Raw genomic sequence first — 144,179 nt, forward strand, 5'->3', positions numbered from 1 at the left:
TTTCAACCTTGTTTACATCTTTCCTGTAGGTAGGTGACCAAAACTGCACACAATACTCCAAATTAGGCCTTACCAATATCTTATACAACTTCAACATAACATCCCATCTCCTGTACTCAATACATTGATTTATGAAGGCCAATGTGCCAAAAGATTTCTTTACAACCCTACCTGTGACACAATTTTCAATGAATTATAAATCTGTATTCTCAGATCCCTTTGTTTTACGACACTCCTCAGTGCCCTACCTTTCACTGTGTAAGATCTACTCTGGTTGGTCCTACCAAAGTTTAGAACCTGCTACTTGTCTACATTAAATTCCATTTGCCAGTTTTCAGCCCATTGATCCTCCTCTTCAGTAGTTCCATATTGCCCAATTCTAAGATCACCTCAGCTAATCCAACAATTTTCTCATGTAAATTTTTGGGGTGTTTTACTGCCTTAGAGGTATTACAAGTCATTGTTTTGCAAAGTATCTGTTCTCATCTTTAATATTAATGTATACATAATTGCATTTGATTGGTTTCATCATAACTCATAACTGAAAACATAGGTAAATATAAATAAGTGAAGGTAGAACTTTCCCAATTGTCCTGACTGTGTATAATTAATAAATCAATAATAGAATAATTCGTAAAAAGATTAACCTGTCTGGACTAATCCAAATCCTTGTAAAAAAAAGTCTGTTAAGTTTTCCCTTTAGAAGCCTAAGATCAATGGACCAGGAGTTGGCCATGTGTCAGAAATTAACCTTTGAGTTCCTAAATCTCTGGACAGCATAATTATACTTAATTTTTTTCTTTAATTTCAAATTCAATCATTTTTGCCAAGTTTTCTAGATGTTCCTCAAAACCAACCTGAGGATTTCTTGGAACTGACCTTTCTAACACATTCTCTGTCACCGCCCTGAAGCTCTCATTTATTTTGCTATTATCAACAGCTTTGCACAATTTGCTCTCTTAGATGCATACCAGTCAACAAAAAGAGTGCAAGAATTCAACATATCAGACCACCTTGAGCCAGAGATGGTCTGGGTGAGTAACAGAAAGGGAAGATGTGCCAGGTTGATCATGAACATGTAATTTTCAAAGCATCTTCTCACAACAGCTTCCCCACTTCCTTTTCCCAATGTGCTTTTTTTAAATGTATCCTGCACTGTTATCCCATATTCCTAGTGCATGGTTCACTTTCACAGTCTAAAAGTTCCCTCCCCCCTCATTGTGCCCTAACAGAACTGGCTGTTTGCCTAGCTGCCTTCCTGATTGATGCTAGGTGAGGTTAAAACAAAATACTCTACTGGTCATGGGAACAAGAAATACAATCACAAGCACCCAACTCACTTCTGCTGTTGAAAGGAGAATGTGGATTAAGGTGGCCAATTAGTAAGGTACATGCCATTTTAGAAGCATTTGTTATAGTAAACAGCTGTAAATTTTCTTCACTCTTGAATTTATGATTAAAGATTCACTTACAACAAGAATATTCTCACATAATTCTGAGGAACGTCACAGGAGATGTGACTATTCTTCTGAAGCCTTCTAATCTGTAGCAATCACAGATTACAGGTTAATGGATTTTATGAACTTAATTTTCAAAGATAACTGACAATTTGTAATTAAATATATTGATTAGTTTGAAGGTCATTTGTAATTGTACTGCAAACACTAAACCATTTTGTGGTTTTACTAAATATACATAGCAATTCCTAGGAGAATCTTTCCCACCTTTTTAATTGTCCAGCCAGTTCATCCTGCAGAGCCAAGATGTCTGCAGTAGCTCCGTGCAGACATGAACCTTCTGAAAGAAGCAAGAAACTGCTAATTGTAGTGGAAAGAGGAGCATTTTGCTTAAATTACTAAAAAAAGACACGTTTTCTTATGAGGATTTAAGCTCTTCTAGCTCTTAACATGTAAAAAACGTGTTAATTTTTTTCTAAGTAGTACTACCTCCAACTATTTTTTCCATCTCAGCTTTTCTTTTTTTAGATAAAATTCAAAACATGGTGGTAGACTTGCACTGATTGGTAGACCAAATAAAAGCCCACTAAAAACAAAGTCTTTAGCTGACTAAACAACACTACTGGTGTATTTACATAATGTGAATGGCTTTATAATATGAACCATTATCAGTGATTTCTGAAGGGCTAATGATTATCAGAAATTGGTATGCCTGAGAAAAGGTATTTTAAATTTATAAAATGACTAATTTCTGTGGTTATGAAAATGCATTTTGGATCTATTAACTACACTATTAACTGCTTATTGAGGTAGCCAAGCCGAGTTATCGTCATGTGCACGACAGTGGGGTACAACACAATGATAAATGTGCTTGCAGCAGCATCACATGCATGTGGGTACAGACGAGAGAAAGAACATACACCCGGTGGACACTTTATTAGGTACAGGAGGTTTCTAATAAAATGGCCACTGAGTGTATTTCTGTATGTTAGTGGTCTTTTGCTGCCATAGCCCAATCACTTCAAGATTCGACAAATTGTCATTCAGAGATGCTCTTCTGTACACTGCTGTTATAAAGTGTGGTTATTTCAATTACTGTCACCTTCCTGTCAGTTTGAACCAGTCTGGCCATTCTCCTCTGACCTCTTTCATTAACAAAGCATTTTTGCCCACAGAACTGCCACTCACTGGACGTTTTTTTTGTTTTTTGCAACATTCTCTATAAACTCGAGAGCAGGTGGTTCCGACCTTTTTTATGCCATGCACCCCTACCATTAACAGAGGGATCCGTGGACACCAGGTTGTGAATTCCTACTCTAGCGATTGTCATGTGAAAAAATCCCAGGAGATCAGCAGTTTCTGAGATAGTCAAACCACTTCGCCATGGCACTAACAATCATTCCATGGTCAAAGTCACTTAAATCACATTTCTTCCCCATTCTGATGTTTGGTTTCAACAACTGAACCCCTTGGCCATATCTGCATGCTTTTATGCGTTGAATTGCTGCCACATGATTGGCTGATTATATATTTGCATTAATGAGCAGGCATACATAATTAAGTGACCGCCGATTGTAGATTACACAGAAAGTTTTCCCATACAGCGAAAAGTGTGCAAAAGCACGACCTTATTAAAAGAAAACGAAGACACAGGTAGGGACAAGTCTGTGGAAGTGTAAGAGGTGGTCTGGTGTTCTATAGTTATGGAAGGGTTAGGGTTGTGCAGGCAATTTCGAGAACCTGATAATTGCTGTAAGTTAGCTGCTCCTGGGCCTGTTTGTTTGGACTTTCTCTGTCTCCTGCCCGACAATAGCAAGAAAAGAGCACAACCTTGATGGTGGAGATCCATAATGATAGATGCCACCTTTTGGAGGCAGCAGATGCTGTCAATGATACTCTGCACTGTTTCCACAACTGTGGCCTCTTGCAATCTCGTGCTGTATCAGACCATGGTGCAACCAATCCATGTAAACCCAGCTGAAACGTTCACAGAACGTAACATAGGCCAATCCCTGCACAGACTTGTTCTGGGATATTAGCAGTCTGCTGACAGGAACAGCACCAGATTGGCAGATCCAAAACTCACAATGGACCTTCCAAAAGGAGTAGGCCACTGCCTTCTGGTTCTTTGAGCTTCTATGTGGCCTCTTCGGAGTCACTGATCAAAGAAAGAGCCAGGCAGAACTCCAAGTCATTACTTCCTAAGCTGGGACAGGTCTTCAGAAACTGAAGCAAAAGATCCAGGCTGGTTCCTTTCATCTCATAACTGATGTAGGATTCTTTTTGGCCAAATTCCTCGCAATAAGACTGGGAAAGAGGTCTAACATAAAGAGAATCTACTCTGTTTTCCTCTCTACAGAGCAAAATATCAGTGCCCAGAATCACTTAATTTTCTTGAAGCTGGATGGTGCTGCTGTGGTCCAGAATGGAATTAGCCAGGTTCAGCTGAAGCGTTTATGTTTGCTGAGGGGTCACAAGCTGTGACGCCACCTCTATGTGTTGCCTAGCCTTTTCAATGAGCTTATTATTGTTATTCTAAATGACATTTAGAACATCCAGACGTTTCTGCTAATGGAGAGGGAATCTGTCCCTATGCTTACTTTAAAACAAGAGACCTGAAGGTATTTTCATGTTTATTAGCGTTGAATACCATGGGAATAATGATGAGCAGATCAGTTGTATTTATAAGTGCCGCCAGTGGTGAGAAGAGACAGGTTTTGGTATTGATTTTATTCTTTTAATGTAAAAGTACCTTAAAAGCTAGCCAAAGGACATGGAAATCTGCTTGCTTTTTAGTTCCTGAACTCGGAACATCAGGCAGTGGGGATAAGCTGGATTCTCACAGAAAGCAGCTTTACAATAATAGCTTACCTCTGGTTGACCTCATGATCCCCTAATGGAGAGTTTCAGAGCAATATTACATAACCCTGTCGACTGCCCATGGTGAAAGAATAGTACATAGTATGGGTGGATATTTTCTAAAGTATAGAAAGTAACTAAAAACTGAAGGAGTATTCTAAAGAGGCTTTTAAAAGGCATATTTTGTTAATATATATTTTTTAAATGGATTCCATTTTAAGAAACATAAAATGCTAAAGAAACTCAGCAGGTCAGGCAGCATCTATGGAAGGGAATAAGCAGTCGATATTGCGAGCCAAGATCCTTAATCAGGATTGGAAAGGCAAGGGGGAACCGGCCAGAATAAAAAGGTGGGGTGAGCGGAAGGAGATCATGCTGGCAGGTGATAGCTGAAACCAGATGACGGAGTTTTCGAAGTTTCAGGCCGAGTGCGTTGCTCTAGAATTCCAGCATCTGTAGAATACATCGTGTGTTTCGTTTTTAGTTGCCTGATATAGAGGTAAAATTGCTTCCCCAGTATATAGAGTTTAATCTTTTAGTGCAGTACTTTAGCAGAGTGACCAATTTTACTTCTACCTAATCTCTCCAGGCAGTACAAGAAACTAAAACACTGATGTGCCTTAACCACTTCATCATTGGCTGTCATCGCCTTAGTCATTTCATATTAGTCCTGAATATAATGACCAAACTGCTGTATTCTTTATCATATTTAAAACTTCGTATTAATGAAAGTGATCATTTAACCTGTCACAGTGTGAAATATTAGGCCAAATTTGCCGCAGAAGAAATATGATATTTAAAGTTTTAGGAATTCTAAGTTTTGTTTGATTTACTTGACTTTTTATTAAATAACCAGCAAATCTTCCATGGTGAGGCTCATTATCAGTCAAAGGTTTTGCTGTTGCAGATGAGAATTCTTAAAAATGTAGTTTTTATTTTTGTCCTGAGTGCAGTGTGGGTAACTTAGAATACCTTTTTAATGTTACAAGGTCTCGTGGCCTAATTAGAGGACAAATACTCACTGTACTGAAGTCAATTGTTTCTTTACAGTTTAGCATTGGTTCATTTTGAGGAGGCATTTGAGCATAAGAAAGCCAAATACTAGGAGCTGGTAGAGCAGTGCCAGAGACGGGCTGGAGGGCATGAAGTGAGCCTAGAGAGGTGGGGAGTAGAGGTTTTGATGGCTGCTCGCTGTGCAGAACCTGCTCTCTCCTTGGCATTATGGGTCCGCAAGAAAAGAGCCATCAGGACCATCACGATCATCCAATAGCACTCACATCGACAGTGATGAAATGCTTTGAGAGGTTGGTCATGACTAGGCTGAACTCCTACCTCAGCAAGGACCGGGACCCATTCCAATTTGCCTATCGCCACAGTAGGTCAATGGCAGATGCAATCTCAAGTGGCTCTCCACACGGCTTTAGACCACCTGGACAACACAAACACCTACGTCAGGATGCTGTTCATCCACTATAGCTCATCATTTAATACCATCATTCCCACAATCCCTCGCTCTGCAATTGGATCCTCGACTTCCTAACCAGAAGACCACAGTCTGTGCGGATTGGTGATAACATATCCTCCTCGCTGACGATCAACACTGTGCACCTCAGGGGTGTGTGCTTAGCCCACTGCTCTACTCTCTCTGTACACATGACTGTGTGACTAGGCAGGCATAGCTCAAATATGATCTACAAATTTGCTGACAATACAACCATTGTTGGTAGAATCTCAGGTGGTGACGAGAGGGCGTACAGGAGTGAGATATACCAACTAGTGGAGTGGTACCGCAGCAACAACCAGGCACTCCATGTCAGTAAGATGAAAGAGCTGATTGTGGATTTCAGGAAGGGTAAGACGAAGCAGCACATACCAATCCTCATAGGGGGATCAGAAGTGGAGGGAGTGAGCAGTTTCAAGTTCCTGGGTGTCAAGATCTCTGAGAATCTGCGAGTCTAAATTTAAACTGATATCAATCAATCACAATTTCTATGCTGATATTCAATTGGTTCCATTCTACAGTGAATGGTTACTTTGGTATTATAATGGTGTGGTTTGGCCAATGTAGTGTAAACGATTATTCTTCTAAGGGCCTGTTTGGATACTGCAGGTGACGATGTTAACAGGAAATCAGCTGGGCAGAATCCAGTTTGCCTTGCTTAGCTGGTGTGTGTGTGGGTTAGGAAAGAGCTCTGTAAATAACTGTACATTTTGTTTGTCGTTTTTTAGAATATGTGCATTGCTAAGTCAAGTATTTATTATGTAGCTCTACTTGTCTTGAGAACATAGGGCTTCTGCTTAAACCATATAAACACAAGCATGCATACAAATGCATTAAAGTGTTTTTCAACAATTCTAAATTGATATGATTGTGATTGGAGAGGGAGACTCTGTTCCCCTGCTTGAATGACAGCATGTTTAATGGAAAACTCGTAGTTTTTTTTTAACTGCGGTGTAGTTGAACTGTTTGGCAAACTGCTATCACCTTCAAGGACATTAGCCAATATTAAAACATTTCACTTTTCTTCCATTTACTAAATTGAGATTTTAATGTCAAGATCTGTCTTCAAATGTTCATTGATATGATGTCAGAGTTGCAAGGTTATGGGATTGAATCTCACAGAGAAAATTAAACAAAGATAACCAAATTTAAATTTTGTTACATTAACTTGCATTTCTGCTCAAGAATGTGGCATCAGAGTTCTGTGTGGTTAATGTACTTCATTTAATTATTTCTCCTGTGCATTGGTGCATTTTATAAATTTTAAGAACTACATGTAATTTAGAATTTTAAGCGTTGTGAAATTCCAAGTAACCTGATGAGACAGGAATAAACATCACTGATTAAACAATATTAAAACCCAGGCGTCAAAACACATGTTACTTAGAATCACTTGAACCGATACAATAGGATGAAAATAGGCAATAGATTTTGTCAACTAGGATAACTTAAGTAAATGTGAAGAATCCGTGATCTTTTATGTGATAAAGTGTTTTCTCTATGCTTGTGTTAGATGCTTATGCACTTAAACAAAGCAGAACAGACTCGATGGGCTGAATGACCTAATTCTGTCCCTATGTCTTATAGCCCTATAAGCCCTAAAGGGAGCCATTAACCACACTCAAGCATGCTTAAATGTCAATAACCTCCTCTCCCCAATTCACTTCCCTTCTACCAACGTAATAAAATGTCTGCATTGAAATTTCCAACACAATAAACCATTTCACATACTGCAGTATTTTATCAAAGTAGTGCACTTGATTCTTGAAGTATGCTTTCTAACTATTTTTAAACTGCCTTCAAGAACAGCTTGGATGTTTTAATAATAAATACAAACTTATGCATTGTTCTGGTCAACAATTTAGATATTTATGTACAATTTATAGTATTATATGTTTAAACTTGTAACTGTTTTTTTCACGGAAGAAAAATCACTGCAAACAAAATACAGTGGATTCCAGATAAGTGGTCCGTTGGTTAATCGTGGTGTCCGCTTATTTGGCACAACTGTTCAAGAACAAAAACTGATCAAGAAAATAGCCAGGATTTTTCGTTTATTTGGGACTCTATACCACTTAATTAGGACGGGAGACTGTTCCTGAATGGTTCCTATTGTCAGGCAGGTGAATTGCGTGGCTGTTAGATACTGCACAACGTTTAGAGAGAATGGCTTTTAAATCTTTGTCCGGTCTTGTTGACATGCTATGTTCCATCTGCATGGATTAAGGCAGGCATTCTTAATGGAAAAACTTGTACAGAACATCTTCTGGGCACAAAGCCATCAGGCAACAGTTTAGGCATAACATTTTCAAATTTGTTCAGAAGATTCCTACTGGAGGAATCCCAAACTATCAAATCTATGTGGCAGAATTTATTATTTTAATTTTTTATATATGACCAGATCTTTTGATTAAAGCATTTAATAGTCTGGCTTGTTGATGGTCCTGACAGGTGTTTTATATGTCTGTGCTGCCTTAAGTCAGTTATTTTATTTGTCATTTAGCACCCTTTGCTGCAGTTTTGTATAGCAGTCATTTAGGTCATGTGACCTGTGTCTCTAGTTGATGACATCATCTGTAGGCATCGAGACAGTTCTCCATGTAGAGTTAAGGGAGAGCATGTGCCTTTTCATTTGACATCATCCTGACGTTCAGGTCTTTGAAAGCATCGTCGGTATGTAAAAGTAATCCTTGGGTTTATTATTTATTGATGTATATGCATATTTCCACAAATCAGAGATATTTGAATGGCTTGTGTGCAGATAAAATACAGATGGAATATTCATGCGGGCCACGTGTTCTGGCTAACCTGTAGTGAGAAAATGTGCATAAGATACATTGTTTGTAGCAACATCTTGCTTACCAGTAGCCTACCTTTATGATATATTTGGAACTTATTTGTATACAGTATCTTGTGTATTATTTTGTATCATTTGTGGTATACTTAATGCTTGCCTTGTACTTAACCATAATGGGAATTTGGACACCTTTTGATTGTATGTTTTTCTTTCTGTCAGTTTTACCCTACCACCAGTTGCTACATTAAAGAAAGTCAACTTGGAACATCTTTGTCAATGTGGTAACTCGGGATGGAGTTTATCTGCCAGTCAATTCATGCAAGGCGTGTGAAGAGGGCAGGACAATATCCCATTGCCCCAGTGCCATGCATGTTGTCTTCAGAGTTGGACCACTGAAAAAGAAGTCATCACTCATTATCTTTCTCAGCTGCACTTATGAAGAAAGTTTAGAAATACATGGAGTTATTTTCCCCCCACCTTTCATCTCATGCAGCCACAGTACTGTGCAAAAGTCTTAGGTGCATATATAGTGTACAGCTTTTCGAACGTTTGCTTTACCACACCTCGCTGTTATGAAAGACCTACATTAGTTACCTGTTTTCGCTAACAGAAGGTGTTTTCACTGTTACGAAAAAAGGCAGCGCACACCCTAAGCAGCCAGGCTCCTCCCCCGGAACTGCATTCTAGCCGGCATTGCTTAAACACGTGTCTGTGAGCATCTGTGCTTTATGTCAATTTATTTTGAGCATCCGTTTGCAAGATGATTTCTAAGGTATCGGAAAAGCCTAAAAGAGCTCGTAAGGGTGTTAAACTTAGCATAAAACTAGACATAATTAAGCATTTCGATCGTGGCGAACAAAGTAAGGACAAAGTGAGTTTGGCTTGTGGAAGCTGACGAAGATGATGTTGAAAAGGTTTGGCATCCCATGACCAAGAACTGATAAATGAAGAGCTGATGCAATTGGAAGAGGAAAGGATAACAATCGAAACCGAATGCAGTAGCAAATGGACCGAAAGTGAAGTCGTCCTGGAACTGAACGTGAAGCAACTGCGTGAGATTTTCGCTGCAATGATTGCAGAAAAGTACGACTTTAGTTTTTAAAGGGTACGTAGCTTTAGAGCATACTTGCAGGATGGTTTGAGTGCTTACAAAGAACTGTATGATAGAAAAATGCGCGAGGCTAAGCAGTCAAGCATGGTGTCGTTTTTCAAGCCTTCCACATCAGCCACAGCAGACGACGAACCTCGAACTTCGACATCGAGGCAGGCAGACATAGAAGAAGATGACCTGCCTGCCCTGATGGAAACAGACGACGATGAGATGACACCTCAGTGTCCCACCAACCCAGTGGTCACAACCTCCGGGCCATGGACTGATATATTGCCATGAAGCATGCAGCGGTAGCCAGGACGCATCCAGCATATCTTTAAGAAAAATGCCAAAATAAACATGCTAATTAATTAGGTGCCACCCGGCACATAAATGTCGGCCCAGGTCAGAGGCGATTGCGTGCCGGGCGGCACCTAATTAATTAGCTTGTTTATTTCGGCTTTTTTCTTAAAGCTCTGCTGGGTGCATCCCGGCCACCGCTGCACCCCTGCATGCTTTACAGATCAGTATTGGTCGGCGGCCTGGAGTTTGGGGACCACTGCACCACCCCAACCTCCGGCGACTCAACCTAACACACCATCATCAGTGTGCTTGGCGCTGTCTTCCCGATTCCGGTAAGTGATACTACACTGTACATACATTATTTCTACTTTATATAGGCTGTGTATTTTTATCTGTTATTTGGTATGATTTAGCAGCTTCATAGCTTAAAGGTTACTGGAGAGAGTGTTTCTGCCGAGAGCGCTTGCGTGAGATCTTCGCTACGGTGGACAGTGCGGCAATGATTGTAGAAAAGTATTTCTACTTTATATAGGCTGTGTATTTATCATATCATTCCTGCTTTTACTATATGTTACTGCTATTTTAGGTTTTATGTGTTATTTGGCATGATTTGGTAGGTTATTTTTTGGGTCTGTGAACGCTCACAAATTTTTTCCATATAAATAAATGGTAATTGCTTCTTCACTTTATGACATTCCGGCTTACGAACCGTTTCATAGGAACGCTCTACCTTCGGATGGCGGGGGAAACCTGTATAGCTAGGGTGCCTAAGACTTGTGTTGAAGCAATTTTATGCATTGCACTGTACTGCTGCCACAAAAAAAAACAAATTTCATGACATATGTGAGTGATGATAAATCTGACTCTGATATGGATCTCCATTGTGGACTGAGAGTGAGAAGGCGGTAGAGAGAGGGGAATCATGGTCGGGAAAAGAGGGGAGAGGGGAGAGTGTGGGAAGTGCCAGAGAGACATTCTGTAATAGTCAAATGATGCCTGGTTGCTCAAGGCTGGGTGAGTCTGCACCAGCGCCACCCACCCAGCCCTGGCACTCCTTCACTGCCATCCGTTCCACACCCCTCTCGCAGCAATCCACCCTCTCCATTCCTAATAACCTTAACTCGCACCAGATTCACAAACTCACTCTCCACTTCATGTTGACAAAAGCAGTACTGTGCAAAAGTCTTAGGCACCCTATATCACACGGACAAAGAATTTTGCAAGGTACTGTAAAAGATACAAGACTCATTCTTCATGGAGTATTCTGAGAAAGACAAAAGTCAACAAATATTATCTGTGCATGGAAAGCCATAAATTAATGAAGGCTTGCCTTTCATGTGGTTGAGACCCCCTGGTCTTCCAGCAGAAGGAGCTGCCGTGACTGAATATATTACAAAGTAGCACACCAGCAGGATTGCTGTAGGCTTGGCAGAACCCCAGAAAAGGCTTACCACTCAGAGCAATCCGACGACTGAACACTGGGTAAGTATCATCTTAATGTTTATGGTAAAGTAACTCTAGTCAGCATTCCAAAGAGAGTGGCAATGTGTTGCATTTAGCTTAATTATGCTGTGTTGATATGTGTATTCTGACATTTGACTTTCACGTCAAAGTAAAATATACTTCTGAAACACCCTGGTTTCCTCGGCTGCATAAGCCTAGGGAAGACAATCTCCGGCCCTACTAAACTTGTGAGATTGAGATAGCGCGATCCCACCCCAAACCCGGTTTGTGTGGATGCTGTGTAATTCGCTACCCTGTTACAGCTTAGTGCCAAGAAATAACAGACAGTACACCACATATGATTAAAAGATTTATCTTTATAATTCCTAATTTGACTAAAGTGTTAGTAAAGAAAACAAAAGAAGAAGAGCCCATTTTAGTGAAACAGCCCAAAGTGCAAGTTGGAGCTCACAGTTTCTCCAGTCACTGATCCTCAATCGATCTCACTTCGTCGAATCACGGTCCCGCTCCAGGTCGAATCCTACGACCTCTTCTCCCCAGCGTCTTCCCTCTTCATCTCCTCTCAAACAAAAAAAAACCCCAAGCCCAACCTTCGTGTCCCTCACCAGAGAAACCTTCACTTCAATTCAACCATCCCAATTGAATGGCACACATTACTCCTCATGTCTTATCTTCAACAAACATAAGCTGAAAAGAAACAGCTCTCACAGGACTGCCAAAATGAAATACAGAACAACACAAAATAGAATACATAAAGCATTACAGTAAATATATGAACCAGGGCATTACACTTCTGAAATTAAAATAGACAAAATATCTCGCAGTTGCTTAACAAAATTTAATACATGGTATTTCTACTTATTCTTGCTTTTTAACCACATTCGACTGGAAAATAATGAATTTTCAAAAATGATAAAAATGCATACAGGTCAATAAACTTCCATGTCACTATTTTCATGCTGGTTAATGAAGGGGTAAAAAGAACCCAGATAAGAGATGTTACAGTTCTACCACCTATGTCTGATTCTCTGAAAAGCTCGGCAGAGGATTGAGCCACCTAGAGCAGGACATTTTCAATTTTCTTCCTGTTCAGTGTTGAGTGCGTCAACCCCAATTGCGGGACATATTAGAGGAGCATATTTGGTCTAGTGTTACTGCACTAAGGAGGAGACAAAGAGAACAAAGAGACAAAGGCATGATGAGGATTAGCTTGGATTATTAGTGAAGCGAGCTCTATTAGGGGTGATACAACTGTGGGTTAGTTTGGTGCAGTGAAAGCAAGTGAGTACACAGATTCACAAAGATGACTCCAGAAATGAAAGGGTTATCATACGAGGAACATTTGATGGCTCTGGGTTTGTACTCACTGGAATTCTGAAGGGTGGTGGGGGGGATCTCATTGAAACCTTTCGAATGTTGAAAGGCCTAGACAGAGTAGATGTGGAAATGATGTTTCCCTTGGTGGGAGAGTCTAGGACAAGAGGGCACAGCTTCAGTATAGAGGGGCGCCCTTTCAAAACAGAGATGAGGAGAAATTTCTTTAGCCAAAGGGTGGTGAATTTGTGGAATTTGTTGCCACATGCAGCTGTGGAGGCCAGGTTGTTGGGTGTACCTAAGGCAGAGATTGATAGGTTCTTGATTGGACATAGCATCAAAGGTTGCAGGGAGAGAGGTTGCGGGGAGAAGGCCAGGAACTGGGGTTAAGGAGGAGAGAAAAAAAAGATCAGCCATGACTGAATGGCGGAGCAAACTCGATGGACCAGATGGCCTAATTCTGCTCTGTCGTATGGTCTTACGTCCATATTCGCAGCATCCTCCCTCCAGTTATATAATGTATATAAGCAATGTTAGCAAGATGGAGTCCTTGAAAAATAAACTGTGTAACCACGATAAGAAATGACAATAATAGTTCTTCCAGTCACCAAAAAACTATAGTTTACTGTCAAATAGGTTCCACTACTGCCTGTAAGGCATTTGTACGTTCTCCCCGTGACCGCATAGGATTCTTCCAGGTGCTCCAGTTTCCTCCCACAATCCAAAGGTGTACCAGTTGGTAGGTTAATTGGTCATTGTAAATTGTCCTGTGATTAGACTAGGATTAAATCTAGGGATTACTGGGTGGCGCAGTTTGAAAGGCCAGAAGGGCCCATTCCTTGCTGTATCTCTATAAATAAATAAATAACATTTTAAAAACATGCAAATTTTCATTAGGAAATTCCATGTTTCCTTATCATGCTAATTAATGATAATAGGAGTAGATTGTTTTGGTTTCTGAGTCACTTTCACTTTTTCTCTAGTGTGATCGTGCGACTTGACCTTTGAGAAACCCATTATGCTGCTTACAGTATTGGCAAACCACTACACAGGTAAATGCAAGTTGAATTGTCAAACTGCTGATGAAAAGGGAGAGTGGGCTGGTGCTGTTGTTTTTTTTTCTGGCCTCCGCTTTAACCCTCCTTTTGATAAAACAACCTTTCACAGAGTGAATATTATAAGAGGGATGGTAAAATTCTGAACATGGATGATCTATTTTGAAAGGAACATTGTGCTTTAATAGCACACACCAAAAAGATTGCTTTATAAATTGAGAGCAACAGGAATCAGCTGGCAAGAAGACGGCATTAAAAAAAACAATAATATATTCTGTTTCACAGAGGAATAATATATTAATAACAGAAAGGGATATCATGCTATAAATTATTCAACTATCTTTCCTACTTAATTAAAAGATTAGCCATAATATATTGTTTTATAAAGGTATAATACTAAAATAATATAAAAATTGTTTTAAATTAAATCTCACTGCAATATTTTTCATTGGCACAAAATACATGTAACTATATATATTGAAAATATCATCTATAACATTAAGCATAGTGTTAATGTAATGTGCTAATATTGTCCACAATGATTTTGCCTACAACGATTGTCTATAATTTCTGCTTTGGAATATCTGAACCACAACAGGTAGGAATCTTTTCTTCTTTACATAATATCCCATCAGACATCACTACCAGTGAAAATCCAGCCTTCGTCCAAAATGGTGCTAATGCTCTATTGAAATAAACTTCAATTTATAATTTACAGAGCGCCTAAATGACAGGAAATAACATAATTTGCCATATTCCACACAACAAACCCTGCTTTCCTATGAAGGGTAATTATTCTTAAAAAGAACGACATCTTATATTATGCTAAAGTCCATCAAGAAGGGAAAAAGTGCCTCATTACATGTAATTACCAGAGAATTAGAAACATCATTTAACTTAATGAGCGAATAATGCTCAGGATATTGAAGAAACTTGCCTGCACTTCTCCAGAACACTCTAAGTCCCATTACAAAAATTGCACCTCTTTAATGGAATAATTTCAGGCTTGTCTGCTTCACTAGAAAATAAAGGCTTTCTGAGATGGGAAAAAGGACACAAAATATTGTAAACAACTGTTGAAAAGAGCTAGAAAGATAGAGCAGTCTCTGCTGAATACAAAAAGCAGGGATGGCTCATAATGTATCATAATGATGACAATTCAGATGGTGGATTGTTAAAAAAAACTACAGCAGCTTTTTCAGACTACACAATGTGTGCTTACTGAATCTACTGAATTGTGATTATTATTGAGTGCAAGGATTAGCAGTTAGGCGTGCAGTAGGGTCTCATGGAACAAAGCAAAGTTTCTTCTTCTGAAATTGAGATTTCATGCTCTATATTTGGAGAAATGTTTCAAATGTAACTGGACATTTTTCTATCATCTTCATTGCTCCTTTAATGGTTTCTGGTCTGCGAATCAAAAAATTGAGCCTTTTATCCATGCAAAGCATGTTCAACTAAACATATTAACCTTCATTTTCAAGAGAAGAACCAGCATGATACTGTGTTTTCTTTAAATTAACTAGGATATTTCAGACAAATTAAAACACTTCCTAATTCTTCCTATTATGGTTGCAAGTTCCTACCACAATTTTCATTCTAGAAAATAGTTTATGAGTGCAAAGAGCTCCTTTTTTTTGTGTTTTCCACCTGGCACGTCCTTTCCAAATTGAGCTGCATTGTTTTATAATTAAAAAGGAACAGAAAAAAATTATTATAAGCATCTTTCTCTAAACAAGCCTTGCTGCAGTCCACTAACAAGGTAATGATAACAGTTCTTTCTGTCCACTCAAACCTGCACAACATCCCAGATTCAATGCCAACTGTGCTAAAAGATATTTAACTCTTCCTTTGACTGTAATAACATTTACCAATAAATATTGACCATTGAAATGCCTAGAAAATACAATAATTTAAGAACAAATATACCATAATAAACTTAAATATATTGCATATTTTGGTCTAAAATTGACATGGATTTTGATATGGCATTATTTTTTAAGGATTGAAGGAAAGCTACCATTTGATTAACGAAGAAAGAACCACATCTGTGAACATATTCAAACAGATTTCAGCTTGCTTCATGTATATTAGATTAACTGCAAAGGCACATCTGGCAACTTACATCCAGAAAAATCCCGCAGACACTGATATGTCTGATTAATTTGGTTATTTGATATTGATTGAGTGAAGAATGTCATTCAAGGCAGTGAAACTGTTTTATCTTCTAAAAATAACACAGATGCAACTTCCACAAGAGATCTTCCAATTTCCCATTGTAACTTCATTGGAAGATCACTGGAAACCTTAGATATAAGGCATAATAGGTTGTACATTTAATACAAGTTTCATTTGATATTCCATGAAACTCACCCAAAGTCTTTGTTACTTGATGTTCCTTTGCATTGTCAGGCAGAATTTCGGCATTATTAATGATATCCTTGCACCATAAAAAATAACTGACAAAGCCTCAATCCAGCCAGTCAGTACCCACTACAGTGAGTCAGCTGGTGTGTGCAAAGTGAAATGTGTGGCCACGACCAAGGTATTTTCAGAATATTCTCCAATCGTTGCCCCAAACCAACATCCACAATCATGCTGCTATAAAATAGTTGGTTGGAGAGGCAAATACAGCATTTCCAAAGATGTATCTGTCAGCAGAGATCTTTGTTGGTTAAGTAGCATGGTGGTTTTGTGGGGAAAATACTCTGGATCTTAATCCATTTCCGACACCTCCCTCCCCTTTCTAGATCTTTCTGGCTCTATCTCTGGAGACAGCTTATCTACTGATGTCTACTATAAGCCTACTGACTCTCACAGCTATCTGGACGATTCCTCTTCTCACCCTGTCTCTTGCAAAAATGCCATCCCCTTCTCGCAATTCCTCCGTCTTCGCTGCATCTGCTGTCAGGATGAAGCTTTTCATTCCAGGACGAGGGAGATGTCCTCCTTTTTTAAAGAAAGGGGCATCCCTTCCTCCACCATCAACTCTGCTCTCAAATGCATCTCCCCCATTTCACGCACATAGAAACCATAGAAACTACAGCACAGAAACAGGCCTATTGGCCCTTCTTGGCTGTGCTGAACCATTTTCTGCCTAGTCCCACCGACCTGCACACGGACCATATCCCTCCATACACCTCCCATCCATGTATCTGTCCAATTTATTCTTAAACGTTAAAAAAGAACCCGCATTTACCATCTCATCTGGCAGCTCATTCCATACTCCCACCACTTTCTGTGTGAAGAAGCCCCCCCTAATGTTCCCTTTAAACTTTTCCCCCCTCACCCTTAAACCATGTCCTCTGGTTTTTTTCTCCCCTTGCCTCAGTGGAAAAAACCTGTTTGCATTCACTCTATCTATACCCATCATAATTTTATATACCTCTATCAAATCTCCCCTCATTCTTCTACGCTCCAGGGAATAAAGTCCTAACCTATTCAACCTTTCTCTGTAACTGAGTTTCTCAAGTCCTGGCAACATCCTTGTAAACCTTCTCTGCACTCTTTCAACCTTATTTATATCCTTCCTGTAATTTGGTGACCAAAACTGAACACAATACTCCAGATTCGGCCTCGCCAATGCCTTATACAACCTCATCATAACATTCCAGCTCTTATACTCAATACTTTGATTAATAAAGGCCAATGTACCAAAAGCTCTCTTTACGACCCTATCTACCTGTGACGCCACTTTTAGGGAATTTTGTACCTGTATTCCCAGATCCCTCTGTTTTACTGCACTCCTCAGTGCCTTACCATTAACCCTGTATGTTCTACCTTGGTTTGTCCTTCCAACGTGCAATACCTCACACTTGTCTGTTTTAAACTCCATCTGCCATTTTTCAGCCCATTTTTCCAGCTGGTCCAAGTCCCTCTGCAGGCTCTGAAAACCTTCCTCACTGTCTACTACACCTCACATCTGCTCTCACTCCATCCTCCCGCCACCCCACTAGGAATAGGGGTTCCCCTTGTCCTCACCTAAAACCCCACCAGCCTCCGGGTCCAACATATAATTCTCCATAACTTCCGCCACGTCCATCTGGATCCCACCACTAAGTCCATCTTTCCCTCCCCCCCCACCCCGCCGCTTTCCGCAGGGATCGCTGTCTACACGACTCCCTTGTCCATTCGTCACCCCCATCCCCCCCCACTGATCTCCCTCCTGGCACTTATCCTTGTAAGCGGAACAAGTGCTACACATGCCCTTACACTTCCTCCCTCACTACCATTCAGGGCCCCAGACAGTCCTTCCAGGTGAGGCGACACTTCACCTGTGAGTCGGCTGGGGTGATATACTGTGTCCAGTGCTCCCAATGTGGCCTTCTATATATTAGCGAGACCTGACGCAGACTGGGAGATCATTTTGCTGAACACCTACGCTCTGTCCGCCAGAGAAAGCAGGATCTTCCAGTGGCCACACATTTTAATTCCACGTCCCATTCCCATTCTGATATGTCTATCCACGGCCTCCTCTACTGTGAGTCGGCTGGGGTGATATACTGTGTCCAGTGCTCCCAATGTGGCCTTCTATATATTAGCGAGACCTGACGCAGACTGGGAGATCATTTTGCTGAACACCTACGCTCTGTCCGCCAGAGAAAGCAGGATCTTCCAGTGGCCACACATTTTAATTCCACGTCCCATTCCCATTCTGATATGTCTATCCACGGCCTCCTCTACTGTAAAGATGAAGCCACACTCAGGTTGGAGGAACAACACCTTATATTCCGTCTGGCTAGCCTCCAACCTGATGGCATGAACATTGACTTCTCAAACTTCCGCTAATTCCCCACCTCACCCCTCGTACCCCATCCGTTATTTATATACATATATATACACACACATTCTTTTTCTCTCTCTCTTTTTTCTCCCTCTGTCCCCCTCACTATACCCCTTGCCCATTCTCTGGTTTTCCCCCCCTCCCCCTTTTCTTTCTCCCTGGGCCTCCTATCCCATGATCCTCTCATATCCCTTTTGCCAGTCACCTGTCCAGCTCTTGGCTCCATCCCTCCCCCTCCTGTCTTCTCCTATCATTTCGGATCTCCCCCTCCCCTTCCCACTTTCAAATCTCTTAATAGCTCTTCTTTCAGTTAGCCCTGACGAAGGGTCTCGGCCCGAAATGTACCTCTTCCTAGAGATGCTGCCTGGCCTGCTGCCTTCACCAGCAACTTTTATGTGTGTTGCTTGAAATTCCAGCATCTGCAGATTTCCTCGTGTCTGGATCTTTACTAGTACTTTTAGTATATGAAAATAGATCATTATTATGAAGAGGAGGATCAAGAATAATTAAAGGATCTCAATTGTCCAGCATTATATAAGGTATTTATTCCTGACATAAATCTCCAGAGGTCAATATGATAGAAGAATGCTATCCAACTCTGAGGGGCAATTGTAGATTTAGAGTAGCCTTGAGTTTACACTAAAGTGAACATAGTCCTCGACTTTCCTACCACTTGATCGTTCCACATAGTCTCAGTCCATTAAATCAAAATGAGCCTGAAGACAATTTTTCTCCCAATCTTGCCAAATAAGACCATAAGATATAGAAGCAGAAATAAGCCATTTGACCCACCGAGTCTGCTCCTCTATTTCATCATGGCTGATCCATTTTTCCTCTCAGCCCCAGTCTCCTGCCTTCTCCCCCACTCCCCACCCTGTATCCCTTCATGCCCTGACCAATCAAGAATTTATCAACTTCTACCTTAAATATACATAAAGACCTGGCCTCCACAACTGCCTGCAGCAAAGAATTCCACAGATTCACCACTCTCTGGCTAAAGAAATTCCTCCTCATTTCTGTTCTAAAAGGACACACCTCTTTTCCAAGGCTGTGTCCTCTGACCTTAAGACTCTCATCATAGGAAACATCCTCTCCATGTCCACTCGATCAATGCCTTTCACCATTTATAGGTTTCAATGAGGTCACCCTTCATGCTTCTGAATTCTGAACAATGAGAATAAGAAATGAATTCTCAAAGAAAAAATGAATCTCCCAGCCGAACATCCCTTTAATGGAACCTATGATGTTACATATTCTATAAAAGGACAACTGAACATTGTCAAAGAATAAGTCACATAACCTTGAATTTTAATACTATTAATATAAAGCCCACTTTGAAAATAAACCACTGCTGTTGTGAGATGGCTAACTCATATCCAGAGACTGTAGTGCCGGTCAGAAACATATTCCTTATCTTCATGATCTGCAAATTCAAAACATAAATAGTAAGACTCTGAAACTCATCTCATCTTGAAGCCTCATTTCAACTACATTCACAGATATAGAAAAAAAACAACCATTTTCCAATAAACGTTAACTCTGGCCTTCACCAAAGACATGGAAGACCAGTACTTTAAGCCCTCAAAGATAAATTGATTCTAGGTAGTTGTAGTTCTGTTTCTGGGCATTATGGTAGTAGGTTGAGATAATCAAGCTTTGCTGGGTGTAAATTATGTTACTAAGCTATCTTTGATGATCATTATTAAAGCAATAATCAGAATCAGAATCCACTTTAATATCACCGGCATGTGTCATGAAATTTTTTGTCTTTGCGGCAGCAGTACAATGCAATACGTAATAATAGAAAAAAATGAATTACAGTAAGTATATATTTATTAAGTTGTTAAATTATACAAGAAGGGCAAAAACAAAAATCAAAAAAAAGTAGTGAAGTGGAGTTCACGGGTTCAATGTCTGTTCAGGAATCAATGGCAGAGAGGAAGAAGCTGTTCCTGAATTGTTGAGTGCATGCCGTCAGGCTTCCCTACGCCAAGAGAACAAGGCATGACCTGGGTGATGGGGGTTCTTAACGATGGATGCTGCCTTTTTGAGGCATTGCTCCTTGAAGATGTCCTGGGTAATATTGGAGGCTAGTGCCCATGATGGAGCTGATTCAGTTTACAAGTCTTTGCAGCTTATTGTGATGCCATGCAGTAGCCCTCCATACCAGACATGTTGCAACTAAGATCCTCCTGAAAATAAGTCTAACACTATGATTAATCAGGCATTCGCGTGCTATACCTATGGTATTGTTTCTCCTGCTAATTTTGTCCCGGTAAAGGCAAGTTGTGTGTATTGGGAAACATTCAAACCAAGGAATGTAAGCTCTGATGTACCGGTTTCCAACATGTCTGGCATCTGTCCACCTTGCTCCAAAGACCAGAAATAGATCGTTTGAAGCAACTCAGTGATAGCAGCGTTGTGCCAGTGGGGAAAGTGGAGAACAACTCAGACAAAGAAACTTAAGAATGTAAACTCTGCCAAAGGAAAGGAAAACACCAAAGTTAAAAGAAACAATCAGAACAAAATACTTTCCAGTGTATTGCCATGGCCTTTAAACAAACTTCTGTAAGTTTGGCATTCCTAAGTATCCCCGAAGATTAAGGATCCAGCATCTTAGAAAAAAGCATTTTGGTGGCCCCCAAACTATATCACTTAAATATCATGTTAAATTATCAGTAACCCTCCCCTTTCCAAATCAAAACATGGGGGTTTGAATTGCATTACTGTCCTGAACTTGTAAGCAAGTCATATAGCCCACTGCACTAGTAAACAAGTACAACATTGTTGGAAACGCTGTCCTTTGAATGTAAAACGAGCCCTCATTTCTCTGCCTGAGTGGACATAAAAAATCTCATGACACTATTCAATGAAGAGCAATCAGTTCTTCTGGTATCTTGGTTTAATGTTCCATCTCTCAGCATTTAAAATATATTTTTCAAAAGAAATAGTCAGTGAACGTATAGATTATTTCAACAAAATAATGGCTGTCAGACAAATTACATAATAGAATGATTTAATCAAGGAACTCATATGATACCATAAACCATTAGAGGAAAGCTTAATCTATTTCTCACAGAGTGTGAAGATCAGATAGCTATTTTTTGTTGGTAGTTAGAATATTCATGTTTTAATGTTTGGGGTTTAATTTTGTGCTGTTCTAAGTCACAGGCCAACTGTAGGTGCACCTATACCCAGAATGATATTCAAATATAAAGAAAATTGACTCCAAAATCATTACCATGGAATAAATATGTAATATTCCATAAATGACTATCAGAAATTGCATGATGCATATACATTTAATCTACATAATTATAAGAATGTCTGCTTGATGGATTGGTATGTGAAACCTTACATCTCTTTCCATCAGTAGCTTCACACGATTGACAGGACAATGCCATGATAATGGTGATAGCAAATGTTTAGGAGACATGGTGCTATACAGCAGTACCGCAGCATTGTTTTACATGCATTACTCTTAAAAATGCATAAAAGTTAATTCATTTTTTAAAAGTTCACTTTGGACCTGTTTATTACAGTTAAAATTATATTTTACTGTAGATTATTTTACTGTGTATTGCAACAAATACATGAAAAAAGTAATGAAACATTCTTGCTCTTTGTTGCCTTTCTCCTGAGGTTAAACTAGAAAACTTATGGTTTCCTTATCCTTCAATACTTAGATATTGAAGCCTGAGATCAAAGTATTTTCCACCTCAAATATAAACACATCAAACTAATATAAAACTCTTACAGAAAAATCCAATTCAATTTGATTGATTTTAGTTATATTTTTCATCCCAGCCAAAATAGTTTACAGCCAGCTGGTTATGGAAGACTGAAGTCTGACCTGAGGAGCAATCCTGCTTATATCCCTTGTTGTTTTTCACGACATTATAAAGGGGTCAAATCTGAAATCTTCAGGTCCATGCAGAGGACTGAACCATTTTCACAGTTGAGCCTCACCTGAATTTGTGTGGCATGTTGCCTACACATTCAGAGCTGTTCACCAGCTGAAGAAGCTGGAAAGGTTCAGGTGCCTCTGGGGTGCCGCACAAGTAGTCCTGAAAATGGTGGTTGGGTGGGCTTTGATTTTAAGCGAGGATTTTAACTGTGAAGGCTACATTCATAAGCACAAATCCAGACAAAAATATCAGGTGGATGGATGTTCTGCACTGGAAAAATAGCCTGGAATGTTCCTGACTTCAAAGATATACTCAAAGTAATATTCCTACCTGCTTGAGGTGGGTGCTTCTGTGGCTAGCAACATAAAACTGCGCCGAATTTACTGTCTAACTTTGATCAGTTTTGCACCTGACTTGAAAGTAAGGCAACAGTCTATCCCAAAACTGTCAACATATTTCGAAGTTCAAAGTTAATTATCAAAGTATATATATGTCATCATATACAACCTTGAGATTCATTTTCTTCTGGGCATACTCAGTAAGTCTAATAACCATAACAGAATCAATGAAAGGCCGAATTTCTGTTGTACAATACAAGAAAATGAGCATTTTGGATTGCTGACTAGCAGGGAGGAGATTTTCTCCAATATTCACAAATAAATTGATTGTGTGTGATGTTATTGGACTGAGCAACTACCACTGCAACCTTGTTCTAGACTGCCTGTATGTTCTAATTCTATCCATGCAATTTTATTCTGAAACAATGTACAAAGGGGTTTTCATTCTGACAAAACAATAGGCTCTACCCAGTCCTTTATGGGATTTCATAATGATACTTTGTAAAATGATATCTGCATCCTCCTCTAAAATAAATAAAACAGTCCTTGGGATTACCCTCCTGTACTGCATATGGTGACTTGTCATGAACAAAGCATCTCATGTCTGACCACAAATAAATTAACTCCTTCAGCAGATAATTGTCAGGCTGACCCCCTTCCAGTATCATTTCCGATATTCTGACCATTTCACAAATGTCTGATTTTTATCTGGAGTTCTGGTCAAAAGGGCAACTACAATGGACAACAAATGAAAGGTTCAAAAGAAGTGCGTTGAGGTTATCCACCTTCAGACAGACAGAATGACTAGACAATTTATATGGTAAAATAAACGGCAATGTGAAAATCTGAGATGTTGCCATTTCAAGAATGATCAAAGCAGTATGTGTTTGAGCCCATAGGAAGAAAACTAACTTTTAATTCAGAAAATCTTTATTTTTAGTTATTCTTCATTTTCTTCAGAAATCTAGTTATGAACATGATGAAATTAAACTCCAAAATCAAGCATTAAAACATCGAGGTAAGTTGCATTCTATTTTTAATTTCCTTTCCACATGAAACCACCTTTGACTGGCCAGAGCTGTACACTGATAGCTCATTAGGAACTGTGGGGATACCATTTTAGGAATCACAGTATAATCACATGTTATTTCACTGCTGCTTTTACCACCTCATGCACACAGAGTAATGAGGTAAAGAGACAGAACAGAAGAAAATAAAGCACTTTATATTTTATATTCATTGTAGCTAATAGGTCTTTGAATATCAGCATAGTTTGTCAAGTAGAAGCTCATCCATTGGAACAGATACCATGATGCATCAAATATCATGACATAAATTAGAAATATTCCATGTTCAAAATACAGATCTCGTGCAGGTGATAAAGGGGGCACCACAATTAACTTCACTGTTTTTGAGTTGGGGGTTATCAGTAAAACCTCTTCCTCATGATCACAATCTAGTGAGTCCTGTTGAAAAGTGCATGTGTGTAGGAATTTGGTGAAAATGGAATAGGTCTTGTCTACAATGTCACTATTGTTAAACTTCCAGTCAACAAGCATGATTACCCAGGTGAATTAGCAACTGCCTACTTGCTTTGATTAAACCATGATGCAACAGAAGGCTAAAAGAAAATATGATCGAAAGTTTCTAAAACAAAATTTTAAAGTCCAGTTTGCGAATTCTACACAGTAGCATAATTGTTATACCAAACAATATTTTCTCCTTAAAGGGATTTAAACTATCTCCAACTAACATATTCATTTTCTAAACTACAAGTGTTAATTAAGCATAAAAATTGCTGACTCTTGAACCTCATTTATGACAATGGGGGTGAAGGCATAAACCCTTTTCATATTACATGGCATTTACATGTTGGCCTTAGCTCATTAACAGAATATTCATCTCAGAAGCAAAATATCATGAGCTCAACATCCAGTGGACATAATTTAAACTGATATTTCAGGCTGCCTTTTAGATGAAATACTGAACCCCACCACCTTGCACAAACCACTTCATTGTACTAGCATTTCCCTCGCAATAAATAATCATCCTCATTTTATTTATTCAATATTTTTCATATGCAAATTATCTTGAAGGATAAAAGATTATACTTTATATTTGCTCGTCATTACATCAGAATGATTTGAAAAGAACTTGTGCCACATTCAAGTTATTTTAAAAATAAATTCAAATTCCAGGTTGCTCATTTGTTTACCATAAAGCTGATATTTGTAGCTGTTGCATTGTTGTGCTATTGTTCATAGTGGAGGTGGAGAAGTAAAATATTTGCACAACTTTTACAAGTATTTACAAAATTGCTTTGGTGTCAGTATGAAGTCACTTTGCTTCATTGTCATTGCTAATAAATTGTGTGCAAATTTAGAGTGAGTGTTAACTCAGCCTCAGGTTATGGTGACAAGAGAATCTCTTACCATTTTCTATCGGAGTATGGTTTGACCTTGAGAGTTTGCAGGAGAACTCGCTAGTTCTCTTGCCAATATCAATTAGGTCATGGAAAATACTTCGAAGTTTCTATCTATGCAGTTCCTCTAAGATGTACAAAATCAATCAACTTTTCCTACAACACAGGTTCCTCGAAATGTATCTCTTTTTTGACAAACTTGCTATTTTTTTTTAAACAAGGCCTTCGGGAAAGCAAACATTAATATGGGACCTGCAAAAATCAGACGTGATAATTTTATTAAATGTTAGAATTGAGCTCTGTTTTCAGATAGGATTGAGAGTCTTTTATCACACAAAAACAACTTCAAAGCAACCATTAGTTGGAATATGAATGTACATTATTTTACATGCAAAGCTAAAACAACAGCTGTGGGTCTCTTAACAACAAACAGGGCATTGTTGTCATGGAAGCTGCAAACTTATTTTAACATGTGGTTAACAGAACTCTAAGATTTAAGATAAGCAACTTGTGCGTGTTAATACTGCTCATGCTGATTGGACTAAACTGAACATTTGGTAAAATACAGCAGTGGTAATGCAAGGATTATTCTGACTGATTTATGAAAAACATTAAAGTAACAGCTTTAATGACAGGAATGAGAAAAAGTGCCATAAAATCCTTTACTCCTTTTTTTCTTGCATTTCCAAAGTGGCAAGTTTTGTGTAAGAATAGCTATTTATTTTAAATAAAAGCAATAAGAAAACCTTGAGACAGCAACAAAGATCATCTATGGATATGATATTCACTACTATATTTTTCAGACTACAGATGAGGTGGTGTCCAAAAAAAACAGACTGCAGATCAATATCAGCATTGGGTCACCTCACTGCAACAAGGCATTAAAACATCTCTTTGTTCACTCAAACTGAAATATGCAGCAAAATAGGGTTATTGTTACTTACATTTTGCATTTAGCAATAGACTCAGTTTTAAAAAACTGAAAGAAAGCTTTATTTTAATGTTTTATTCATTGAGTTGGCATTCTGGTCAACAGCGTGTTTAGCAAAATTATTATTCTGTCAGATCTACCCTGTGTAGAACGCCAAAGGATGTTTTTTCAAAAGAAGAGAGAATTTCAGTGTCCAGGAAAGACAATTTTATCTTTCTCATTAACCAAGCTCGACCTAGAAGAATAAACTCAAGACAGAAGGAACCTAGAATCACAGAAAAAATATTTTATGACTGCATGCTCTAGTCATAAACAATTGCAAATGAGATGAAGCTGCTGGTTAAAAATAATTATATAATTAAACACTCACATCTCCTTTAGCTGCACTGGTTGACAACATATGACAAGCGTTCTTCCACCTATAAATATAACATAATAATCATTTCCTCTTCATCTGCTAAGCCAAATAATTTTTGTCACAATTTCAATTAATTTCCTAGTTGATTAACTTACTCTCAGTGGTTAGTCAAAAGCTACACTACTATTCAGTACTCCAGATTGAATTAAAACGTTCTTTGTGCAGACACAGATGCAGACAAAATGTTACGCATCTGCTTCTTTAAAAATTATGCCAAATTGTTTTTGATCACAGAGTGCTACAATACAAGCAAATTTTTGGCTCCTCATTCTGTGCCAATGTTTTGCTTCTCACTTAAATAGTGCAGTCTAATTTCACTTGCTTGCTCATTCCCAATTAAGAATAAGATGCCCCTATATACAAAATAATTAAGACTCAGAAGGCCATTCAACCTATTTTAATTCATTTATATGTGTAAAGATTCTCATTCTTCCCTTTGTAGTCTATTTTTTTAACATTCTGTGCTTTGCAATTCCACTCCTCTCCCAAGTTTTTTTCTCAAAATGACAATTTTCGGTTAAGAATTTCCTGACCTGCCTACGTGCTTATTTTATGGTTAACCTAAATTCAGTTTTTCCATTCCTATACCCGAAGGTGCTTTCATTCCCTCTATAAGGTGCAGCTAAGCATAGCTCAAACATCATCTATAGATTCACCAATGACACACTTGTTGCTGGCAGAATCTTAGATGGTGATAAGGAAGAACTTCCACACCACTGAGGACATTTTTAAAAAGGCAATGCCTCCATCATTGAGGACCTCACCATCCAAGACATGCCCTCTTCTTATTACTATAACAAGAACTGGAAGACACACATTCAACTTTTCAGGAACAGCTTCTTCCCTGTCTGCCATCAGGTTTCCGAACAGAATACGAACCCTGTCTCACTGTTTTTGCATTTTGCGCTATTTATTTTTAATATAGTTCTTATTTCAACTTTGTAATGTTTTATATATTGCACTGTGCTGCTGCCACAAAACAACAAATTTCAGAAAATATGTCAGTGATATAAAAACTGATTTTAATTATCCCAAACATTTTCATTCCAGGCTCACAAAGACTAAGTTTTACTGTAGTGATGAATCATTCCAGACCTTTAGCCAGAGAGATATATCCTACAGTTTGATTTTCTAAACTTCTCCATCAATTGAACAACCTTCCCTATTTACTTCAAACAAAAGACAGAATTCTAATTAGGGTTTGATCAGAGAAAAGTACAATTTATTGATGACTTCCTCTGACTTAGATTCTGCTGTAGTTTTCCATTTTACATTCTGTTGGCCGTATTATCTGCTGCTCTGTATTGACTGGATATGTTTATTGTAAGCAAGCTAACATTCAAAACAGTCAGCCAGCAATCATGGCACGGCCAAGTGAAAGTTTCAGATGCCAAAATCCTTCAGAGCTAAATCCACTTGATTATTCCCTACACAGATGCTGATTGGCCTGGATACTGTTTTCATGAATTGATTGAAATTTCAATAATCTATTTCATTTTTCTTTCAATGTTATTAATTTCATCTTGACAATTTTAATATCAATCTATGGTGCTATCAGTTCTCCCTATAGTATTAAATTGCACCTGCCACTTTCAACCCTATTTACATATTTTCAATCCTATTTTACACATTTTCCAAACAAGAGAAAATCTGCAGATGCTGGAGATCTGAGCAGCACACAAAATACTGGAGGAATTCACGGGCAAGGCAGCATCTATGGCAAAAAGCACAGTCCTGCTGAAGGGTTTCAGCCCAAAAGGTCGACTGTGTTTTTTTTCCTTAGATGCTGCCTGGCCTGCCAAGTTCCACAGCATTTTGCGTGTGTTACACATTTACCAACTCACATTGCAATTTTTGAACTCACCCCGCCCCCCAGCTGTCACCTTGACACCAATGCTTAACACCCCAATCTTTCTGTCCTGTTCTAACATACCTCCTCTATCACACTGCCATCAATTTCTTTACTCTGGGCAAAGCCAGCTGCCATGTTTTCCTTAAAAATGTCTGCATTTCTACAATAACTCATGTGCAATTTAGAAAACTCCACTTTGTAAAAAGTGTGTTATAAATATACACAGAATGGCCACTTTATTAGGAACCTCCTAGACCTAATAAAGTGGCCTCTGAGTCTATGTCCGTGGTGTTCTGCTGCTGTAGCCCATCCACTTCAAGGCTCGACGTGTTGTGCATTCAAAGATGCTTTTCTGCACACCACTGCTGTAACAATGGTTATTTGAGTTACTGGTGCTTTGTTGTCAGCTTGAACCATTCTCCTCTGACTTCTCTCATTAACGAGGTGCTTTCTCCCACAGAACTGCTGCTTACTGTTTGTTGTTTTTCTGCACCATTCTCTACACACTCTAGAGACTACTGTGCATGAAAATCCCAGCAGATCAACAGTTTAGGAGATACTCACGGCACCTCGTCTGGCACCAACCACCATTCCATGCTCAAGGTCCCTCAGAACACATTTCTTGCCCATTCTGATGTTTGGTCTGAACAATAATTGCACCACTTGACTATGTCTGCAATTTTTAATACATTGAGTTGTCACCACACGATTGGTTGATCAGAGATTTGCATTAATGAGCAGGTGTACCAAATAAAGTGGCCACCGAATGTAGTTTATTATCAGTGACCACACAAGCTATGAGAGTTGCTGCAGTTTTTTTTACCTCTCTCACTCACAGTACATACAGGGTTAGAACACTCTCTACAAAATTTTCTTGACATATTTGTGTTATACAGCTTTTTAAGAACCACTAATACAATGGAAAAATGAGATACATTTTCCATTATTTAGACTTAATCCAATTATATCAGTAGGACTTACTTCTGTTTAACGATTTTTGTCTACCGTGGAGTTATAAAGAAATAAAGTGGACAGTTCTACACTGATTAAATCAGATAATTCAGTTATAGGACAGTCTGTAAATTCAAAGAGACTTCAACTGAAGTTGTATAATTCAGTGTGTGGACCATGGAATGCAAATCCTTTCTTTTGAATAATTCATTGTAATTTTTTAAGTTACTGTATAGTGTGAGGAAATTTACTGAAGGCAAAATTCACTTTCAAACAGCGATTTTATTTAAACTTATTAAAAGTAATTGTATTTGATAAATATAAACTGAAGAAGCTCATCAACACAGTAGTCCAAGTACCTCAGACATTATTCACCCTACTGATTGGCAATAAAACGTCAAATGGGAGCCATGAATCTTCAAACTGACATCACAAGTTTGAGTATGCCTACACCAGACATGGATTCAGAAATAAGTTAGTTGAACCTCTTAAAGTGGAGCAATACACTAACAGAGGAGGTACTCAACCAGTACATGGACATGCATAGGAAATGGTACATCACTTTAGCTTGCCACAGAGAGTCACTTTATATATTCCATTTCTGTAACATAAATCTCTGTCTACCACACATTCTTTAGGACAAACTCTCAGAGTATTGGGAGTTTACCATTTAAAGTTACAGATCATTATTAATTTCCACTTGAATGATTATTACTGCAAACACTTAGTCACAATTTATAGAATTTAGTTTCATGTACAGAATTGATTGTGGGATTACAGGGTGTACCCAAGAAAATTATCTATTAACTGCTGCATTCAAAAGCTCGTAGACACTTGTTGACAGACAGAAACTGTCCTTTGAGTAAAGAAACTAAATGTCAGACTACAGGTTATCATGTTAAATAAGTCTATACCAAAAATATTTGCATGGATAATAACATGACCCGAGTAGAAACATTCATTTGTATTGTCAGTATTTTTTTGTCAGTTGGGATCCAGCTAGGCCTTTAGTTATATACAATTTATCTGTAATAGGATCAACGGACTTAAACTTCATTTATAATAAATTGCTATAGATCTTAAATTTATTATTTGCAATTGCTACAGTAAACTTAACACACAGACATATGCCTATGATCTACAGGAAGCAATGGATGCCTGAAAAAAGTAATCATAAATAAGGAAAGCTCATTAACTTAAGTCGTCATACTTAAATAGCTCATCTTGCACAGACACAATGATCAGATCTTATGATTGTCTCATGAAGTAGATAAGTTGAGGTATACTTTATGCAAAATAAATTATTGTTTTACAAGTGATTTGCATCTGTTAAAAAGAATCCAAATGGAAACAAACTGTGTTAATAATAATGCCATAGGCAATTTCCTGTTTCAATATTCCTAACAAGTGAAAAGTGAATTTAAAAAACCTACCATCTTCAAGCATTATACTGAATGAACAGCTGTTGATGAGAAAATAATTTTCTGGATTGCTTATGCTGTTCTTGCAACATAGTGCAATGAATATTTCACAAAAACATTTTTTCTTTTAGATGTACTCATTACATTTGTGCCCATCATTATAAATTTACATTTCCCATTAGAAATATGACAAACGAGAATGCAAATATTTCATGCTTCAGTGAGCATGTTCGCTTGAATTGTGTGTTCAGGAAACAAAAGCCCAAAACAAGGGTCTGACTTTACCTTATTCATTGTATACTTACAAGTAGAAAATGCTGCAAAATAAACTAAAACCAACTTTATTAAATGTGTGATAAATTTATTGCAATCCTCAATGATACTTTATGACTTAATACTCTAAGCAGCACCTTCTTGAGTTGATGAATATATACACGTCCTTTTGACCAGTAGATCTCTTCAGACCAAAAGGTTGACGAGTTCCACTGAAATAGCTGATCTCTGATCTGGGACATTGACAGTAAAAAAGCTGATGATCAATGTTCAAAATTTGAAGTAAATTTATTGTCGAAGTACATACAGTATACATTACCATATACAAATCTAAGATCCGTTTTCTTTCGGGCATATGTAATAAATACATAATAGAATCAATAAAGACCACCAGAGTGCAAAAACAAAAAAAAAGTAGTAACAATAATAAATAAACAATAAATATCAAAAACCTTAGATGAAGAATCCTTGAAAGTGAGTCCAAAAGTTGTGTGAACATTCCAGAGACAGGGCAAGTGAAGTTGAGTGAACCCCTCCGGTTCAAGAACCTTACAGTTGAAGGGTAATAACATTTCCTAAACTCGGCAGTGTGAGTCCTGAGGCTCCTGTACTTTCTTCCTGATGGCAGCAGTGAGAAGAGAGCATGACCTGGGTGCTGGAGGTTTCCGATGACGGATGCTGCTTTCCTGCAACAACACTGTGCAGATGTGCTCAATGGTGGGGAGGGCTTTACCCGTGATGGACTGGGCTGTATCCACTACATTTTGTAGGAATTTCTGTTCAAGAGCAATGGTATTTCCATACAAGGCTGATGTAGCCAGTCAATATACTCTGCACTACACATCTACAGAACTTTGTCAAAGTTTCACTAACTCCTAAGGAAATAGAGGTGCTGCCATGCATTCTCCATAATTACACTTACGTGCTGGGTCCTCTGAAATTATAACACCATGACTCTCTCTACCTCTGATCCTTCAATGAACACTGGCTCATGGGCCGCAGGTTTCCTCCTGCTGAGGTCAATAATCAGCTCCTTGATCTTGCTGACACTGAGTGAGAGATTGTTGTTGTGGCATCACCCAGCCAGAGTTTCACTCTCCCTCCTATGCGGCTGATGCTTGGTCTACTACAATGGTGTTGTCAGCAAACTTGAAAAATGGCATTGGAGCTGTGCTTAGCCACACAGTCATAAGTGTAAAGTGAGCAGAGCAAGGGGCTAAGCACACAGCCTTGTGGTGTACCTGTGCTGATGCAGTTCATGGAGGAGATGGTGTTGCCAATCCAAACTGACTGGGGTCTGCAAGTGAGAAAATTGAGGATCTAATTGCACAAGGAGGTATTGAGGCCAAGGTTTTGAAGCTTATTGATTAGTTTTGAGGGGATGGCAGCATTGAATGCCAATCTGTAGTCAATAAAGGGTATACATCTTTGCTGTCAAGATGTTAAAGGGTTGAGTGAAGAGCTTATGAGACGGCATCTGCTGTGGACCTGTTGCACTGGTAGGAAAATTGGAGAAAAACCAAGTTGTTTCTCAAGCAGGAGTTGATATGTTTCATAACAAGCCTCTCAAAACACCTCATCACTGTGGATGTAAGTGCTACTGGTTGATAGTCAGTGAGGCAGGTCACCACAGTCTTCTCAAACACTGGTATGTGATGTTTCCTTAACCATTGTTGCTCTGTACGTTGGAAGCCAAAGCCTGAATACAATCAATAAGAAACTCAAGGTAGTGGTAAGAACATATGAAACAGCAGATATCTTAAGGCCTTGAAGCCTGCTTACAAAATATAGCAGTTCCTGTACCATCTGCTCTCTTGCCTCAAACCCATATTCCTCCAATTCTCAGAGAACCTATAACTGTTATTCTTAGCCTTGAATTTATACTCTGAAGTAGAAAACTGTCGAGGTTTATAACCAATATCACAAGACAATAGGAAGTCCTCTTAGCATCCCTGCTTAAATCTCCTCAGAATCACACTCTCGTAAATAGGGAGAGATTGAGAATTATTGACTTATCGTCCATCTTACTCAATCTTTCTCTAGATGACCACACTATCAACCTGGAATACACCAGCTGAATCCATGCTGACCGCAAGGCATAAACATTTTTCCATTAGCAGGAAGACCAAACTTATACACAGTGCTCCAAACGTACAAGCTCAGCAAAAGGTATTTGTTTTACACTCCTACCTTCTTAGCATTCTCCTCCCACCAATGCTGTTGGATCCTTATCTCTACTTCTATAGTCTTGATAGTCAGCATGAGAATGAGGGCCAACCTAGTCAGCAGACATCTCCTGTTTACATCAGCAGTGCTGAGGTGGAGATAGCTGAAAACTTCAAGTTCCGAGGTGTAAACATCACTGATACCTTGTCCTGGTCCAACCGCGTACAGAGCATGCCCAAGAAAGCGCACCAAAACCTTTACTTACCCAAAAGACAGAGGAAACATGTTGTGGTCCAGTTGACCCTCACCATTTCTTGCACCACAGAAAGCATCCTATCTGAATGCATCACTGCATGGTATGTCTCAAACCAAGACTGCAAGAAATGGGAGAGTTGTGGACACAGCTCAGCACATTTCAGAAACCAGCTTCCCCTCCATTGCTCTTTGTCTATAATTCTCACTGCCTTGAAAAATTAGTCTACATAATTAAAGACCTCAATATTCTCTCTTCTCCTCTTCCCATTGGGGAAGAGGATGCAAAAGCCTAAATCATGTACCACCAGGTTTAAGCTTATTGTATAAGATTGATTCTTGACCTCAATCTACCTCATCATAGCCTCACACCATATTGTCTGCCTACAATGCAATTTCACTGTACATTTCTACATTGTTATTTTCCCTTTGTACGACCTTGTATTCTGCTGAGCACCAGTGACAGCGGGGAGTGGTTCAGAAAAGTGTGACAAGTGATGATAGACCTGATTCTGATATGGGTCTCTATTGTGGACTGAGACTGGGAATCCTCATGGTTGGGAAAAGGGGAAGGGAGAGGTGGGGGAGTGGGAAGAGTGAGAGAAACATTCTGTAATGATCAATAAACCAATTGTTTGGAATCAAATGACCTCGCCTGGTGTCTCAGGGCTGGATGTGCCTGCACCCACGCCATCCCCCCACCCCACCACTCCTTCTCTGCTACCTTCCCTACACCCCTCACATGGCACTTTATCCTTTACAATCCCAATATTCTTCACTCCCGCCAGACTTACAAACTTACTCTCCACTCCATGTTGACAAATACAGTACTGTTCAAAAGTCTTGGGCACCCTAACTATATATATGTGCCTAAGACTTTTGCACAGTACTGTAAGTTGTAGTAGGAGACCCGTGCACAGAAGTAACATTGATTCTAAATATTATCTTCATTCAGTTCACTACTGAATACATTGTGGTATTGGCCATTCCACTTCTGGAAAAAAAAGACTTTTATACTATATTTTCTTCATTTTCATTTTATAAAGTGTTACTCTATCTTCTATGTAAGTTTAGCAAAGCAGTTGTAATTAGTAAATACGCCAAAAAAAGTAATGGCATTATAGTGTCTTGTCTAATTTATGTGTGTTATTGAGCAACTACTGTATATTTTAATAATACAATATACTTACAGTTTATAATTAAGGTTGCTTAACAGTAATTCAACCTAATATGCAATTCATAGTTAAACAAATTAAATTTCTAATGAGTTTAAATAACCATGGTCTGTGTTATGTTATCAATCTAAAAAAATTAAAATAATTTCTAAAACTTTTAATATTTTTACGAACATAAGCACATTTTGTAATGCATATTTATAACATGTTAATAGCATGGGTTGTAGAATTGTCAGTGCCATGTTAAGGAAACAATTTGGGAGTGCTCATTTAGGCTGAGGGAAACTAGAACATGGAAAAGTACAACACAGTACAATTGGCCAGTTATGCTGTATCTGCCTTTTAATCCTTCTTCAAGATCTATCTAACCCTTTCCTCTCACATGGCCCTTCATTTTCTTTCATTCATATGCCTATCTAATAGTCTCTTAAATATCCTTAACATATCTGCTTCTACCACCAGCCCTGCACCAATAAGTTCCATGCACTTACTGCGCTCTGTAAAATCCTATTCCTGATATTCCCCTTATACTTTTCTTCAATCACCTTAAAATTATGACTTCTCTATTTAGCTATTGCTGTCCTGAGAAAAGGGACTGGCTGTCCACTCAATGTTTCTATTATATTATACATCTCTATCAAGTCACCTCCCATCGTTCTTCACTCCAAAGAGTAAAGCCCTAGTTCACTCAACATTTGCTCATAAGACATGCTCTCTAATCGAGGCAGCATCCGGTTAATCTCTGCATCCTCTGTAAAGCTTCTAGATCCTTCCTATAATGAGGCGATCAGAACTGAACACAATATTCTAAGAGTAGTCTAATCAGGACCTAGAGAATTGCAACATTACCTCACGGCTCTTGAATGCAATCCCCTGCACTAATGAAGGCCAACATACTTCTTAACTTCCCCGTCAATGTGCCTTGCAATCCTTAGATGTGGACCCCAAGATCCCTCTGATCCTCCATACTGCTAAGAATCCTGCCATTAATCCTGGTATTCTGCGTTCAAATACAACCATCCAAAGTGTATCACTCCACATTTCTCTGAATTGAACTCAATCTGCCATTTCTCAGCCCACCTCTGCATCCTATCAATGTCACGTTATAACCTACGACAACCCTCTACGCCAGGGTTCCGCGAGATCGTGGTTTAAAAAAAACTTAGTTTTTGAACTTCACGCGACAAGCGATGCTAGCACTCAGTGGTGGGCAGTGACCGAGCAGCCCCGTTGGCAATCTCGTTAGGGGTCTCTCAACCCAGGGTGGCAGAGCGCAGTAGTGCCGTGTTTATTTGGTTAAGTCCATTCTCAGTTTTTGACACGAGATAGGAGAGGCTGTTGATAATTGGTGAACGCTGTATTGCAAGCAGGGGAGGACAGCAGGCTGATGAGGAGTGTGAAGTGCGTTTTCCAAGCATTGAGTGGACTCACCCAACTTGGGCTGTGATGTCAGCCACTCCCTCCCAAATTACCTCTCCCAGCTTCCCCTTGTGTGCTGCCGACTGTCTTATGGGAGCAAACAAACTTGACCAGTGTAGTAGAAAATTGGAGGGGAAATTTTCATTTTAAAGAAGGAATTTTTATGCGCCACGAATCAGTTGAACTTATTACCCAGAAAAGGAAAAGTCACACAGCTGGTGAGAACCTAATGCCAGCATGTAAAATTAAAGTGGGTAAAATGTTAGGACAAGATGCAGTACAAGAAATTGAAAAGGTTTCACTCTCAAACGGTACTACAAGTCGATGTATTGATGACATGTCACGTGATGCTGAAGAGGTTTTGTCTGTGTGATAAACTGAAAAACAGCAGCTTCTCTAACCAGGTTATTGAGTCAACAGATTTCACCAATAAATATCATGTTGTAGCATTTGTAAGATTTGTAAATGATGGTGAAATTCAAGAAAACTTTTTCTGTTACAAAGAGCTGCCCGAAACAAGCAAAGGCCAAGGTATATTTAATGTTTTGTCCTCATATCTGGAAACAAAGGGTCTGTCTTGTAGGAACTGTGTTGGCATCTGTACTAATGGTGCCCATCAATGGTTGGCTCCATGAGAGGTTTCACTTCTCTTGTAAAAAAAAGAAAATCCTGACATTGTCACAACACACTTTCTTCACAGAGAGATGCTGATGTCAAAAACTCTTGGAGATGAAATGAAAAAAGTTCTGGATGATGCTACAAAGATGGTTAAACAAAGACCTGTTCACTCGAAAATGTCTAAAGAACTGTGTGAAAATCTGGACAAAGGACACACGAGTCTCCTGCCACATACAAAAAGCCAGTGGCTTAGCAGAGGGAGAGTTTTCAACAGGGTGTTTGAGCTGGATGGTGAATTGCAGGAGTACCTTCAAGAAAATAGTAGGCCAGATTTTGCTGAGCGCTTTGAAGATGAAGACTGGCTGCAGAAACTAGCCTACTTAGCAGACATTTTTCATCATATGAACCAGTTGAACAAGTCTCTGCAAGGCCTTAGAGAAAATGTTTTGACTTCAAGTGACAAGACTCTTGGATTTAAAAGGAAACTTACAACTTACTGATCATACTAACATACTGTGAGCTGTAGATATAATAATTTTTACTCAGGGGTTCCCCGGAACCTGAAAGTTATTTCAAGGATTCCTCCAGGGGAAAAAGATTGAGAAAGGCTGCTCTACACTATCCATAACACCACCAATCTTCATGTCATCTTCAAACTTACTAACACACCCTTCCACTTTCTCATCTACTGAAAGTCATTTATATAAATCACAAAGAGCAGGATTCCCAAAAGAGTGGAACACCAGTAGCCATAGATTGCCAAGTTGAATGTGCTCCATCTACTACCACCCTCTGCCTTCTGAGGGTAAGCCAGTTCTGAAACCACACAGCCAAGTTTCCCTGGATCTCATTGCATCCTGACTTTCTGATTGAGCTACCATAGGGAACCTTGTCAAACACCTTTCTAAAATCCCTATACACCACAACCGCTGCCCTACCTTCATCAATTTTTTTTGTTACTTCCTCAAAGAGGTCAATCAGACTCAAAAGGCACAATGTGCCCCTCACAAAGCCATACCAACTAGCCCTAATGAGACAATGTTTCTCCAAATGTTCGTAAATCCTGTCACTAAGAATCCTCTCCATTAGTTTGCCCAAAACTGATGTAAGATTCAAAGAAACATAGAAAACCTACAGCACAAAACAGGCCCTTTAGCCCACAATGCTGTGCCAAACATGTACTTACTTTAGAAATTACCTAGGGTTACCCATAGCATACTATTGTTCTAAGCTCATGGACCTATCCAGGAGTCTCTTAAAAGACCCTATCGTTTCTGCCTCCACCACCACTGCCGGCAGCCCATTCCACGCACTCACCACTCTCTGCATAAAAAACTTACCCCTGACATCTCCCCTGTACCTGCTTCCAAGCACCTTAAAACTGTACCCTCTCGTGTTAGCTATTTCAGCCCTGGGAATAACCCTCTGACTATCCACACGATCAATGCCTCTCATCATCTTATACAACCCTATCTGGTCACCTCTCATCCTCTGTTGCTCCAAGGAGAAAAAGCCAAGTTCACTCAGCTTATTTTCATAAAGCATTCTCCCCAATCCAGGCAACATCCTTGTAAAACTCCTCTGCACCTTTTCTATAGTTTCCACATCCTACCTGTAGTGAATGACCAGAACTCATGGGTCTATAATTCCCAGGATTATCCCTATTACCTTCTGTGAACAAAGGCTTAACGTGCTAGTGAGGAAGCTAAGATTATCGCCAAAGGCACAGCAATCTCTTCCTTTGCTTGCCTCGTAACTCCAGGGACTTATGCATCCTAACGTTTTTCAAAAGTTCCAGTACATCATGTGTCTTAGTCTTGATATATTCCAGCATACTAACAATTTATGCTGACCTCACATTCGTCAAGGCCCTCTCACTAAGCGAAGTATTCATTAAGGACCTCTCCTATCTCCTCTGACTCTAGGCATATTTCCTCTTTTAACCCTGTTTGGCTAATTTTAGGATGAAAAACAGAAGGGTGACTAGACTGACAGTAAACCTCTCCTTAATCCTACCTGCTAAGGCCTACCCATGCCCCCTTCTAGCTCTTCTCGGTCCCTAATTAAGTTCCATCCTGAATATCTTACAACTCTCAAGAGCCCCGGTGTCATAGTTGTTTCCTAAACCTTAAGTATGCTTCCTTCTTCCTCTTGACGAGATGTTCCACATCTCATCAACCATGGTTCATTCACTTTACCATCCTTTCCCTACTTTAACAGGACAAACCTATGGAGAACCCCATGCAAGTGCTCCCTGAATTACCTCCACACTCCCGGAGTACATCTGTTCCCAACTTATGTTCTTGAGTTCCTGCCTAACAGCATCATAGTAAGTACTCCTCCAATTAAATACTTTCCCATACTACCTGCTCCTATCCCTGTCCAAGGCCATGATAGTTTCCTCAATCTATGTTGCTCTTGTGGGGTCGATAGAATACTTCCAATAGTGATTGCTCCCTTCCTGTTTCTGACTTCCACCTACACTGACTCAATCAACAATCCTTCCACAATGTCTTCCCTTTCTGCAGCTGCGATACTACCCCTTAATAACAATTGCACTTCCCCACTTCTTTTACTTCCTTCCTTGAATCGCTGTACTTCATTCTAAGTCCTGGAAATTCCAGCAGCCATTCCTGCCACTGTGACAGCCAAGTCCCTGTAATGGCATAGTTCCATGTATTGATCCATGCTGAGTTCATCATCCTTGTTCCTGGTCCTTCTCACATTAAAGTAAACATATTTCAACCCATTTAATTGATTGCATCTATGCCCTATCCACTGCCCTTCCTTCCTCAGTCTCTCTATATGTTGCATCTACCTTTACAACTGCTCCATCATCTGACCTATCACTCTGATTCCAAACCCCAACAAGCGTAGTTAACTCCTTCCCCAACAACTCTAGTAAACATGTCCACAAGGACAGTGGTTCCCTTCAAGTTCCTTCCTTGTAAATCATCCCTCTTGTACAAGTCATACTTTCCCTAGAAGAGAACCCAATGATGGACAAATCTGAAACCCAAGCCCTTGCACTAATTCTTCAGCCACACATTCATCTACCAAATCATACTATTCTTCCCCTCACTGTTACATGGTACAGGTTACAAGCCTTGAGGTCCTGCTTCTTAGTTTCGTACCTAGCAACCTATACTCACTCTTCAGGACCTCATCCCTATTGTTGGAACCAAAATGTACTATGACTTCTGACTGCTCACGTCCTCCTTAAAAATGCTATGAACTCTGTCAAGGCCATCCCTGACCCTGACCTGGGAGGCAACATGCTATCAAGGAAACTCTTTCATATCTACAGGATTCCCTATTTATTCCCCTAACTACTGAATCCTCTGTCATGACCATCTCCTCTTCTCCCCCATTCTGTGCCAGAGACCTGGTCGCTGCAAGTTTCCACTCATAGGTTATCCCAACAGTAACCACAGGAGTATTTTTGTTATTGAGGGTAACAGTCACAGGGTTTCTCTGCACAGTCTGCTTATTGCCTTTACCTCTAATACTAGTGAAAAATATTAGTATCAGTATGGGAAACAGATAAGTGATGATGCACAAGCTATTCAGCACACAAAAAGATAATATAAAGGACTAGAAATTATTGTGCACCAAGCAAACATATTTATTTGAAAACTCACTGAGTGAATGTTATTGGGTCTTTTGTGCAGTACACACAAACCGGGAAATTCAACCAAAATTCTCCTTACGTATTTGAGGCCCACAAATAGCACAAACCACTTTAATCCAAGCCATACAAGCCAAGCTGAGGTCTACCTTATTTTAATAGTGACCACACTTGTGCAATAGCTGAGGTGTACAAGGGAGTAAAGTTTAAGCATTGTTTTATTTTTGGTGCATTCTCTCACTCCCTCCCACCCAACTTCCTCACTTCCATATTGTTCTGTACTCTAATATCCCTGAAATCCCTGACAGCATACTTATTCCAACTCCCAACTTCCCAAATCTCAGACACCAGCTCAACCCAGCACCCTCCTCTAGACCTTTCTCTCTATCACATCTCATTGATCCATGGCATGTATGACTTTCTGCACAATACTGGAGCTAATGCAAGAAAGGCCTTTATTCATGTTCGCCTACAGTTCCTGTAACGTATGATATCTTGAGCTTTGCACAGAATATAATTTTGGCTTAAATGTTTGTGTACCTGTTTAGAAATATGAATTCAGGTTGGGAAACAGAAACCACAGTGTTGGAAAGCTTTCCCACCAGCACCAAGGATTACACATCGTTAAAATGTGCCCCAGATAGCATTTCTGATGGTTGATCAAGGCAACAGACTCTGATTCCACAAGACAATAATTCAGGAATAATTAAACCAATATGCAAAAGACAGCCAACTGTGCAAATATAAAAGAAATAGTAATAATAATAATAATAAGGTAATAACTATTGAGAACATGAAATGAAGATCCTTGAAAGTGACTCCATAAGTTGTGGGCACAATTCAGTGAGGGCACATGTGAAGTTGAGTTAAGTTGTTCCACTGGTTCAAAAGCATGATGGTTGAGGAGTAATAACTGTTCCTGAACCTGGTGGTGTGAGTCCTGATGGCAGCAGCAAGAAGAGAGCATGACCTGGGTGGTGGGGTTCCATGATGATGCTATCCTGCGACAGTGCTCCATGTAGATGTGCTCAGTGGTGGGGAGGGCTTTTTTTTTAATAGGATTTTCCGTTCAAGGGCATTGGTGTTTCCATACCAGGTCATGATGCAACCAGTCAATATACTCTCCACCACACATCCATGGAAACTGGTCAAAGTTTTAGATGTCATGCCAAATCTTTGCAATCTTCTAAGGAATGCTTTCCATGGGTTTACTCTCCTGAAGGATGCTCTCACATCAGCCTCAAAGTAACTGAGGGTTATGGGAGTTCGTGAAGGTTCCTCCATGTTTTGACAGTCAAAGCAAGTACAGAAGGCACTGAGCTCATCTGGAAGTGAAACCCTGTTGTTACATATGCTTCTGATAACAATCACAAATTCACATTGTCCTTATATCAGTATCTGAAAAGGTTCTTGCATGATTAATTATATTTTTCACCAGTGAATGCCTCTCCAGTTTAATTGAGACTGCAATTAAATTTTACTCACCCAATACAAAATTAATAATGTTCAAATAAAAATGTTATATTTCAGATCTTCCTTTCTTAGGATCTGGAGAAATAAAGGCATGTCTCAATGTTCAATTAAGATTTTTAAAAAATACAAGCTTAAATTTATTTGGAAGTGCAAATAAAGATATTTAGACAGCTACATTTTATGAGCCCAGTTTCAAAAATGGGCTGAGATTGGCATTCTGTATAGCTTTCTGTATAACTCTGATGCACCAAAAAGGAATAATCATTAAGCTATTACAGTCAATTCCTGGTTTAGGGTATTTCAGTTAGTTGCTGGAAATTTTCCTAACCCATTAAACTCATTTTTGGTTTGTTCATTAAATTCAGTTAAATAAAAATTGTCTGAGTCGACATTTGCTCTAATGCAATGCAATTACCATTAAAAAAAATTATAAATAAGTGGCTTAACTCTGCTTTTGCCTGAGTATTACGCGGTTGCAGTCTTCCCACTGGGACCAATTGTTTGCCAATGGCCAATTGCTTCCAGTCACGAAATGATGCCACAATTACTATTAATGGCTATATTTTTGTTACCTAATCAAATTAAAATCTCAGTAATTCCCAGGAGCCCATCCTTAACCATACTTCTCTGGAACTATCCAGGAAATTGCAAGCCATCTGCTACATAGGGATGTAGAAGGCCGCTTGCAAACTATCTCTGTAAATACAGACCAACCTTGTCATGATAATATTTTGATTTCAATAACCAATTCCAACTGCACAAATTTAATCATCTTTTACAACTAATTCAAAATCATTCTTGTGTATTTTACCAGAAGACAATTGCAGAGTATCAAATTTATTGAGTTTCATGAAACCTTTCCAGCTTGTGGGATGGGTAGATACGCTCTGGTAAGAAGGATGGGAAGAGGCAGAAGACTAAACTGCCCTGACTGTAACCAGCACTTTTGTTCATAACTATCAGTTTTCAGCCATTTAAACTGAAGCATTACTCAATGCTATTCATATGTGCTGAGGGTCTGGGTACAACTATGAGACTTGAGCTGCTACGAATGCTGTTGAGATTGCACAGCATCACAGTGTAGTACTGCCAATCAGACCCTATGCATGGCCAATACTAATGTAGGATCCAAAAACCTGCTGACTAATTTAACTTACTGTTTTTTTTTTTGGCTTCAATTTTAATACTTTTCAGAATCTATAAATTCCTTAGGTCCATAGCTGTAGGAGGAGAATTTGACTATTCTGCCTATTGAGCCTGCTTTGCAATTTGATCATAGCTGCTTTATTTCCCCCCACAATTCCATTCTCCTGTCTTCTCCCCTTAACCTTTGATCCTTACTAATCAAGAAACTATCAATCTCTGTTTTAAATATACCCAGACATTAAAAAGCTCAAATAACATACTTCCTCTGTGCTTGGGGCTAGTTGAGTAGGCAGGAGGCTAACAAGACAGGCCCTCCAAACCCAGCCTGTAGATGTTTAGGTGTGAGGGGAGCAAGGGGGGCAGTGCCAGTTCTGCACATTCTAGGCAAAAGTAATATACAGTGGAATATGTAGTGTGACACCGAAGGCGGGAAGCATTTTGTGATCAGTTTAGAATAGTATTATATATCCTACTTGGTTTATTAATATTGTGATACTTGCAGCTAATGGTGTTAAAAACCACCCGTGGTAATGGCTAATGTGTTAAATGGCTTAAAGCTTGTTTGCTACAGCAACTTGTCATGGTGACCAGAAGTTTTAGGACCATGTGTATATAAGATTTTCCACTGCTGGAAAGGACTTTGGAAAGAGATTGTAAGTAGTGCCAAGGGCCAAAAGCTAAAAATACCCTTTCATTCAATGTTGCCAGGAATATTGAACAGCAGAGGAAATGAGAGAATCCTGAATTGCTGGACGACCATTCATTTCTTAGATCAATTGAGTGGACTTCCCATTTGAACTGTGGTCACAAATGTTATTAAAGGGTTATTGATGATTCTCGCATTTGTTGTCAACTGGGGTCTCCTCTAGCAGTAGGTCTATGGGAGTTGTATTTCCTTTAATAGGAAACTGTTTTCTCTTTGTTTAATAAAACAACTTTCACAAAGACATTAAATGGATTAGAATAGCATTGCAAACTAGCATTTTGCAATATATAGTTCGAGTGCAATTGAGAAACAGAGGCCTTTAGACATATGTGCTCAGATGTTTAAAGGTGTAAAAGAGACATTAGTAAAATTATTTTCATGCAAGACTGCATCACAATTCTATTATGACTTTCAAAAGGAACTGGGTAACAGCAAAGGAAAACCTTCGCAAGGCCATCGAAAAAAAGCTGCAGAATGGGATAAACTGCTAGCACACACTCAATTGGGCAAAGAGCTGCCTCCTGTGCTTGAATAACCATGATTCTACAGAGAGTTTTAAAATCAAGACATTGTAATTTAGCCCACTTCCCAACTCAGATAAGAACATTGTTTTATAATTGTGCCATTATAGGGACTACAAAGCAAAGGATTTTGTAAATGGCAAAAAGATATTCTGATTATCCAAGGAGGCAAAACTGTAATTTTCAAATGATCCCTACACAATTAAAATCTGGCACCACATCTAGATGTTGTGCAGCAAATTACTTTTCAGAAGACAAGTCTTTCAATATTATGGCACAATGAATGCTTAATGCAGATGGTACTCTGGAAGTGATAATATGCCTCATGACTCCTATTATTAGCAAAGGTACTGGCAGAGTAAATGAGTCAAGCCTATGCATTAGTATTTAGACCAAGAAAATACAAGTTGAGCATCCCTTATCCAAAATGGGCCCGAAGTGTTTCAGATTTCAGCATATTTGCACCTATATAATGAGATACCTTGGGGATAGAACTCAAGCCTAAACATGAAATCTGTTTACATTACATATTCATCTTATGTACAGCTGGCGTGAAGCTCACAGAGTGGACAGTCTGACTTGATGGAGCTGAGTCCTCCACAGACTGTCAGTTGATTGGCTGCCCACGACCACATATATCATTATTAAGGTATGTATGCAGTATAGAACTCTGAGATTCGTCTTTCAGAGATAGCCATGAAACAAAGAAAATTATGGAAGTTGTTCAAAGAGAAACAGTAAACCGACCCCCTTGCACAAAAAATAGAACGGCAACACTATTATCAACCCCAAAAACCCCTTCCCCCACACAAAACTCAACATTAATCCCTACCCCTGTACAAAAAGATTGGAACAAAACACAACAAGAAAATCAACTCTCTTCCCCGTACAAAACACAGGAACATCAGCTCACAAACAACCTCCCCACAATAATAACATAATACAAGAACATCAAACCGCCTTCCCCAACTTAAAAAAAACGAGAAAGAACAGGCGAAAACACAGACTATAAAAGCTATAAGACTGAAAAAGTCCATATTCCATAGTCCAAACCATAAACGCAGAACTTCGGTAACATCCTCTGACATCAAAAGAGAGAGACCACTCGAATACAAAAGACCTGTTCTCTGGACACAATGAGCTGCCATGCAGTGGTAGGCCACCAGTTTCCTTCTCTGGCAGCAGATATATAAATATGAAGACATATAACATAAATATAGCATAATTTAAATAATTTGTACACAAAACAATTACCTTCCATTTTTCAATTTGTGATAGATCATTACTTGTTTCATGATCAGCATACCATTAAGCAGTTATGTTTACTCCAGCACTAATGAATTCACCCTTTCAATACATGATCTTCATTTTTCACTTTCTGCAGTGTTTTTCTATTTTTCCATTAATGTCTGTTCATTACATATGTGAGATCACTTCTCAGAACTGTCTGTGGTGCACAGAGACCTGCACATTGCCTGGGAACCCTCGTAGCACCTTGTGGAAATTTCCATTTGTGACATTATATCGGTAACCAAAAAAATTTCAAATTTCAGAGATTTTTGGATTTTGGAATTTTGGATAAGGGGTACTCAACCTGTAATTTATATATAACTTGTCAACAATAGAAATCAAGAAAGTGATTGCTCCTCAGCTTAGGGGAGAATGCAACATAGAGATACTTTATGATCTTAGATATCTCAATGCAGTACAGTTGAAATAAAGTTGAGACAAAGGATGCAGAATATCAACATTAACAACTTATACTTTACTCCAGCAATAACCAGGCCCAGACAAAAGGTAAGTCTGCAATTTAAATGGTCTGACATAGAGCGATCTTGAAAATGACTTTAAAAATGAAGTCACTAATAAAAAGTTAAACTATAATTAAAAACCCTTAGAAATAACAATTAAAAAATAACTTCTCCTTTGCTTCCTAAGCCAAAATCTGCAAATAGTACCTTTAAGACTACCTCATCTACTTTAAAGGACGGGTGAATTTCTCTTTTAAAAGCAAACCTCTTGCATGCATGACTTCCAGTACTGCACTGAACTAAGAACTTAGATTACATACTGCAATCTCTGCAACACGGCACTCTCCTAATTATCTAACTATGGTGCAAGTACAAATTGAGCAAAATTTTAACAGGATAAGGATCCCAAAAGCTTTATTTACTATCCAATAATTAATATTCATAAACAAAGAAGCCATATTCCAGCAAAAAAAAAACAGATCAAAGACACCTCTGGCTAGAATACTACAGAAAACCCAAACCAAATCTATTAAACCTCAAACCAGAATCCATAAAGCGCATACTTCAAAACATATGACATCCAGTCCTACAAACCACAGAAACAGTAAGTCATGTAAAAGATTCTTTTAAAAATCATGAAAGGAATATGCCAGCTGCTATCTGCAAAATATTCCCTCCAAACACCTGGATGGAATGGTAATAAAAGGTACTTCATGTAAGGTGCTGGAAGTGTTTTGCAGGTCAAATCCATCACAATTTTAACTATGGCAGTCATTCAACATGTACAGTACCGTTAAAAAATATTCACCCTCCTTGGAAGTTTTCATGTTTTATTGTTTTACAACATTGAATCACAGTGGATTTAATTTGGCTTATTTAATGGTGATCAACAGATAAAGACACTATTGTGTCAAAGTGAAAACAAATTTCTACAAATTGATATAAATTTATTACAATTATTAAAGACAAAATTGTTGATTGCGTAATTACTCACACCCTTCAAGTCAGTATTTAGTAGGTGCCACTTTGGCAGCAATTACAGCCTTGAGTCTGTGTGGATAGGTCTCTACCAGCTTTGCACATCTGGACACTGTAATTTTACCCCATTCTTCTTCACAAAACTGCTCCAGCTCTGTCAGATAGCACGGGGATCATGAGTGAACAGCCCTTTTCAAGCCTAACCACAAATTCTCAATTGGATTGAAGCTTGGACTCAGACTTGGCCACTCCAGCACATTGACTTTACTGTTTTTAAGCCATTCCTGTGTACCTTTGGCTTTATGTTTGGGGTCATTGTCTTGCAGGAAAACAAATCTTCTCCCAATTCACACTTCTCTTGCAGACTGCATCAGGTTTTCCTCCAGGATTTCCCTGTACAGGTGCACATTCCCTTATCCAAAATTCTGAAATCCAAAAAGCTCCAAAAACCGAAGTTTTTTTCGCCAACAGCTTACGTCACTCAGGTGTGACGTGGCAGCACAAGCAGAGGCCGCCAGATGTCAGTTGTGGCTCAGCGCTCATACTGGTTACACATGCATTTGCTGTTCGCTGATATTTTGTGTACACTGTTGACTTTGTGTTTAATTTCACTGTGAAAATGTCAAAAAGAGCTGCAGATACCCCTATGGGTAACAATGAGAAAAAGAGAAGGAAGCATCTATCATTATCAATAACGCAGAAAGTGGAGTTATTGCAGAAGCTTGATCGTGGTGTGTCTGTGCGGCGTCTTACTGAAGAAAATAGTGTCAGAACTACCACTGCATATGATTTAAATAAACAGAAAGACAAGTTACTGAAGTTTTACAGTGACAGTGGCGTTCTACATTTATTGCAAATAGTCATTTACCACATGTTTGATTCGGTTTGTTTGAAGCTGTATATTTTTTGTTTTATTGAATGTTTTTGTTGGAAATAAATTTTTTTCTTGTTATTATTCCCTAAACAATGCAGTATAACAACTACTTACATAGCATTTACATTGTGTTAGGTATTATAAGTAATGTAGAGATGAGTTAAAGTATATGGGAGGATGTGTATAGGTTTGGTGCACCGCTGGGTCCTAAAGTCCACTGCACTGAGACCAGTTAAATAAGGGACTTGAGCATACGTATTTTTTGGTATCGGGGGTGGGGGGGGGGAAGGGTTCTGAATTCCGAAATGCAACTGGTCCCAAGGATTTCGGATAAGGGATTGTGAACCTGTATTTTGCTGCATTCATTTTACCCTCTAGCTTCACAAGCCTTCCAGGGCCCGCTAAAGTGAAGCATCCCTAGAGCATGATGCAACCACCATCATGCTTCATGGTAGGGATGGTGTGTTTTTGATAATGTGCAGTGTTTGTATTACACCAAACATGGCATTTAATCTGATGGTCAAAAAGCTCTATTTTGGTTTCATCAGACCATAGAACCTTCTTCTAGCTGACTTTAAAGTCTCCCACATGCCTTCTGGCAAACTCTAGCCGAGATTTCATTAGAGTTTTTTTTCAACAGTGGCTTTCTCTTTGCCACTGGTGAGCACCCAGGCAACAGTTGATATATGCGCAATCTCTCCCATTTCAGCCACTGAAAATTGTAACTTCTCCAGAGTTGTCATAAGTCTCTTGATGGCCTCCTTCACTCATCCCCTTCTTGCACAGTCACTCAGTTTTTGAGGACGGCCTGCTCTAGGCAGATTTATAGCTGTGCTAAATTTTTTCCATTTCTGGATGATTCACTTAACTGTACTCCAAGGCACAATCAGTAAGTTGGAAATTTTCTTGTATCTATCCCAACGTGTACTTTTCAATAACCTTGGAGTGTTTTGTCTTCATGGTGTAGCTTTAGCCAGGATACCGACTCACCAGCAGTTGGACCTTCCAGGTACAGGTGTATTTTTACTACAACAAATTGAAACAACTTGACTGCACATGGTGATCTCCATTTAACTAATTATGTGACCTCTAAAACCAATTGGCTGCACCAGTGATGAGTTGGTGTATCATATTTAAGGTGGTGAATACTTAAGCAATCAATTATTTTGTGTTGTATATTTCTAATTAATTTAGATCACTTTGTAGATTATGTTTTCACTTTGATGCAAAAAAAATCTTTTTCTGTTGATCAGTGTCAAAAATAACTAAATTAAATCTATTGTGATTCAACATTGTAAAACAATAAAACATGAAAACTTCCAAGGGGATGAATACTTCTAATAGGCACTGTATATTCTGTATTCTTGTTTAGTAGGAGCCATTTAATAGGCATGGATAAAGATATTCATATTGATAACATACACCCAAAATTATTCAAAAAATATTCATCAGGACAAATTTGTGTAGCATCTTCCTTTTTAATTATAATTAAATGAACTGCACTAGTTCCTTTGATTGCAGTTGACATCTTGTCTTCTAGCGGAACGGAACTAAAATAGATTCCAGAGGAGATAATTTCCCCTCTCTTCCAGAAATGTGTAATTGGTCAAAGCAATTGTCAATTTAATATTGGGCATGTCATAGCTTCCTGATCAGCAATCTCCAATTTTATTCATCCTACAGCCTAATTAAGATATTCCAAACAGTATCTGTGTTGCACATCTAATCATGCCCATCACTGTTCCTGCTGTAAAAATTTACAAACACGATGGAAGCATACCATCCAGTTTATCAAGCCTGCACCACACCTGTTGAGAATATGGTTGATCTTTCATCAGGGCTACTTTGTAGGATTATGATCATATCCCTTGATTTGCTCAATACCCACTCAATCTATCACTCTCCATGTCAGCAACAAATGTGTCAGTGTGAATAAACAAAATCTCAAAAAATAAGGAGTAAACCAACCACATCTCAGTCACTAAATACACATCTGACCACATTATCACAATGGAAAGAGACTGCAAATAAATAGAGATCTCATTGTTCCTGTGCATGAACCACATAAGGTTAGCAAGCAGATGCTGCTGGTTAAGAGGATAAATATTGATCTTTATTGCAGAGGAAAAGGAAAGCTTTGTTACCATTGTACAGGGTGTTAGCGAAGCCAAACTTGGGAATACCACACATAACTTCAGTTCCTTTGCATTGATCTGGAAGCAGACCAGAAGAGATTCATCAGACCAACTCCTGTAATGAGAGGACTGCCCTATCAAGAGAGGTTTGGCAGGTCAGGTCTGTATTCAAGTTTAGGAGAATAAAGGGTGATATAATTATAACATTGCTCTGAAGGGTACATGAGAGGATAGATGTTGAGATGTTTTCACTATTGGGAGTCTCTTTGCTTCTTGATAAGAGATGCACAGAAATTCCATTCTCTTCCCCAATACCCTGAGGTTAGTGAGTCTCTGGAATTCTCTACTCCAGAGAATTATGAAGGGTAGTTCATTAGAACTTAAAGTGGAAGTAGATAAAATTTTGGAAGATTAGGTGAGGGTTCTGGCACAGAGGAGATGAGACCTGGGTATAAGAGCCATAATCATACTGAGTAACAGGGCAGGCTTGAGGCCAGGTGATCTACTCCTGCATTTATTTTGTATGGTATTCTTTAAATTACACCCAGCTAAATTTTAGATTAGTCTTACATCAGCTGTGAGCCTGTTATAAATATGTAATAATCAGTCTCTCCCCCCCCCTTTACAGTTATCCATTCTGTAATGTGGTAACAGACTTGCAACCCAACACTTTATTCAATGTTACACAGCACTCCCCAATCACAATCTAATCAAGAGCAACTGTAATTAAACAACAGGAATTCTGCAGATGCTGGAAATTCAAGCAACACACATCAAAGTTGCTGGTGAACGCAGCAGGCCAGGCAGCATCTCTAGGAAGAGGTACGATCCTGACGAAGGAGTCTCGGCCTGAAATGTCAACTGCACCTCTTCCTAGAGATGCTGCCTGGCCTGCTGCGTTCACCAGCAACTTTGATGTGAGCAACTGTAATTAAGCTGTTTGTTTCTCCACAGTTCAATGCAAATGGCTAGAGCACAAGTAGAAACTGTTAACACCCAAGCTGCAAATTAAGAGAAACGTTTGCAGGTGTAGTTTCTGCTTGTATAGAATGCACTGCAACTCAACCATCCACCACCACATCTAAAAGCCAAGAGGTCAGATACAGCTCCATAAAATGCTGCTACAAGTTAGAAAATAAAGCTTTAGGGCAAATGGGTTACAAATAAAACTAAGGCTGTCTAGCAGAATAACCTGTGCCCTTCAAGGACCATCATCTTTCTTGTAATTGTGTAAAGGATTAACTAAGACTCGAGTGTTTGAAACCAAGAAATGCATCTGTTCTTTCAAGTCCATTAGAAAACTATGCAGACCGAAGAAATCTCAAGCAGTGTTTTCAAGGATTATAAAATCAGCTTGGCCAAAAAAAGGGTATGGAGTCTGCTAAAAAGATTTTTTGATTATGATGTTCCTTCATCAGACATATGTTGAAGCTGATCATAAAATAAACACCAGTAAAATTCTGTTTTATCTTCTCTTTTGTCTTTCCATTCCCCAACTGGAAAATAACTAATTGGTCACAAAGATCTAGAAGTGTCAAGCTATCCTATACAACCTCTTCCAGCATCTCAACAAGGGTGCTCAGGCCAGGCAGCGCAGCTGATAACATCACCTAGAGGCAGAATAGGAAGCTTAGAAATCATATGCAAGGTTTGCAGATACAAAGCCCAGTTGCTTCTGCAGTAGTTCAACCTAACGAAAACACCTCACACTGTTCTGGAGGACGAGCATTGTTACCTGAGCAGTTGATTATGTTGTTCAAGTGCCTTCTGGTATATTTTCATCTATAATTACAAACTCCCATTTCTGTAGATAGGTTTTCTGCTATTTTCTTCCTCACTTTTCTATTAACTTGTTAATCTTCCAAATCCTAGAATTTATTGACTTTTAAGCAAGTTTCATGCAGATTAACCCTTTAATATTTTTCAAGAAAGGATTAAGAAAATCAAGCTTACAATTAGTAAGCATCAGGTGAAGTGCCAAATGTCTTATTTTATGTATCTGCATCTGTCTCCATTGATATGTGTACAATTCAGCACTTAAACCAGAAAGTAATACAGAAACCCTCAAATAAAAAAATCATTTTTATCTTTTATTGAAATTTTAAACATTAAAGTACAAAATAAATGCATACAAGCCAACTTGATAGGGAAATTTGAGTATGCTTCAACCTCTGAAATAGGTTTATTTACAACTGGTTAAAACATGAAGAATTATGGTAGATAGCTTTGTCATCTTTTCGGTCTTCTTCCACACAAATTCAGATTGAATGTCTGATGAACTTACAGCTAGACCAAGAATCAGCATACCTGAGCAGCTGAAACATTTCATACACTGCAATTTTAATAGCTGTTTTTTACTGATCACTGCTGAAAATTGCGCAGATTTCAATGTTTGAGTCTTCTATAATTGAACAATGTTACACAGAATGAAAATGAGAGAATATTTCTAATGTAAAAGACCAAGCATTTGTTCTAAGCAACATTGCACAAAAAGATACATTTGACATACTGTCTGAGAAAACAAGTAGGCACATTTTTATCAATATGACGTCTATCATCCAACGGATATTGAAAGCTTGGGAGAACAAGATAAAATCAATACTAGCTCTGCTAGCAACTGTGTTATCTACTCAACATCAATTTCTTTTGTGAAATTAGAAAAATTAATAAATGTTTGGACAAATGGTAGAAAGGATAAAAGCCAGCTGAGGAGAAACTCACTTGGGCTTTGTTTCCGCATCTGTCACTTGCCGAATATAGATAGTGTCTTCAGGGTGTTCTATTTCACCTTTTTCATACATGTATGATGATGCTATTGCAATAGCAGAGCCATCATTGCTGAAGGAAAGCGATGCAATACTGGTGGGATAGCGGTGGAACTGACACAATCTTTTCTTATTGAAAGGATCCCAGATATTCACAAATCCATCAGAGCCACCTAAATAAAAAAAAGTTTGCTGTAAATTACTGCTACATTTCTTATACTTAAAACACCGCTTTAACTATGTCTGTTAGCTTGATTTGATGGCCACCAAGTTATTAAGTTTTTTAATACATTTAAAAGGTCAATATACTGTACTAAATAAGCTCAAGCTTCATTTGAAATCCCTATCAGTCTTACTTGAAATCTGGTGCTCTAAATAAAGTGCTTTAGTACAGTATCACTTGTCAAACACAAGAGTTAGAAACTCCCATTTGTAAAAAACGAAAAATTTCTATCAACCCTGCATAGTTCATCGGTTTTCAATGTAAACCAAGCACTTGCTGCATTTAAGCTGTGACTGCATTGAATGGTAGAGCAGACTCAAAGGGTCAAATAATCTATTTCTTGTCCAATTTTTTTGCATTTATAGATTTCTAAAATATACACATTTCCACTAATCTCGTGGCTTTCATTCGCAGACTGAAAGCTATAATTTATAACATTTAGATCAATGGTAAAAACAGAGAAACATAACCTAAAAAGCCTTCTTAGATATTAAGGTACTGAGCAGACATCTCCAAGGGAAACAAGGGTGAACAATTTTTCCAATGATGTCCCATCCCATGAATGAATAAACACAGTATTTCAGACTGAATGTGTTCAGAAATGTTCCCAAATTGCCCCATCTGCTATAATCTATTTTGTCTTCCAGATCATCAGCATCAAGATCTGTCACTCCAAAAATTAAACAAAGGTTACTTTCAAAGTTATGAGGCTTTTGTAAATGCTCAAGATGGTTGGTCATCAAGACACTGTTGTCCACCTATTCAGACAAGTAAAGAAACAGCAAGGAAACTTGTTTCTGCTCTGGGTACAAATAACAATCTGAGTACATTAGATACATTTAAGCAGTTTGGTGAAAATATATCCAAAAGCAAATCATCTTAAATAACTGAAAAATTAAAAACCACACCACCATTATTTGCTGGTTACTTTGCTAAAAATCAGTATTTTGTAAATAAATAAAAAGTACTAAAACTTTAAGAAATTGCCCATTAATGTCCTCATTTTGGGAGTCTTCTTGGAAATTCAGAACTGCCTAAATTGCATAAAGATTGCAATGTGAATAATTTCTGGCTACAAGGCCAGTTGTTTGCAGGCAGTTCTTTCATAATACAGGTATCCCCCGCTTTCCGAACATTCACTTTACGCAACTTCACCTTTACGAAAGACTTACATTAGTACCTGTTTTCCCTAACCGAAAGAGGATTTTCGCTTTTAAGAAAAAAGATGCCTGCTTTAAACTTACGTTTACTCCAGAAAGACTACCATGACCATGAAGCCTTGCACAGGCAGGTGTGTGCACATGCGTGTATGTGCCAATTTTTTTCTACAAATCGGTTTTGGCTCAATCTTCCTGATTCTGATAAGTGAAACTACACTGTACATACATTATTTCTATAACCATATAAGCATTACAGCACGGAAACAGGCCATCTTGGCCCTTCTAGTCCGTGCCGAACGCTTACTGTCACCTAGTCCCATCTATCTGTACTCAGCCCATAACCCTCCACTCCTTTCCCGTCCATATACCCATCCAATTTTTTTTTTAAATGACAAAATCAAACCTGCCTCTACCACTTTTACCAGAAGCTCGTTCCACGCAGCTACCACTCTCTGAGTAAAGAAGTTCCCCTTCGTGTTACCCCTAAACTCTTGCCCCTTAACTCTCAATCATGTCCTCTTGTTTGAATCTCCCCTACTCTCAATGGAAAAAGCCTATCCACATCAACTCTATCTATCCCCCTCATAATTTTAAATATCTCTACTTTATACAGCTGTGTATTTATCATATCATTCCTGCTTTTACTATATGTTAGTGTTATTTTAGGTTTTATGTGCAATTTGGTATGATTTGATAGGTTATTTTTTGGGTCTGGGAACACTCAAAAATTTTTCCCATATAAATTAATGGTAATTGCTTCTTCGCTTTACGCTATTTTGGCTTACGAATGGTTTCATAGGAATGCTCTAGCATCAGATAGCGGGGGAAACCTGTAATTTTTTTTGAACTTGTGCTAGATAATTAGCACATTCTTATAAGCTGGTTTTTGCCCATTGTCAGCAAATTGCACATAAACTCTTTAAAATGTCCGGTCTGTTAAAATACAATTACAGTATCATCAGATAATACAATTTTTTAAACTGTTCTTCAATTTCCTACATTGAAGACTTCAACATTACCAATATATCTATTTTCTTCTATTATTCTGCTAGTTATCCATCTGCAAAATTAACTGTTTTTCTCTCCAGTCTGCCAGACCCGCAGCCCATTTTCAACATTACCCTTTTAGTTTCTCTGCTTTCTCTCAGACCTCATTAGACCATCAAACAGATGGCTTCATTAATGTCACCATAGCAACCCTGGCTTCATCCTTGCAGAGGTATTCCCTTTGTCCTATCCATCTTTTCCTCTGCAAATTGAAACTAGTTTATTTACTTTCCCAGTTCTAGGATTTCTCTTTTCACAACAATTCCGGACCTGATGAATGTTTCCAGCATTTTCTGATTTTATTTCAAATTTCCACATCTGCAATTTTGAGTTTCATTTATCATATACCATAAACCCTAAAAACATTGAATTTATCTTGTTTCCTTGCTTTCCTGTATTTTTAAAGTTCCTCAATTTTCTATCCATACTGTTTTCTATTAGATCAAAATTCCATTAACAATTAGCAACCTTACACCATAGATTTCACAGGGCCATTTGCTAGACCAAACTAATCCATCAAGCATGGCAGAGATTTGCTGTAAAGGTCATGACAGCGTGTTATAAACAGAGCTAAGCAATCATATCACATCTCTGTGCTTCTGCTACATCATTTTTGGAGTCTCACAACCGGACACAGTATGAGATTCTATACTGTATGACAGCAGAGCTGTGTACATACATCTATTGATGCTTCTGGACATATCTTCAGTGATGTTCCTGGAATCATCGGGTGTTTCAGGTCTTTCAACATCATACAACCTCCTCCAGGTGACCCAGCCGGGGCTGATCAGACCCCAGCTTGTGTCCAGATGGCTAGCTACTTATGACTCCATGGCTCCAATCTTTTGAGCCACAGCCATCTTGAGGCCCTCTCTGCCACATCGGTGGTACTGCGGATGGCTCTCCTCTTCCTTTCTCCCTCGATGCCCAAAATGCTGAAGGCTCTAACTAAGGAACGGGCTACAATTCCCCTACAACCAACCTCCACTGGGAGACACCTCGCTCTCCATCCAGCCTGCTGACAGTTGCTGACCAGTCCTGCGTACTTGGAGAGCTTCCTTTCAAAGGCCTCTTCCAAGCTATCTTCCCATGGGACTGTCAGCTCCAGCAGCACCGCTTGCTTAGTACACTCAGACACTAGGACAATGTCTGGTCGCAGGGTGGTGCCTGTGATATGGCTAGGATCCGAACGGTTCAGCTGCAATACTGACAATAATTGTTGTCATGGTTTGCAGCTTCCTATCAACCACCACCACCCCCCCCCCCCGTTCGCCATTGCCTCCAGAATTTGGTTAACATCTTCATCAAACTGCTTCCACAGTGAAGTCACGTTAGCTGCAGGCCATTTGATCCGCCTCCTGTTAGACTTCGTGTTAGAGGGATTAGTTTGCAACACTTGGAGGTTCCGGGCACTATGGGGTGACTCCAGGCCTGGCCCCTCCTTCGTCTCACGAGGTTGGCTAATAAGTGTACATAACAAGGCAGAAGAATTTGCAAGCACCTTCAATTAGCAGTGCCAACTCATGTTGGCCAGCACCCTCTTTTGGTTCCTATCAGATGCCATGAAACCCAGTACCCTACTGTGGTTCCCATCACATAACTTCAGTCAACTCTTTTCTGATAAAAAAATACAGTAGATAAAGGAAACGCTATGCTGGCTTTAACATTCTGGCTTTAAGCAAAGATAGTCTTCAGTCTCAGTTCCACTCCTCACCCACCAGTTCCACAACAGATACACTGGCATCTATACTCTAAAATGCATAAAGTATACCAGGAACAAAATTTAAGAATAACCCAATTGAACCAACTGCCACATTATGAATACTTGGAACGAAACGAGCACGAAGAATCAATCGCAAGTGATCCTTTTTTCCTTTACATAAATGTTTCTAGTAAAGACAACATATCATGGACAAAACGAATATCTAACGAGGATGTCATGAACAGAGCAAGGACAAAAAGAGAAATAATGTATGAGATCATGAAAAGGCAACGTAACTTCATTGGAAATGTGATTAGAAAAGAGGAGTTACAATGCATGGTAATTATGGGAAAGATTGAAGGGAAGAAAGCAAGAGGAAGGCAAAGACAAATGATGATGGTGACAGCAGCCGGAGAACTGGAAATGAATACCAATGAATTGATCCACTTGACCTGAAACAGGAGTGTGTGGGCCATGGCAGTCAAAGCTCAAACTGGGCACGGCACCTGATGATGATAATGATGATGAAAGACAATGTCACTGGAAATCAAAATGAAACTTGTCCACTGGATAGAGTCATATTTAGGATAGTGGTATATAGAAGTGTTTGTTGAGAATAATTTGTTTTAATCTCAGGGCGGAACATATCCTTCAGGGCAGAGAACTATGCCCAATCACCTCTTTTTGCTTCATGTGTTTCTTTCTAATAGAAGAACCAGCAATGGCTATATTTGCAAATGTAAGGTTTCAGTTCCATTTGCAACTCATCAAGAGATCAATTAGTCTCTGCCTATGAGCTGCACTTATTGCTATACCACGTGGGAGGCCATTTTCAAGTCCATGCATCCTCACAAAAAATTGCATTCCCCTACAAGTTTTATCTGATTCCTACAATGCCAACTTCCTAGATTTTACAATTTACCTACGTACAAGTGGTAATTTGTACCAACCTCATGCAATTAGCATGTGAAAGAAAACCAGGGGGTCTATACCCACATGATCAAAGGGAAAATAGGTAAACTCCTTCTGGTCAGCACTGGAGGTTAGAAGTGAACCCTGATCACTGGTGCTGAGGTAGCAGCTCAATGAACAGTACCGTCATATTAGATGACCATTCAGTCTGTCAGGCTGTCAGTTGTCAGAGGAAAGTTCAAGTTTATTGTCATTCAACTGTATACATGTACATCACCAAATGAAACATTCCCTTGTACCAAGGTAACTCATACACCAAGTAATTATTACCACAAATAAATTATTAAATAAAATATTCCAGAACATTTAGCATAAGGTATATTTACGAAACAAGCTAAAAAAGCAAACTGTATAATTCTACTTCAGATGAGATCTGGGTGGTGGCTGGGAGTTCAGTAGTCTCACGGCCTGGGGGAAGAAGCTAACAGTACTTGTCCAAATTCTACGGCATCTCCTGCCTAACAAAGGATGTCAATGAAAATGTGAGATGGATGGAGGGATCCTTAACAATGCTAAGGGCCCGGTGTATGCAGCACTCCAGATGAGTGGAAGAGAGACCCCAATGATCCTCTCAGCAATCCTTTATACGTCTTGCAGTCAGATGCCTTGGAATTCCCATACCAGAAGGTGATAAGCTGGTCAGGATAATTGGTTAAAATGGGGAGGAGGAGGAGTGCTTTGCTCACCTGAATCTACTCAAGAAGTTAAAAGCTGGTGTTGAGGGACCAGGTGAAATTGTCCATCATGTGCACTCCCATAAACTTGGTGCTCCTAACTTCCTCCATGGAGGAGCTGTTTATGAGCAATGCTGAGTGATCAGTCTGCACCTTCCTTAAAGACCACAATTATCTCTTTAGCCTTGTCTTTGTTGGGACTTAAGTTGTTGAGCTCGCACCATTCTACAAGCTGCTCTTACTTCCTCTCTGGGTAGTGCCATTAGCCTTATTCCTGTTCCTTTATTTTCCTGTACCACCACAAAATACTTCACTTGATTTATTTTGCCATTTACTCACGGAGTTACCTACCAGTACTTCCTTGGTACATGGAAAGAAACCAGAGGGTCTAGGAAACATACCCACTCATGAAGAGCATACGTAAATCCCTCTCCCAATAGTGTTACCGCTCTCAAAATCTCCATTGATATTCTGGAATTGTCTGAAATTTAACTTTAGTCATACCTTAAAATACCATTCTGATATGTTCGCCAAATGCTCATTGGCTAACTCTGAGCCAGCACAAGGTCCAATGTGCTATACACTCACTAAGCAAGCTGTAATCTGCACCTAACCTGGTGGTCACCAGCAATCTCCTAGTAATTTACTATCCATACCTCTCAACCAGTTCAAAAGACTGCTGCTTTAAATTAATTTGTTCACATTAATGACAGCATCATCAAATCTATTCTCTAAAATTACTATCAGCAACCACATTCCAGTATGATTTATATTAAGAAAATTTGAATCTTAGAGAACTCCCTCCACATCCCAAATTGAACTTTACCCACAATTGTCAACAGGAACGTTACACTGCTTAAATATTCATTTTAAAAACTAGTTATTACTTGCAAATTTCAATGTATTTAAACTGAACATTCAGATTTTTTTTGTTTAAGCAAAGCAAAGCATCAGGGGTAATTTTAAAATGCACTGCTTTGTTATATTTAGATGCATTTTAGCTACTATTCTTTGGAATATTTAATGAAGTATGTAAAATGCTATTCCAATATGCCATCAGCAAATTACTAGCCAACAGTTAATTTATTGCATATTATAACAAATTATCTAATCCATCAATTTCAAAATTAGCTCAATTTAAGAGGTCTTTAGTTTGTAAGCTTGATAGAAAATAAAATCACCATTGAAAAATGCTGATATGAATCCTAATATTTCTCAAATTAAAGACCAAATTTACAAACTTGAAAAAACATTCAAACATGCAGTATGCTCTTGCAAGGGTGGCGAACCTATGGTACATGTAAAAACTTTGTTGGCACGTGGCATGCAGTGCCACCACAATTCTTTAAACCCCACCTATGATAAAAAAAACTTAATGATTATCTTCACTACCAAATGAGTAGCCAATGATCTTTTTTTTAAAACAACTCAAGAACAGGAAATGCCTCACACCAACCTGCCTTTAGCTAGGTGATTGCAGGAACACTGACAGTGGATGATAAGCTTTGAAATCCTCGCAGACCTGGTGTACACAGCAATACTTGGATACTAAATGGCTACAATTACAATACTATTTAGAAATAATGTTATTTTTAAATTGTTTTTGAAAGATTAATATTAATTTTTGAACAGGTTTTTGAAAATGCTTCATTTATTTCAATTTGTCTCTGTTACACCTTTATTAATAGTAAAACACATAAATAAGCAACAGGACTCATCCTTTTCCTTAAGAATATTCAGAGTTATCATGACTAATTCATTAATCTGCTCAAAATTACCAGGGGACCCAAGATAATTTTTTTTAGATTATTGCCAATTTGGGCACACTCCTTCAAAAAGGTTTGCAACCCCTGCTCTATTGTTTATATTTCACATCTTTGAGATTAAAACATTTCCAAATAGTTGAGGCATAATTTATCAAAAATTAGCAAATTAGGTTCTTGTGCCCAAATCATTGAGATTTGATACTGCTCATATGGTTAGGAAAATAAATTCAAAAATAAACTGAAAAGTATTAACATTCCATCACCGAACTTTGTTTGCTAGCATTTTGAAGAAAGCACAGCAGATATGGAAAATAACACCAGAAGCTACAAAGCTTTCAGTACACAAGTCAAATCAATTCTGCCATATATCCTTTAATGGGGAAATAAAAAGCTAGTTGGGGAACCCAAGCAACAGCAATCAGGCCTGGAACAAATAAAAACCTGCACACAAAATTATTCACATATTGAAATTGAAATGGTATAAAAGATAACTGCTTTTTAAAACTGGCCACAATTAATCTAAAAGTTGAGTCTTGACCCTAACGTGAGAGGACGTACTTTAGTAAAGTTCAGTAATACAGAACTTTTTAAAGTTATATCTTACCTGTAGCAAATGTATTATGAACACTGTGGAATGAAATGGCATTGACTGGATAGATTTGTTCAAGGTTGTTCTCTTTCAATCGATGACATTTAAAAGCATACTTCTTCTTTTGTACTTCTGGGTTAGGATCAAGGTACTCCACTGCAACACGTCCTTCAATTGAACTAAGGACATAGCCCTAAAAAGATGATACAAAATGCACAGATTATACAAACTAGATTCAAAGCTTTTCATTAATCAAAAGCTATTTAATCCTCCCAAAATCTTATGATTTCAAGAAATTGCAAGAGAATCCATTCATAATTTAGTCTGAATACAGAAAAGTATTAGAAATGCAGGTAACAGATTATACTTACACGGTGTAAATAGAGCAGGATCACTTGAAATTTTGCTCACCTGCCTGCATACAGATCTGTTAAGATCATAAGACCATAAGACATAGGAGCAAAATTAGGCTATTTGGTCCATCGAGCCTGCTCTACCATTTCATCATGGCTTATCCAATTTTCCTCTCAGCCCCAATTTCCTGCCTTCTCCCCTTATCCCTTCATACCTAACCAATCAAGAATCAGCCTCTGCCATTGTGACGAAGGACCAGGTTATCAGAAGATTGATGCTGATGAGAAAGATAAGAGAGACAAAAGGGAGAAGCATTCAAAATGTTAATGAGAGACAAGAGAGATTAACGAAAAGAGACACAGTTCCGAGTATTGACAGACCGGTTGCTTTGAACCTGAACTGTTTGAAGTTTGATGGACAGGCGATACCCCAGCAGGGGGATAAAAGGAACAGGTTCGCTAAGGCAAGACAGACACCACGAGATCACGAGACCCTGGAAGTGCGGTGTGCCCCCACAAGTTGGTGAGAGTTTGGAGGTCTGGTCGCAGGACCGACCATAGACGCACAGGATGAAAAGGTACGATTGGTGGGAACCTGGTGTGTGTGTCCACCCTTCCCTGGGTGCCGGGTTCACTGCGGAAGAACGGTCGTATCCAGAACGGAGGGGTCACAGTCGGTGACCTCAGAAGACATTAAAAAGGGCTCGCCCGAAAGCTAACTGCGAGGAATATCAAAGGTCTGTTTGAATCCGATTTGCATATCATCATTCGCGCGCGCTCTCTCTCTCTCTCTCCCCCCATGGCACAACAGCGATTGCGGCGAACTGTACTGAGCTGAACTGAACTCTGCGTCACTTGAGACTGATCATTTTACCCCTAGACTGAGATACAGCTAGATTGATTCCTATTATCCTAGTTCTGTGTACATGTGTTTTATCATTGCTAACCCGTTCCATTTATATCCTTACGATTAGAGTGCTGTGTTACTTACTTCTTTAATAAAACTTTCCTAGTTCCAGTAATCCAGACTCCAACTAAGTGGTCCATTTCTGCTGGTTTGGCAACCCAGTTACGGGGTACGTAACACCATAAATATACATAAAGACTTGGCCTCCACAGACACATGTGGCAAAGAATTCCATAGATTCACCACCCTCTGGCTAAAAAAATTCCTCCTCACTTCTATTCTAAAAGGACGCCCCACTATTCTGAAGCTGAGTCCTCTGGTCTTATAGACTCCCACCAGAGGAAATATCCTCTTCACATTCACTCCATCAAGGCCTTTCATTATTCAATCATTCAATCTTGAAATCATTTTTGTGAATTTCCTTTGAACCCTCTCCAGTTTCAGCACATCCCTTCTAAGATAAGGGGGCCCTACCCTGTTCACAATACTCCTCATGAGGCCTCATAGGTGATTTATAAAGTTTCAACATTACATCCTTGCTTCTATATTCTAGTCCTCTTGAAATGAATGTTATCATTGCCTTTGCCTTCTTCACCACAAACTCAACCTGCAAATTAATCTTTAGGGAATCCTGCACAACTGCCAGTACTGCCATGATGAGGCTAAACTCAGGTTGGAGCAGCAACACCTCATATACCGTCTAGGTAGTCTCCAGCCCTTTGGTATGAACATAGAATTCTCCAACTTCCGGTACTTCCCTCTCCCTCTCTTCCTCTATCCCTATGTCACTCTGCCCCCTCCCCCAGCTGCCTATCACCTCCCTCATGGTTCCGCCTCCTTCTGCTACCCATTGTGCTTTCCCCTATTCCTTCTTCACCTTTCCTGCCTATCACCTCCCTGCTTCCCCTCCCCCACCCCTTTATCTTTCCCCTTACTGGTTTTTCACCTGGAACCTACCAGCCTTCTCCTTCCCACCCTCCCCCTACCTTCTTTATAGGGCCTCTGCCCCTTCCCTCTACAGTGCTGACGAAGGGTTCCAGCCCAAAACGCCATCTTTTCCACGGATGCTGCCCGACCTGCTGAGTTCCTCCAACGTGTTGTGAGTGTTGCTAAAACAATGAGAAGCTAGGTAGGGTAAGTAATAAGGATCTATTTCATTTAGCAAAGAGACCAATTACTAACGGACATGAATGAAAATTGATTTGTTAGAAATACAGAAAAGTTGAAAAATTCACTGAAGAGATGGACATCTAGAAATCACCTTCAACAGGGCAGTGGAATCAAAAGTCTTCATCACATTTTTAAAAATGACTGGAAAAACACATGATCCTGCAAGTTATGCAACTGGGTGCTGACAAATATGATTAACACATTTTAAGCTGGCAATATAGAATGAACAGCCTCCTGTGCTGTAAATGAGGTTGTTACCAGATTTCAAAGGAAACTCGGTAAGATCGGAAGAGAAAAACAATCCCTTAGAGTAGTACAAGCTGTAAAACAAAATCGATTTTTTTTTAATATTATTTGTTTGGGCGAGGTTTTAGCCAGGTGAGAGAAGAGGAATAGGACGAATAAGCAGGTGGATACACTGATCTTAAATGATCAAAATGCTTCTCATCCTTTTCCCAAGAATATTTCAGATGTGGAATATTCAGTTTACATTGAACTATAATAAAAGGTTGAACTTAAAGAATACAAATAGCACTGTTAAACATGGATATTACCTGCTTATTTGGAAATGCTCTAATGCAGCGGGTCTGATACTTGAGACTAGATTCTCTCCTTTGCTGTACGTAGCCCATGTTCCTCAGGTCCCACACCAGTACACGGCGGCCAGCTGTTCCAACAATTAGACGATCACCAGACACAGAAAGAGTATATACCTAAAGTTGAGGGTATGGGGAGAAGGTTAAAAAGCTCAACTATTTTCCCTTATAAGTACATACAGGTAATAAAGGTGGAAATGCTTCCACATTTTATGCTATGTTTTAAGAGCCCAGAAAGATAGGATAAATCTAGCAGCCTCTTTGACTGATACTGATGGTAATAATCTGAAGCTAATTGGTTTTAGCAAGTCATCCAATTAAAGAATGTAGCATATGAAGTAAACTACACTTGATAGCTTAAACTCAAATTACTGTGTGCCATTCACTGAGCATGATAGAAAATATTCAGTTATTCAGCACACAGAAAATATACATCTCTCCTTTAAGAGTCCATTCATAAAGTTTTTCAATTAAAACAAATACAAAATACTGAGTGCTTAAAGTGATTGATGTTAGTGTATTCAACTTGCTAGGAAGTCTTCAATAAAAGCAAATCGAACACACATCCTTTATGGTTTCACAATGCACTATTTTTCTGCAACATCTGACAACATTCTTGTAGTTAATTTTCCACTATTTGTTTCATTTGATGCCCTCAAGTGGAAGCATCATTCTTATCACAAGGGGCAGTTGCTTTATTGATAATTGATAAAAGTTACCATTTAATTTTCTGGAGAATATTGCAGAACATTTTTTTCTTATTAATCCATAATTTAGATTTCTACCAGGAGATGGCAAAGTTGATGGGACAGTCAATTCGAGCATATTTGATTGACTGGTCCATGCAGTGGTCAACAACGCAGTAAGAGAAAACCACAACCAAGTAATAATCAATTCTTACTGTCTTCTCATCAGTGCTCGTCTACCTTATCCTATACATTTGTCAGAAATCAATACGCATTCCTTGTGTAACTATCCAAATATATTTTTTAAAGGCAACAATATACAGCCTCAGTCTTTCAGATTACCAATACTGTTACACAATTTGATATCTTCAGTTAAGTTCTGCTTTGTTGCCCTGTAAATCATTAGTTTCTGGAGTACTCACAACTGAAATACACTGGGGACAAACTTTCCACTTCAGTTTTCACTTTCAACTTCCTCAAACAACCTTGTATGCAGCAATTCATTTATTTTAGCTAACACCTAGCACCTCCCAATACCTTCACTAAATACTAGAATACATCACAGGAAAGATTAGCAGGCTAATTAATGAGATGTACATGGAAAAAAAAGATGTCCGAGGGTCAAAGGCATTAAGTTTCAAGAAGTCATTTAGTACCCACCTATAAGCAACCGACAGAAACTAAATGATAAACAAATATCTACAATGTTGTAAAAAGATGAACATTCATGAACCTGAATATGCAATTAATCAAAGTCCAGAGATGATGACGAACAGCAAAAATTTGCAGTGAAAGTTCAAACTCAGTTTCATTAAAACTAACAACTACTATGCAAAAACAGGAAAATTAGAAAAGAAATAAATCGGGAAAAAATGACATTTAAATGTGCACAGATAGCAAAAAAAGAAAGCAGAATTAAAACTAGTGATTTCATGGATCTTCTGTTGGCTTCAATTTAAAAAAAAACAGTACAGACAAGGACAACAGCAGGGAAGTAACTTGAGGGTTGCTAACAAACATGGAGAAATACTTCCCAAATAGAAAGACCTAATGAAAAACCAAGATATCAGCTTGAGGAAATTTAAGATTATTTTTATTTGTCACATGTACATCAAACAGTGAAATGCATGTGGACAGGATACTGTGCATATCCAACACTTCTTCCCCCAGAAATACCCCAGTGCCTTCCTTGGTGCTACATTTTATTTTGATGTAATAAAAACATTAGGAGGAAGCACTGCCACTTCATTCCTAAGTAGACTGAGCACCTTCTATTTTATTATTCCCAAATAGTCATGTACCTGATAGTGACTAATTGTGACCTGATACTGACAGTAAACAATTTCTAATTTTATTTTTAATTTTTTTTATGAAAGCTAAAATCTAGAGAATATAGCAGTTAAGTCAACCTCTTAGGACTTTGCAAATATCTACACGGTGACAATTAGTCACTGCATCATCCTCAAGGCACCGTTTTACTCCAGCATGTACATTTGGACCTGAACGCCATTCTTCAGTCTGCATTACTAAATCCAGTCAACAGGCCCAACTTAAAAAAATTTGCAAGTAGCTTCAAGACTAAAGCTACATCATGCACTGCAGTTGAGCTTCCATACACATCCTGTGTAAAGAGTTTTAAAAGTGATTTTGCTGAATTCAAGCTTGCAATTTGTATCAATAGTTTGAATTACATGTATTGCACGTGCATCTTTGAAATACTGGTTGTCAGGTATTTTCCGCATTGCAAGTTTGATATTCCCAACTCCTATGTACTCATAAATCAAATGATAGAACCGATGGGTCATGTAGATTCTGCCAGTCTACTCTGTGAACACATTCATCAGAAATAGTATTACTCAATCAGATAAAAAAACTGATGCCATAATGAATCCCAGTGAACCAATAAACAGTTTCATCGACAATGCCTGTCTGTTCCACTCCATTCTGTCACAGATTCATCACTGGCTCTTGGAACCTAACATGCTATAAATCATACACTCATTCACCACAAGCTATTTTCACTAAACAAAGATATTACTAAAAAAAAATTAGGCCAAAAGTAATGGAATAGCTTCATGGTCAGTTAGTAGATATTGCAGCAAATAATGATGTAGTAATAGGGTGCTTAGAGCAGGAGGTTAACTTCTTAACATTATACTATCACAAGATTTGAACCTTATCTATATATTACGAGCAAAAGGTGAAAATTATTTCAAGAGAATTGAAAATGCATCTCTGTGCTGGTATCATCTAAGGTTCTACAATACAAATACCAACCTACTTTTTACATCATATCTTGTATGGGAAAAAAACCTAAGGGAACAAGAAGTAATGCAAAGGATTATCCTGATTCCAGCTTTACATTAAAATTTAGCACGTATAAGATTCTAGAGTCTACTTGAAAAAGATTAAATTCTCTAGTCCTCCAGACAAAGGCATTATTCAGCTCATTAAAACACCTAAAAAATGAAGATATTTTAAGTCAAATAAACTTCCTTAGTGCTAAGAGACACGAATAACCTTATTGTTCTTTGTGCTCCTTTACATCTGCAACGTTTTCCGGATGTGTTCAAATTCCCAGTGTTTTATCTCCATATTCAAAATAATTCAAAACTAGGAAACAAAACTTTATCCTAATCTAAAACAGATTTCAGTTATCAACTTGGAAGTTTCTACAGATGAAAAAAAAAGAACATAATCAATTATCCTCATTACTTGAGGCAAAGGCTTGGATCATCTTTAATATACCAAAACAAAGATAACTTCATTGCAAACAAAATTTTACACAGATGCAGGAGCATGTCATTCAGTCCTTCCGGCCAGTCCATTACATCACTCACATTACATCTACAGCCCATAATAAATTTGCCAAAAAAATAATTTTAATATGTCTATTCATCCAGCTACAACAGTTTTTTGGGTGATAAAGAGTTTTAGATTTTCCTTACCATGCAAAGAGAAATATTTTCTGGTATCATCTCTGAATAACACTGTTCTCGTTTCAAAACTGTGTTCAGAATATAAAGGACTCAGTTTGTCTAACATACCATCCATTTAGTATTTTAAACACTAACAAGGTCATGAATTTACTTCTGTACAAGACCAAAAGAGAGATTTACAAATAAAAATTCAACTTTCACTTCTAAAGTTAGGCTACAAAGCATCGCAGTTTGAATAACCCGCATTTTTGTTCTTAGAAATACTACAACCGTATATTTGTTTATATGCTGTTCAACAGTTAAGTTTTATTTAAAACATTTACTTTATAACAGCACTGCATACCCTTTCTGGTTGTGCAAATGTTCCAGCATTGCAAGGTGTTCTAGGATCCCACAGCTTGACTGTTTGATCCCAACTTCCGGTGACCATTACGTTCACTTCAGGACAATACTCAACACAACGAATTGAAGCATCATGGGAACCCACAATAGATTCTATATGAAAGATAAAATTGACTGAATGAACATCACATGAAAAAACACAGTATCTGTCCCTATCGCAAACTGTGAGTATTTTATAAGAAAAGCAAACTTTAAAAAAAAACTCACCTGTACCACAATATAAGAACACAAGAACAAATAGGAGCAGGTGTAGGCCATCTGGCCTGTCGAGCCTGCTCCACCATTCAGTAAGATCATGGCTGATCGGGCCACAGACTCATCTCCACCTACCTGCCTTTTCCCATAACCCTCAATTCCCCTTCTATGCAAAAATCTATCCAACCTTGTCTTAAATATATTTACTGAGGTAGCCTCCACTGGGCAGAGAATTCCACAGATTCACCACTCTTTGGGAAAAGCCGTTCCTCATCTCCATACTAAATCTACTTCTCCGAATCTTGAGGCTATGCCTCCTAATTCTAATCTCACCTACCAGTGGAAACAACTTTCCTGCCTCTACCTTTTCTACATGAATTCCTCCATCGATAATAATTAGGAACTAATACACAATTTTATAGTACTGTAGAGATATTGGTCGTGTTCTAATCTGTCTTTATTTCATTTAAATTAATAAAATGTTGCTCAGTTAAACAGCAGTTTTTTTCTTTAATAACTTTTTAATTATTTCCATGAAACTTCAGCTATTTGGACTAAAATGTACTGGTCTTGATGTGTCCCATTTAACCATAACCAGAATCCACAGTACTCACCATCATGTGTGAAAAAGTTGCCCTTCAGGTCTCTTTTAAACATTTCCACTCTCATCCTAAATCTATGACCCCCCCCCCCACCCTGAGCTTTAGACCCCTATCCTAAGGATTCACTCTTATAAACCAGCTCTGGACTCTGCCCATTGACAGGACATCTTTCCTTAGAAAATGGGGAAGCAGTCTTTCCCCCATTTTAATTACATTAAAAAAATAACCTCAACAAAAGCAACCTTTCAAGGAATTGCTGTCCCTACACTACTTCAAAAGTGTATTTTATCACATCATGCACCTCCTTAAGTAGCATGTTTAACATAAACATTTCTCACCTTGGTCTGTGTTTAAATCACGCATTTTCAGAGAAAGGTCCAATCCACCACTCCATGCATGAGTTGGATCCTATTTACAGTGAATTAAAAAATTAACATTGTATTTTACCCAACTACAAAGCTAAAAACTCCAGGTACTGGAAACCTGAAACAAAATCAATACTGAAAATTCTTAACAATTCAAACAATATCTGTAATGAGTGGAACAATTAAGGAGAAGTAACGAGAACAAAGAAACAGTGGACAAATTGAAGTACTATTTTGATATCAGTCTTCACTGTAGAAGAAACCAACAACATGCCTGAAATTCAAGTGTCAGGAGGGCAAGTGAGTATAGTCACTATCACCAAGAAGGTACAGTCGGTCCTCCATATCCGCGGGGGACTGGTTCCGGGACCCCCCCCCCCCGCGGATACCAAAATTCACGGATGCTCAAGTCCCTTATACAAAAGCCTGAGAGAGATCGTAAGGGTGTAATGTTTAGCGTAAAACTGGACGTAATTAAGCGTTTCGATCGTAGTGAATGAATTAAAGACATTGCGCGTGCGTTAAACTTGCCTGCGTCCACCATTCGTACTACTGTATTTACACGCAGAAAGAATCTTGAAAGCTGCCGATGTTACTATTGGTTCTGCTAGTAGCATATAATTCCTGCTTTTACTATATGTTAGTATTATTTTAGGTTTTATGTGTTATTTGGTATGATTTGGTAGGTTATATTTTGGGTCTGGGAATGCTCAAAAATTTTACCCATATAAATTAATGGTAATTGCTTCTTAACAACCGAACGAGACGCGAGGCGAACAATGCTCAAACAACCAGTGCTGGAGGGAGAACTTACGGGTTTTCCCAATCTGCGGTTGGTTGAATCCGCGGGTGCGGAACCCGCGGATACGGAGAGCCGACTGTACTTGGAAAGCTGAAAGGTCTTGAGAACGTAACAAGTAGGGTAGACAAAGGAGAGCTAGCTAAATGTTGTTTATCTAGATTCCTACAGGCCTTCGACAAGGTGCTACACATGAGCTGCTTAATAAGATAGGAACCCATTGTGCTACAGAAAAAGTACTAATGTGGAAAGAAGATTGGCTGACTGGCAAAATGCAAATAATGGAAATAAAAGCGGCTTTCTAGTTGGCTGCCAGTGACTAGTGGTTTTTGCACGGCTGGTGATGGGTCTGCTACTTTTCACATTATATGTTAATGATCTGCATTACAGAATTGATGGCTTTCTGGCCAAGGTTGTGGATGATGCAACGATAGGTGGAGGGGAAGGTAGTGTTAAGGAAATAGGGAGTCTGCTGAATGACTTGGACAAGCTAAGAGAATTGGCAAATAAGTGGTAGGTAGAATACTGCCGTGCACTCTGGATGTCCTGACACTGAATAAAGGCGTAGACTATTTTCTAAATGGGGAAATAATTCAGAATCAGAGGTACAAAGGTCCTAATGCAGGATTCCATGAACGTTAATTGCAATTTGAGTCTGCAGTATGGAAGGCAATGTTAGCATTGAGGATTAGAATACAAAAGCAAGGATTTAGTGCTCAGGCCTTAGAAAGTACGGATCAGACCACTTATGGTGTATTGAGCAGTTTGAACAGGATATCCAAGAAAAGATGTCCTGTCAATGGGCAGAGCCCAGAGCTGGTTCATAAAAGTGAACCCAGGGATGAAGAGGTATGAGGAATGTTTGATGGTCTGGGCGTATACTCACTAGAGTTTAGAAGATTAGAGGGGGTTCTCAGTAAAACACCCTTGAAGAGTTAGGATTTCAGATTGTATACATTCTCTGATATTAAACTGAACTACTGAATCTACTGAATATTGAAAGGCCTAGATGATGTGGATGTAAAGGTGTTTGCAGAAGTTGGAGTCTAGGACTGTAGGGCATAGGCTCATAATAAAAGGGTGTTCCTTTAGGACAGAGAGCAGCAGGAATTTCTTTAGCCAGAGGGTGATGAATCTGTAGAATTCATTGACACAGATGGCTGTGGAGGCAAAGTCTTTGGATAAATTTAAAGCAGAGGTTGACAGGCTCATGATTAGTAAGGATTTAAAAAGTTACTAGGAAAAGGCAGGAGAATGGGGTTGAGAGGGAGAAATAAATTGGCCATGATCAGTTAGTGAAACAGACAATGGACCAAATGGCCTAATTCTACTTCTATGCCTTATGGTATTGAGTGAAAATGAATCAGCATCATTGCTGCATGAGTGAGAATAACATACCTATAAGCAAAGCACCAAAACATTTGCAGGTGAATAAAATACAAACACAATACAGTACATATAAATGAAAAATATATGCAAAGACTGGGTGCTAGTCACACGACAAATTCTTGTTATTCTGATTACATCATATAAGCTTACACACAGACAATAGATACCAGAACTGTAACCAGGTAGTTTGGAGCTACAACAAAATTCACACAACTCATTCTCTCCCCGCCCGCCACATCCCACTCTGAGGCCAGGGTACTAAAATAAAGGATCAAGTAGAAAAGATTTCTGAAACTAAACAATCTAAGCCATGAATGATATTGGAAGCAGTAAACAGAATTAGAATAAAGACATCAGAAAGGGAATTTCTACACATGAAATACAGGAAAAACTTGCATCTAACCTGTAAATAAAAATCAAACTATAGATGCTGGAAACCTGAAATAAAAAAATAAAACTGCTAAAAATATTCAACAGGTCACGCAGAACTATTGAAGGTTCTTTGACCTGAAATGTGAACTCTGTTTCCATTTCCCCAGATCAGTCTATCTGAAATCTTGATTTTATGTCTTCATTGTAACTTCATAATTTCAGACCAATTTTGTATCTGTCAAAATGTAGTTATTGTTACTACATATTGAGCACTGAAACCAATTTGCACACAAGCCAATTCTCACAAATGCAAACATGATAACCAGTATCACACACAAAAAATGCTGGTGAACACAGTAGGCCAGGCAGCATCTATAGGAAGTGGTACAGTCAACGTTTCGGGCCGAGACCCTTCGTCAGGACTAACTGAAATGCTCACCAGCATTTTTTGTGTGTGTTCCTTGAATTTCCAGCATCTGCAGATTTCCTTGTGTTTGCATAACCAATAAATGTTTTCATATTAAGATACAACTATTGGTCATGATTCTAGAGACAATCCCTAAATGTACAAGAACTTTTTTTTTTATATCTATCCAAGAGGGTACAGTCTGAATTAAAGAAGCTCATCCAAATACAAGACTCTTATTTTGAACAACTCTCAAAGAACAAAAACAAATCAAGAAAATAGCCAGGATTTCCTTTGTTAATTTGGAACACAATGTCACCTAATTGGGGCAGGAGACTGTTGCTGAACAGTTTCTAACTGGCATCAGACAATTGCATTGCGTGGTCAACACACACTACACCGTACTTAGAGTGAACCATTTTTAAATAGCATCAGTTGTATCCACTTAATCAAGAGAACATGTACACTGGATGAATTTCTTCATCAATAACTATTATGAACTAATACCCAGCTTTATAGTACTGCAATAGTAATTTATAGTGTTCCAATTCCTGTATTTCATTTAAATATGTAACTTGTTACTCAGTTAAGTAGCAGTTTGTCTTTTTTATACTTTTTTAACTATGTTCATGGAATTTCAGCTAATTGTTGCACCTGCTTAATTGGCCCAAAAAGGTACTGTGTCCCAATTAACCAGAATCCTCTGTGTGTATATACACACACACAAAACTGTAGACACTGTTGTAGAATGCCAATATAATACCATTGTGTTAGATAGAAAAAAGATGACTTTTGGAATCCTGAAACATAGGCATAGCATAGGCTAGAACTTGAGCTTATACCTCAAAGCTTCAAACTGTGCCTTTAGAAGGAACTAAAAATGAAGATGGAAAATAAAGGACTCAGAACCAACAATCAAAAGTGATGACATAAAAAAAATGAAAAATAGCTCAAAAGATTAAATTTGACAGCATGAGTTTATTTACAAACATTACACAAAATATTAACACCCCAAGCCAATTCCTTAAAGTAGTTTTTAAAGTAATAATTTGTTATCACATGACTTGAACATTAACTCTGAAGAGGACACATTTCCTTTTACTCAAAACTGATGTGCTGATCACAATTTAGTAGCAAAGTGAAAATACTCCCTTACATGAAAAGCACAGTCCAGGACAGCAGCTGAATGTTGATACTTTAGGCGCATATTATTCGACGTGATATCATACAAACGGACAGTACAGTCCCAGGATGACACCAAGAGGAACTGAGAGGTGTTTGGGCTGAACTTGATAGCTGATATTCCATCCTCAGGACATTGGTTTAGCTTGAATTCATTTGAGCCAGTCATCTGAAAACAAAACAACATATTTTAATACAATCTTTACTAAAATTTGACAAATTAAGAAGACCAGCAACCAAAACAAATTACTACTTCCCATCTTGAAAAAAAACACAGTTACATTGTATTATGATAGTAAGGCTTTTCTGCAAAGCACCATCGATTTTTATTGTTGGATCTTAACGTAAATCACAATTGTTATAATTGCAGTCACTTTGAGAAGTGGATACTGACTTGGAAGTACAAGAGTGATTAAAAAAAAATCAACTGGATACTATATTACAAAGAAAAAAAAGTCCAGGAATGACATAACAAAAAAAATTCACTTAATACCCTTACATGAGATCAGAGAGAGCTGCAGATAGAGTCACTCACTACAGGAGGCAGAGCGTCATAGAAAGGAGTTTCAGGCAGGTGGTCACACAAACATTCAGGCACAGGTAGATGGGTGACTACCAGGAGCTAGCAGGTAGTGGAAGAGTTGCCTCCAGCTATCCCCCTGCAACCACAAACCCTCCCCATACAAGTACAGCAGTTTGGACACGGTGATGGTGGTACAGTCTTACTGGGAAGCATCGCAGCAGCCAGGTCAGTGGCCACCACAACTGGCTCTGTTGTAAAGCAGGATAGGGCAAGGTCTGGACAAGCAATAATTGTACAAACCCCATTTCCAGAAAAGTTGGGATATTTTCCAAAATACAACAAAAACAAAAATCTGTGATGTTAATTCATGTGAACCTTTATTTAACTGACAAAAGTACAAGGAAAAGATTTTCAATAGTTTTACTAACCAACTTATTGTATTTTGTAAACATACAAATTTAGAATTTGATGGCTGCAACACACTCAACAAAAGTTGGGACAGAGGCATGTTTACCATTGTGTTACATCACCTTTCCTTTTAATAACACTTTTTAATCATTTTGGAACTGAGGATACTAATTGTAGTAGATTTGCAATTGGAAATTTTGTCCACTCGTGCTTGATATAAGACTTCAGCTGCTCAACAGTCTGATTCTTCTCTTCATGATGCGCCATACATTTTCAATAGGAGATAGATCTGGACTGGCAGCAGGACAGTCAAGCACACGCACTCTGTGTCTACAAAGCCACGCTGTTGTAGCCCGTGCAGAATGTGGTCTGGCATTGTCCTGCTGAAATAAGCATGGACGTCCCAGGACGAGACGTCGCCTTGATGGCAACATATGTCTCTCTAAAATTCTAATTTATGCCTCAGAGTCAATGATACCTTCACATACATGCGAATCACCCATGCTGTGGGCAGTGATGCACCCCCATACCATCACAGGTGCTGGGCTTTTGTACCTTTCACTGATAACAATCTGGATGGTCGTTTTCATCTTTGGCACGGAGAACTCGACACCCATGTTTTCCGAAAACTAGCTGAAATGTGGACTCATCTGACCACAGCACATGGTTCCACAGTCTTTCGGTCCATCTGAGATGAGCTCAGGCCCAGAGAACTCACCGGCGTTTCTGCATAGAGTTGATGTATAGCTTCCTCCTTGTGTAATACAGTTTCAAGTTGCATTTCTGGATGCAGCGACGGACTGTGTTGAGTGACAATGGTTTTCCGAAGTACTCCCGAGCCCAGGTGGCTATAATTGTCTCAGTAGCATGACGGTTTCTTAGGCAGTGCCGCCAGAGGGCTCGAAGATCACGCGCATTCAACAGTGGTTTCCGACCTTGCCCTTTACGCACTGAGATGTCTCTGAATTCTCTGCAATTTTGCATTGAGAAATGTTCCTTTTGAACTGACTAACAATTCTCTCACGTATTTTGGCACAAAGGGGTGAGCCACGACCCATCCTTGCTTGCAGAGACTGAGCCTTTGATGGACACTACTTTTATACCCAGTCATGATACCTCACCTGTTACCAATTAGCCTGCTTAATGTGAAGTCTTCCAAACCAGTGTTACTTGAATATTCTGTGCACTTTCAATCTTATTTTAACTCTGTCCCAACTTCTGTTGAGTGTGTTGCAGCCATCAAATTCTAAATTTGTGTACATTTACAAAATACAATTAAGTTGGTCAGTAAAACTATTGAAAATCTTTTCTTTGTACTTTTGTCAGTTAAATAAAGGTTCACATGAATTAACATATCACAGATTTTTGTTTTTATCGCATTTTGGAAAATATCCCAACTTTTCTGGAAATGGGGTTTGTAGACAACTTCTTAAGCAGGGGCACAGGGAATTTTTATTTAGATACAGTGCAGAACAGGCCCTTTTAACCCAGTGAGCCGCACTGTCCAGCAACCCATTTAATGACCACTAGTCTACCCACAAGACAATTTACAATGGCTAATTAACCTACTAACCAGTACGTCTTTGGAATTTGGGGGAGGAACTGGAGCAGAGGAAACATACGTGTTCACGGGGAGAAAATACAAACCCTTTACATTGGCATTGGAACAGAACTCCAACACCCCAAGTTTTAATAGCTATGCTACTGTGGTGTGGTGCCCTATTTCTGTGGCCATGACCATGATGTCAGAATGGTGTGCTGCCTCCCGAGTGTCAGGATCAAGGTTATCCGAGTAGAAACAAAATACTCTGGAAGGGAAGAGTGAGTACCCAGAAATCATGATCCACACTTGTGCCAATGACATAAGGAGGAAGCAAAATGAGGTTTTCTCCTGCAAAGAGAATTCAGGGAGTTAGGTAATAGAATACAGCAGCCCCAGGATTGAATTTTCACAAATTATTCTTGATGCCACAACAGTGTTGCTTGAATTTCCAGCATCTGCAGAATTCCTCGTGTTTACATTTTAAAATTCATTACTGCGAAGCCTCTTCCGTGATGCCTACACTGAAGAAGTTTAAATCTTCTCTTTCTAGAGATGCTGCCTGGCCTGCTGCGTTCATCAGCAACTTTGATGTGTGTCGCTTGAATTTTAGAATTCCTCATGTTTAAGCAAGATAAGACATAGGAAGGAAGCAGTTAAATGTGTGGCTAAGGAGCTGGTGCAGGAGAGTTTCAAGTATATAGATGTCTTCCAGAGCAGGTAGGACCTGTGCAAGGACAGGCTGCATTTAAAGTGGAAGTGAACCAATATCCTGCTGGGGAGGTGTTCCACTGCTCTTGGAAGGGTATAAACTAACAGGAGGATGGGATGCAAAGTAGCCGAAGGAGAAGTTGGGGCTAACATAAATATTAAAATAGGCAAGTTCAATGACAGGATGGGTAGGGGTTCGACAGGGAGTGAAGTATGAAACTTTTATTTTTATATAAAAAGCCTAACAGGTAAGGCAGAGGAACCCAGGGCATGATCTGGTACTTGGGACTGGGATATTCTACCTATTATGAAAAATATGGTGTGGGGGGGGGGGTAGGTCTGGTAGCTCAGTGTCCTTGATACTCATGCTACAACAGGCATAATAAAGGTGGAGGAAAGAGAAGAAGGGATTTGCACTTTTAATTAGGGTCACTTTTTATTACATCACAGCTGTACTTTGGGTATTCTTGGGCTGTCATCCAGTGAAGCTATCTAAGTGAAACTTAGAAATGAGATGATCACTTTGATGGGATTGTGATGTAGCCCCTCCCCCAATAGTTTGTGCATATTGACTGGAATTGCCAGGGTGAAAACAGCTTGGATGGTGTAAAATCTGTTAAATGTGTCCAGGAAAGGGTGCTACCAGAGGGGGCAACACTGGACAGCCTAATGGGAAATTAGTTTAGGCAAGAGACTGAGATATCAGTGGGAGGAGTACAGTACTATGGGAACAGTGATCACAATTCTTAGTTTTTAAATGATAATAGAAAAATTTCAAAATTTGTCCTATTCTAATTGACAGCAGGCTCACCACCCCAGAAGATTAGATCATATGCAATCCAGGATGAGCAAGCCAATTGGTGGAAGGATTCAGAGAGTCGTAGTAAAGGAACACACATCAAAGTTGCTTGAATTTCCAGCATCTGCAGATTTCCTCGTGGTAGTGAAGGGTTGTATTTTGGATTGGAGGATTGAGGCCAGTGACCAGTCATGTGCCACAGGAATTGGCACTAGATAAACAACCTCTCTCTTAATGTCAGCAAGACCAAAGAGCTGATTATTGACCAGGAGGAAACTGGAGCTTCATGAGCCAGTCCTCACTGGGAGATCAGAGATGGAGAGGCTCTTGAACCAGAGGGGATTAATTTCACTTGCTCCATCACTGAACTGTTCCCTATGGCCTCACTTTCAAGGACTACTCATCTCATGTTCTCCATATTTATTGCTTATTTATTATATATTTTTTGTATCTGTACAGTTTGTTGTTTTTGCACTTTGCCCACAATACAGTGGACAAACAACCAGTCTCTTTCATTGATTCTATTATGGTTCTTGGATTTACTGAGTATGCCCACAAAAAAATGAATCCCAGGGTTATTATTGCGACATGTATGAATTTTTCTAATAAATTTGCTTTGAATTTTGCATCCAGTTTCTTGTCATCTATATTGACACTTAGGATGTGAATGTATTTTGCACGGTCAGTAATTTTGCCAATCACACTAAGATTGATGGCACTGTGTACCAAAGATTAAAATGGAATCTGGTTCAATAGGTGAAGTGAACATTTCGGTGAGCAGCAGAGAATTTAACTCAGACAAGTACAAGAGATTGCACTTGGGCAAGTTTAAACCAGGGTCTTGCACAGTAAACAATACTCATGAGTACAGGTATATAGTTCCTTGAAAATGAAGGCAAAATTTGGCACACTTGTCTTTGTCAGTCAGGACTTCAAGCACAGGGATTAGGACACATGTAACAGCATAAGTCTTTTATGAGACTACATTTTGGAGTATTGTGTGCAATTCTAGTTCCTCAGCTGTAGAATAAGCAGTATGTTACCAAGACTGGATTGCTTGAGTTATAAGGAGAGGCTAGACTTCTTTCCCCTGGAGCCTTGGTGGCCAAGGGTAAACGTTATAAAATCATAACGAGCACAGATAAGCTGAATGGTCTTAGACTGTTCCCAGGATAGTGATATCAAAAACTAGAGGGCACAGATACAAGATAAGGTAAAAAATTAAAGAGGGACCCAAGGGAAACATCACCCACAAAGTGGTAGGTATATAGAATGAACTGCCAATGGAAGCTGTAGAGGTGGGTATAATTATAATATTTAAAAGATATTGACATAGGTAAATAGATCACAAAGGATTGGGAAATATAGGTAAAAAATACAAACAAATGGGAGTAATGGACAACACGGGCCGAAGGAACAGCTCTACTGTGCAACTATGACTCAAAAGCCATCCAATGGCTGAAACAATGGGAATAATAAAAGTAAATAATACCTGACCCAATGCCATTGATTATTATGCAAGATAAAAATAATGCAATGTTACAAGAATGAAGATTGTTGTCAAATCTATATTTGTTAAAGGTTTCGCCGAACACCAAACCGTGAGGGCGCCCGTTAAAGGCCAAACATTTATCGGGAAAGTGGCATCAGAGAGTAAAACCAGAGGCCCGACTCCCACGGACGCGGCCCGCCTCGGCCCTGCGGCCTACACCAGCTCCAGCAACATTAATGGTGCCGACATGTAGAAACATGAGAGCTTCTCCAACACCACCGCCATACCGAGGGTATATATTAGTCCCATTCCATGCCCATTGACCTACCTCGCCGCTCCCTCCTCGTCAACCTCCCCTCTGAATTTATAACTGAAATCCGTCCGGAGCGCAGCCGTTCGAGCAACCGCCGATCTCGTGCGTCGCCGCCACCACTCATAATCCTCTCTTCTGATTGGCCAGTTTGAAGGCAGACCGCTTTGACGCGCCCCGCGTCGGTTCGGGATAAGGATGTGACGCACGCGGAGAGCTGTTCACGTGACGCTATGTTAGTACAGTTTTGTTCCTCACCTGCAAAATCTCAACTTGAGTTTGAGCAAATGAGCTTGCAAATAAAGGAGAGCGTTGCATTCAAACACTTCTTTATAAGAGAAAATAGTGTAAAGGAAAATCTATTAAGAATACAGTTTGGTGCAAGAATGTCACCTTATAATTTACCTCTTTTAGAGTTAAATTACTCTGAAAGTTTAACATTTGTAGATCTTTAATACTGATGCAAATATTTATAGCTCATAAATGCTTGTTGCAATACATAACCATATTTTCGAGTTCGCTTGCAGAGGAAGTAATCCTCCCAGTTTTAAAGAAATTGCAGCAGTGTGGTGAATGCACGGAGAATATATTGACGGTATCAGTTGGACAAAGTAATTAAAACGTAACATACGTGTATTATGGATGAAAGTTACCCAAGTAGTTTCTTAACTAGTGTTATCTAGATATATAATATTGTGTCCATTTTTAACCGAGATGTTATTCAAACCTACCTTTGCACAAAGTAATTCATAAGTACTTTCACGGTACTTTTTAGAAAGGAATGGTCATAATTAGATTTAGTCTATAACAGATGTCCTTTAATTTACCATGTTTTATTTGCTATCAGTAATGAATATAAGCATTCGTGCGATTTTCTGTAAATTCTATAGAATGTGTATTTTCTGTAAAATGATCTTGAAGTTATTCTCAAATCACCGTAATTATGTTTCCTTGTCCCCTCACGCACTTGCCGTCTATACTTGCACGTCGTACGTTACAAAATAATAATAGTACTGGGTTGATATTTTTTCTTGAAGTGCAAGACGCAATCTATAAACAAAACCTTTTTCCATATTGCATCGAGAGATCAACTCCGATATAAGCTCATTTATGCATTACATCAGTTGTCCATAAATCTACAGTGTTAAAGTAAACTGAATAATAATCAGCAACTGGAAAATATAACGACGTTTTCTTGCGATGTTTTCTTGATACAGCGTTGCATGCGACCATTCGGCCCCTCGAGTCTGCGTCGATTCTCGAGCTACTTTGTCATTCTTTCCCCGATACCCGTGCAAATTATTGTCCATTAAAAGTGCTTCCGAATTTCCTTTTTTAAATAAGTATTACTACATTTAAACATAATTTATGTAGATAAATAGTATTGTGTGCTACAGCCTTTAATGCCTTTCTAAAGTTTTGATGTGTGCAATGATTTGAGAGATCGTAAGAAAACCGAAAAGTATGTTCTAATATTCTAACAGGATAGCAAATTAAGAATTGCTACACTGTGCTGCACAATTACGCAATATATAGGTGGAGGTTCGTACTTACCAATTGGGTCTAGATAAGACAGGCATAGGGCATTCGTGATGAAGCCAAGCATTCAGCAGAACAAAAGTACAATACCGTATTCGCATTTTGTTAAAAACACTTCTGGAAATATTCATTCGGCGTCCAGTTCAGTGCAAGCTCCTGCACTATGGTGCATCCTTTGTAGTTTATCCAAAATATTTTGTGCTTGTTTGATTTATGTAGCTGAAATATATTTCAATGAACGGCAGACAGAAGATGCGAATTTTCAATGTTTTTTTAAAAAATGATCGTGCATTTTAATTTCACCGATAGTCGATAGCATTGATCGTTCACTTAGAATTCTTAAAGTAAATATAAACTCACCAAAATTAAAATGGAATGTGACCGTAAAAAGGTATATTATATATAGACACGGGAAAATCTGCAGATGCTCGAAATCCAAAGCAACGCACAAATATTGCCGGAGGAACTCAGCAGGTCAGGCAGCATCTGCGGAAAAGAGTAAACAGTCGACGTTTCGGGCCGAGACCCCTCATCAGGACCGGAAAGGAAGGACATACAGAAATAACCCTTTATGATACTAGGCAGGGTTTCTAATCATTTGCTATATCAAAACGAGGCGTACCCTTCGTGAACTGTTCTAAACATATCTAGAACTTATTTTTAAGAGATGTTCTACGTTATTTTACTTTGATGTGACTTCGACCACTGGCTTCAGCGCAAATAGTTACTTCAAAAATTTAGGTTTTGACTTTTCAAATTATTTATCAGTCAGTTGAAGTAAATAATAAAATGGAATTTAACATCGTTGCAACTACATTGGGTGGCGCCAAAATATAACTCTATAGATTAAGAATTACTGCTTAAATAATTACTTTCAATTAATTTTCACCCAACATGTTCTTTGAAAATGCCAACCTAAATTTATTTCTCCTATTAAAGGCACTAGATTTAAGACATTGCAAAACATTTTGAATGTCCTTAATCACGTTTATTAACTTTCTGTGAAGCTAATAACGTAATTAAATTTAATAATAAGAAATTTTGAACTGCTATGTATGAGCATCTTTTGCACAGAACATTTCATGATCAGATAAGGTATCGCATTTGTAGAATTTTGCTTGATAAAAGTTTCGGTAGCGTTACACACAAAACCTTGCTTACATTTACTGTGACATGAGTTCAATTTGTTAATTTATCCGAGGAACGAAGTATCCTTAATTGGTGTTTAACGGGCCATGCGCACCGTATAAATGGTGTTTTTCGTACTGCGGGTAAAATAGCGGTCAAAGATTCTTGAAAGAAACCCATCAGCATTTGCATTATTCCTTCTGGTTTTGTTCTCTGCTAATTTCGCTTGCCATGTGAGGAATTTCTGTGATGACAAAAAAAGAAACCTAGCACGAATTTCGAGCAAAACCTTCAAACCAGATGTATATTTTGTGATTTCCTGCTACCTATTAAGAAATATTTCGATAATGAATGCAAGCTTCGTATCCTTTGTGATTTTTATGTGACCATTTGGGCCTCATCTTCACTAATAGAAAATAGTTATCAAATAAAAAACTGCAACTTAATCCATATATACACCGTATATTTAATACAATTTATAGAGAAGCACACTGTCTTTATAATTATGCAAGTGATTGCATATAAGAAAGATATATTTTAACAGATACGGATATTATATAAATATACAATTTAATTGTTAAACAATTATAAAGAGACGTGGACAGAAAATGTCAGTATTCAATTTTGTTGTAGAGATTGTAGAAGGGAAGAGCTGTAACGTTGCTGCCCGGATAATACAAAGGAGCTGGGAACGCAATTGATCTGGGGACTGGAACCCTCAAAAGGGAGTTGTCTCTGAAAACTAGAGGCATTCCTACAAGAGTCTGTGCGGACGCGTGAGCTATATTGGCCGCCTCAAGTTCTGCCGAGAGCTGCCGCTTCCACTTATTCCTACGGTTCTGGAACCAGGTTTTGACTTGGGTCTCTGTGAGCTGCAGGCTGGTGGCGAGGCAAGCTCTTTCCGAGCTGCTCAGGTAACGTTTCATGTCGAACGTGGATTCCAGTTGGTAGACCTGGCTCCTGGAGAAAACCGTACGTGTCTTCTTTTTGGCCGGATTCCCCTGTCTGTCCGCCTCCCTCTGTCTGTCTGAGGATGTCTGCAAGCAAGTTTTCTCCTTTTCTTCCTTGTAAATCTGACCATCTTGCGAAAGGTACTGCTGCCTCCTCTCCGTGTTTTCCTGCCCAGAGTTGCCAACTCCTTTAGAATTGCCTAAAATGTAAAACAATGAAACATTTTTTACAGACATTCTTTCGCTGGTCTTTGCAGTAATCATATTTCCACTACTTTTACAAATTAAAAACAAAATTCTCTTGCTGTCTGCTCTCCAAAATAACGGAAAGACATACAGGGTTTACGTTTAATGGTGCTTTCATCTAAATGAAGTGGCGTTTGAAATACACTTTGCTTTAAACAGTGACATTAAATAAAATTGAAACCAAAATCGGGTAACGTAGGAGAGCAAGCTGAACGGAATTTAATATATTGTCTTGCAAAGAAACAGTTACTGTCTCTGAACAATCATCCATAGGCCAACATATTGCGAATTGTCCTACAGCGATATGCAGCCTTTTAATGTCTCACCTGTACGCGCAACATAAACCATCACAATTTTGCTGTAAGCGGCTGGTGAATCCCATTGTTCATATTTAGTAAACCCTTAATGAAAGATGAAGAGAAAACGTATTCCTTAACCTGTGCAGTAATTTACAGTTAATGAAAATAAATAATTATGCAAGTACATTGTGAGACCATTGTGGTGTGAACGAAGTCAGGAGCCAGGCTGCTGCCGTTGTCTGATAGCCAGGGTTCTGTCACAATGCATCTGCCACAGTCAAGTCTTTGAATTCCTTTTGAAATGAAGCTCCTATGTGAATTTATAAAATACCAAATGTCATGCTTCAAAAATCAATCGTATGGATGTCCCCTCTATCCGCAACAAAATATGTGGTTATTGCTCTTTACATGAATTTAATGCATCTTCATTGACGGCATTAATCCAAAGTGTCGGCGTCTGCGAATGGTCTAAAGATGTTCCCATTATTTTTGTTTGGTTTTTTAATAAGACATTAAAATATTGGTTTATGCATGGGTATTATCGTGTTAGAGACGTCTATGAGTTACCCTACGGCCCCTATATATAAAACAAAATGACAACAACCCTAAAAGCTTCAATTTAAATACAATATTAGAAGCTAGCAATATTTTCTCTAATAAAATTATTATATAAACAATATCCAAAAAGATTAAGGATAATAGTGCAGGATAAATATCAACCATTTTGCTGTACTTACTCACACACGTGTAGCTGATAGTCTGGTGCCTGCGACAGGGCTCTCCCGGGCCAGAATCAGAACAGAAGCAGTCTAGATCTTTGTATCCTTCCTCGGTTAACTCTTCGTCCGAGGAATCGGACAAACATCGCTGCCTGGCATTTACTTTAGCATTGTCTTTGCAACCTGAGCGTTCTTCCTTCGACGAGGTTCCAAGTATGGACTGGATGGTGAAGCTGGAGATCGGGGCTGGGGAACACTTTGTAATGTCGTCTTTGTTGCTCATTCTGCGTGCATAAAAAAAAACACAAACTTAATTGCCTCACTGTCGCTTGAAGAAGTCTTAGTGGACGTATATTCTTCTGGCTTTGTTCTGCGGTCGTTTTCCCTGAGCATGCACGGGCTGAATGCATTCTCTGTGTCCCGTAAACCTGTATTGATCTGCTGCTTAGTCGCTGGCGTTGGCTGATTTGCATGTAGGTTTGAGTTGCAGCCAATCAAAAACAGTAGTCGGTGCCGGAAATTTTGAACTTTACACAAGCTAAGGGATGATTAGGTTAACCTAAGTATCTGATCGATTGTTGATGTTTGTAACATTATAAACATATTCTTACTTTGGAGGAGCATGATGCAACACAGTGTGACAATAGATGTGGCCCAATAGGCGCACGTGGTGACACGGATGCGTCTAGTTGTTTTATGTTTTAATGAACGATAGGCTGCGGTATAGCTCACTTGACTATGTGACTGTCTTCCTAAATATTAAATAGTTCCTGCTCAGTGAAATCAGGAAATGGGGCCATTAATAACTACAGAGTTTATAAAAGTAGTCAGATAAAGTTGATAACGTGGGATAGGCACAAATCAAAACAATTATAAAATGTTTATGCCAAAAATGAAAAATAATGTAATAAAAATAATTCATATTGCAGTATTTCTTCTGATTATATTGTCGAGGATATGGAATTTAGAAGAAGTCTTCGTTCCATCTGTCAGATCTCTATGTGTGTGCTTTAATTTTTACAGAGTGATTTTGAAAATTCGTGGCCTGAGCAGCGCAAAGCTATGACTGGAGCAGCCTAGTGATATCAACAAATACTGCTTCAGCAGCGGAACTGATTTATAAAATGTTTAGTTCTGAAACAAAATGTGTGTTCAATGGCAGCTAATTTTATTGGGCGTGTTGGGGGATACTCGGGGCCTTCCAAGACCGTAAGTGCATATTCAGCAGAAGAGTGAAGCCATTAAATATTTTGAATTTGGTTTTGCTTGAGGTTGCGGGTAGCGGCAGCCTGAATGGTAGCTTGGATTAACTCTAGTCGCTGGTCTGCAGAAGATTGAACGGTTTTGGTTGGGCTTAATCTGGTACTAAACCTTGATTGATTTTGGACGGTGACTATTTTCGGTTGTAGGTAACGTTGATTTCGAAAGAAAAAATATTCAATACTCAGTATCTTTCTTCAATACAAGGTTGGCTAACCATTCTTATTTAACAAGAATATTATTGCATTTGTCTCTAAATCTGGTTTAGAGACAAATGCAATAATATTCGTTGGAATGGAAAGTGGTTTAAAATCGATCACCGTGGGGAATTTGTGGGGAGATGGGTTTACTGAACTTTACCAAGTCTGCTGGATGCGTGATGACCAGGGAGTGGTAGTGCGCAATCTGCGCTATGGAAATCGGTGGCAACAAGATTAAGATTTGGAAGGTTGCCCCCCCCCCCCCTTTCGTTTGTGGTGTTTGGCACATGAGTTGGAATAGCACCCGAGACTGAATGGATGAAGCTAATCTTAGTTTTAAATTGACTAAATATCTAAGGTTAAGTGCTGCTGGATGGGTCATGTACCAAGTACAGCAACTATATAGGATGCTGATTTCTTGGCGTCAGGCATAATGGCGACACCAGGAGAGATGCAACACGAGATCACTGCAGACGTTCAGCCAATTATTGATATGACAGGAATGCAACTAAGATAGACAACTTAGTAAACGTAACTGATGTCAGTAGTTTTAAACTTTGCATTGGTATTCAATCGCACTGTGATTACCAATGTCCAGATACTGTTACCTGACTTTCCTATTGGAATGGGCGAAATTGAATAATTTATGTCAAATGAACCCTCTTTTATCCTTAAATCGATTGCAAATACGCAACGGAATTGTAGCCTTTAAACCAGTTCATTTCTGTATCCTTGATATCAGCGATAAAGAGAAAACTGATTGGATTTTCAAAAACGTATTTTTGAAAATACGTTTGAAAGTAAAATAGCAGATTTAACCAGCTGCACCTCCTCACTCGTCCAATGTTTTGTCTGGAGTTGTGCCCTGTAGATACCTACTGCATTTTATGATGTGCAATGTAGGGATACAACATTGACCCGTGTACAGAAGAAAATGCACGCGATGTACAGTTTTTAAAAAAAATCACATTTAAGATTATTCTTAACCCAATTTCTCTTCAATGTGGTGGCACCAAATATTACAGATGTTTTCCAACAATACATTGTTGCACCCAATGTACGGTTGTAATCCGAGACACTGAATGTCTCTACGGTTTGTATATAAACTATTAGCAGTAATCTAAAAACAAGCGTGAGTAACATACGATATATTTGGCGTCTATTGGACCGACAGCTAGTGAATAAATTAATCAGTTCCTTGATCAATGACCAAACCTCGAACATCGCTGCTAGATTAGTTGAAGTTGACGTACCATTAAGAAATGAATTAATTTATGACTGTCTAATTGAATAGAGGGTTTAATTAAGGAACTGGCCAGTTAACCAGTTGATCGAAGTAAGACGCACCTAGCCAGTCTTCAGAGTATTTCATGAGATACTGCTGGCGAGCTATTAAAATAAGGCATAAGCACGTGACCAGTCAGAATGAATAGGGCATGTCAATTTGTTAAGTAATTAAAGTATCAGGTTAATAAACGAAGCTGAAAATCGCATGTTATGAACGTGAATTTTGGTATGATTCTCCTCAAACCATCACGTCTGTGATGTATCTGTCATTTTCAGGTTCGCTATAAAGTTATTAGGTTATTGAAGATTAGCAACATTCATCCCATCAATTACCTGATTACTCAGTAAAGTCTTGAGCCAAAGTATATTTTACTCATATGATTTTAGATAACCCACTCAGCTCCCATCCCCTTGATCAACTACAGACTTTAGTGGCCGTTTTTATTGAATATCACATAAATATTAACAGTTGCAAAACAAAAGCGTCTTGATTCTCAAATACAGGTCGATTGACATATATAAGGCCCCGTAACAACCCCGTCTTCTTTATATTAATTGAAATACAGTTGTTATTAGAGTTAGCTTTAAATAAGATCGCTTATTCCCCTATTAAGTGCATCAGATTAAATGTCACTTCTGCTAATACTTTTCGTCTAAAATGCTTTCCATGGCAAAGCTGAATCGATCTTATTGGAGTTCGACTGTGTTTACTTGATTATTTTGCTGGCTGCTGAAAGCTCTCGATGGAAGGGGCCGGTTAATTGATTGATTGGCAGGGGCTGCGCTCTTCTCCTGCTCCGGGAGGCAGGTGTGAGAGTCCTGCTCTGTTCTACCACATTAACCTTTTCATGCTTTCACAGGGTCGCGACACATTACAAATGGTCAGCTTTAATCATAGTGTCAGCTCGTTAACGTGGCGCGCCCCTGCAAACGGCGCTGGATGATCAGTCTTCATTCTGCTGTGAGGCAGGCGCTGGGGCTAGCGCCAGCCTGTAACCACAAAAAGAGGCAATAACGGCTTCAGAAAGTTACAAACTGGACGCAATTAGCCTACTTGTCCTAATGTAGGCACTAAACAGGGATATGGTGCAACTTGTTGGGGGATCACGTCAGGTACCAGAATTTCATTTAATCCATTTGGAATATTCGAATAGTGTAATTATTATTAAAGCAAAATAAAAATATTTCGCTAAATATATTTTTCCACCCAATTTGATTCCCGCTGACTACTCATTAGTTCCAAATTTTAAAGTCAGTTAGTCATTACCCATTGAAGTAATGCTGGTGAAATTAAAGATGTATAATTCCTAGCGGCTAAGGTTCTTCTTGAGTTACCCACCAAAAATCCAGATTCGCCGGACATATGTGCACAGGAGCAAACATTTTGCTGTGTGATGTATTGCCGACAGCCAAGCAGGACACTGCGTTTGAATAGTGTTTGGAGGCAATAAAGATAAGGCGTGAAATCTACATTGACGTATTAAATAGGCACATTTTGCGAGCCTTAACTGTTTAAGAGACTGTTAAATGCCCGCATCTGCTCGATGAGAACTCTTAAAATTATATTATAATAAAACCTGTTCGTTCTAAGACCTCTACTGTTCTCAACAACGTAGATTTGAGGGGATATCTGGTATTTTCTTTTGTAAGCCAGTCAGAGAAAACGTACCTCGGATAAATCTGGTCTGTAATCACTGCCAGTGTATCATGCCTGTTAATGCTTTATAAGCACAGATTGTGCAAGCGCAGAAAATGGAAGCATTCTTCCCCCCCCCCCATCTCAAAAAAGTATAGAAAATGTCAGGCGCGCATTGTCTCTAATGAAAATTGATCTTTAGTAGGTTTATGCTGCTCGAAAATAGCCTCCTGACCGCCTATAATATTGCGAAGGTTCCACCTGCAGTGACAGATGAAGTCATAAACAAGTTTGATCTGCGAATCAAGCTTCGATAAATATTAAACACAGTCCTTTACACGTGTGTATTATGATGTATGGCGCGTCGAACTTTAAAATAAGGAAATTACCGAAGAAAATGATATCAATAAATTTTCTAAGTATAAACGTTGATTATGTTTCGATTTTCATTCAAAAGCTTGCTGTTTCTGGTACAAATGACATCTCACAACGGGCTGCAAAAAGGCTCCCTATTCCACGGGAGCCTGGAGGTGTACAATTTATGTAATCGGGGCTGGAAAATGAATTGTGTAATTTATTGGAAAACAGAAGTCATCAAGATTGGATCAGCATAGCCCATCAAAGGGCTACAATCCATCAAGTTCCAATTAACAACCTAAGACGCGTAAACCATAGAGCGTTAATGGGTTTCCAATCTACTGGACTGATAGACTCATCAATTCCTCGGGGATGAATTAAGAAAATCGACCGCCCCGTAGCGTGCAGTGTCATTCCTTTCTGCAACTATATGTCAAATTAAAAACACAATTAAAATTTAAACTGTTTCAATCAGAGGTGCCCTGCAACCTATGTTTCACTTAATAGAACTTTGATGAAAATCTGATGGTTACACTCCATCATTGAGGCGAATGGGACTCAGAGGTGCAAAGGATTCTTTAAACTGCATTTCTAAAAAAAATAGACCCGGATGATGTACTGTAGTCCTCACGTTTAAACCAGGTAGACCAAGGTAACAGTTACCAACCGAGTTGTATGTACTTAGAACCTGCTGTTTATTATAACGTGTGATGAAGTTGTTTTGTTGACTAAAATGCCGGAGCCGTTACAAAGCGCGGATTAGGGTTAATTACTGAGTAAAGCGATTTCGGGACTGTCTTTACAAGAGACGAAGGATCGAAATGCACACCACCTATGAAGCTATGTAGTATCTGTGCTGAATTCTTTTCACCGAGTGTGTTGAGTTTCGCTATATACCGTATACAGTATTGAGTTTTCGCGTGAAGTTTGAAGATGTCCTAATTGCTAATTGTGCTTCCCCCTTTCCCCTTCCATGCTCATAAATCAAGGTCACAACAATCCAGGAGCGTAAGATGAACAATGCAACTCATTGAAACAATATTTTGCAGACATTTTGCGATCAATACGAACTAAAGCATAATGCTATGCCAATCTATTAATGCTCTTTAATGGCCTCGCGTTGAGTTTGCATCGCTCTAGTCAATAAAGGAACGTGATTACCTCGAAGATACTTTGTCGTTCTCCCGTTTTATTGAAATAAGCACCTTTTTAAAAAAAGGAAAAATGTAAGTTTGAAAGTATGCCTTACTGACCTGCCAAGTGTGCCGTTTCCTTTCGGAAAATCGGAAGTATCTTCAGAAGAACGGATCAGTGCAGGAGTTAAACACAGATTTTGGAGAGTTCGACGAAATTAGTGTAGTGGTTAAACTGTAAAATACCCGCAGGGCGCTGGAGCCGTACTGAGCTCATCCACAACTGATCTGCATGGTGGTTCTGAAGACTATTCGGGCAGTAATGGAAAGGTTATATCTGTTTGGAATGATTGGACTGTTTGCTATACAAAAGTTCCCCGTGTTTTGTACCAAATAAAAGAAATACATGTGTGTGTAGGGTAAAAACACGACAACAGCCATATTTACAGAAATGATGCAGGGTTCACAATATATCAAACAAAAGCAGAGATTTGGAAACTAGTGCGCTTAAGTGCTAAGCAGGAACTGTTCATATTTATCATTAGTCCTGGCATTGTAGCGGTCTCTCATTTCTGAGGCGCCAGTATGTGCAACAATGACAATGGTTTCTTTGTCCCAAGAACACATCAGTATGGCCTTTATATATAGATGCTGTTCTAAATTAAATTTACATATTTTATACTTCCTGTTTTTTTTTGCTTTACAAGAACGATTAAAGCCATCTTATAATCTTATATCTGTTTGTTTAATAGTTTACAAAAAGTTTGGCAAAATAATGTAAAAGTTGAAATCCTATTGAAAAGAACCCCGTTTTAAGCGGAAAGTGTATTACAGGTTTAAGTTTTTCTAAATAGGAATCATTTCATTTAGGCGGGATTCTGAAATGGATTTTGGATACTATTTGAAAATTCAATTTTGCTCAACGTTCTACAGATTAAAGCGTTTATTCAGCTACAAATCAAGAAATGTATTTATGTGGGTGACAAGTACAATTAATGGCGAAACCAATTATGGAAAGAAGATAAAATAATATAAAACCCATCGATGAATGATAAAACAAAATCAACCTACATTTTTTCACTGCTTTGGTTGGGCTAGTAATCATGATAATTTTTTTAGTACAAAAATCAAGGAGAAATACACACCTTTTACCTAAACGGTGTAGAAAATCCGGAGAAACTTGTCCATTTCTCTCTAAGCCAAATGTGCACATGAATTTACAAAAAGGCAAGTCTACAAAATTACTCAAAATAGGCTTGAAGAGCAGTAGAATTGCTGGAATATTATAATTTTCTCTCAAATCGGTTTGGACAGTTTGAGTGCCTGTGAAGTGGCCCCTATATACACAAGCGTGATTAAATCTTATCGCCGTACTGTGTGGTTTAACAAACTAATTGTAATTTTAAACATTATTGCACTGGCTATAGTTTATATTTCAAATATTGTAGAGACGAAGCGGAGTCGTGGAGGGGTGAATATAGGATGTGGGTAGTGGAGAGAGCAACGTCACGTTGCTAAAAGAGCCAAAATTTGGCACTAGCCAGTAAAGTCAAACTGATATTGAGGTTTATCTGTTTTATTTTTGGATTTGATGAAGCATCAGATATACAGCAATTGTATCAGTGAAGCTGCGTTAGTAAAAGATATCACACCCCCTTGTGCAAGAATGTAGCTCGGTTAGTAAACGTTTTGCAACTTGATGAATTTTGAAGTGCTGTTATAATATGATTTTGTTTCAATTGGACCGGTTAATTCTTGGCAGAGAATAAATTACGTTGTATTCATGATATTCAATACAGAATGAAAATACTTTGGCGTATTTTTTTTGCTGTTTTCTGTTGATTAAACCGGTTAGTGTTTATAATGTAAACGGCTTGAAAGTTCATATTGACAATGTTGTCATAAAGTTAGTATCGCCAACAATACAAGATACCATTTTGTTGCATCTTTACACAAAGGGGAACATATTTTGGCCTCTGCGCTGTTTATTTTCATCCACGACGCATAACATTTTTTTTAAATCAAAGCACAGAGACACCTATTTAGTGTCTTGCCACTTGTGAATCATCCTACGGAACCGTTGACAGGGTTTCACGCGATAAAGCTAACAACATCGCTATCTGGAAATCAGAACGCGGCGCTATTGTTTTATTGGACGTCAACCATAAAAACACAAATGGAATTATTTAGAGTTGTTCGACTGTAAATGACTTTAGCTGTGACCTTCTGCGAAAAAAAGAGAAATAGTTAAAAGATATTTTCAGTATATCGGCACCGGCATTTATCTGTGCAATCAAGGATTACCAAACGCGGACGGTCCGTACTTGATTCAACAATACAATCTGACATATTTGTTTCACCTTGTCTGGGACCTACCATTGAAATTTCGCACTATTGTTAGAATAGAAACTGTTCTCTTACTTGTCGGAACATCCCCTTCAATAGCATCGACTGTCACTTAACATAAAGAGAATTATTTGATGCATAATTAAATATATTCTTATCTTTTGTGTGTCCAGGTACTTGGCAGCTGAAGTGCAGTCACTGTCTGCTCCAACTATTGCGACATCCATTCATCTACAGGTGATTCTTCCAACAGTCGCTTACAGTTTCAGTTCCGCAAGCCCTTGGCTCATAAATCACTACCACCATGAAAAGCCCCCACCCCTTCCTTCGAATGGGCTTCATATTTTAGAAGAACCGTTTGAAAGATATACTGTATTCTTATTGCCGTGAATTTAATTAATTATTGTCGGAGATTTCAATGTTATTAATATGGCATTGTGCGGCAAACAGACAATGTTTTGTGAACATGAAATATAGCGCCATATGCACCCGAGAACAACTGGTAAACCATGAGGAAAACTAGGAATAATTTCTTAAGAGTTGGGTTGATATCTTGCTACTAGACGCAAAAGAAAGTATTCCTGAAAGCTGATAGAAACGGCATTGTTCCCTTTAAATGATGCCTTTTAGCGTGGGCGCCATGAGATACTAGGCCCATCAGTTGATCGTGATTCAATATTTGGGAATACTGCAAATGTGTTTTTTTTGGGACACAGATAGAAATTGTACGCTTTATTTACAAAACAATAATTTAACTCTTTCTTGAGCAGGTAGTTGTATGAAACTACACAACTGAATAAGGAATGTTCACGTTTTATTTTGGTTCACAACAAGTCTATTCAACAAAATTCGATATTACAATATCAAAAAACGCCAATATTTTATTTTTTTTTGCTAAAACATACAGAACACCCATTATTTTCGCAGTAAATGACTATTTTACATCTGGAGAAACCATCAGAAATAATAAACACAAAGTATTGGATGGGAAAAATATTAGAACCTAAATCTTACGACCTCTGTCAATAAATTTACAATCCAGGTAAATCAAAATACGTCGTCACCACATAAACGGTACATTTATTAAATAAATAAAGAAACAAAACATTTTTTTTCTGATTGTCCTTCAGTTAAAGCGCCTCGCCATCGGAACCTGGATAACGCTCACTGTATTACCACTGCTATTCGTCACATGTTATTCCGGCCAGGCCAATGCAACTTGCAATGATATCCATCTAAAATAGTGCTTTAACTGCTATAGTACAATATTGCACAGGTACGTGAAACCAAAATAAGGAACAACATTTTCACCACTCTTTTTAGTACTTACAAACATTAAAAAAAACATTTACAGCAGATCCTCCTGTAGGAATGATTCCTCAAAACTACAGGGATTGATTTCACAAAAATTTAAAAAAAATTGTCAAATGAAATCGTAAAGCTAGACGAGATTTGGATGAGGTTGATAGAGGATTTGGGCAACCTGGAAATTTACAGCTGGTCTTGTGGCTCGTTACTTCAAAACTACACGGTCTCCTCTTACGGTAAAAAGTAAATGCAAGATAAATATGAAAATAAAATCAGACTGGCCTCAGGAGGGGTACGGATGTGACTACAGGATGTGAGTAATAGGCTGGATGTGGGAATGTTAGTAAAGGCTGAGTAACTGGTGCATTACCCGGGCTCCCAGACTCCGAAGCCGAGTTCTCATGGTATAAAATGGGCACCCGGACTATCCTTTGAGCCGCGTGGCTCAGGTTGGCCGCTTCGAGCTCGGCAGCCAGCTGCCGTTTCCACTTATTCCGGCGGTTCTGGAACCAGATTTTAACCTGCGTCTCAGTCAGATGGAGAGAGGCGGCAAGTCCCGCTCTCTCCGAGCTGCTCAGGTAGCGCTTCATGTCGAAGGTGGACTCCAGCTGGAAAACCTGACTCCGGGAGAAAACCGTGCGAGTCTTCTTCTTCCTGCACGGCTTCCTTTCCGGACTTTCTGCCCTTTTTTTCCAGTCCTCGTTATTATTGTCGTCCTTCTTTTGTTCCTCTGCGTCGCTAGATTCCTCCAGCACGATCTCTTCCAGACTTTTGGAATCTTCCTTTTCCTTGCGATCTGTCTCGATTTTGAGCGCCGGCTCCGGAGAGTCTCTGTCCGGGGAGGAGTCTCTCGCACACGCGCTGCCCTTCTCAGTAGCTGGGACGAGAAAATTAAAAGGGATTCCCGTTAGAAGTGCTGTGGAGCTTAACGCCCAGACCACTGTGTATAAGAAAGGACAATGTGCTTTCTTACCTTCTGTCCTTGGGAGGTGGACACCCGGGGACAGCGTGCAGGGATACCACCAGGCGGGCGACCTCTCCAGATAGTGCGCCGGGAGCGCAAATCTCTGCGCCGGGATTTCAAACCTTGGGAATCCGGGCTCCCTGCAGTGAGGCAAGGGAAAGGCAGCACCCTCAACCACCCCCTTCACCGCTGAGAGCAAAGTCTTGGGCTTCGAAGGCTTTCGATCACAGTTCAGCAGGTTTTTAATGGAGAAGGACGATTCTTTAGGCGGAGTGGGATTCTCCTGAGCTGCTGTCTCGGGCATGCTGGCCTGACTCCGTTCATAAACAGGACGAACCGCGCGGAGCCTGGTAGGAAAACAGTGCGTTGATCAGAATCCCGCGAGTTCAGAAAAACGCCCCAAACTTTTGCATATGTGTAGAGTGGAAATCCACGGCAATTTGGAACAGAGTAGGAGGCATTCAGCGTCAATCCGGCGGCAGATGATAATGATGAAATAAAAATGTCATACAAGTTAAATGCAGAAAGTATACGGCGATTGGGCACGCACAATGGCAAATGGGATTACCGAAGGAAAAAAAGAATGGCATATAATGAGTCCACCTCCTATACTTTGCGCTTCGCTCAAGGCTATAAGAGCTCGCCTGTTATTGGCTTTATATAGTCCAATTAGGCAGCAAATGAGGACGAGACTAATACCAGAAAAGAAACTCGTCCTGCAAACCACCACTAGACGACCAGTAGGCAAATGACTTACTCTTGTCCATTGGCACAAAACGCTATTTCATTTCCATCTGTGGGGGAAATTTGTTTAAAGCGCACAGGCTTGTTCACCTCTGTCACTTAGGGCGCCTCAGCACTGGTTGTCCACTGAGGCAACACATTTCCCAGCATGAAAACAAACAGACTTCTTTCCATAAATATGCTATTTCACGGACTTCTCTTTTTAAAAGTCCGGTTTCTATTCCGGTAGGTAGGCGCAATCCAGAAAATAAAGCTTACTCGCGTATGAAACAGCCAGACTCAAAAAGAGATGTCTGTAATGTTCCATGCGATTTTAAACAGAGACGTTCAATTTGTGAGGTATTCCTGATAAAGGATTATATGCCAGGGATATATTGCACATTAAAACGCGATTTTATGAAGTGTAGCACTGCAAGAAATAGCAATAATTTTATTATGGAAGCAAGCCCAATTTGTATATGAAGATTTATAAGTAGAACGGATATGCTGTGACCTCCGATTCAAGTAGGATTTCGCATATGTCATTTTAATGTTGTGCGGTATTTCTCATGAGTCTGTTTAATAGAGACGAACCATTTTCACTTTTGCCTGACGGATTTAACCAACAGCCCCCCATTCCACCAACCACCGCCCGTCGAAAGTCGTGAAGCTCTGGAGCACTTATGATTTATGAAAGAAGAACAAAAACATACCTAGTATATTAAAATATGTTTTTATACCGCCTACAATAACGTAAGTAATACACCTTAAACTCTTACAAATGTTAGAGAGCTAATTAGAATCAGAATTGAGGAAGGGGGAACATTAGGCTGAAAAACCAAACCATTTAAGTTTACACTAACACTTTAGATGTACTCATGTCACTTCGCGTGGCAGCGGATTACTCGTATCTTTTACTATCCCCTCCCTCCCCCGCCTCCATCCCATCCTCCAATTTATATTGTTGCAATCTCAAAACAAACCTTCTATTCCATGGATTCTTACCAGAGATGTACGGGAATTTGAGCATATTTATTTTGGAAGATTTAATCAAGGTCTTTTGTTCCCATTTGTTTATCTTTATTTTCACTTTGCGAATGTGCTTCACCACATTGCATCTGAACACAGCACAACACGTGCATTGTTTTGTTATTTACATAATGTAGCCGGATTGTAATCAGGCTGAAGCCGTCGATTTGCTGTTCAGTCCGACAATACATAATAGGCAATGATTGCAACAATCCCGCTCTTATCTATAATGCAGTTAATTTATACCACTAGGAACCTGTCAACACAGTTGGATGAGTGTGCGTGGAAATTGAAACACCCATCTTTATTCCTTGTACATTATGTGTTACCTTTGACCTTTGTTGTTTATCCAATGTTATCTTCCGTTTCATTCAATTGAATGACAACACTCACACCTTAATGTCATTCCACCGGGGTACTAGCTTCTAGCTCAGCGTAAGCGACCGGACTAATGAGCCAGGTATCCAAAGCTGACTCTTCTAACAGGATGATTACTAATGTTCATATCTCAATAATAGGCTATGTAATATCTTTCAGCACGTGTTACAATGCATTATTGTCAATTCCAATCGACTCAAATTAAACATCACAACGTTCTGTGGCATCCGAAAAAAAACATTTATTCAAATCTGTTGGAGGAAATGAGGCATAGGGGCGTAACTTTAGATATAAAAATACCAGTTAATGATACACAGGGCAGTATAAGGTAGCTACTGCAACGATAATTACAACTACAATGCACTTCCCTACAGGTTCCGGAATAGTTCATGATTTGCATCTGTAATTAATTTGTCCTTCAAAAAGCGAATCACCTGCACGCACAGAAGACAATGTCGTATTTATACGCTTGCTTCTAAAGTTCGGGACCATTAATACAACACTATAAAGCTCTTTTGTTCTACAGTTACACAAATTTGCCTGCCGAACTGAAGGAGACTGAGTTCGGTTGTTTGTGAGCTACAGGCAAACCAGCCTCCACCACCCCCCACCCCGCCCCCGCCCCCGCACCCCGCCAAGACTTCCGTCAGTTATTTAAAGCCACTCGCTGAATGGGTGACGAATATTAAAGGACAAATGGGAATTTGGGATTCGCTTTACCACAATTTAGAAATATTTACTCTTGAGAACCCGACGAACAAATACACAGAAAATTTTAGTCATGAAATAGAGTGTGTTTTCTCCCTTAATGAAATGCAGGTACGTAGGTGATTCTCTCTGATTTTTGCCTCTCCAAACCTGCGAGCTGATGAAACTGTTGAACGCAGGGAGTTTCATTATGCACATACTCGTTAGAGATGGAAAAACCGAAAACAGTGAACATCCGAATATTAATTTCAGTTTGCGTAAACACAAGTGGATGGGTTTGGGAATAGTTTAATCTTAATATAACTTTGGAACTTTTCCATATTCTGTCTACCTTCTGGGTGAATATCTCTCATTAAGATGAGAAGAGGCTTTGTCTGGTACATTAGCATTGAAACGATTTGAAATGGACAATTTTGTTAATAAGGTGGAATACCCGACACAATTGAAAAGTGTGATCCAAGGTTTAGCGAATGTTATGCATTCGGCTACTTTTGAGGACATATAATTTGAGGCAGATTAGTGAAAATGTCTACTCTGGATTTTAGGTGTAATTTTCTCCAATGTTTTAGAGTTAAGTTGTCCATGTCATTTTTTTCAGTTGTAAAAGTTCATTTTTAAATCTGTTTAACGTACTCAAATGGTTTACGCTAGTTTTACTCTGAGCTTAAACGGCCACATTGTTTAGAGTTTTGGAATACTTTAGATAACTTATAAAGTTATTTTTACATACTTTACCTTATATTGGTAAATGAAGAAGAGGCTGATATCAAATAGACATTTATAGTAGTTTGTCACTTCTATTATATTGGATTCATTTTAAAGTCACAGACAGACACTCAGACAGGCAAACGGACACCCCTTCCCCCTCCCCCACACACACACACCGCCCCAGACTTGGTCTGTATTCGTATACACACCATACAAAATCCTCAGATCATTCCTGGGTCAAGTCTTCGAGAGCATGGATTCGGATATCCAGTTGAACATACGATACTATCTTGTAGTCGCCATTATGCTGTTTATTTTTAAAATAAATATAAGTTACGATGGTTTAGTGAGAACTTTAATTTGATATTCGGCTGTAAGACCTAGAATAAAACCTTATGTTATGAAAGGTTACGTCAATACTATAAAACACCCGAACAATAAATTATACAATTGCGTCTAAAAAAACATGAAACGACTTTGATTTGACTCCTACGATTATGGTAAGCACCTAAAAGCTACCGGTATACTTATCCTGATTGGATGATGTGTTCTTTTTAAGCAGCCACTACCTTATTAATTACATGACTTTCACTAAAGGAATGCATTGTCACTCTGATGTCCCTTGGAGATCAGGTTCGCCCTCTCCTGTGCTACAAACTAATTTTCTTTTTGCTAATTATTTCCCTCCAGGTTATAAGAAGACAGATCAGAGAGGTACACATTTCGAGGTCGTGAAACAACCCCTGAGGAGAAGACATCAGAAGCCGCGAACATGTCCGTCAGGGTAGTCAATCTCCCTGACGGCAGATACTTATCACCAGGGAGCTCCTTTGTAACATGAAGTCTTGCAACAAGAGATAAACGAGCTGCTTGATACTTTAGGTGTTGTCCCTGAATGTTGAAGACTTATATCGTTCTAGGGGATGATTCTTTATCCCTCTGATTTTTAAAAAAGTTTCCTTTTAAAGAGATGACGTCGCCTCACTGGACAGACGCAACCAATGCCAATTAACCTTTTGCCTGCCGCAGTGAGAGTTCGAAACTGCACCCCGGAATTTCATTTTTCTTCTGTTTAGTTATGTCAGCGAGCCCTTTGGTCTGTTCAGTCTACAATGGTACGGAAATAAACGGCAGAATAGCCGTTTTGGGAGGGCTGGGGCGAGGTTAACACTTAGCAAAGTTATTGTAAGTTTTCCTACAGCCAACCTTTAACTTTTTGATACGTTGAATGAATGCGCGGTACTTGAACAGTAACCAGAAAGCGAATCCAAAATGGATTCGAGTGAAATTAATTCACAGCTAACTTTGAATGTTCTGAAAGCTTCCTTCACAGGACCCCTGTCGATATATATATATATATATAAAACGTTTCTCCATTTCTTCAATTACGGGTGATTGACGTAAATGAATTTATTGCGTACAATGGGACAGAAAGGAATTTCCTGTAATAACTAATAGAAAACAGAATAATATCGGAACTCTGAGACAAGTTTATGTATTAGTACAAAGGCTGCTTTAAGAAATTAAAATTAATCTCGAATTACTTAGATTCCTTGGATTGTACAGCTCTCAGTTTCCCGAGTTTGGGAGAAGTCTAACTATTTTTTGAGTAAATTCCGGGTCTCCAAACCAAACCAGTGTTCTCTCTGTGTTCAAGACGGATGTAAAAAGAGAATGGAATTGTAATAGATTATTAACGCAATATATGCGAGTTGACGATAACAATTAAAGCACTTGGAGAAGATCATGACGGAAATTGGAATTCTGGTTTCCAACTCAATATTATAGATCGACGAAAATGAGGTCGGTATTATTAACTTGTGAATTATTACAAGACTAATTAAAAATAGAATTAAAAGAGGGAGGGGATGAATTATTCTTATAATTCTTTAAATGAGCTGCCTTGCCAACTACATCTGTCGCAGATTCAGCAGATGCCGAGAAATAGAAAGGCCTGATTTTAACGCTGGGAACCTAGACTCATCGCTCAAGATAATGTTAGAAATGTAAACCAGGCAACATCCGCATTAAAAAACCGAAGTTGGCTCTAAATGGAAAATTAATGAATTGAAACTTGATTTAGAAGTATTTCATTTCAAATATATTAAAATCATTCTGGTTTATATGGAATGAATGAAGCGGTATAAAAGCCCAGGCAGTTGCAGAACGTTTTCGGAAGGATATGGTTCTCTGTTTTATTTTACACCAACCTTTCTTTAGAACTAATTTATTGCACTGATGTATTTGCTCGCTCAAGTCTGCGATTAAGAGCCTGCCGGTGAGAGAGAAAAGAAACGTCGGCCGGCTGGTCCTCTTTGTGTCGATTGCAGTTGTTGCAAATCAAACTATACTTGATTTTTAGAAAAGCCAAGAAAAATGCTGATCTAAAATAAAAAACAGAAACTAATGGAAGGGGGAATCAGGACACAAATAACAGCATTTTCCGATTATATTACAGTAGATACATAGTTGTGTCTATTAAAACCACTCGAATATTTACACTCTGATGACCAATTTCGTACATATTATTTTAAATACAGTCGTTAATGCCCTTTCCGTTGCAGGTGTGAAAGTTTCCAAATGCTGTTTATTTTCGCAGGCCACCCAGGCAATGGCAACTCAGATGATGCCTTTTCACACCAGATCTCATTCCCTGTGAATATGACAGTGACATTTAAGTAGTTTGCTAAATGGATTTGAAATAAGGTACTCAACAATTGCAGCGGTCATGCTAATATTATGCTATTCACACAGGCTGAACGCTCTGTTAAAGCAACAGTGATAGAAATCTTGATGCCTCTTGATTATCTGCTTTTTTTTCATGGGGAATAAAACGCAATATGGCTGATATGGCGGTTTCGAGTCTTGGCAGACAAGGAAGAAATAATATGATATGTTTTGTCAATAATAATGTCAGCGTTTGCATAGCTAACTGTGAGTGATTCAAAGTTTATAATATTCATCATTATAATTACGGGAGGTTCATAATGCTGTCGATAACAATGTCATAATTCCTTTATCCGCAAAAAAGCAATATCCGACCAAAACAATTTCAGTCTACGTGAATTATTAAATATTATTTCATTATCTTGCTCAGCCTTGATGAATGGCCGGAATGAAAGCATTGAGTCAGTGGGAAATGCGTAGTGGAGAAAATGTTAACTTCGACATTATTCTTCGAGCCCAAACAGTCAGGATCATTAGCATCAAACATTTGACGGCAGATGGATTCTCCTTTCACTGGTCTGGGATTGTTTGCACCGTAACTTCACCATACTGTACTAACTTAGGTCTGGAAGAAGGGTCACAGCTCGAAACATCGACTGTATATTCATTCCCATAGATGCTGCCTAACCTGCTGAGTTCCTCCAGCATTTTGTGTGCGTTGCTTGGGATTTCCAGCAAATGCGGAATTTCTCGTGTGCATTGGGTGTAAGATGTTCTCGTTCTCTGCAACGATATTGGTGAGGCCTGCCTACTCAATATTGATGGCTTAGGAGACATTCTTTCCCCAAACGCCACAGTAAACGGGCATCGTTTTCGTCAGCTGTTGTTCTTTGTATTTAATTTATTTATTGAGATAAAGCGTGGAATAGGCCCTTCCGGCCCTTCGAGCACCCCCGATTTAATCTTAGTTTAATCACTGGACAATTTACAATGACCAACCGGTAGGTCTTCGGACTGTGGGAGGAAAGCGGAGGAAACCCACGCGGTCACGGGGAGAAGGTACAAGCTCCTTACAAGCAGCAGTGGGAATTGCACCTGGGTCACCTGTACAATAAAGCGTTGTGCGAACCACTACTCTACCGTCTTCTGGTTTGTTTGAGGTAGAACCATCCATAACAGGACAGCAATATGTTTAATGAAACGTTTGTTTTTCAGTCTGCCTTTTAAAAAAAACAATCAATCTGAACCACCTTTAAATGTGTATCAAAAGTGTTCAAAGTTTTATATTGCATTGGAAATAAAAGGACGTTGGATTAAGAAGGGGCTTGGCTTCAGACATAGTTCCAGAGTCCGCACGGTGCTCGATCTGTCCAATCTATTGGTCAGAAGTAAAGGAAGCGGATACCCAGACATTTGCCAAATACTTAATATATGTCATTAATATCTTACTCGTAAGCTTCCTCTTAATGAAAAATCAAACTAGACCCTGCTCTGGCCTCAATTCCGTAAATCAAAAGGTTACTCCTATACCCAATGACCTGATGCCAGAGACATGTATTGATGGCTCTTTAAAGAATATTTTTAAAATGCCATTGGAAATCAGAGAGAATGTCTGATTCTTTTGAAACCGGTTTGTATAATGGCATGATTATCCTGACGCTGCAGTATAAATCCAGTATGGTGTAAAACTGGCTGAATAAAGGATTGGGGGTGGAATCATTATTGTGTCTGGGGTGCATGAAATCTCGTCAGCCCTACCTCAGGACAGTAATAGAACATCACTAATCACCATTAAATACTGATGCCCAATCAATACCACAATAGAGCACATTGGTTTCATTTAAACTCCCCGGTACATTTTCAAGGCCATCTCTTTGACCTTGTGAGGATGTTGGCAGGACTGAAGATGTGGTTGATTACATTGAAACAAAGCAGACTGAAGGGGAATTAATTTGAGGGAAATAACATTTTGAGCTGCCCTGTAGGGTGAACAGAAAACCTTCATTTACCTTACCAGAATAATTAGGAAACAAGGATTTCATTTGATTAGAGAGGAGATGAGGGTTTTTTTCCCACTCGAAAGTAATGGGGGTTGCAAAATTCTCAAAAGAGTTAAAGGTGTCCAGTGATCACAAGTCTATTAGTTTCCAGATAATTATGGAGAAGGGTAGGTCTGGTTCTCAGGTTGAAATTCTAAAATGGAGAATGGCCAATTCTCATGCTATCAGATTGGATCTGGCAAGTGTGGATTGGGACAGGTATGCTTCAAAGGTGAAATTTTGAGAGTACAGTGTTTACATATTCCTGTCAGAATAAACGACAAGCCTAACAGGTCTAGAGAATTTGGTTATTGAAAGTTACTGAGGTCCTGGTTAATAATAATAAAGAGGAGGTGTAGGCAACAAGGAACAAATAAGGTACTTGAGGAGTATAAAAAGGCAAGAGAACAATTAAGAGGAATATCAGGAGCCATAAAAGGAAGCATGAGGTTTCTTGAACAGACAAGGATAAGGCGTTCTACAGATATATTGAAAGAAAAAGGATAGCAAAGGACAAATTTGGCCTTCTTGAAGTTCAGTGTTGCCATCTATGCATAGAGACAAAAGAGGTGGGGGAGATCTTAAATGTTTTTATTGCATCTGTATTTACATGGGAGTCTATAGAAGTGAGGCAAAACAGCAGTGAGGTCATGGACCATATATAGATTATAGAGGAGGAGTTGTTTGCTGTCTTGAGGCAAATTATGGTGATAAATCCCCAAGGCCATGTGGGAGGCCAGTGGAAACATTGCAGGGACCTTAGCAGAGGTATTTAAAATATCCTAAGCCCATGTAAGGTGCCAGACATTTGGAGGATGGCTAATGTTCCATTGTTGAAGAAAGGCTTAAGAATAAGCCTGAAAATTACGGGGCACTGAGCTTGTCATCAGCAGTGGGTAAGTTATTTGAAGGTATTCTAAGGAACTGGATATATAAGTATTTGGATAGATGGGGCCTGATTTGGGATAGTCTACATAGCCTTTTGTAGGGTAGGTCATGTACGAGTAGGTTACCAGGAAAGATGATGAAAGAAAAGCAGTGGACGTTGTCTACAAGGCCTTTGACAAGGTCCCACATGGCAGGTTTTTCAGGAAGGTTCAATTGCTTAGCATTCAGGTTGAGGTAGTAAATTGGATTAGACACTGGCTTTGTGGCAGAACAGAGGCTTGTGACCGGTGGTGTGCACAGGAATCAGTGCTGGGTCTGTTGTTCGTCATCTGGACGATAATATGGTAAACTGGATCGGCAAATTTGTGGATGACACAAAGATTGGGGGGGTGGGGTGGTGTAGTAGACAGCGAGGGAGGCTATCAAAGCTTGCAGCGGGATTTGGACCAGTTAGAAAAAATGTCAGATGGAAGTTAATGAAGACAAGTGTGTGATGTTGTGCTTAGGGAGGGCAAACCAGGATAATACCTATACAGTGAGTGGTAGGTCACTAAGCGGTACAATCAGTACAGTAGAACAGAGGGACCTGGCAATACAGATTTATAATGTGTAGTGGAGAGTGTATTGACTGGTTGCATCACAGCCTGCTATAGAAACAGCAATGCCTTTGAATGGAAAATGTGACAAAAGGTAGTGGATTGGGCCTAGTATATCATGTGTGAAGACCTCCTAACCATTGAGCAGATCTACATGAAATGCTGTCGTAGGAAAGCAGCATCCCTCATCAGAGATCCCCACCTAGATCATACTCTTTTTTCGCTACTGCCATCAGGCAGAAGGAATAAGAACCTCAGGACTTGCACCACTAGGTTAAAGAACAATTACTACCCCACAACCATCAAGCTCTTGTACAAAGGGGATAACTACACTCACTTGTGCATCCATTGAGATATTCCCACAGTCTATAATCTCACTTTAAGGACTCTTCACCTTATTATTTCATGTTCTCATTATTTATTACTATTTATTTATATTTGCATTTGCACAGTTTTGGTGTTTTCTGCAGTCTTAGTTGATCTTTCATTGATCCCGTCATCGTTATTATTCTATAGATTTGCTGAGTATGCCCACAAGAAATTGAATCTCAGGGTTGTGTATGGTGACATTTATGAACTTCGATAATAACATTTACTTTGAACTTTGAACCTTGAAAGTAACATCACAGGGTCATAAGGAGAGCTTTTGGCACATTGGCCTGCATAAGTCAAAGTACTGAATACTGGAGTTCATATGCTATGTTGAAGTTGTATAAGATGTTGCTGAGGCCTAATTTGGAGTATTGTGTGCAGTTCCAGTCGTCTGCCTACAGGAAATATGTCAATAAGATTGAAAGAGTGCAGAGAAAATTTATAAGGCTGTTGCCGGTTCTTGGGGACCTGAGTTATAGGGAAAGGCTGAATAGATTAGAACTTTATTCCCTGAAGCATAGGAGAATGAGGGGAGATTTGATAGAGGTATACAGAACTATGAGGGATACAGCCAGGCTAAATACAAGCAGGAGTTTTGCACTGAAGTTGGGTGAGACTAGAACTAGATAGATGTCATTGGTTAGGCGTAAAAGATAAAATGTTTAAAGGGAACATGGGGGGCGGGGAGGTCTTTTTTCACTCAGAGGATGGTGAGAGTGTTGAATGGGCTGCCAGAAGAAATGAAGGATGTGGGTTCGATTTGAAAATTTAATGTGGTAGGAAGGGTTAGTGAGGGTTATAGATCAGGCTTAGGTCAATGAGACTAGGCAGTTCAGCATGGACTAGATGCAGTAAAGGTCTGTCATGCTCCATAACTGACCCTCCAATCACCAAATTATTTTTACTGATCTGTACACTTCCCCATCTTTGATGCACTCACATCTATTAAAATAATAATTTCTGCTCACCATAGATGCTGCATCTGATACAGTACAGAACTCCAGCCACTTAAGTTCAAAGCCTATAGACATGAATGGATATAGTGGACCTAGTTTAACAATTTACAGTCAGGTCTGGCTCACCATGTCATGGTGCAATGATGGAACTGAAGTGTGGAGGAAAGACAGACTCCCATGTAGAGAGAGCAAACAGAATCTATATAAGAATTCCAACAGAATATCAGTGGCTTGACTAAGTGACACTGCAAAATAAAACATTCTCCAAAACTAGCGCCCCATGATAGTGCCAATAGAGGGTACACTTAAATAATACACATAACACGGAATTCCCAAGCCTATCAAAATAAACTTAACAAGGAAATGTAAGTAATTAATGAATCTCGTTAAACAACAATTAGCCAATTCAGGTGTCTTTAAAGCTCAGAGTCCGCCCTCTGGCTTCCTTTACAGACCCAGCAAGCTCATTACAGACCTGGAGAGCACATTACAGACCTGGAGAGCTCATTACAGACCGATTCACTACCACAAGAATCTCTGTCAAATGTCAAATTGCTCATAGTGGAGTCATTCTTTTCTCTAATACAAATGCACCCCTCTCTGCTGTGTCCTCTGCCTCTCTCTAACATGTGTGAAGGACTCATGAACTTCATTGTTTTTGAGACTGAGGCTGCAGTCTTCTGCTCTGCTTCTTCATGCTGCCCACCAAATGGAACTACTAAGCTCCCACCATGGTAGATTGAAATGTATATATTAGTCTCATTCCACTCCCATATCTCTGAGTTTGTCTTTTCCATGATAGGTTTTCTGGCTGGTTTGACCATGGGTCAAACAAATCAGTTTGCCGTCAAACTTCCCTTCCTGTCTCCCATGCTGGTTGATATTGTCAATTACCTTCTTTCTTTGGATTCTCTTTGTTCACTTCTCCAAATTGTCCCTTTCCTCAAAATGCAAACCACTCAATGTGTGAAAAACGCAAGAAATGGTAAAGTCACACAAATCGAATGAACAAACTCTGAAAACCTGACTTCATCCAAAACTCCGCAGCCTGTATCCTAGCACGGTAGTGCGGGGAGGATAGCCAAATAGCTCCTGAACCAAGTTCAACCATCATCTTTGCCATTGTCTGTGTGGAGCTTGAACATCCTCCCCGTGACTGCACATATTTCCACAAAGTGCTCTAGTTACCATCCTACGTCTTGAAGGATATGCAAGGTAATTAACTCTGTGGCTTGTCATTTACGTGCAGGCAAGTGACGGAAGCAATGTGATGGAGTGGTGGAAGCTGGGGAGTTTCAGATGAAGTCAGGTTCTCAGAGTTTGTTCATTCCATCTGTGTGACTTTACCATTTCTTGCGTTTTTCACACATTGAGTGGTTTGCATGTTGACAGGAAGTTACTGGGAAAAATAGGAATCCTTTGTGAGCTGGCGTAGTTTTGTTGGGCTTGTTCTAAGTTGTAAAGAAATATGAAATAAAGAAATTTAAGTCCAATCACCCAATATTCCTGTACTTACTTTACTTGCTTACTTAAGTCCATCACCACTACTGGGACATTGGCTGCTGACAACAGCTCACCAGAGTCCTCTATCCTGGGCCAGTCCTTCAAATTCCCCCCAGGTGTAGCCCATCTTCGAAGAACCCTCCTCTCCCGGGGATTAGGTCTTTGGAGTTTCTGCTGTGTTCCTGTAGCTCTGGGCTTTTATGGGATGGAGTTACCAGACCCACGCCCAACCATCCTCCTTCTGCAGCTGGGTTTGGGACCGTCCATGGTGGAGTTATCCTAAGTTCATCGGCCCACATTGAATTCCAGTTAAACAGTTTTAAACTTCCCTTTGTTTTCACATCCATCTAAGGCCTCTCTGGCATCCATCTCTATATTCTCCTCCAGCTGTATAACTCTTTGAGATATCAGTATCTCTCCAATCCCAGCCACTCGATCATAAACAAATGTAATGCCTTTTACATAGGTAATTGAGTCTTTAGCTGCAAAAATCCTGAACTCTGGAAGTCCTTACCTGAACACCCTGCCTCTACACCTCAAACATCCTTTAACATTAATAATTTGATCATCTCACTTGAGATTTCTAACGTGGCTCAGTGTCAAATACTGTTTGATTACACCCAAGAGAACCACTTCGGAGCATTTATATTAAGTCCAAAGCATTTCATAAATACAAACCATTATTGCTGCTTTTAGAATCACACATTAAACATCACCTGTGTCCAGATTTGTACTCTTCCAAATTAGGTTAGAAAGGTAAATTAGCACATCTGGGTTGCATTTGATGAATTAGACAAAGCACGTCATTTAAAAAGTATAAAATATTTAACTAAAGTTAAATGGAACATTTAATCAGTTTAATTATAGAACTAAAGCCTCTCTTCCACTCTTGAGGACAGACAGGGGATTATTAATTTCTGAAACCTACCTGTTTAATATTGATTTTTGCAGAAATCATTAGTAAATATTTGTTCTCCGACAATTTACCACATCAATTGTTTAGGGAAAGAAAGATGGCTTGTTCTGTGTGTGGCATATATTTCACATATCTTTGCTCTTGAAATACTGTGCCACTATTAAGCTATGCAACGGCCCTATGAAGCATTTCAGCTGCCGCCTAAAATCTGGATTTTTTAAAGGAATTTTCACTCCAGTCTGAACAGTTGTCTAAATTAATCGGCATGATAAACTGCTCGTACAGTCTTCGCCAAAACAGTGACAATACCGTTGTGACCATCGTACCAATTATTATATTCTAGCACATCCTACCATGAAAGTACAAGAGACGGGGCGTCAATAAAGAAACGAACGGTACAAAGCTACAATGATGGATCAAAATAGGTTCGTCATTTTTAAGTTGCCTCCGGTTTAATCAATGTTCTTTCCAGCAACAAATGGCCACAATCAACTCCACATTTTGACAATTTCTGTGAACATAAATCCCACAAATCACCAAATAGCTCACAGGCTAGGAAAACAAGCGCTCTTTTCACATGTCACCGTGACACCGTAAGAAAAACTTGTGCTCCCTAGCAATTCCGAAAATCAAAAAAAGGGATTGTTAAATACTGGCGATTTGACACCAGCTGATGGCGCTATAATTCTCTGCACCAGGTTGGAGCTCATTTGCCGGATTTTATTTTTAAACAAAGCGCACATTGATTTGCGGGACTTCATTAGGAGATTTTTGTTAGCTTTGGTTATGTGCCATCTTGTCGAATGAGTTACATTCCACTTGTCTGTTGTTTTTTTTTTGCTTTTAGAGGAACTTAAAAATCTCTCTATTATTAAACTCTTGTTAAATTCAGACTGACCATTTCAGTGCTTTCTTACTTTTTTCCCCGCTGTTTTATTGAGGCGAATGTTGATGAGGGGAACTGGAAAGCCGATAGCTCTGAGCCATTAAAATGGGAGGAATACCTAATTGTTGAGGTGATGGTGATTATCTACTGATGTCAAACAAATTCATTTACATTGTCCACTCAGTCAATCTACCGGAGGGCTTGCCTTAGGATAAAGGAAAGTGAAATAATCAAAAATGTTGATTAAGTTCTTTGTTTGAACATAGTTTTCTATCCCAGTTTCACTGCCCAAAATACAGCCAATTACTGTCTGAGTGGCATCGGCTTTCAGATTCGCACTCAAATAACTAATTGCGCTCACACTGAAGGTCGGGAGGCGAGTGTGCGCGTTAGGCAAAGCCAGCCGAATCAAAACGCCAGAGAATCTGCAGATGCTGGAAATCCAAAGCAAAACACACAAAATGCTGGCGAAACTCAGCAGGCCAGGCAGCGCCAGTGGAAATGACGAGATAGCCGACGTTTCGGGCCGAGACCCTGCATCAGGACAGAGGTTTACTCTTTTTCGTAAATGCTGCCTGACCTGCTGAGTTCCTCCAGCACTTTGAGTTTGTTACCAGCAGAAACAAAATCTGTTCCTGAACGTCTCAAATAGGAAAAGATCAACATTTGCCCGATGACGCCTTGGATTATACAAATCCAATTATGATTTGTCTTTTTAAACTAAAACTGACATTGTTAAAGCAATAATTAAACGCGTAGTGTCTTTGTTTCTTCCACGTTTAATACAGGGTGTCTGTAATCTTTTAAGGAGGAACCCCCAAAATATTTCATTAACTGGGCATATAAAAGTAAGGGATTAACCAGGTTTTGGTAAGGTCATACACAAGAGTATTGTTTGCACTTTTAGTTTTTGTTCGAAAGGACTGATAAACTCACCATTTAGACTGTTCAGTATTGACTAATTCCTATGCTACGGGGTTGTCCTCGTAAGAAGATTTTGAGTAAGGCTGGTCTGGAATTCGGAGGGTGGTTGCCCAAGTCTGCACGATAACTGCAGAGCCCAGAAGTAGGGTTCAAGGTGTTGGAATAAGTAAAGCTTGAGTGTTGGGAGTTGTTTAGCTCTGGACCTCTCTGTCCCACAGGGGCGTGGTTGACTGGTGGGTGAGTATAGTTAAGAGTGAAATTAATATGTGTTTGCGCACTAATGAAATCAAGTGCTGCAGGGTCAGGGTGAGAAAGTACAAATTTCAAAGTATATATATGTCAGCAGATACTACCCTGAGTTTCATCTTCTTTCGGGCATTCACAGTAGAACAAAGAAATACAATGGAATCAATGAAAAACTAAACATGGACGAAGACTGACAAACAACCAACGTACAAACGAAGACAATCTGTGCAAATACAAATCAATAAGGAAATTAATAATACTGAGAACATGAGTCGTGGAATCCTTGAAAATGAGTTTATAGGTTGTGGAGTCAGTTCAGAGTTGAGTTGAGTGAAGTTATCCATGCTGGTTCAAGAGCCCGATGTTTGCAGGGTAAAAACTGTTCCTGAACCTGGTGCCGTGGGACTGAAGGCTACTGTACCTCGTGTGTGAAGGAGCACAGGATCAGCCGTGGTCTTATTGAGCAGTGCAGCAGTTTTGAGGGCTTCGTTTGCTGCACGTCCTTCGAAACATACAGTGAAATGCATCATTACGACCGAAGTCTAAGGACGTTCTGGGGAAAGTCTGCAAGTGTCTCCATACTTCTGGCACCAACGTAGCATGCCCACAACTTACCACCCCTAATTCATACCTCTTTAATGTGGGAGGAGACCGGAACACCCCAAGGAAACCCACACAGTTGTAGAAGCTCCTTTTAGACCCTGGCAGGAATTGAACCTGGGTTGCTGGTACAGTTATACTAGATGTAATGCTACCCTGCTGCCCTTTGGGACTGTTTAATCTACTCCTATTAATTCTCTCATTCCCACATTTGTAGCAAGAAAAGCAAATGATTAAACATTTTTGTACTAAATACTCAAAGAGCTGAAAATGATTTTAAATATTTTGAGGTATACTCTGCAGATGTACTCATTTTGAATTAATATTTAATTTTGAAATTAAATTCATTGCTGAGTTTTAAATGAAGTATTATTTTAATTGGGTAAGGTTGGTAACATGCTCTTCTAATGAACCATATTTTTTAAAAACCAAACTTTCATTATAACAAGTGCCTGAGGCTTTTATTTTGGAAAAGAATTGAATATTTGGATATATTTGAGAAAAGGGAATGACACAGTAATGTCATTGGGAAAGATGATTGGGCAGGCACTAATTATTAACGCTGAGGAACAGCGTCGTAGTACACCCCTGAACCTGAGCCATGATCGATTCCAGGAAAGCAGCCAAGGGTTGAATGAGTTTGGAATTAGTAGTGAGTCATTTATCATTTAAAATATGAAAAGAGGACCAATATAAAGCAGATGCTGAAATTCTGAAATTGGAACAGAAAAGCCAGTCAGGGGGAGCATCTGTGGAGAGAAAGAAAAACACTGCAACAAATACTTTAGGCTTCGTTATGCCTGGTCCAACGTGCAGTGCAGACTTGCTGCCTATAGTGCCTATCCAACCCACACTCACTTCTTCTTGGTGGGCAGGTCCTTCCACTCAGGAGACAGGCATTCAGAAAGTCCATCTGGTGGCTAAATCTCACACAGTGTAACTCTAAGCCCCCATCCCCCAAAACACCCTAACAGTTTTGATCACAGAGGATGCACTGGTATTTGGTCTCCAGTTCATCTCAGATCTCATGTTTTGGCTAGTACAAGCCGAGCCATTGATGGTTCCCTCCAGGATGTCAGTCATCTTGGCCTATCTGCTGTCCCCAGGCTCCTACCTTCTCTTTACACACAGACACTGCCTGGTCTGCTGAGTATTTCCAGCAGTTTTGGTTATTATTTCAAAATATCATGTGGGTTGGGCAATACATACATCTCTAGCATGTGGCATGTTATTCAATGTTTAAAACTGAACTTTTGAAAGCTGAAAAGAGTTTCTGATATTCAATGTCAGTCTAAATCGAAGAGGATGAAATATGATTCAAGATGTAAGATTCATATCGTAGGTGCATGAGGTAAAGTTTGCACTAAATCACCTAAACTGATCTTTGGTTATGCCGAGCTAATCATATGCTGCCAGGAATGTATTTGTTTCTGGGCTTTTCCCTAAATATGATTGTAATAAGTGATGGAATATTTTCTATTTTTTAACTGAAGTATCTCTAAGTGCTACAGTATAACTGATAATTGGAGATTAATATGAACAACATAATTGGATAACACAACATTTGAAGTACACTGAGGCCTCTTACTTTGCTAGTGCAACTATTCATTGCAGATTCAAAGATTTGCTGCAGACAAGGTATTTTAAATTGTTAAAATTGCTGTATCAATGTGAGCTGCAGTGAGGATATAACATTAAATTCATTAGATATATCATGTGACTGCATTTTATTTTTACACTTGCATTTTCAAGAATTCGGATTCTGCATGAAAATGACAAGTTAAAACAGGAAATCTAAAATTGCCTACAGTACTATGCAAAAGGCTTGAGCACATATATATATAGAACATAGAATAGTACAGCACAGTACAGGCCCTTCGGCCCACAATGTTGTGCAGACCCTTAAACCCTGCCTCCCGTATAACCCCCCACCTTAAAATCCTCCATATACCTGTCTAGTAGTCTCTTAAACTTCACTAGTGTATCTGCCTCCACCACTGACTCAGGCAGTGCATTCCACGCACCAACCACTCTCTGAGTAAAAAACCTTCCTCTAATATCCCCCTTGAACTTCCCACCCCTTACCCTAAAGCCATGTCCTCTTGTATTGAGCAGTGGTGCCCTGGGGAAGAGGCACTGGCTATCCACTCTATCTATTCCTCTCATAGCCAGGGTGTCTAAGACTTTTGCACAGTACTATAGGAAAAGTTCGGTGGTGGTGCAAGTGAAGTTATCCCACTGGTTCAGGAGTCTGATGGTTGAGGGGTAATAACTGTTCCAGAACCTGGTAGTGTGGTCTTGAGGCTCCTGTACCTTCTTCCTGATGGCAGCTGTGAGAAGAGAGCATGGCCAAAGAAATATTTAAAAGTTTCAGCAGCAGATTCGTGAAGTCAGTTGAAGAGATGAGGGATGCTTACCAACTGGAAATCTGTGTTCACCTTGAAGGCATGAGTATCTGACTGGAGGGTCATCTTGAAGTGAAATATGACCTCTAGGTGGCAAATAATCTCATTCAGCCGAGTGAGGGAAGTAGTCAGTGGTCAGAGACTGAGAATGATACTAGGAAAGCGGATCCACTTTTCCCAGTACTTAGTTGGAAGAAACTTCTGTTGAACCAGTTCTGAGTATGGGCAGGCAGTCTGGCAAACCCCAAATCAATGGAGGAAGCAAGGCTGTTTGTGGTGAGACAGAGATGGGTCTTGCCATGAATGGAATATGGTGCTGTGTTTTCATATATCACTGAGAGGAAGCATTTAGAGGAGAAATAGCAATGGGCCAAGAGTAGGGGGAGTGCCTTCTCATCACCGGTGGGATCGCTCTGCTCCCCAAGAGGATAGAGCCTGCCGCTGTGCCTAGAGAATGTTACTCAGGTTTTCTGCATTTTTGATATGGATATGATACGTACTTGGACTATGGACAATGGACTTTTTCTCAGTCTTATATTCTGTGTTTTTCACCCGATCTTTCATGTTTTGTTTGTGTGTGGGGAGAGGGATTTGGGGGTCGATGTCTCTGTTCCATTTTTGTTCATTTTTTTGTGCAGGGGAGGAAGAATTTGTGGGTTGATGATCACACTGTTGTTCTTTTTCTTTCTTGGTCTCGTGGCTATCTGGAGAAGAAGAATTTCAGAGTTGTACAGTATACTTTGATAATAAATGAAACTTTGAAACTTTTTGAACCTTTTGATCCACAGTTTAAGCTGGAATCACGTTACAGCCTGGAAAGTTCAGGATTGGTGTGTTAGTTCACTGTGCTACTCCAACTCTTAGAGGTTAGTTGCAAAAGGACAAAGATCTATTTCAAGGTGTTCCCTGTAATCAGGCAACTATAAATCTGATTGATGTCCAAATTTTCCTTTCACTTAGAGAAAACTTCTTGTTTTATACTTTTGTGCTTTTCTCTATATCTTCAGTTTGAAACCTCATCACATTCATATGCCTGGTTCTGTCCTGGCTCCATGTCACGTGGATGCCTTAAAAACACCTACAAAAATCAGTGTGAAATGAAACCCATTGGCTTAAGAAAGCAGCAGAGGTGTTATATAGCACCCAAGCTCAACAGTTATAAATAAAACCATTCTGCTGCGCATTGATGTTAATAGTAGCTGCATATGGATGAGAAATAGAATGAGCCTCAATAATGAATAGGCTTGTAGTGGGATCCATTTCCAGTCCACTTCTCACTGTTCATCATTGGGAGACTAAGGAATCTCCTGCATCTAACCGTATGAAGAAATTCACTAAAAATAACTCAAAAACAGCCGAACAATAACAGCACTGTCACCATGAAAGAAGAAGTCCAGATTGTGAATGTATCTTTAAAAGCTTGTGTGGAAAGCATTCAAAAGAGTTAGTTATATTGGTAGCAAATTCCATGACATACAATCACGAAATTCCTTAATTTCAATTGTCTCAGTTATGTTCTGCTTTGAACTGAATATATAGAAGCATTAGTAATTATTTTGATTACAGAATTGTTAAAATCTTGAATAGATCATGAATACCCAATGTAAGCTTAAAAAAGTCTCCAGTTGGTTCTGCAGTCTCATCTCATGTTCTTGATATTTATTGCTTATTTATTTAACATTATTATTACTTCCTTTTTTCTTTCTTTTTTGTATTTGTACAGTTTGTTGTATTTTACATGTTGGTTGTCAGCCTTGTTGGTGTGGTCTTTCACTGATTCTATTACGGTTATTGGATTTATTTACACCAACATTCACACCGGACTTCGAGGAGAGTGGTCACAGGTTCGAATCTGGCCAGCGCCTTGCACGCTTTCCATCCATGCTGGGTTAAGCATCGATCTAGCAACTCCGCCTCATAAAAACAAAATAGACAACATGCTAAAGAAACGGCAAGATTGCTGCCTGATATGGCACAAGGCACAGACAGGAACATCGATACAACAATCAGATTTATTGTATGCCCACAAGAAAATGAATCTCAGGAAAGCATATGGTGACATATATATATATATACTTTGATAATAAATTTAGTTTGAACTTTGAAGTGTTCCAAATGACGTCCAAGGTAATGAGGGACCCAACAGGTTCGCCATCAAGATGAAGATCAAACACTTAGTTACAGTACTGTGTAAAAGCCTGAGACACATACATATAGCTAGGGTGCCCAAGACTTTTGCACAGTACTATGGTAACTTTGTGTACTGCTGTCACAAAAAAAAAACAAATTTCATGACATATGTGAGTGATGACATCAGCATCAGAATCAGAATCAGGTTTATTATCCCCGGCACGTGTCATGAAATTTGTTAACTTAGCAGCAGCAGTTCAATGCAGTACATAATCTAGAAGACATTGAAGGCTGGTACAGGGTTCTGAGTTGGATGATCAGCCATGATCATAATAAATGGCGGTGCAGGCTCGAAGGGCCGAATGGCCTATTCCTGCACCTATTTTCTATGTTTCTATGTTAGGACAAAAAACAAAAATAAATAAATAAGTAAATCAATTACAGTATATGCATATTGAATAGATTAAAAATCATGCAAAAACAGAAATAAAATATATTAAAAAGTGAGGTAGTGTCCAAAGATTCAATGTCCATGTAGGAACCTGATGGCAGAGGGGAAGAAGCTGTTCCTGAATCACTGCGTGTGTGTCTTCAGGCTTCTGTACCTCCTACTTGATGGTAACAGTGAGAAAAGGGGAAACTCTGGGTGCTGGAGGTTCTTATTAATAAGTGTTGCCTTTCTGAGACATCGCTCCTTGAAGATATCCTGGGTACTTTGTAGGCTAGTACCCAAGATGGAGCTGACTAAATTTACGACCCTCTGCAGCTTCTTTCAGTCCCATGTAGTGCCCTCCCCCCCATACCAGACAGCGATGCAGCCTGTCAGAATGCTCTCCACGGTACATCTATAGAAGTTTTTGAGTGTTTTTGTTGACATACCAAATCTCTTCAAACTCCTAATGAAATGTAGTCACTGTCTTGCCTTCTTTATAACTGCTTTGATATGTTAGGACCAGGTTAGGTCTTCAGAGATCTTGACACCCAAGAACTTGAAGCTGCTCACTCTCTCCACTTCTGATCCCCCTATGAGGATTGGTATGTGTTCCTTCGTCTTACCCTTCCTGAAGTCCACAATCAGTTCTTTCGTCTTACTGACGTTGAGTACAAGATTGTTGCTGCAACACCACTCGGCTAGTTGACATATCTCGCTCCTGTACGCCCTCTCATCTTCATCTGAGTTTCTACCAACAATGGTTGTGTCATCAGCAAATTTATAGATGGTATTTGAGCTATGCCTAGCCACACAGTCATGGAAGAGAGAGTAGAGCAGTGGGCTAAGCACACACCCTTGAGGTGCACCAGTGTTGATCGTCAGCGAGAAGGAGTTGTTATCACTAATCCACACAGATTGTGATATGGGTCTCTATTGTGGATGGACAGTGGAAAAGGAGCAGGGGAAGGGATATTATGGTTGGGAAAAGTGAAAGGGAAAGGGTAGCACCAGAGAGACATTCTGTAATGGTCAATATACCAATTGTTTGGAATCAAATGACTTTGCCTGGCATCTCAGGGCTGGGTGTGTCTTCACCTGTCTCCCCCCTCCATCCCTGGCGTTCCTTCCCTGCCACCTGTCCCATACCCCTGTCGCAGTGCACCACCATTGCCAACATCCTTTGCTCCCGCTAGATTTACAAACTTGCTCTCCACTCCACATGGACAAATACAGTACTGTACAAATCCAGTACCACCACTCCATAGGACATTCAAGAGCAATGCAAATGTATCTCCATCGTTGCTGTCTGACTTGCTAAGTCCCTCTACCAACTTGTGTTGCTTAAGATCTCCAGCATCTGCAGAATCTTCATGTTTACTTTGTTACAAAAGTTGCTTGAATGTTCTCAAAACAGGATGAAAGGATATACAGTTTCTGTCATTGTGGTGGTCGCAAGACAGTTGATGTTTTGGCCTAAGACCCTTCATCAGGACTAAAGCGCCTCCGCCTGAAATGTTGACTCTCTGTGGCCCTCCATAGATGCTGCCTGTCTTGCTGAGCACTTTGTGTGTGTTGCTCTAGATTTCCAGCATCTGTAGAATCTCTCGTGTTTATATCCATCAATATAATTTGAAAGACTGGGACTCTGAGGCATGTGTGAATTGGTTGACCTCTTACAGACAACCTGTTATTGTTCTCCAAGGTCAAATAACAGTAAAGTAACTGAGAACGTTTTGTTAAAAGCTATCCACAAGAATAGTCTTTTTCTGTCAATGGTTTATATATTCTGGGTAATTGCTGCACATTTAATACTATTGGGGTAAGGGAGAAAGTATTAACTGCTGCAGAAAAATTAGTTCTCCCCAGTTGACCACATCCGATAGTGAGGGACTTTGTCTTATATTTCTGTGAACATCTGACTACGATATAAATCTTTTGTAGATAAAAATGAGCTGGTGGATGGATATTGAAGGATGTTAAGACTTGGAAGACCACCAAGCAAGGTATACCTCTCACAAACAAGAGACAATCTGCAGATGCCGGAAATCCAAGCAACACACACAAAGTGCTGGAGGAACTCAGCAGGCCAGGCAGCTTCTATGGAAAAGGTAACCAGTCGCTGTTTCGGGCCGAGACCCTTCAGCAGGACCCCTGACTATACTCAGCCAGGTAGATTATTTTTGCAGATGATTGGCAAGCCAGTCATCAAAAGAGTCTGTCATCTACTGAACGAATACTGCGTCACCTCAGAAGATTTCCAATAATATTCATGACTGAAAAAAACATTCAAATCTCAATTACACCTCCAAGGACTCCATCTACTTCTTCTCGCTGCTTTAGAGTAGCCAGCACAAAGAAAGACTCCACACACCCTGGGTATTCTCTGTTCTCCCCTCTTCTATCGGACAGAAGATACAAAAACCTGGAGGCACGTATCACCATGCTAAAGGACAGATTTTACCCTGCTGTTAATAGCACCCTTAAGTGGTTCTCTGGTACAATAAACTGGTAAACTGACCCCACAATCTACATTGTTATGATTTTGTACTTTACTGTTTAACTGCACTGCACTTTCTCTGTAGCTATTATACTTCATGTTTTACCTCGTTCTACCTCAATGCTCTGTGTAATGACCTGACCTGTATGACAGTATGCAAGACAAGCTTTTCATTGTATCTTCGTTCATCAGACAATCGTCAACCAGCAATTCCAAAGTGCAAGTTTCTCATGGTATTTCACAACAGAATTATTTGGTAAGGAGCATAAATTCACACTCATACAAGTATTGACGCCATTGGAGAAGATTGCAGACAATTCAGCCTGAGAAGGAATGCCAAATTAATGAGAGGGACATTGATTTGTCTATGATAAAAAGTAGGACTAACAGTGCCTGGAAACCCTTAAAGTTCCTGTTGGATTCTCAGAGTAATGATGGCAAACTACAGTAATTCCAGTGTCACCATTTTCACAAAATACAAACCATTTTAATGGGTGTGAATGTTGGAGTAGGTACTGCCTGTTCTCTGATGAAAATGTGGACAATGACTTTGCTTTGAAGATGTGAAACACTGAGTCAATGTGGTGCTGTATAGCACCCCCTGCTGGTGTGGTGCCTTGCTTCAGCCCCAGAAGCAGCTGCAAAACAACCCTTATGTTTTTAAATTATTTCGGGCAGTAAATATTTTATTTTTGGATAAAGTAGGTTGTGAATTTAAAAGAAAAAGTTAGTTTTTATAATAATAGCCAATAGTTTCTGTATTAGGCTTACAAGATTTGAGGTGGTGCAGTGGTTAGCACAATGTTTTAAAGTGCAGAAGGCCATGGATCAATTCCCACAGCTGCCTGTAAGGAGTTTGTATGTTCTTCCCGTGACCGCATGGGCTTCCTCCCGGTGCTCCGGTTTCCTCCCACAGTCCAAAGGCCTACTGTTTGGTTGATTATTTGGTCATTGTACATTGTCCTGTGATTAGGCTAGGGTTATATCAGGGGATCGCTGAGTGACACGGCTCAAAGGGCCAGAAGGGACTACTCTGTGCGATCCTAATCAAAAAATGAAAATAAATAATAAATACAAGATACAATACTACAAATATAGTTCTGTTAAATAAAGAAAGCGAACTATTTGTGTCAGAATGGCTGAATGTTACAGAGCTACAGACCAGACAAGAGGCACATGATCATAACACTGTGGGCTGGTGCTGATTAGTGAATTCCTAATGTCCACCACATGAGAAATCTGTTTTCATGCAGGATTATACATATTCACTTTGAAATAAAAGTTGTCAGTCAGTCTGCCGTAGGCTGAAATATTGTCGGCTCGGTTGCAAACTTATATAAAAAAAGATGTGCAGACATTGGAGTGGGTTCAGAGGAGTTTTATATGAATGATTCTGGGAATGTAAAGGTTACCATATGGGGACTGATTGATGGCTCTTAGCCTGTACTCACTGGAATTCAGAAAAATGGGATGGAGGGGCGAATCTCATTGAAATCTAACGAATGTTGAAAGGCTTTGATAGAGTGGATGTGGAGAGGATGTTTCCTATAGTGGGGGAGTTTCAGACCAAAGGGCACAGCCTCAGAATAGAGGAATATCCATTTAGTATGGAGATGAGGGGGATTTCTTTGGCCAGAGAGTGGTGAATCTGTGGAACTCGGAATCTGTGGTAGCTGTGGAGACCAAGTTATTGCGTATATTTAAGGTAGAAGTTAATAGGTTCTTGATTACTCAGGGCATGAAGGGTTACGGGGAGAAGACAGGAGATTGGAATTGAGAGGAAAATTGGATCAGCCATGATGAAATGGTACAGCAGACTCAATGGGCCAAATGGCCTAATTCTTCTCCTATATCTTATGGGCTTAAGGACTTACAAACCAATTGGGCCTCACCCTCAAGACTTAGGACACCACCTAAGCTCCATGCTTGATTACAGAGTTGGAGTCCACTCACTATCGTTCATAATCATCTGCATAGTATACGATGTATTGCTGTTCCTGTTTTTTATGGAAATAATATGAACTTTGAATTCAGGCCCTTTGCAGTTACAGACACATTACCTCCATTGGGACAATGCACAAATTTCAGTTTAAAAATATGTAATTTCTTTTTTTAAAGTTACTTGATGACAGAAGATATTTACCAGCCAACAGATGTCAAGTATAATAGTTGGCTAACATGTGCCTGTTAGATTATTATTCGTCTCCATGAAGTACAATACTAAAGTATCTTTCCTGTAGAAAGCGTAACACATTTATGCAATGACTCCACCAAGAATTGATAATTAAAATGTGAAGAACCTTAGGGTGGAAATGGTGTCCAGTCACTTCATAAAACAACAATAATAAGAAGGGTCTCCATTGCAACGTTGTTCAATATAACTTCTTTCTTAATTCTTCATTCATTTGTAACCATCCACTATACAGAACAATTCACCTGGTAAGAATTCATTATAAAATGTTGCCAGGCACATTTTACTCATTTTTCTACACTGCCTTTAACTCCAATCAGAACTGGTCAAAGATACATGCTGTTTATTGTACTGTTGTTTTGCAACCTGGTTCCACAACACGATTGCTACAGCAGTCACATGCAAAATGACACACCAAATGTGCATTGCCAAAGGAAAAAAAACCTTGCCCATTGACCTGATTAAACCTCGTCTTAACTCAAGATTCTTGTACTCGGTAGATATATTTGGTCAGATCTCAAGTGAACTGATAGGTTATGGCATTGTGGTGCTCATATAATGCCAAGAACTATGTTCAAAAAATTACTGCTCATGTCAGTAGCCGGAGAGACAAAGCAAATAATAGTGAAGAATAATAATTAATTTCGAGGCTGAAATGATACATGTGGCAATGTCTTCAGGGTTAGAGTTAAGACCATTGCACACTCCCTCTTGCTCTCCCGCTCACTCTCTTTCTCCCTCTCCCTCTCTCCCTCCCTCCCACCCTCCCTCTGGCTCCCTTCCTCTGTCTTTAAGCATAGAAATCACTGAAGGTGCTAATAAAGACCACCTCACTACTTTTTTTCCTTTCTTCTTCTTTTCTCTTTTTGCTCATCTTGTTTAATCTATATATATATATTTCTTACTCTAATTTACAGTTTTTATTGCTGCTGCATACCAACAAACCTTGCTAATTCGTTTATCTTTCAGAGTGCAGGATATCCAACATTAAGTTGTGGCATTCTCCAGTCATTCTGACAAAGGTACTCACACAGGTACAGTATATTGTGTGGGGAGTTTATTGCTCCCTGAAATCATCCTAGGGTTAAATCGGTGGGTTGCTGGGTGCTGTGGCTTGGTGGTCTAGAAGGGCCTGTTTTGCTCTGTATCTCTAAATAAGGTAAATAAGTAACGTAACCAAAGGAGATCTGAAGATTGGTCCGAGGCATTGACCAATCAGAGCCACAAAAGAGAACCATGTATCCGCCAGTAGGTTAACTATTTTGGGGTGTACGAGTCATATGGAACAACTGGAGATAACATACATATTTTATGGATCAGAATTGTCAGGGATTGGAGACTAATAGAGTCTCATCAGTGAGAGGGTAGACAGGATGAGGAGCCAGAAAGGATATTGGGGTCAAAAGGGGAAATATTGAACAACTGGATGGAGCAGATTTGTGGGAGATCACGATTAGGAGGAATGTTCGATTAATGAATTGGTTGGGGATCCATCTAGTTCAGATGGATCCAACTGGTATACCCTTTCTTTTTCTTTTAGATGCTGGCTTTCCCAAAGACCCAAAGAAACAGTCCACTCAGCACAAATTTGAAAGTAGAAATTTAATCTGAAACGACCAATCCATCTGCTCAGATTAGATTGGCTGGCCTGATTCCCAGTCTCATCTGTGTTGAAACTAGAAATGTGCGGATTCGACACAGCTTGGGGTCGGGTCAGGTAAGGGAATATTAAATTATTTGCATCCTGCTCTTAGAAAGGGTGGTTTAATATCCACAACCTCCACCCCACTATCATGCCCTCCACTTCCACTAGTATGTTTGGGATAGAGTTTCCAAATGAACAGAAGCCACTTAATATTCCATATCATTGCTCCTCTGCAGCAACTAATGAGATGAGTTTAAATGTTGCCCAAAATTCTACTCAAAGTCGGTTAAATTTATTGTCATATGCACAAGTACATGTATGATATGGAACAATGAATAACTTACTTGCGGCAACATCACAGACATACAGCATCCCTTTGTTAGGTATTTCCAGATCAATATTACAATCACCTCAATTGTCATCTTATGTCCTTCTCTAATAAAACTACATTATATTTGTTATGTTGGTGTTTATCTTGTATAACCAAGGCAAAATAAGATACTGAAATATCAAATGCTATGGTTTTGAATTTATTAAGTGCAGGGAGCAAGTGACTATACAGCAACATAAAACAACATAAAACATGAGGAAATCTATAGATGCTGGAAATCCAAAGCAACACACACAAAATGCTGGAGGAACTCAGCAGGTCAGGCAGCAACATAAAATTCCCAAGGCATGGCATTCAAAGTGTAGATTTTTGTTAATGACTGAAACATCCAAACAGACCTAAGCAGTTGAAGTGGACCAGGAACTGAACTTGGAGAGGTCTCTAGGACGTAAGAGGACCAGAGGGATATGCTGTGGATACAGTAAATTGTCAAACTGACAGGTCAGAAACCTGCATTCAAATCCCACCATGTCTGAGTTAAAAATCTGGAATTAAAACAAAATCTTGTTTTGAAACTGGATTGTTATAAAACATTGTACTTACTTACTACAGTCGATCTTCACTAACCTGATTACCTGTAATCCGGTTCCTTCGATAATCTGGCACTGATTTCAAATTTTCCGTGCAACTGTAATTTCAAATTTCCCCGGCCACCGTACCAATCTGCTGCGCATTGTTTTGGATGCGTTAGATTTGTTCAGGCGTTGGCGCGCTCTTGTAAGCACGGACAGGCGATTCCTGCTTGTTTTCCTGCATTTATTAATATCATTGGCTCTTTTTTAGCCCCAATTATGGGCCCAGTGAGTAAAGGAAATGCACCTCGTGTTGTGAAGCGAAAACATCGCACATTATCCATTGAAGATAAGGTTGAACTCTTGAAAAAACTGGACAGTGGTGTATCGGTGAAAAGCTTGTGCCAGTGTTACAACATTGGCTCTTCCACAGTGTACGATATAAAGAAACAGAGAGAAAAACTGCTACTTTTTTTGCTGATAGTGGCTCAAAGAAACAGATGTACATACCCTTTATTTTATCTGTGCCTGTACAGAATATTATTAAAATTTCACTTGCTACTCATTTAATATTTCTGTTTCATTATTATCTAACTTGTACTGATTTACATGATATTTTAAAGGTATGGTGAGGCGGTTAGCTATTGCTTAATGTGATCCTTCTGTAATTCGGCATTTTCACTAATCGGGCACTCCTCAGGTCCCAGTGATGACGGATTAGTGAAGGTCGACCTGTACCTGTTATGTCACTGACACTTAGGGCAGGAATGAAATTCCTCCATCTCTGGCAGTGTTCAAGGCTTTCTTCATTGTGTCTCTGGCTCCCTCTCGATTTTCAAAACTGTCAGCCATGCAAGTCCTGCGTGGAGATTCAGGAATACCATTGCACTTAAATGTAGAAAGATTTTTCATTGCTGTTTCCATAACAATTTTATTTTACTAGTCAGAGTTGTTAGCCCTGAGCTGAAGCCCTGAACCTGGAGGACTGGTAGACCACTCTTAGTCTGGTCTCTACTCTTTGACCTGTTTGCCATGGGTGACCCTGCCAAGAGCCAAAGCGTAAAGCCCTGACTCCAACCAACATAGTTCTCCAGGTCATTGAGGCACACAAGCCTCTAAACCACGACAAGGTTGTGGTGTCCCCTTGGAGGACAAAGTATTGTGTCGATTAGGAAGTCCTATATGTGATTCATGCCCTATCAGTGTCACAAACGGCCAAACCAGTCAGTCTGTTATAGGTGGACTGAGTGGTTGGACTGCAGGAGCTTGTAGTTGTATGTAGTTTGGAAAAAAAAGGCAAAATTATTGAACTGTAAATATTTTAGATTTTTAGATTATGAAGACACGTAGTCCTCTTTTATTGTTATTTAGTAATGCATGCATTAAGAAATGATACAATATTTCCTCCGGTGTGATATCACAAAACACAGGACAGACCAAGACTGAAAAAACTAACAGAACCACATAATTATAACATATAGTTACAACAGTGCAACAATACCATAACTTGATGAAGAACAGTCCATGAGCACAGTAAAAAGTTCAAAGTCTCTCGAAAGTCCCACATCTCACGCAGACGGGAGAAGGAAGAAAACTCTTCCTGCCATGCCCGACCACAGTCCGACTCTGAGTCGTCCAAAAACTTCGAGCCTCTGATCAGCCCTCCAACACTGAGTACCGAGCACCATCTCTATCCGAACGATTTGACCTCAATCTCGGCCACCAGCTACTGTCTGGGACTGGCAACTTTGACAATGTTTATTTATTTATTTATTTGATAAGCTGATGAGCCAGCAAGATGGTGTTAGCAGCCAACGTGACCAGTCATCGCCATCAGCCATCAACATGATCAACGTGCTGATTAAACCACTGAGCAATATTAAAATCAATGTGGTCGAGAGCAGAAGGTGAGCGTGGATGTTCAGCACCGTCTGCCTGCGTTTGACCAGACTCGCTCTCTCTCTCTCCCTTGCTGCTGCCGGAGCAAGGTGTAGGAATCTTGGGTCTTGGGCAAGGTTTGATCGACGCCATTTGTGAATTGGACTCTGCAGTTCATGTTATACGTGTTTCTGGTTTCTGGTTACACCTTCATTTATTGCTATTTTGCATGGTTTTGATCAGGGCAGCATGGCTCTGTGGTGTGTAGTCAACAAACGACACAGCGCTAAATTGTACTGAACTGAACTAAACTGAAAGTTCCTAGACTGTGTCAAGGACTTTGTGGTTTGCTGCTTAATATTCTGTGTGTTATTCACTTGTTTTTTGCCAGTTTTTGAGCGATTTGATTTTCTTTTTGTGCGTTGGGTGTTTGATGTTTTCTTTGAATGGGTAACAAGGTGTTTCTTTGCTTTGTGACTGCCTGCGGGAAGATGAATCTCAGGGTTGTGCACTGCACACCTACTTGATAATAAAAGGATCTCTGAATCTTTATTTAGCAATGCAGTGTGGAGAAGGTCCTTTTGGCTCTTTGAGCCATGCCAAGCCAGCAACCTCAGAACCCTGCTTAGCCTTACCCTAATCATGGGACAATTTACCATGACCAATTAACTCACCTGGTAGGTGTCTGGACTGTGGGAGGAAACCGGAGCACCCAGGGGAAATCCACGCATTCTACAGGGAGGATGTACAGAAACTTCTTTTGGAATAGCACTGGAACTGGACTACAAACTCCAGAACACCCTGAGCTGTAATAGCATCACACCAACTGCTACGCTACTGTGGCCCCCAAATTATTGTGAAGGGTGCCTCATTCATGGTGCAGGTTGGAGATAGTGATTTTAGATTTCTCAGTATTTAACTGTCCACGTAGACAAGCAAAAAGCGGAAGCTGAAAATATGAGCGAAGTGAAGGCAAATCAATGTACGTGCAGAACGTGACCTGAAATTGTTGAGGATATGGTGGAGCCGAGAAATGATCCTTGGTGGGCCCTTTTGCTTTTTTCCTCTGGAGATGATTTTGCTTTCTTCCAAAAGAATCTCCAGCTGCAATTGGATAGATAAGAACAGAACTTGATGAGAACGACTTAGGAGAGACAGAATGTAGCATAAAGGAGGTTACTCACCCAGAGTAATTAAATATTTATTCATTATTTTAAAATTAGAGATACAGCGCGGAATGGGCCTTTGGCGTTTTGAGCTGCAGCACCCCACAACCCCTGACAATCCCAATTTAACCCTAATCTAATCACGGGACGATTTACAATGACCTAATGACCTAGTCTGTATAACTTTGGACTGCGGGACAGTATAACATTCGAAAGAACGAAACTAAAGTTGATGAAAGCTGAGTAATGGTGCCAGAGCTCATGGTGTAGCATTACACTCAGTAATGTAAGTTTGTCACTGTGAAACACTGACGGATAATTCAAATACTTCTACAGTGGTCAGTACCTCTTTTTAAAAAATATAAAGGACATAATTATCTTTATCTTGGAAGAGAAGGGAGAAGGAACAGGTATTAATACAAATTGAGAAATTATCTCTGATGGATGCACAATCTCTCTGAAGTAATGAATCTAATTTCCTAACGCTGCCTTTCCCATGTTGGTTCATGGCCTCCTTTTGTGCCAAGATGAGGCCACCCTCAGGGTGGAGGAGCAACACCTTATACTCCGTCTGGGTAGCCTCCAACCTAATGGTACGAATTTTGATTTCTCCTTCCAGTAAAAAAAATACCCGCCGCCCCTTCCCTCTTCTTCTATTCCACATTCTGGCCTCTCATGTCTTCTCACCTGCCTATCATGTGCATCTGGTGCCCCTCCTCTTTCTCTTTCTCCTACAGTTACTCTTTTCTCCTATCAGATTCCTTCATCTCCGGCCCTTTACCTTTCCTACCCACCTGGCTTCACCTGTCACCTTCTAGCTATCGCCCTTCTCCTCCCCCCACCTTTTCATTCTGGAGGGTTTCCCCTTCCTTTTCTGTCCCAAAGAAAGGTCTTGGCCCGAAATGTCAACTGTTTGCTCATTTTCATAGATGCTGCCTGACCTGCTGATTTCCTTCGGGATTTTGTTTATGCTGCCTTTTTAAAAGTTGTTCGAAGTTCAAAGTACATCTATTGTCAAAGTATGTATACATGATACAACTTCAAGATTTGTCTCCTAGCAGGCAGCCACAAAACAAAGAAACCCAAAAGAACTCGTTAACAAAGACTGTCGAACACCCAAAGTGCAGAGAGAGAACAAAACAAATCATGCAAATAATAAAGCAAGCAAGTAGTGTTCTGAACTGAAGTCCACAAAGTGAGTCCAAGATCCATGATTTAGCACAGAGGTGAGTAACCATTGTGAAGCAGCAAACTGAACTGGTCCGTCCTCGCCTTGGGCCCTGACACCAGGATCTCTTCAATCTGGCCTGGCCTGGCGCCTAAATTGATGTCTAAACATTGGGTTCATTCACCTTGATATGCTCTGGTACCTGGACCTCGATTCGGCCTGTATCCAACCTTTCTGATTTGACCCGGTGGCTAAACCCTCATTCAAACATTTGGTTCAATTGCCTCGATATGCTCTGGGGCCCAGGCCCCGCTGCCTTGACTCAGCTTGTACCCAACCTTTCCAATTCAGCACAGCGTTTAAATCGACTGAACTTCAGGTCTTCCTCACTCTTGGTGACAGGCCTGCTGCCATGCTTCACCTCAGTTCTGCCACGTCGAGTTGCCCCCAAGTCCAAAAGGGAGTTATCGGCTACTGTTTGCGATGATTGTTTACCAGAAAAAGTCTGAGTAACAAAGCATTCAGTTGTTTTCCAGCTGCGATTCACCAGCGCCATCTTAAACCAGAAGTTGTAAATTACTCTGCATTACCAACCATCTCATGGAGCACTGGGAAAGAATTCATCTGTAGAATGAAAATATGTCTGGTACAAACAATCTCAGGACTTAGAATTTTTCTGATGGTTTTGTATATTAACATTTCAGCAACATGTTTGTATGACTTTCACAACTATTTTGTTATAAGTCATAGTTTCCAATAAAGTTTAGACATAAGTAGGAAAGTAAGTCAGTAGGAAAAAGTGATGTGCTTACAATGAGGTTTCAACATATGATTGGGTAAGATGGAATTTAATGTAAGAAAGTAAAAGGTAATAGGTAAATGGGACATGTTTTTAAATTTTGAGAAACCAATAAATGACAATGCGTAGAGAGATGCTGCTATAACAGGTCATGAGAAGTAGAATGTAAAGCGTGCAGATACAACACACAGTTAGGAAGAGTATTAGGATGGACTTTATTATAAAAGAGGTTGATATACAAAAAGAGTGAAATCTTGCCAAGATTGTACCAGGCTGTGATTGTGATTTAGATTATAGGACACTGAAGAGTGCAGTGGAACAAAGGGATCTGGGAATACAGGTCCATAATTCATTGAAAGTGGAGTCACAGGTGGATAGGGTCGTAAAGAAAGCTTTTTGGCACATTGGCCTTCATAAATCACAGTAATGAGTACAGGATGTTATGTTGAAATTGTATAAGACATTGATGAGGCCTAATTTGGAGTATTGTGTGCAGTTTTGGTCAGCTACCTACAGGAAAGATATCAATAAGATTGAACAAGTGCAGAGGAAATATACAAGGATGTTGCCAGGACTTTAGGAGCTGAGTTATAGGGGATGGTTGTATTCATTAGGACTTTACTCACTAGAGCGTAGAAGAATGAGGGGAGATTTGATAGAGATATATACAAAATTATGAATGGTATAGATAGGATAAATGCGAGTAGACTTTTTCCACCGAGGTTGGTGGGATTACAACTAGAGGTCATAGGTACTAGGTTAAGGGTAGAGGGTTAAAAGTTTAAAGGAAACATGAGAAGGAACATCTTCACTCAGAGCCTGGTAAGAATGTGGAATGAGTTGCCAGCTGAAGTGGTAGAAGTGGGTTAGATTTCAACACTTAAGAGAAATTTGGGTAGGTACATGGATGGGAAGGGTATGAAGGGCTGTGGTCCAGATGCAGGTTGATGGGACTAGTCTGATGATTTGTTCAGCATGGACTAGATGGGCCAAAGGACCTACTTCTGAGCTGTAGTGTTCTATGATTCCAAGAAAATTATTTCCATTTCCCTTATTTTTGTGCAGGATCACTGATATTAGTCTGGTTGTGTCATGTAGGTAAAAGAGCAACTAGTAACAATGATGAAGATAATTCTAGCATAAAATTCTCTGTCCATATTTTACATGGATATCTATTATATAGCTCTTGTTTCATCAGAAGGATCTAGTTCACCTGTTTTGTTCTGTAAATTTCTGATGAAAAAATCAGATAGATTTTTTTTTGTTGTCACCACTTAACAACAGATATAAAAGCACTTGCAAAATCCTGTGCAGAAATCAAGTTCTAGGTTCAGGTAACATTTGTTTACTCCTTGTCTCTCTGCTGAAATTTGCTAAAAATATTCTCATGGTGATTGCCAATATTCACCTCTCCAAAGAAAATATGCATCTTTGAAGTTGACTGTTTGTTTAACCATCACAGTGGTTTTGAGTACTGCTCCTCATAGGAGTGATGACATGGGTAGAGGACACAATGGGAGTCAGAGGCCAGGCACTTTACCATTCATATCATAGTCAGCCATTGCTCCTGTTTATTCCAAATGCCACTGAGCCATATATAACTTTGGGCAATGATTTTGCATATAGGAGGGAGACTGAAAATCTGGCTGAGTGGTGTAATAACAACAACCTCTCACTCAATGTCAATAAGACCAAGGAACTGATTGTAGAGTTCAGGAGAGGGAAACCAGAGGTCCACGAGCAGATCATCAGAAGATCAGAGGTGGAGAGAATCAGTAACTTTAAATTCCTGGGTGTCACTATCTCAGAAGAGATGTCCTCGATCCATCATGTAAATATAATTGCGAAGAAAACACAACAGCACCACTACTTCCTTAGGAGTTTGCGGAGGTTTGAGGTGTCATCAAAACCTAGGCAAACTTGTATAGGAATGATGCGGAAAGTGTGCTGACTGGCTGCATTATGCTCTGGTATGGGAAAACCAATGCCTTTGGGTGTTAAATTATATAAAAGATAGTGGATTCAGCCCAGTACATCACGGGTAAAACCCTCCCAACCATTGAGCACATCTACATGAAATGTTGCCATAGAGAAGCAGCATCCATTGTCAAAGATCCTCACCACCCAGGCCATGGTCTTTTCTCACTGTGCCATCAGGTAGAAGGTACAAAGGTACAAGTATCCCAGGACTCGCCCCACCAGGTTCAAGAACAGTTACTACCCCTCAACCATCAGGCTCTGTACCAAAAGGAAATAACTACTCTCATTTAAGGACTCTTTTATCTTGTTATTTCATTCTCATTATTTATTGCTATTTATTTATTTCTGCATTTGCACAATCTGTTGTTCATTGATCCTCTTCTATAGGTTTGCTAAGTATGCCCATTGAAAAAGAATCTCGGGGTTGTATGTGGTGACATGTATGGACTCTGATAATAAATTTTACTTTGATTTTTGACTTTTTGGTTATGTGACCACTGACACCGAGCAGACAATATCTAGAGGATTAGTAATGGTGGGGTCACCTGTCTTGTAAAGACACTGACCAGGAGAAAGCAATGACAAACTACTTCTGTAGAAAAGTTTGCCAAGAATAATCATGGTCATGAGACCATGATTGCTCACGTCTTACGACAAGGCACATAATGATTTCATCTTGATGAAAGCACACTGAAATCTAATTGCTTCCAGGCAGCTGCCTGGCTTATTCCTTTAACTGGGACAAATTTCTTTAATACTCTGCCTCCCCTTGCTATTATACTGGAGGATATCTGACAGACCACCAGGAGGACCACAGCCTTGTCGTGGTTCGGATGCATGTGTGCCTCAATGACCCAGAGAGCCATGCCGACTGGAGTCAGGACCTTATGCTTTGGCTCTCAGTAGGGTCACCCTTGGCAAACAGGTGAAAGGGTCGAGGCCAGACTAAGGGTTGTTCACTGGTCTCCAGGTTCGGGGGTTCAGCTCAGGGCTAAGAACTCTGACTGGTAAAACAAAATTGTTACGGAAACAGCAATGAAGAATCCTTTTACACCTGAGTGTGATGGTATTCCTGAGTCTCCGCTGGGACTGGCATAGCTGATTGTAGTGAAAACTGAGAGGAAGCTACTGACACAATGAAGGAAGCCCTGAACACCACCAGAGATGGAGGACCTTCATTGCTGCCCTAAACGCCAGTGGCAGAACAGGCAGTAAGTAAGTAGATATGACATGGAGTCATAGATTAATACAGCATGAAAGCAGGCCTTTTGGCCCAACTCATCAATGCCAACCATGATTCCTACCAAGGTGATCCCACTTGCTCAAGCTTGACCCATTTTTTCTAAAGCCTTCTTATCCATGTACTAGTCCAAATGTCTTTTGAATGCTGTTACTGCATTGTGATACAAAAACATCATTCAAATACAGGCTATATTGTGTTCAACTGTAGATTGCTGCAACATTCATGAATTCAGGGACTTGAATTGTACTTTTTCTATGTGACTATATTTCACTGCTATCTTATATGTTCTTTCAATCTCATATGCACTATAGGTGCCTTATACCGTGTATGACTGTTGGTGCAGTGTTTTGCACCTTGGTCCCAAAGTAACACTGCTTTGTTTGGTTGTGTTCATAGGTATCCATGAGTGCTTCATTGACAATTAAACTTGAACTTGAACTTCTGTTTTCCTCAACTACTTTCTCTTGCAGTTTATTCCATACATGCGCCACTGTCTGAATGAAGAAGTTACCCCTCTGGTCCTTTTTAAATCTTTCACCTCTCACCTTAAACCTCTGCCTTCTAGCTTTTAGTTTTCCTGGGAAAAAGTGTGTTCATCCTATCTATGCCTCTCATGATTCTATACATCTTTATAAAGTTACCCTCAATGACGTCCGCGTCGAGGAATAAAGAGTTATCCTGCTCAATCTCTCCCGATAACTCAGACCCTGAAGTCCAGGCAACATCATTATGTGTTAAGTCTTCTTCATAAGGTGTCATAGGAACTTTGACTGCTGGACTTGATTCAAGTTTACTCAACAGGACAAATGTAACAGTAAAATGATGCACTGATAGTCTTTGAGTGTGAAATGATCTTGAGTTAGATGTGTGGACAGAATAATGCTTTAACAGCTATTTTCCCCTCTTCTTTAAGAAAATGTTGGTTTATTTAATTAGAGTCAATATTGTGTTTTACATTTCCAAAATGATTAATTCTAGTTTCTGTAACTTATTGTGACAATTGTGATATTTATTTCAAAACAAAGTTATTGATCACCTTGTGCGGAAAGTGACATGCAGTATATGAGAATGGATTTGCTCTCTACGTTCCATTAAAGGAATGATTGCTATCTGATAATGGGTTCACTTTTGCTTCTTTGCTTTGAATTTCTTCTGGAGTCTTAGTATATTTCAGCAGATTTCCAAGATCTGGATTAAAGTCCACATACGGTAGCGTAGTGGTTCGCACAACGCGTTACAGTGCAGGGTTCAATTCCCGCCGCTGCCTGTAAGGAGTTTGTATGTTCTCCCCGTGGCCACAAGGGTTTCCTCAGGGTGCTCCAGTTTCCTCTCACAGTCCAAGAGGTGCTGGTTGGTAGGTTAATTGGTCTTTGTAAATTGTCCTGTGATTAGGCTGGGATTAAATCGGGGGATTGCTGGGCGGCGCAGCTCGATGGGCTGGAAGGGCCTACTCCACACTGTATCTCAATAAATACATAAATAAATAAATAGATTTACCTTACCACCTCAGAGAAGTTCAGATAATGCCTCTTGCAATGACTTATGGTAACAGATATCCAGTTCTGCGGAGTCCAAAAGCAGTTTCAACTTGTCATGTGCCAAGGGGCTAATTATACTTCACACCTATCCCCTCAGCCTGGTACCAGAATGAGGTAACTAACTTGCTTGGAAAGGCAAGTGAAGGTACTTTTAAAAATATTTAATATTAACATTTGTAAGTAACTTACATTGAGATGTTTTGTAACTAAATTGGCTTTATTTAACCTCTTAAAATATTTACTAAAAACATTTGCATCTATTTCGATGCGCACAAAACAGTGGAGGAACTCAGCAGTTCAGACAACATCCACCAAGGAAAATGAAGAATCGACATTTCAGGCCGAGACCCTTCATGATAGTCCTGTTGAAGGGCCTTGGCCTAAAATGTGCACTGTTCATTTCCCTACATAGATGCTGCCTGACCTGTCGAGTTCCTCCAGTGTCTGGTGCGCTGATCGCGATTTCTCCCAAGTGTAGTCCCTCTTGTGTTTACATTGATTGCAACTGCTTTCAAATGCCTCTAATCATCAAGGACAGATAGAAATGGTTAAACATCCTTCCGACGGCATGAGCTACGAAAAGGCCAACAACCTAGTCAAGCCGTGTGGTCTGGGGGGCCTGGATACAGCTCAGGGACTCTGGGACAGTCATGACCAGCAAGGCCTCAACTTTTCCTTGGCCACAAAAAGTTAAAATGAGTGCAGGAAAAGCACCACGGACAAACTCAAAGCACAAGAAGATCAATCACGATCTGGCAGAATATTCTGCAGAAAATATAATTTATGGTCTCATAAGAATTTAAGAATATTAGAAAGTCAAAGGCTAGGAATCCTGTGGCACGTACCTTACCTCCTGGCTCCCCAAGGTCTGTCCATCATCTCCAAGGCTCAGGTCAGGAGTGTAATGGAATACTCGCCACTCGACTGGATCAGTGCAGCTTCATCAACACTCAGGAAGCTTGACATCATCCAGTACAAGGCAGCCCACTTGATTGGTACCCCTTCCACTAGCATCCAATCCCTCCACAATTGACAAACATTTGCAGCAGTGTGTACTATCTACAAGATGCACTGCAACAACACACCGAAGTTCCTAAGGCAGCACCTTCCAGATCCATGACCACTACCATCTTAAAGGACGAGAACAGCAGATGCCTAGGAACACCACCACTTGGAATTTCCCCTCCAAGTCAGTCACCATCCTGACTTGGAAACACATCGCGATTCCTTCACTGTTGCTGGGTCAAAGTCATGGAATTCCCTCCCTAACAGCAGTGTGGGTGAACCTACACCTCAGGGACTGCAGCAGTTCAAGAAAGCAGCTCATCACCACCTTCTCAAGGACAACTAGGGATGGGCAATAAACACTGGCTTAGCTGGCAATGCCCACATCCCGTAAATGAATAAATAAAAAAAAAATTAGAAATAGAATGGAAATAGAAATAGAAAGAGACTACAGAGGTTTGTAGCTACAGACAACTCCATCATGGACAGAAGCCTCTTCACCATCAAGGACATCCTCAAACGGTACTATCTCAAGATGGCAGCATCCGACATTAAGAACTCTGACGTGCCCTCTACTTATTACTTCTATCAGGGAGCAAGTACAGCAGCCTGAAGACCCCCACTCAACATTTTACAGACAGCTTCTTCCCCTCTTCCGTCAGATTTCTGAAGTCCATGAAGGCATGGACACTACCTCCCTGTCCTCTTTCGCAATATTTATTTATTAATTACTGCAGCTTATACTATTTTTTATGTCTTGCACTGTACTGCTGCCACAAAACAACAAATTTCACGATATACTATATGTCAGTGGTGACAAACTGATTCTGATTCAGAAGAGGAATAAGATATTTGGCCACACATTCCACCATTCAACACCGTTATGATTTATTTGCAACCTCAAACACCACCATCTCCATGTTCTTTGATTCTTTTACCATTTAGAAACGTATCCATCTGTTTTGAATGAAATCAGTGACTGAGTCTCTACAGCCTTGCAGAGCAGAAAATTCCAAATGTTCACAAAGCTCAGTTCCAAATGGACTGTTCCTTAATTTGTAGCTGTAACCCTTGGTTCTAGACTCATTATTCAGGCTAGCCATCGTCCCACATCTGCCCTATCAAAACAGGTAAGAAATTTGTATGTTTCAAAGGCTTCAACCCTCATTCTTCCAAAGGATAAATAATACAGGAATAGTCTTTCGAATTGTTCAAAAGCAGTTACTACCCCTCAACCACCTGGCTCTTGAGTAAAATGGGATAAATACACTCTTGTGCCCCATCATTAAATTGTTCCCACAACCAATGAGCTCACTTTAGGGACCCTTTATTGAGTTATCTCACGTTTGTGTTATTTATTGCTATTTATTTATATTTGCATTTGCACAGTTTTTTCTATTCTGCACTCTGATCCCGTTATAATTACTATTCTATAGATTTGCTGAGAATGCCCACAGGAAAATGAATATATGTACTTTCACAGTAAAACGTTGAACTTTATTCAGCATATGATATTCTCCCATCCCAAGAAACAACTTGGTGGATCTTCGCTGCTGTCCTTTTACGACAAGGATGGCCCTTTAAGGTAAAGAGGCCAAGCCAGATTTCACTGGGGGCACAAGTGAAAAACAAGAAACTGGGGGTCTCAGGAGTTTCTGAACGTGCCATGATCCGTTTACTGTTTTAATGAAATATTACTAAAATATATAAATAAAAAAGAAATGAATAGATGCAATTGAATTGGAAGCCTGAATGAATGGAAAGGGAAAATATGCCAGATGATGCAAATGAGGCAGGAAAACAGCTGAGCCTGTAGTAGGGGTGTGGCGCGTAATCGTAATCTTGCTCCCGCTTGACCGTGCACAACTCACTGTTCAAGCCCTGCAGGACGGCCCACTGAACCCCGCTCCACATCCACCCCCAAATCACAAACGGCAGGCAGGCCGGGGCTGGGCTGTCTGCAGTACGGCCATTCAGCAATAATGCAGCTTTCCTCCCAGTGACCGGCGCGTGGTGTAACATACGTGAGATGAAGGCTGCAGTTAGAGCAGTGGGATCACCTCCCAGAGGGTCGAGAACACGTGCAAACTGCCATCGCATCACTGTCTACCACCGCAACTTCCGTTCAATCCCTAGTACTTTTCGTCATTTGAAAGGAAGTTCAATTCGCTTTCCTTGGTGAGTACACACTCTTTATTGCCACATAGAATTTCCATATGTAATAGAATTTTTTTTTAAATTGCCTAACAAATTAAATTAAAAAAATCCTGGCTAAAACCAGTTTTATTTTTACATGCATATTCAATACTGATAATTTTTCACATGAGATTATACTTTGTTCGATGCTTTCTGATTTTCCATAGAGCTTACTCACACAATTGTATTGTTGTTGCTGTTTATACTGTATATCCATTGGATTGGGTGGTGGATCCATCTGGGCTGAACATGAGTGATGTTGCCACCACTTTGCAAGAATTGTCTTATTGCGCTGCAGAGTGATAAAACAGCTCAGGCAAAACTCAAATGCAGAAAGCAAAATTTATGAATAATTAGTGATATTCAAAAGTGGTTTCCACAGCTCTGGGAGAAAACAACATTGTTTTCAATTGGATTTCCCACCTCTTATATAGTTGAAGGTGGTTTTAGTCAGGCTCTTCACCTGCTATCAATAACTCGTAACCGTCTTGATGTTGTGAAAAGAGGTGATCTTCGATTATCTTTAATTAAGTTGCAACCAGATATTCAAAAACTTGTTAGTTTTCATCAGTTGCAGGGATTTCTAAATGCCTAAAGTAACAACATTAAGCACCTGCAACACACATCAAAGTTGCTGGTGAACGCAGCAGGCCAGGCAGCATCTCTAGGAAGAGGTACAGTCGACGTTTCGGGCCGAGACCCTTCGTCAGGACTAACTGAAGGAAGAGTTAGTAAGAGATTTGAAAGTGGGAGGGGGAGGGGGAGATCCAAAATGATAGGAGAAGACAGGAGGGGGAGGGATGGAGCCAAGAACTGGATAGGTGATTGGCAAAGGGAATATGAGAGGATCTTAGCTCCATCACCTCTTATATCCCCTTTGCCAATCACCTGTCCAGCTCTTGGCTCCATCCCTCCCCCTCCTGTCTTCTCCTGTCATTTTGGATCTCCCCCTCCCCCTCCCACTTTCATATCTCTTACTAACTCTTCCTTCACTTAGTCCTGACGAAGGGTCTCGGCCTGAAACGTCGACTGTACCTCTTCCTAGAGATGCTGCCTGGCCTGCTGCGTTCACCAGCAACTTTGATGTGTGTTGCTTGAATTTCCAGCATCTGCAGAATTTCTGTTGTGAACATTAAACACCTTTTCATTCCTGGTTGGAAGAATATTATATATGTTATAAATAAAGTATCCTATTCAGAAATTTGAAATAGTTGTACTTTTTATATACATTATATCTAACACAGTAATAACTACAACTTGTTAAAACATAAATATTGACTGTATATTAGAATAATTACTACAATTACTACATTTCTACATTAATGATTACTACAAAAAACTGATAGAAGTATACAAGATGATGAGAGGCATTGATCGTGTGGATAGTCAGAGGCTTATTCCCAGGGCTGAAATGGTTTACACAAGAGGGCACAGTTTTAAGGTGCTTGGAAGTAGGTACAGAGGAGATGTCAGGGGTAAGTTTTTTACACAGAGAGTGGTGAGTGCATGGAATGGGCTGCCGGTGATGGTGGTGGAGGCGGATACGATGGGGTCTTTTAAGAGACTCCTGGACAGGTACATGGAGCTTAGAAAAATAGAGGGCTATGGGTAATCCTAGGTAATTTCTAAAGTAAGTACATGTTCGGCACAGCTTTGTGGGCCGAAAGGCCTATATTGTGCTGTAGGATTTTCTATATTTCTTTTTATGTTCAGCAACTAATGCAGACTGTGAAAAGTGGGGGCCACAGAGGTAAGTGAAAGTCACAAGTGGACCATGTGCAGGAAAAGGGTGAGAACCACTGATCTAAAGAATACAGAGTATAGTTGCCTTTCCTACCAAAGTACAGTAGACAACCTCACAGTTTCCACAGGTTGTTGGTTAGTCTGTCCATATCCTCTTGAAATTTCTTTCAAATCTCATCACTAATCACATTCACACTTAACTTTATGCTATCAGCAAACGGAAATGTCAGATTTGGCGTCCTCAGTTGATACGGTTTGTATGTGGATAGGACCAGGAACAAATCCTTGTAGTATCTCATCGACTTGCTTATTTTCTATTCATCAACCAACCCACTATCCACACTAGTGTGTTTTCACAGTTTCATGTGCTTCAGACATCTATCAACCTTATCAACAGCTTTTTGAAATTTTAAATACTCTATATTTGATATTTGTTGGATTTCCCTGCCATTTCTTTCTTCGCTATTAGAAGTTTCCTCGTTTCTAATTGTAAGGATTCACATTTGCCCCTGCTAGTCTTTTATTTTATTTCAAAGTTATGTTCTATTGGTGTGAACGCCGGCAGCTATGAACTGCCAACATTGGGCATTCCCAATATTTGGCATTAAATGAATGTTACGTCTCTAATACGATAGGTAGCCAATGTGTACTGATTGGCACTATGATTATAGGTGTCCAGGATGCCCAACAGAAACTGGGTCCTTTTCCATCCACTTGAACGACTTCAGGAATTGATTTTGACTAACATTAGGAAGTGTCTTCTTTGGTTAAAGGCAGTCAAGCAAGCTTTATTCATAGGGTGTGCTGGTAGATTTCTTGAATGTAAATGCAGGAAGAACAGGATCATTTTCCCCTGGCTCCATTTTAACCCTCTTTGCTGCGCACCCTGAATGCCTTCTCAGTGCCAGCTATCCTCTCCCTCCCTCCCCCTCCAGCTGGCCAAGTTTTCATGACATTTATCACCAGTAGTGGGATGTTTTTGGAATGGTTTTTAGCCGTCTTTCATGGAACATCTGATATTGCTTCTTCTGCCAAACAATTACTGACACTAAACTTGAAGCTTCAGAGATTATGCTATCAAGGATTAACTGCATGACTCTCTATAATATGCTATTGAAATTGTCTGTGAAATACTTTACAAAATAAAGGGCAAATTGGAATTGGTTACCATAAAGTGTTGTAGTGTGTGTGAATAAAGGACTTCTGATAGAGAGCAATGGAATATCTCCTTTCCTTCATGGGGGAAAGTTAGATACTATATAAATGACATACACCAAATCATCCTACTGTGAAAGTATTTACTGTACTTTGAATAGATTAAATTACCTTCCATTGTTTCTTGCAACATTTACAATATTTACAGGATAGAGAGATATTCTGCTTTATTAAGTTCTCACCCCCCCCCATCCATTCCCCTCTGTGACCTTTTACTTCTTCTCACCTGCCTACTAATTCTCCCTCGGTCCCCTCCCCTTTCTCCTATTTTCCACTATCTTCTTCTATCAGATTCTTTCTTCTCCAGCTCTTAACCTTTCCCACTCACCTGGCTTCATCTATCACCTTCCAGCTAGCCTCATTTTAATTCAGGCATCTCACCCCCTTCCCTTCAAGCCCTGATGAAGATTCTCAGCCTGAAACGTCAACTGTTCACTCTTTTCCATAGATGCTGCCTGACCTGTTGAGTTTCTCCAGCATTTTGTGTGTGTGTGTGTGTGTGTGTGTGTGTTGCTTTTTTAAATTAATCTGTTTATCATCTTACTGCATGTATCTCTGCATTATTATAAATCTTTTAAATGAATATTGTGCATTTCATTCCAGAGATTGCCAAGACCCAGGCAATGAATTTGTTACAGATTGATTCTACAAGCAGGCTGTGGGGATCAATGGCAGATTACCTTGACAAGTTAACGACAAGATGCTGCCTTGAACTGCTATGAGTCTGTACACTGAAAGTACCAGCATAGTAGGATTAAGATCAAGCAGCAATTACAGAATGGTGATATACATCCAATTAAATGTAGAGTATTTTATAGATTAGGGTGGTGGGGTAGAGATACGGCTCTACTAAAGGAGGTGTAAGGTGCTCCTTCCCCCTGCTAGCCTGCAGGTCACCCTTGAGCAAGGTGTAGCACCTGCTTAGCCCCCTCGGTCAGGGTCACATGAAGCCATGGGAGCAGGTGGTGGATGGTCGTATGAGCAGCTGGTGCATATCACGTCTTGGTGATGTGATCACTGACACTAGGCAGATAATCTCTGAAGAGTATTGATAATGGCTGGGGCCACCTGTCTTGTAAAGACCCTGCCCAGAAGAAGGCTTTGGCAAACCACTTCTGCAAAAAAATTTGCCAAGAACAATCATGGTCATGAGAAGACCCTGGTTGCCCATGCCATACGACACGGCAGAGTACATAACGAATGAACAATGATGTGGAGGGGAGACTGTTGATGCTGGCAGTTCCATGTACTTATTCCCCATTTTGCTAGAAGTCTGGCAGGTGCTGTGGATATTGCCAGGAGAAGAGATTGCAGAATATTTGGCAGATGGTATTGCCAACATGAGTTCATTTTGTGTCTTATTATTATTATTTTCAAAGTTGCTTCCAACTGTAGAACATTGGACTAATTATTTGTCCTCCTTTCAGTACTTAAGCTTGACTTGGTGTTCCTGAGGAATGGTACATGACTGTGTACATACATCTATTGATGCTTCTGGACACATCTTCAGTGATGTTCCTGGAATCATCGGGTGTTTCGGGTCTTTCAACATCATACAACCTCCTCCAGGTGACCCAGCCGGGGCTGATCAAACCCCAGCTTGTGTCCAGATGGCTAGCTACTTATGACTCCATGGCTCCCCTCTTTTGAGCCACAGCCATATTGAGGCCCTCTCTGCCACATCGGCGGTACTGCAGATGGCTCTCCTCTTCCTCTCTCCCTCGATGCCCAAAATGCTGAAGGCTCTAACTAAAGAATGGGCTACGAATCCCCTACAACCAACCTCCACTGGGAGACACCTCGCTCTCCTTCCAGCCTGCTGACAGTTGCTGACCAGTTCTGCGTACTTGGAGAGCTTCCTTTCAAAGGCCTCTTCCAAGCGATCTTCCCATGGGACTGTCAGCTCCAGCAGCACCACTTGTTTAGTTGACTCAGACACTAGGACAATGTCTGGTCACAGGGTCAATATTGCTCCAGAAGCTCCTTCTTTACCTTGAGCAGTCATTATCCCTACATTCCCAGGAGCCAGTAGCAATGCCGCATTTCTTTAAGATGACTGAGCACATTTATGAATCTTTTCTCTTATTTGCCCAGTAATCCATTCCCAGGACACATCTCAGAATCATGTCAGATTGTAGGATCTGACATTGAGCATGAAAATGACAAGGTTCGTCAGGCAGAAAAGTATGATTTTGTGTGAGTGATCATATCTTGATGAGGCTACGGGACAGGTGGCTTAATTTAGGCTCTGATCCTAAGATGTTCAAGTTTGACAAGGCTGACTTTATCACATATAAATGTAGTGTCTTAGTTGATGCCGGGTGGCTGGTACAGTTTTATTGTTAATTTGTTCCAGCTCAACAGTTTTGATGTATATGATAGATTCGTCAGATCATTTTAGAAGGATGTAGAGATCAACCACCTTGTTGAAGGTGTTACGTAACCAACAACAATGAATATCAATCAAGTCAGGTTATATAAAAACAACCAAACATTTATTAAACACGGATAAACAATTAAAAAAACAAACGAAAACCTTAACTGGAAGTTAACCACTATGTGGTCATTCAACAAATCGCCACTCAGTACTGGTTCTTAAAGTGATAAATGCGGAAACAGTCTTGAAGCGGTAAAGTCAAATACAGTTCTCAAAATGGTAAATTCGAAAGTCCAGCAGATTTGTACAAGCAATTGGGTGAGACTTCTCTGGAGAAGGATTTCTTCACAGATGCGACTTTCCTGCTGGTTCTGTCCAAAAGGATTCATGATGAAGGAAATAAACGGCTTAAAACAACTGACCTTTCTTCTGCCGAGCAAATCCTGCATGAACTACCTTGTCTTTTGGCAGGAGTTATCCTCGATGCAGGTCACTACTTCTTTGACAAAGACTCAATAAGGTCGATCCTTTATTAAACAGCCGAACATTCCCGACTTCTCTTAATCCTTCATATCCTGTACTTTGATAAAGTCTTCACTCTCAAATACTACTGAAAAGTTATATCGACAAATCTGGCAGAAATGGTAAACTGCCAGTCCAGCACTATTGTATCTTACAATAGAAGGTAACGCTCCGTTTTAAAAACGAAACTGCATCATAAAATAAATACGCAACGGAACAGAGACACTGACTAACGTTCTAGCTGGAAAACTAACTGCGTCACCAGGGGTCTTCCCTTTTATGCCTGTGGTGAACACATCATCATGTGACCTCACGTCGGCGGGAAAATTACATCAGGTGACCTCCAAAAGACCATTACATCATTCTCACAAGAAAGTCACAAGATCTCCTTAAGGCATGTAACAAAGGTTTGGAGTCACAAATATGTCAGAGCATGGAAAGGCAGCAAATTTCCTTCTTTGAAGGATATTGGTGAACCAGTTGGATTTAATACCTGTAGTTTCATGGTCCAACTAATAATACCTTAAATTCTATTTGGATAGTTATTCCAGGCCTCTTGAGCAAATAGAACCCAATCATGTTCAGGGTTTGATTTTAGTTACGATTCAGGCGTGCACTGTACTAAAATATTGGACTTTGTGCTCTCTTTCTTTGGCAAAGTTACTCTGCAAATGTCACTGAGTAAAATATATTTCAGACAGAAAAAATAATTTCAATATAGGAAAAGTTAAATTTAAAACAATAAACCAAAGGAATTAATGACATCTTCCTTATAATACAGTGTGCAATGTTGCACATAGAGCTCCAATTGCAGTCTAGTCATCACCATTGACATTAATACTCCTTATTTTACGCTCTGTTCCTTCTTTTAAGCTCAACATCCCTACACTGAAAATTCAATATATTTTTTTCTTCAGCTACAAAATCAGTTCCCTGACCAACAGAGCTTTATCAACAATCCTGCATCTTGAGTAGGAATAGGATTTGAATAATGTCATGGGATAAAAAATGATTTATCAATTCAGTGTGTAAATTGAATAATAAGCAAACTGGAGCAGCGGAGGAAACAGAGCTTTAACTTGTAACAAAGTGTGTTGTTATTTGGTGGCAAATTCCTCCAAATTCACTAGAAGAATCAACAAACCAGCTTCAACATCTTCTCCTAGCCAACGTTCCCAGCAATGAGGAAATAATCCTCTTCGTCAGCTCCATTGGATAGTTCTTGTCATTTTCATGCCCAACGGCAGACTGTTGAGTCTGACACAGTTCTGAGCCGTGTCTTGGGAAGTGATTGCTAGGAAAACAGAAGCAAAGATTCAAAGGTGTGCTTACCATGTCTGCATGCTTTAATACATTGACCTGCTGCCACGTGATTAGCTGATTAAATATTTGCATTAACGAGCGGGTGTCAGATGTACCTAACAAAGTGACCATCAATTGTAAGTTCAACATATCATGGAACACATTATGAGGGAAGGTCACTGAAGGGATGAATGAACATTGGTATAAAAAAACAAAGTAGATACTTTATACTTTATAATTTATTGTCGCCAAACAATTGATACTAGAATGTACAATCATCATAGCGATATTTGATTCTGTGCTTCCCGCTCCCAGGATTACAAATCGATAGTAAATATTAAAAATTTAAATTATAAATCAGAAATAGAAAATAGAAAAATGGAAAGTAAGGTAGTGCAAAAAAACCGAGATGCAGGTCTGGATATTTGGAGGGTACAGCCCAGATCCGGGTCAGGATCTGTTCAGCAGTCTTATCACAGTTGGAAAGAAGCTGTTCCCAAATCTGGCCTATGAGTCTTCAAGCTCCTGAGCCTTCTCCCAGAGGGAAGAGGGACGAAAAGTGTGTTGGCTGGGTGGGTCGTGTCCTTGATTATCCTGGCAGTACTGCTCCGACAGCATGCAGTGTAAAGTGAGTCCAAGGACAGAAGATTCAAGTAGACTTCTAGAGAATGAGAAGATTGAGACAAATGCTGTATCAATCTCAACCCTGTGTGTTAAAATTAAGCAATTGGCAGTAGACTTGTTGATCCATTGGCTTTTTCCAGACTCTGGTTATTTCCTCTATTCCTATTGGCTACTTGAAGAGCATTATTCTAATTCTGCATTGCAATCTCAATCTTTGTTTCACAAATAAATAACCATTGATCTGGCTCTCATTAGTTATTCAGGTTTTCATTAATGAAGTCGGCATTCTATTGATGATATACATTTACTCATAATGAAATAAACATATCCAATAAACATAATAGCTTAGTAAACCACTACAAAATCAGCCATGCTATTGTAAGCTCATAAGTTTACATATAACACTATTGGAAATGTAATCAACAATGTTGCTCTCATTTGTTGCTGGTTTGTGAAGTAATTGATTCATTTTTTAACATAAGTGCAAGATAACTGCATATAGAATAGTTTTAGTCCAAAGACTCACGTATTGTAAGTGAGTTATAAGTTGAGAGGGAAACTTTTGGTAAGAAAGTGTAGGAAAGGAACTAAAACCCTCAGTGATCTACATTTAAATATCTGGGAGAATTCAATGGCTGACTTTGCAGTCCGACATTGATTCACTTCAGCTCAGGAATGCTAGAGA

General features: G+C 39.5%; 3 protein-coding genes across 4 annotated transcripts; all 3 read right to left on the reverse strand.

Annotated features, from left to right (window-relative positions):
* Positions 1-19,830: 19,830 nt before the first annotated feature.
* bub3 (BUB3 mitotic checkpoint protein) lies at positions 19,831-79,180 on the reverse strand. Of its 2 annotated transcripts, XM_063071872.1 has the most exons (9): positions 79,042-79,180; positions 73,215-73,409; positions 69,066-69,135; positions 67,872-68,023; positions 63,862-64,020; positions 60,893-61,070; positions 52,701-52,917; positions 26,593-26,641; positions 19,831-20,046 (listed from the first exon to the last, which is right to left on the reverse strand). In XM_063071872.1, the coding sequence occupies exons 2-9, from the start codon at positions 73,407-73,409 to the stop codon at positions 19,915-19,917; spliced, it is 1,152 nt and encodes a 383-aa protein (XP_062927942.1). In that variant the 5' UTR covers positions 79,042-79,180; the 3' UTR covers positions 19,831-19,914. The 2 variants fall into 2 exon arrangements, with proteins under 2 accessions (XP_062927942.1, XP_062927943.1); XM_063071873.1 differs by lacking the exon at positions 26,593-26,641 and having other exon boundaries at positions 19,935-20,046.
* Positions 79,181-82,295: 3,115 nt separating this feature from the next.
* On the reverse strand, positions 82,296-90,064 carry LOC134358745 (homeobox protein HMX2-like). Its single transcript, XM_063071210.1, has 3 exons — positions 89,898-90,064; positions 83,923-84,188; positions 82,296-82,840 (listed from the first exon to the last, which is right to left on the reverse strand). Exons 2-3 carry the CDS (start codon positions 84,185-84,187, stop codon positions 82,302-82,304), a joined length of 804 nt encoding a protein of 267 aa, XP_062927280.1. The 5' UTR covers position 84,188; positions 89,898-90,064; the 3' UTR covers positions 82,296-82,301.
* Positions 90,065-93,579: 3,515 nt separating this feature from the next.
* Positions 93,580-94,699, reverse strand: LOC134358746 (homeobox protein HMX3-A-like). The gene is made up of 2 exons (XM_063071211.1): positions 94,405-94,699; positions 93,580-94,308 (listed from the first exon to the last, which is right to left on the reverse strand). The coding sequence occupies exons 1-2, from the start codon at positions 94,697-94,699 to the stop codon at positions 93,704-93,706; spliced, it is 900 nt and encodes a 299-aa protein (XP_062927281.1). The 3' UTR covers positions 93,580-93,703.
* Between the last annotated feature and the right edge of the window lie 49,480 nt (positions 94,700-144,179).

Source organism: Mobula hypostoma, chromosome 19 (assembly GCF_963921235.1).
Source record: "Mobula hypostoma chromosome 19, sMobHyp1.1, whole genome shotgun sequence".
Taxonomy (NCBI): Eukaryota; Metazoa; Chordata; class Chondrichthyes; order Myliobatiformes; family Myliobatidae; genus Mobula; species Mobula hypostoma.

Excerpts from the sequence above, each read along its gene's own strand:
- bub3 (XM_063071872.1), bottom strand. The coding sequence starts at position 73,409 with ATGACTGGCTCAAATGAATTCAAGCTAAACCAATGTCCTGAGGATGGA. Across the intron at positions 52,918-60,892 it reads TCATAATACATTTGCTACAG|GTGGCTCTGATGGATTTGTG; the intron begins GTAAGATATAAC and ends TTTTTTATTTAG. Across the intron at positions 26,642-52,700 it reads GATGCGGAAACAAAGCCCAA|GTGGAAGAACGCTTGTCATA; the intron begins GTGAGTTTCTCC and ends TTATATTTATAG.
- LOC134358745 (XM_063071210.1), bottom strand. The coding sequence starts at position 84,187 with ATGAGCAACAAAGACGACATTACAAAGTGTTCCCCAGCCCCGATCTCC. Across the intron at positions 82,841-83,922 it reads TATCAGCTACACGTGTGTGA|GCAATTCTAAAGGAGTTGGC; the intron begins GTAAGTACAGCA and ends TTTACATTTTAG.
- LOC134358746 (XM_063071211.1), bottom strand. The coding sequence starts at position 94,699 with ATGCCCGAGACAGCAGCTCAGGAGAATCCCACTCCGCCTAAAGAATCG. Across the intron at positions 94,309-94,404 it reads CCACCTCCCAAGGACAGAAG|CTACTGAGAAGGGCAGCGCG; the intron begins GTAAGAAAGCAC and ends TTCTCGTCCCAG.